At 38.4% G+C, this 144179-nt stretch overlaps 7 protein-coding genes, 2 long non-coding RNA genes and 6 pseudogenes across 18 annotated transcripts; 8 read left to right on the top strand and 7 right to left on the bottom strand.

The window, feature by feature from the left end:
- Positions 1 to 1290: 1290 nt before the first annotated feature.
- On the top strand, positions 1291 to 6317 carry VAMP727 (vesicle-associated membrane protein 727). Its single transcript, XM_008246668.3, has 6 exons — positions 1291 to 1445; positions 1906 to 2167; positions 2256 to 2454; positions 2560 to 2680; positions 5730 to 5792; positions 5895 to 6317. Exons 2-6 carry the CDS (start codon positions 1978 to 1980, stop codon positions 6036 to 6038), a joined length of 717 nt encoding a protein of 238 aa, XP_008244890.1. The 5' UTR covers positions 1291 to 1445; positions 1906 to 1977; the 3' UTR covers positions 6039 to 6317.
- Positions 6318 to 9972: 3655 nt separating this feature from the next.
- On the bottom strand, positions 9973 to 18342 carry LOC148916862 (tubulin beta-1 chain-like; annotated as a pseudogene).
- Positions 18343 to 30483: 12141 nt separating this feature from the next.
- Positions 30484 to 37750, top strand: LOC103342994 (AMMECR1 family). The gene is made up of 5 exons (XM_008246667.2): positions 30484 to 30841; positions 31885 to 32004; positions 33414 to 33528; positions 36277 to 36370; positions 37273 to 37750. Exons 1-5 carry the CDS (start codon positions 30738 to 30740, stop codon positions 37476 to 37478), a joined length of 639 nt encoding a protein of 212 aa, XP_008244889.1. The 5' UTR covers positions 30484 to 30737; the 3' UTR covers positions 37479 to 37750.
- A 2732-nt stretch (positions 37751 to 40482) lies between these two features.
- LOC148916861 (uncharacterized) lies at positions 40483 to 41150 on the top strand (annotated as a pseudogene).
- A 408-nt stretch (positions 41151 to 41558) lies between these two features.
- LOC148916860 (uncharacterized) lies at positions 41559 to 42871 on the top strand. The gene is made up of 3 exons (XM_089052306.1): positions 41559 to 41999; positions 42094 to 42360; positions 42464 to 42871. Exons 1-3 carry the CDS (start codon positions 41559 to 41561, stop codon positions 42869 to 42871), a joined length of 1116 nt encoding a protein of 371 aa, XP_088908432.1.
- A 4614-nt stretch (positions 42872 to 47485) lies between these two features.
- LOC107881920 (DNA repair protein XRCC3 homolog pseudogene) lies at positions 47486 to 48383 on the bottom strand (annotated as a pseudogene).
- Positions 48384 to 50803: 2420 nt separating this feature from the next.
- Positions 50804 to 51402, top strand: LOC148916859 (uncharacterized; annotated as a pseudogene).
- A 1227-nt stretch (positions 51403 to 52629) lies between these two features.
- LOC148916858 (elongation factor 2 pseudogene) lies at positions 52630 to 54412 on the bottom strand (annotated as a pseudogene).
- Positions 54413 to 54463: 51 nt separating this feature from the next.
- LOC103342993 (uncharacterized) lies at positions 54464 to 55146 on the bottom strand. The gene is made up of 3 exons (XR_016126634.1): positions 55033 to 55146; positions 54829 to 54924; positions 54464 to 54744 (listed from the first exon to the last, which is right to left on the bottom strand). It is a non-coding gene; the product is annotated as an uncharacterized LOC103342993 (long non-coding RNA).
- Positions 55147 to 56215: 1069 nt separating this feature from the next.
- On the bottom strand, positions 56216 to 61238 carry LOC148916857 (uncharacterized). 4 transcript variants are annotated; one of them, XR_016126607.1, is made up of 4 exons: positions 60619 to 61238; positions 60401 to 60533; positions 56496 to 56645; positions 56216 to 56361 (listed from the first exon to the last, which is right to left on the bottom strand). It is a non-coding gene; the product is annotated as an uncharacterized LOC148916857 (long non-coding RNA). The 4 variants fall into 4 exon arrangements; XR_016126606.1 differs by having other exon boundaries at positions 56216 to 56364; positions 60619 to 61237; XR_016126608.1 differs by having other exon boundaries at positions 56216 to 56665; positions 60619 to 61236.
- A 10763-nt stretch (positions 61239 to 72001) lies between these two features.
- LOC103331010 (uncharacterized) lies at positions 72002 to 73678 on the top strand. The gene is made up of 2 exons (XM_008233618.3): positions 72002 to 72215; positions 73091 to 73678. The coding sequence occupies exons 1-2, from the start codon at positions 72122 to 72124 to the stop codon at positions 73453 to 73455; spliced, it is 459 nt and encodes a 152-aa protein (XP_008231840.2). The 5' UTR covers positions 72002 to 72121; the 3' UTR covers positions 73456 to 73678.
- LOC103331009 (Polynucleotidyl transferase, ribonuclease H-like superfamily protein) lies at positions 72810 to 78446 on the bottom strand. Of its 6 annotated transcripts, none has more exons than XR_016127313.1 (10): positions 78156 to 78444; positions 78000 to 78071; positions 76904 to 77027; positions 76728 to 76815; positions 75339 to 75476; positions 75172 to 75259; positions 74951 to 75071; positions 74198 to 74382; positions 73779 to 73879; positions 72810 to 73312 (listed from the first exon to the last, which is right to left on the bottom strand). XR_016127313.1 is itself a non-coding variant. In XM_089053190.1 (10 exons), the coding sequence occupies exons 1-9, from the start codon at positions 78238 to 78240 to the stop codon at positions 73785 to 73787; spliced, it is 930 nt and encodes a 309-aa protein (XP_088909316.1). In that variant the 5' UTR covers positions 78241 to 78446; the 3' UTR covers positions 72810 to 73312; positions 73779 to 73784. The 6 variants fall into 6 exon arrangements, 3 of the variants coding, with proteins under 3 accessions (XP_088909316.1, XP_016650262.2, XP_088909317.1); XR_016127312.1 differs by having other exon boundaries at positions 73779 to 73861; positions 78156 to 78443; XM_089053190.1 differs by having other exon boundaries at positions 74264 to 74382; positions 78156 to 78446.
- Positions 78447 to 84072: 5626 nt separating this feature from the next.
- On the top strand, positions 84073 to 108352 carry LOC148916856 (putative disease resistance RPP13-like protein 1; annotated as a pseudogene).
- A 7279-nt stretch (positions 108353 to 115631) lies between these two features.
- Positions 115632 to 120236, bottom strand: LOC103331030 (hemerythrin HHE cation-binding domain protein). Of its 2 annotated transcripts, XR_016127369.1 has the most exons (4): positions 119382 to 120236; positions 117181 to 117335; positions 116192 to 116743; positions 115632 to 115997 (listed from the first exon to the last, which is right to left on the bottom strand). XR_016127369.1 is itself a non-coding variant. In XM_008233641.3 (3 exons), the coding sequence occupies exons 1-3, from the start codon at positions 119998 to 120000 to the stop codon at positions 116489 to 116491; spliced, it is 1029 nt and encodes a 342-aa protein (XP_008231863.2). In that variant the 5' UTR covers positions 120001 to 120236; the 3' UTR covers positions 115632 to 116488. The 2 variants fall into 2 exon arrangements, 1 of the variants encoding a protein (XP_008231863.2); XM_008233641.3 differs by having other exon boundaries at positions 115632 to 116743.
- Positions 120237 to 124828: 4592 nt separating this feature from the next.
- On the top strand, positions 124829 to 125578 carry LOC103331031 (disease resistance protein RUN1-like). The gene has a single exon (XM_089052305.1). It carries the CDS (start codon positions 124829 to 124831, stop codon positions 125576 to 125578), a length of 750 nt encoding a protein of 249 aa, XP_088908431.1.
- Positions 125579 to 144179: the final 18601 nt, after the last annotated feature.

The following is a 144179-nucleotide window of genomic DNA, read 5'->3' as shown; positions in this document are numbered from 1 at the left end:
TCCAATCATTCCTGGAAATCCTCGAGTTTCGGCTTTTTGTAGAAGCCGTTAGAGGTCCCTGGGAGTAGGTCTGTGCAGGTAGACCCTAGTGTACAGAGTTTCAACTGCATCACAAAATCTTACTAAGGCCTCTAACGTAGTGGACTTCCCCATCAGGGCAATCTCATTCACCTAATCATCAGATGCTCCATACGCCAATATTAGTATAACAGCTGTAAGCTTTTGCTCCAGAAGAAGTCCCAAAACCCCAGCAGCATCACACTTTTAAACAAAGTATGCATCATAATTGCAAATATCATGCATGACTTTATTGAACAAATGGGGTTGCATTCTAAATCGCCTTCGAAAATCAACATCAGAGTACAAAGAAGTTGGGATAAAATAATCTTCGAAAAGATTTTTACCCCGAGAATGCCTATATCTATCCACATTTCGGCGACGGCCGACTTGTGAACCACGGTGGCGACCTTGGTTCTCTTCATCAAGCAAAGCCACTACTATGACAACTTGTTCATCTTCTTCTCTCTATAACATATTTCTTTCATTTGCTCTATGACTTCTCTCATTTGTTTCTCTCTCTTGCCTCTCCAAGCATCTCCTAAAATCTTCCATTTGAGAATGGAGTATGAAATCTAAACTCTGAAAAATGAAAATATAGAAAGATGTGGTGTGAGAAGTATTAGCTGAGCCTCTAGTTTTATAGAAAATTTTGGCCAGATAGAGATGCCATGTGACTTGATTTGATTGGATGAAAATCTTATCTGAAATTTGAAATTTGAAATTTATCTGAAATTTGAATTTTGAAATTCATTCGAAATTTGAACCCAAATTTATCTAAATTTTGAAATTCATCCAGAATTTGAACTCAAAAATTTATTTGAATTTTGAATTTTGAAATTCATCCGAAATTGGAACCCAAAAATCTTATCCGGAAATTTTATCCGATTATGAATAGTCTTGACACGTAGGAACCCGAAAATCTTATCCGAAATTATTATCCTAATTAATTATTGAGGTAAAAAAATTTGTGAAAAAAATAAAAAAATGAATAGTAATTGCCCTTTGCCATAAAGAAACCACTATTCATGTGAATAGAATACCCTAGCTCCTCCTTGCCAGCAAAAGGCAAATGGGTGGAGTTGCTCTAAATGCAACGTTAAAGACCAATCATGTAAATAATAATAATAATAATTTCACAAACATGAGTGACATTTGTGATAAAAAATTAAAAAACCAAATTGGTGTGAACTTTGACCAAAAAAAAAAAAAAAAAACAGTACGGGTCGCAAGCGAAAGAGGCCTGGACCACGTCGCCTTCAGAACAGAACGTCTTAACTCTATACCATTCCATCTTTCAGACTCCTCTCTCTCTCTCTCTCTCTCTCTCTTCTGGGGCACTTATTCGCTAAGACTTGAATTCCGTAAATCAGGTTTTGATCTGACAAGTAAGTTCCTTCTTTCAGATTTCTTGTGTTATTTGTAAATTGTAGATCAAGATTTTACCTTGACCCGTTTCTGTTATTAAGAGGAATTGTGGGTTCTTGGATTTGTTATTTAAATCTTTGACCCTTTTCGTATTCCTTTGTCTGGTTGCCGAGAAAATTAAAAGGAAACGATGGAAAGATGTGGAAGGAATGAAATTTTTTTTAAAAAGTGAACATTTTCTTTAATGTTCTCTTGTTATGGTAGGTTAAGCATATCAAAAACTCATCTAGGTATTGCAGTTAGTTACCGACTGAAACTTGTAGATATTTCAGGACTTGAATTTTACTTCGGGTTCGTTCGGTGTAATTGACAATTACTATGTTCAGATTTAAGTAAACTATGCTTTATCGCGTATAAGCTAATCCTGTGTTTTGGTTTAGTGTATTTGATTAATTTTTCATGCTTACATAATTTCTGTAGGTTACCACTGCATTTAGGTTCTGGTGATATTTCTCTTGTGCGTCTTCACGTGTTTGAAGTGATAATTCAGAGATGAGTCACAGAGGATTGATATATAGCTTTGTTGCAAAAGGAGGTGTTGTTTTAGCTGAACACACGTCGTTCTCCGGAAACTTCAGTACCATTGCTGTTCAATGCTTACAGAAGTTACCTTCTAGTAGCAGCAAGTACACATATGCTTGTGATAGCCACACCTTTAACTTCCTACTTGACAATGGATTTGGTGGGGATTCTTTTACGACTTGCAGTTAGATTGCTTTTTAGATTCTAATTACAGAATCTGTGGTTTAAACTTCTTATTTGGTTCGCAGTGTTTCTTGTTGTTGCGGATGAATCGGTTGGGAGGAGTATGCCTTTTGTGTTCCTTGAACGGGTGAAAGAAGATTTCAAGCAGCGTTATGGTTCAAATAATAAGATTGAAGGCCCACATCCTCTTGCTGATGATAATGAAGACGATGACTTATTTGAAGATCGATTTAGCATTGCATACAATCTTGACAGAGAATTTGGGTTTGTTTCTGCCTTTTGTTGTTTGAATCCAAATGTCTTCTATTTCATATAAGTATTACCACTAAATTTTGTGTGTGTGTTTTTTTTTTTTTTTTTTTTTGACAGGCCAAGGCTTAAGGAGCACATGCAATATTGCATGGAGCATCCAGAAGAAATAAGTAAGCTTTCCAAATTGAAGGCCCAAATCACGGAGGTCAAAGGTGTGATGATGGACAATATTGAGAAGGTAAAAGATAATATAATCTTGGCTATGGAACCTTCTGAAGATATGGTTAATTTATGCATTTATTCATTGTTCCTTGCTTCCTCACTTGAGACTATGGGTTTCTTACAGAAATCCTGGGCCTTCATAAGAACGATACTGTGGTTGAATTTGTTTGTAGTACCATTCCATGTACACATCCTTCCCTCCATTATTCTTTCATCCCTAATTTCCCTTATATGTCTAACAGAAAATTTAAATAAAGAAAAACAGAAAAGGTACCTAGAACCACGAACTCTCCTCCTCCCTAACTGCCCCCACTGGTTCTGCCCTGCCCCATCCATCGCCTCACGGGCCCTGCCTCCACGCCGATCACCCCATCCACCCAACGACAGCTCCGATGTCACCTGAGGCCACAACATTCAACCCCAATTACCCCCGGCCCAGATCTCCCTCCATCACCTACCTGTCCTCTCTGTCTCTGTCTCTCTGTCTCTCTCTCTCTCTCTCCCCCCTTCCCCGAAGGGGACCGCCCCCATCCCCCAGCCACTATCCTTGCCCAAACCCATCACCATTGCCACCCAAATGGACCACTAGGGGCCATCATCCTAGAAGCTTGGGAGAGACATTCATAGAGAGAAAGAGAGAGAGAGGGCTGTGGGGAGAGGGGGGGGATATATGTGCAGTATTTTTAAAACTTAAAAATCAAAATTTTTTTGGTATTTTAATAGGTTTTTTTTTTTTTGGCTCAAACTTAAAAAAAAGTTTCCCTTATTGCTGGCAGCAATTAGATGGAATTCAAAAACAATTGACAGCCAGCCCCATATTGGCTATTTTGGTATAGTTCATTCCATTAATTTACTGAAGAAATCCTGGGAAATTTTCAATGTTGTGAGTAGTTCAGGTGGTGAAACAGAAATTTATCCTTTTCTTCTTAGACCATCCTATTTATTTTATTTATTGTATCTGCCTTTGTATCTTGAATGCTAGTCAGTAGCTCTTAACGTTTTCTCCATCCTCAACAGGTCTGCGTATTTGTTTTGTTACTTATACTGACTTATCTCATATTTCCATATGGTCCTCTTTTGGTTTACTGGTTATGATTAATAATGTTTTGTAGGTCCTCGCATATTCTGTTTCTAGTTTTACAATTTTGGCAGATTTTTTTATTAAATTATGCTATAGTTTGAATGTCCCAGAAGGGTTAAAAGTGTGTCCAAACCTGAGTTAAATATTCTTTTTGACATTGAATGACTTTTTCTATGTTTATATTATCCATAAAGAGTTTTAACCGCAATTTAAATGTATGTGAGTGTTGTGTTTTTTTTTTTTTTTTTTAAAATGAAAAGATAAACCAATGCATGATTGTAGCCGATACCATGGTCACTTGTTGGTGTCATAGTTAAAATGAAAAGATAAACCAATGCATGACTGTAGCCAATACCATTGTCACTTGTTGGTGTCATAGTTAATTAATATGATCCTCTTTACTGTATTGTCATAAAATTGTTAGAAGATGATAAAATTGCAGAGCAGTCTCAATGCACATCCTCAGAAAACTCAACCTGGAAAGAAATTAAAAGAAAACATGAGTATCCAACCCAATCACTTTTAGCAGATCTCTTCCATTCTTTTTCACCAGTCACAAGTGCTGTCGTCCACATGTGATCATTAAGACAACCTCATGTTGTCCAAAAGGGATGGTGTGTGCTTAGCATATGTTACAGGTGCCTTTTGTGATAAAATTAGACTTGATAAAAACGCCCTAATTGATCATTGTTCTGAGTTTAAAGTGGTGACAATACTTTCCCATTGAAGGTTTGGCTCTTTTGAAATAGAGTATGAATTAATTATTGCTTGTCAGTGTTGGAATGTTGAGGTAAATTGGGTGTTCTTTCTGGAGATGTATTATGTGTGTATAAAGGGATGGGTAGTTAGTGGATAACTTGCTTCTTTCATGTGCAGCTCCTTGTGACCTGTAGTTTTCTTGTACGTTTGCTATCGCTCGATATCATCTTATTTATGGTCACGTCTGTGATTGATTTTTTGTGTGGAGCTGGAGATGAGTAGGGGAAATATAGTTATGTGCTTGGACAGAAGTTTCTTTATGCTTTATGTGGTGCAAGTGGACTAATTTAATAGCAGTGCCTTGTTTATTAACCTTTTTACAGCTTTCTTTTGTATTTGATTAAGTTTGCGTATGCATCAAATATTTAAGTTCGACCCTAGACCCTAATGAATTGAGTTCGACCTTTATTAGCTTAAACCCTAAACCTAAACCCGAAACCCTAAACCCTAAACCCTGGACATTTATTAGCTTCGGAACAATTTGGAAAGTATCATGATTACGAAAGTTAGTTTTCATCAATTGGGAGTGAAGAAAAACAATCAACTGGGTTGGTTTTTCCATAAGCATTGTAGACTTACAATCTTTGGTAATATAGAGAAAAATGTGTGTATAGCAAATCTTATTCATATGGACTGTATGGTCTAATATGCTAGGATTCATCTACATGAACCAATACTAAAGATTTTTATGGCCAGATGGATCGATGTGGCTCATGGGAGTCTGGATGGTGTTGGGGAATTAGTTATCCCAGAAACAAGATGATGAGCAAACTTATTATCATGAGATGCTGGCCTGTATTGCTTCTCAGCGTACATCCATGTCTTTCCTGAAAAGTTGAAAGATGTCTTATATGATAATTATTGCCCTTCATTTTGAATTAAGGGCTTTCAGGGGTGGTAAGGAGAGTGAGTATAGTAATCATATTAGTTTGGGATGTACTCTACTGCCTGAATATTATAAGTGCTCAAATGCTGAAAACAGAGTGGGAGGGGATGCGAAAAACGACAGAAAATATTTGTTCTCTGGTGGTTGGATGTAAGCATTATTTCACTTTGATACAATAATTTCATTTACCAAATCCTAATTGGCCCACTAGTGCTTTCATCGAAAGAAAATAAGTTGATGTGCTTTTACCATTTGTGTTTCCCTATTGTAAAGCATCTAAGGCATGAGAAGGTTCATTGGGAATGGATGCAGTAAATCCCATCTCTTTTTTGATGGCAGGTTTTGGATCGTGGGGAGAAAATTGAACTTCTGGTGGACAAAACAGAAAACCTGCAGTTCCAGGTACATGCCATCACTTATCTGGTTGTATAATTTGAAACTGATTTTGAACTTATAAGGAGTTTGTAGTTGATGCGCTTCTGGGGGTATTCGTATTGAATACAGGCTGACAGCTTCCAGAGGCAAGGAAGGCAACTGCGACGTAAGATGTGGCTGCAAAGTCTCCAAATGAAACTAATGATTGGAGGAGGAATCCTTATCCTGATCATCATACTATGGCTAATTGCCTGCGGAGGTTTCAAATGTTAAGGTGCTACGCAACACAAAATCTTCAAGTAGTGGCCGTTCTCCGTTTGGTGTACAAAATGTTATTGTTCTTGTATATGTAAACTTCTGCATTACTCAAGAACCTCTTCCACCGTGTAATTAACCTCTGCTACCTGCTCGTTCCGTTACTCAGTTGTTAATTCTACGGATATTGTTGTTTACTTGACACATATTTTGTCTCCCTGAAGTAGAGTCTAATTTATTCAGTACTTATGAGCAACTGTTTTGTTATGAAAATGTGAGAATTGTTTTTGGCTTTTACTTTGGGAAAAAGGCTTTTTATAGGTTACAAATGATCCTTTAAGCATTTTTTTTTGTGACATTAATAGTCTTTAAGGTTACCCTCTACAATTCCAAATCATCCCTATCGTTAGAAATTTTGTTAAATTGCTGACGTTGGATGTAAATGGAGCCCACATGTCCAATTCATTGATGTGCGATGCATAGGATCTAAGTTGATTAGTTTCCTAATTTATTTGTTAGTTTCCTAAATTCTATAGTTTTCCAAATTCTTGTAGGATATCAAAGTTTTCTATTTTATTTGGGTTAGGATTTTTGTTTTAGCTAGGGATTTTTATCATGTTGTCTCCATGTCTTAGTTTGCTATAAATACCCCATGTAGTTCTTTAAACTTCAGGTTTGGATGTTGAACCCTCTCTTAAAGCTCTCTGATTTCTGTCATTTCTTCTCGGTTCTCTGATTTCTCTCCTTTCTTTTGTCCCTTTGATCTAACTTTTCTTCTCCTTGACCCCCTATATTCTTCTCGTTTTTATTGTTTCGAGTGTTTAATCATACCCCTAGGGGTTGTTACAAATCAATTGGTATTCAGAGCCTCTTGCTTCACCGCAGTTCCTCTGCTTAGTTGCCTGTGCTGCTTGTCATGGCTCCCAATATAACCGTCGCCAATTTGGTTGGACAATATTAGGAGTTCGAGGTGAAATTTTTTGCAGATGTCACCAGATTGGAAGATCAGTTCACAAAGTTGATGGCTGATCGGAAGACTGAATTCCAGACATCGTTGTCATCTATGTACACCGACATCGCCAAGTTACAAGCTTCAGTGGCGATGCTCATCAACCACGTCAAAGTGTCGACTACTAAGCCATCCTCCACAACTACTGTTCTATCCGACCTGATCACATCTTCGCATGTTGGTCTCCCTCCCAATGGGCCTTCCGTCCTCTTCTGCTGGATGTCTATGGTTCGGTTTGACTGATGTGCTAATATTTTAGAAAATTATTATATAGTGATAAAAAAAAGTTTAGTAACAAGGATATGGTAAAATTGAGTATGGAATGAGTTCCTTTAAATTGAATGTGGATGCATCTCGAAAGTCAGTTTCTGGGAATATTGGTGCTGGGAGTATAATTTGTAATCCTAATGGGGACTAGGTTAGAGGTTTTACTGTTAATCTGGGGATATGCCAAATATTGGAAGCGGAGATTTGGGGCTTGTTCTTTAGTCTGAAACTTGCTGTGGACAAGGAGAATTTATCAAAAATAGCCAAAACTTGACTTATAATTTCAAAAATGTCAGTTTTTGTGAAAAATTTCAAATATAGCAGAAAACTCACTTAAATAGACACAAATACCCTCAAATTTAAAACCCACATAAACCTAAAAAAGAAAACCCTATTAGATTGGGAATCTTTGTATGTAGGGTTCATTTGCCAACGTATTGCTGCCATAGTCAAACGGTGAGTCAGTTCTTCCTTGGTTCTTCGTTCAATTTCTTCTTCGTTTCTTTGTTTATTCTTCATCTATATTTATAAAATTTCAATTCTGGTTTTGCTGACTTAACTCTTGAGCGCTATCCAAAGTGCTATGATTTAATATCGTCAATTCACTTTGAGCCTACATCAAAGGTTAGTGCAGATAGGCTTGGAAAATTATTGAGTCTGGTAATATGATGATTCTGACATATGTGTAGCAGAAGATGTAATCACATGTTGATGTTATTAGTTCATCAATATGGACCTTCGACTAACTTGGATGTGTCTAAGCTTTATTTGGTATCCATTAAGTTTTGTAATTTTTTGTTTCATTTTTTAGTGAGAGGAGGAAATTATACTTGTGCATTGATTCAATCATTTTCTAAATTTTTGGTTCTAAATACTCTCTTTTTTTGCCAAATAAATACATACATTTTATTTGGAGACAAATAGGAGAGAAGAAGAAGAAAATAGACATGCAGACGGAAGAAGAAGAAAAGGGAAAGAGAGATGGAGAGAAGAAGAAAGAAAAAGAGAGGGAGTGATGCTGGAGACAAACGGAAGAAGAAAGAAAAAATAAATGAAAAAGAAATAGAGAGGGTGATTGGAAAAGTGTTTGAAGGAAATATTCCAAAGTTTTATTTAGCAAGGTTTTTTTTACAGGTTTATGTGAGTTTTAAATTTGATGGCATCTGTGTCTATTTAGATTAGTTTTCTGCTATATTTGAAATTTTTTATAAAAACTGACATTTTTGAAATTAAGAATCAAATTTTGGCTATTTTTGATAAATTCTCGTGGACAAGGTCTCTCTCATCTTATTATTGACAGGGATTCGATTGTTGCTGTGCAATTGTTCAATATGCATGAGATAATCCTTTTCCACTCGCTGCTAGTTTGATCTCTAGCTGTCAGCAGCTAATGAGTCAAGTTCATCTTGTGAGCTGCATCATATTTATCGGGAGAAAAACTGTGTAGCCGATTGCCTTGCGAATTGGAGCAATAATATGGATTTGGGAGTGTGCTATTTCGCCTCTGCGCCTATCTGGATTAGCTCCTTCTTGATTGATGATATATTAGGGGTTATTAGAAGAGATATTTAGTTCATTAAAAAAAAATAAAAAAAAAACTCTTCAATTTAAGTTATCAACATGGCATAAAACTTACTTCATATAAATAAACGAGATCCAAAATTTCACATTTCGTTTCAATATCCATAGCATCAATTTTATTATATTTTTTTGGAAGCAAGTTCAAATTTGAAAATATCTTTTGATGTAGCTATATTATGAATTAAACTAACTGTTAACATATATAATTAACCAAGCATGACCAATTTTAGCCCAAAACAAATTAATAACTAATGCGTAATAATATAGTTGTGCCCAAGAACAAATTAATAATATACGCATGTGTTAACGCAGAAAAATGGTTCGGCACTTTCCCGCGCAACTTAGTGATTTTGAGCCTTCGGTATGCTATGTGTCTCGGTAGGGCGTTCGATCTGCAAGATAACAAATGCTCGGTAAGACCTAGGGCACCGGTGTGGTACCGGCCGAAGGCTCTCCGATGCTTAAGTAAGTACGGATTAAGATTGAATTACAGATCAATAGGCAGTATGCCATAAGTTCTAGTTGATTACCTCCTAGTTGGGATAGTTATCCCCTTTTATAGGCCTTGGGAGGTGTGCAAGTTGTTTAGAATTTCGATGTGGGAGTATGGACTCCAATTGTGGGACTGCCACATGCCCCTGAGGGTGGAGTTGCCCTAATCGTGCGGTCGATAGGAACGGAACTGTAGCTAGGTGCCGAAGGCTTCCATAGCTACAATTTGGTCCACGTGTCCGATGCTTATTGGCTGTTCATTTTGGTATAAACAGCATGCAAGATCAACTGAGATAATTAATAGCAAAGAAGATTGATTTACTAGATAGATAGACAAAAAATTGAACACAAATCAATTGACCAATCCACAACGGAACAAACAGGCATGGAAATGTCACATGACTATATGCAAACAATCACTCAACCTTTAAATAATATCTACGCGGCATCATCAACTTTTCCCCCACCAATAATATCTAAACTTGAACTTAGACAAAGACGAGTGAGGTTTTAAGACTCATTATCTTCCCTCAATACACAAAGTGACACACAAAGATCTCTCATCCGCATATCCACACTCTACTGTAGGTTTTACCTCTACATTCACATATCTTTTATCACTTCTTCCCCGTCCTTGGATTCACTTTCCTCGTCGATGGTCGCATCCTGGTATTGCTGATACTTAGAGACGAGATCATTCATGTTGCTCTCTACTTCAGTGAATTCCATTTCGTCCATTCCTTTGCTAGTATATTAGTGCAAGATGGCCTTCCTCCTGAACTTGGCAGTAAATTATTCTCTCACACACCTAAACATTTCTTGGATGTGTTGGTCCGTCGCAAATCTGGCGGCCTAGTGCTCCGGGTCGAGGAGATGCGCGTTAACACGTGACGTCCTTTTTGGATGCGGTGCGGTTGTGCGCGGGCGTACGGTCTACTGTGCATCGAGATGATGATGAGGTTCGGGTAGAAGATGGTTTAAGTGTTACGCCTGTCTTGCATTCGACTCCTAATCAAACGATTGTGGCCGAGTGAGGAACGAATCTCGGCCGTCAGGTTCACGGCTTGAGCTACAAGGCTGTTTAGTGGTGGTGTTGGTGGCGAGTTTTAGGTGGTGCTCCGGCGCGTTGCTCGAGCGACGGTCGTATGATATATGGGGTGAGTGAGGTGATAACATAGATGGTGCTCCGGCGCCTTGAAAATCAAGGGTCGTATGATATATTGATGGATGGATTTTCCTTACAATCTACCACGACTCCTAAGAAAGCAAATAAATGTATTGAAAGTGCATTACAGGAAAATATAATTTGCTCTGTGGGAGACTTTTGGTTTTGGTGTTTGAACCCCTTGAACGTAGTCCTGAGCTTAGTATTTATAGGAGTCCTGGAGCGACATTCGAGTGATAAGCCTGCGCGGTGGAGCCTGACAGGGGCAAGTGGGTAGTCAAATCGGCATTTGGGATCGTGAAGTATGGTGGTCTGGGGTTGAGAAGCATGGTGGTGTGACCCCCATAGATCTCGGCAAATCTCGGCCACCGCCTTGATCGTGGGTTCTGCCTCCTTGGCCGTGGGAACGCATTTAATGCCCTGGACTGGTGGTTGTGATCGACCTAAGTCGTAAGATTACTTGTGAGAATGTCTGTGCCTAACCACCCGATTCCCATCACCAAATCCTGACTTCAGCCATTCTCTTCGTGCATTGAATGCTTCTTGTGACTAATGAGTTTTGCTGTGAAGTCAGAGGCATTACTTCATTAAATGGAGTGTGGGGCCCTGAGGCCACGTGGCGATTCAACCACAGCTTTTTCGGACCGTGTCTTTTGCGGCCTTCGGCCTCGGTTTTCAAAACTGCGGTCGCGAGGCCGAGGGAATTCTCCCATTTCAGCTTTTCTTTTGCTCTTAGGAGGGCGAAATGCTTGACGAAACGCTAGGCGCCAGGGCTGAAGGGAAGTCCCTTCAATCAGTTCATGACCGTGTTTTATTAGGCACAAACATTGCCCTCACATCCCTGGATTCTTCGGTCGCGGCCTAGGCAGAGGCCAAAAGGATTCCAAGGGATGGACCCTTTGCATTCCCCTGGAAGTGATTGACAATTGGTGCTTTAAATGCGTAGGTCAATCGGTGCATTAAATGCGCAAGCACGTGTCCCAGGCCCTCATTGAGCAAACCGCCGTTTGTCTCGTTAAATGGAACGACGGTTTCTAAGCTTTTGCCACGCCATCGCGTGCAAACGTGCAGTTAGACCGCTCCGTCTCTCGAGAGAGCCATGCCCTTTCGTTTCATACTCGTGTCAATATAAAAGCCTAGCCTTCTTCATTTCTCTTCACTCATTCTCCTTCATTCCAACCTACTCCAGTGGTCTCCCCCTTGTAGCTTCTCCGTAACCAAGGCCGAGCCATACCTACGGACCCTTGCGTCGTGGCCTGATCCAGATGGTTTTCTCCCTCCGCTGTCTAACAACTATCCTTCATTCTGGAACGCGTCGACGTGGGCCAAAGCCATGGTGTGGCTGAGATTCCTTCCCGCCCGGGGAGAATGACCTCTCTTCGTATGTGGCCGCGAAGGGACCGCAATGCGATCGATGAAGATGGAAGGGCCTGGTATGACGATTCCAATTTGGCCATGTCCGCTTGGCCTAGCACCTTGGTTGCACCCATGGACCGGGGTGACGGCCCTGGTTTCACCCAGCCACGATTGTGTCAGAATGACGGCCCTGGCCATGTCGAGCGACGGCCCGTGCGATCCGGTCTTACCCATGTCGAGTGACGCCTGCACCCATGGCTGGAATGACGGCCCTAATTTTAGCCGGCTACACTCGTGTCCCGAGTGACGGCCCGCCATGTCTAGAGTGACGGCCCGCCTTCGGTCCCGGCTAGTGAAACCGTGGGCGATGGAGCGCGTCTAGGGAGAATCATCTACCTGTTCGAGTAAGGGGATCAAGACGCAGCCATTCATAGATCTAGGATGTATTCTACCTTTTGGACATGTATGCTTATATGTTCCATTCGGCCATGACCGGCCATCCTTTTGTAACCGTGCCTCCTTTCTTTTAATATAAACGAAGTATAACTCCTTTCCGCATGTATGGTTTTATCTTTGCCGATTGCAAAACCTTATAACCTATTCTTGGCCGTCTCCCATAACGACGGGGCATATTTCTTCAAATATTGGCCGTTTATTGGCAAGTTGTGCTGCTCCCCATCCCTATCTCTTAACTGAAATGCGCCTCGGCCAAGGATTCGATCGACAATAAACGGTCCTTCCCAATTGGGTGAGAATTTGCCGAACCGAGGGTTCTTAGTTCCAATGGGAAGTACGGCACGCCATACCAAGTCTCCTTCTGCGAAAGTCCTTTGCTTCACCTTCTTGTTGTAGGATCTCGCCGCGATCTCCTTTTGTGCCTGCATTAGGTTATAGGCGTCGAGCCTGGATTGCTCCAAATCTTTTGACTCTTGAGCCATGGCCTACGCATAGTCCTTCTCTTCCTGCCCAAGTTGTTTGGTCACCCGGAGAGACCGAACCTTTAGCTCCATTGGAACGATGGCGTCATGACCGTAGGTTAAGGCATAAGGGGATGTGCCAGTAGCTGATCGTTTCGAGACTCGGTAAGCCCAGAGGGCCTCAGGGAGTAAGTCGTGCCATGCCCTAGGTTTTTCCTCAATCATCTTCTCGAGAATACCCTTCATTACCTTGTTGCTTGCCTCGGCCTGTCGTTAGCCTATGGGTAGTAGAGCGTTGAGTAGACCAATTTGATCCCCATCCTTTCGGCGTATTCTCGAGTCTCGGTTGATGCGAATACTGGGCCGTTATCGGCCGTGATGGTTTCGGGTATACCGAATCTGTGGACGATGTGATTTTCAAAGAATTTGACCACCTGTGTACTAGAAATGGACCGATAGGACTTCGCCAGACCCATTTAGTGAAATAGTCGATTAACCAGTGTGTGGTTGGGCGGGTAGATTTTGCCGATGATATCCACAGCCCATCCTCAACAGCCAAGGCTTAGTAATCTGGGTGAAGGGCGTCGGCGGTACCCTTTGTATGGGGCCGTAGATTTGACACTTGATGCACCCCTTCGCATATTCTATGCAGTTTTTTAAAATGGTCGGCCAATAATAGCCGTGCCTCCCGACCAACCACCTCATCTTAACGCCGGATGGTGAGCGCCGCAAATCCCTTTGTGGGATTCGCCATGATAACCTTGACATCTTCAGCGTTGGGGCATAGGAGCAACAAAGCTGACGACCCTTTTCGGCAGCCTGCTCGATAAATTAAATAACATCGAGCTCGGAAGCGAGTAGTCCTTTCGTGGTTGCCGGAGGGCTTGTGCAGATACTTCACTATGGGGTAGTGCCATTTGGCTGCCTCGACCTCGTAAGTAATCTCGGCCGATGACACTGCGCCGTCATTCCCCGCCGCCAAAGCCGGCGGTGCGGTCGATTCTTATTACGCGGTCGCGGTCGTTGTCCGAATGTTCACGCCCGACGCTACCTAGGCCATCTCATTAGCCTCATGGTTTTTGGCGCGTGGTACGTAAACGAAGGAGATCCTAAAAATTTCGGCCGTATTGAGGGCCGTTACATAGTACAAGGCTAAATTTTCGCTCGTGCATCGATATTCCCGGCCAGTTGGTTAATTACTAGCTGAGAATCACCGTAGACCAGGACACGGGTCGCCTTCATTCCTTTTAGAATTTCAAGACCGATGATGAGTGCTTCATATTCTGCCTGATTATTGGTGCATTTGAAATCAAGCTGGAACGTAAATTGCCACCTTTGTCCTCGGGATTCAATCACGACCCGGCCCCGACTGGTCTTGGTACTGGAGCCACCGAAGTACATGGTCCAGTAGTTTTTCTCCATGTGGGTCATGCCGATCTCAACCTCCAACTCCCCTCTCGCCCCTAAACCGGGTGATGTGCCAAGAAATCGGCCAATGCCTGGCCTTTGACCGACTTCGAGCCACATATTGGAAGGTGAATCGGACAATGCCATCGTCCATTTCCGATCTGGCCGCGTATGATTGGCCGAGTAAGCATGTATTTGATGAGGTCGGTCTTGGAGATGATCTGGACGACCGAAGAAAGCATATAATGGCGCAACTTAGTGGCCGCGAAATAAAGCGCCAAGCATAATTTCTCGATTGGAGAATAGTTGAGCTCGGCCATGTTGAGGGTGCGGCTTAGATAATGCACTACTTGCTCTCACTCAGATTCGTTGTTCTGGGCCGCAGACAAGCGATAGAGCCCTCTGAAGCCGAAATGTAAAGCCTTAAGGGTTTCCCTCTCTTCGGCGGCATAAGGACCGTGGTTAAGATAAATACGCTTGATGTCGTCGAGGGCCGCTTGATGTTCTGCCCTCCACACGAACCGCTCCGTGTCTTTCAGTTTGAGCAAATGAGTCAACAGCCGAATCTTTCCCGCCAAATTGGATATGAACCGCCTTAAAAAGTTGACTTTACCGAGGAAAGACTGGAGTTCCTTTTTGGTCCTTGGCGGGGGTGCCGTCATGATGGCCGTGGCTTTACTCCTATCTACCTTGATCCCCCGTTGGTGGACCAAGAAGCCGAGAAAGTTCCGGCGGTGACGCCGAAAGCACATTTCTTAGGGTTCATCTTTAGGCCGTGTGCCCGCATGCGATTGAAAGCCTGTCGGAGATGTCCCACATGGTCGGCCTTGGATAGGGACTTTACAACAACGTCGTGGATGTAGACTTTGACCGTTCGGCCAATTAGGTCGTGAAAAATAAGGTTCATAGCTCATTGGTATGTTGCGTCGGGGTTCTTTAGGTCGAATGGCATGACTACCCATTCATAAGTCCCGATTACGCCTGGACATCTGAACGCCGTCTTGTGAACATCTTCCTCGGCTATGAAGATTTGGTTGTAGCCAGCGTGGCTGTCCATGAAAGATAAGAGCTCGTGCTTCGCGGCTCCGTCCACCGGAGGTCGGACACGGGCATGGGATACTCGTCCTTGGGGGTCGCGAGGTTTAGATTTTTGTAGTCGGTGCAGACCCTCAAAGCCCCAGTCTTTTTCAACACCGGTATAATGTTGGCCAGCCACTCAACGTACCGAGTCGTGCGGATGAAGCCGGCTTCAAGGAGCCGTTCAATTTCCTCTTTAACCTTAAGCTGTTCGGTCGAGAATCGCCTCGGCGGCTGTTGGAAAGGCTTAAACCCCTCCCTAATTTTTAGTTCGTGCTCGACCAAACTTCTTGGTAATCCAGGCATTTCATGATAATCCCAAGCAAAACAATCCTTATATTCATGAAGCAGGCGGATGATCTCGGCGGCTAATTCAGGGTTTAAAAACTGGCTTACAAAAAGAGGTCTTGGTTTGGGCTCGGTTCCCATATTTATTTCTAATAACGAGTCCTGGACCTCGGCGCCGTTCCCAAGTCGTCAAAGGCCAAAGTGTCCGCTTCATCCGACTCGTGGAGGAATTCGATTAGGTTGATCGGCGAGTTTGGCCGTAAGGATTCTTACGCCCAATGTTCCAGCAGATCTTTCCGGAGGTCGGTCACGGCCGCTGCTCCCTCCTCTCTAGTGGCTTTGTCATCATCTACAGTCGGTGAGGTCGATCAACACTTCGCGCCGAATCACGCCGAATATTCTCGGTGCCCAACTCCAGCACTTTCTAGGCCGTTGTCCTAGTTGGCCGGCCGCTTTCATCGTGGCTGGTGAGGACAACCTATCCAACATCGTCGTCGTAAATCCGTGCTTATACGGCGTTGGTTTCAAAGGGCTTCTTGTCGGCCGGTGTATGGACACCCTCGGCCATCCCAGAAGAACAGATTGGAAGAGGGAGGACGGTATACATCCAAACTGATGGATCTAGTCACGACCAAGTAGTATATTGTAGTCCATGCTGGATTCGACCACGTAGAAGACCGTGACTCTCGTCTGGTCGGCCACGGTGATTTTTAACGGCAATACCCCGATAGTCTTAGATTTATCGCCAACAAAGCTGCTCATGACCACGTCGCTGGGGATGAGATCTTCCTTTGACTTATCCAGCTTCTTCATCGGGGAATTGGGAATGATGTTGACCGTCGCCCCACAGTCAACAAAGACCTTGGACGGGCACTCCCTCCACATGAGCCGAGATGTATAACGATTTGAGATGTCGGTATTTGTTCGGCTCGTCTTTGGGTATTACCTCGTTAAAGGCCACGGCCAACAATTCTTCCTTTGTCTTTGGCCTCTGATCAAGCTCGTTCCTCGGCCACGTCATTATCCAGGTGTTGGTCCGGCCTCTTGGGGCGAAAACTTCGGACGGTAGCACCAAAACCATGTTCATGCCGACCTCTGTTGGCTTTATTTGGTTTCCTTAGCGACCTCTTTGTTGACCTCGCAGCCGCCACTGGCGAGGGTTCTTTCCTCAATCATTCGAGGATCTCATCGTAGTCGTCATCGGAGATTCCTAACAAGGGTCATCCTCGACCTCGTGACCAAAGAGAAGGTCGCCGGGGCCCTCGGCCGTAGGTCTTGCGATCCCAAGGGTATCGTGGCCGCTTTGGTTTTAGGGGGTCCGAGATCTCGACTTCCTCCTCGAGGGCTTGCCTCGCCTTAGCTAACGTATCCTTGGCCACTAAGTAATCGTCCAGCCGGCTTACCCAGGCCCTTTCTTCGGTTGTCGGACCAAAGATGGTGTCGATCGGGTCACAGTAAAATATCGCAGAGGTATTCCAAATCGTTTCGCCTAAAGGGCCTTGGCCTCCAATTTTCCCTACTCGAGTCGGTAGCCTGGCATCCCTCTTGCCCGGCCTCTCGGTTCGCTGGTACACGGCCTTAATGGCCGAGCATGGAGCGTGGGGCCCGAGGCCACGTGGCGATTCAACCACAGATTTTTGGACCGTGTCTTTGCGGCCTTGGCCTCGGTCTTCAAAACTGCGGTCGCGAGGCCGAGGATTCGCCCTTTGCAGCTTTTCTTTTGCTCTTAGAATGGCGAAATGCTTGACGAAACGCTAGGCGCTAGGGCCGAAGGGAAGTCCCTTCAATCAGTTCATGATCGTCTTTTATTAGGCACAAACAGGATGGAGGTCAAATTAACGATGAATGTGGATGCCATGGATAGCCCTCTGGCGGAATGTCACAAACGCTTGATTTCACATTGTTTGGTATGCACTCAACAAAGTAGGAAGAGTTCTTGTACTAAACATTGATCATTTGTTCGTCCACCTCTTTAGTGCTCATCTTGCATCTGAACATGGCTGAGGTAGTGAGGCACCAACCATGCTTGGGATCAGCAGCGCACATCATGTTATGGGAATCCCACATCTTCTGGGTCAATTATGGGACTGTTAGAGCTCGGTATTGCAAATCCAACGACGAAGAAGTGGAGATGAGGAAATTGTGTGCCATGACATGGCATGCTTTGCCATATTCAAGGCAAGCCAGGCTATTTGAGGCATGTCGAGCGAGGGTATGTGAAGCCTGGCTTGCCATGCATGGCATGTTTTGCCATATTCAACACAAGCTTGGATATTTGAGGCTTGTCAAGGGAGGCTATGTGAGAATTGGCGTGCCATGACATGGCGTGCTTTGCCATATTCAAATCAAGCGAGGCAATTTGAGGCTTGTCAAGTGAGGCCATGCAAGGAGTGCCATGGGTGGGCTGCTTTGCCATATTCATAGCAAGCAAGGGTATTTAATGTGTAACAACCCTGTCCTTAATTAATATTTAATTATTAATTTATTCCAATAAAAGACCACTATACCCCTAGAATATTTTATTAGTTTATAAGTTGACTTTTTGACCGGGAAGGAATTTTGGGGATTTCAGTTATACCGTTGCGTAGAGCGCAGCGAGATGAGTCCGTAGACACATAGTGGACTCAAATCGGAGTTGTAACGAAGGAGCTATGAAAAAACCCAGATTTTTCCTCTCTCTAGAGTTCGAGCAGCCGACTTTAGGAGAGGATTTCTCTCAGCTCCGACCACCAAATTGAGTAAGACCAGTGCCAAACGAACCACCTCACTCCCCTTTTTCAGTCGCCGGAATCAGCCACGAAACAGGCGGTGGTGGACAGTTTTTTAGTAAACTTTTAGGAGCTCGTTTGGAAGCCTCCGGCCACCAAATCAGACGAGGAAGGTATGGTTTTCTAGCTATTTTTCATGCTCTAGCTGCTGGTTAGGTAGGATTTCAGAGATTTCAAGCGTAGATCATTCGATTGTTTAAGTTAGGTTTCAGCAGATTTTCGGGTCAGGTCGTTTCATGATGCTTGTCGAGCGACGCTTGGCATGCCATGGCATGGGATGCTTTGCCATATTTTGAGGCTTGTTTAGCAAGGCTATGTGAGGCTTGGCGTGCCATGACATGGCATGCTTAGCCATATTCAATGCAAGGTTGGCTATTTGAGGCTTGTAGAACGAGGCTATGTGAGGCTTGTCGAGCGAGGCTATGTAAGGCTTGGCGTGCCAGGGCATGGTCTTCTTTGCCATATTCAAGGCAAGTGAGGCTATTTAAGGCTTGTTAAGTGAGTCTATGTGGGGCTTGGCGTGTCATGGCATGGCATGCTCGGCCATATTATTGGTAAGCGAGGCTGTTTGAGAGTTGTCGAGCAAGGCTATGTGAGGCTTGGCGCTACATGGCATGGGATGGTTTACCATATTCAAGGCACGCGGTACTATTTGAGGCTTGTCCAGAGTGGCTATGCAAGACATGACTTGCAATATTTGATGCAAGCGAGGGTATTTGAGGGTTGTCAAACGAGGCTATATGAGGCTTGGCATTCCATGGCATGGCATTCTTTTCCGTTTTCAAAGCAAGTAAGGCTATGAGGCTTGTTGAGTGAGGCTATGCAAGGCGTGCCATGGGTGGCATGCTTTGCCATATTCAAGGCAAGCGAGGCTATTTGGGGTTTGTCAAGAGAGGCTACTTGGGGCTTGTTGAAGGAGGCTATGTGAGGCTTGGTATGCCATGGGTGGCATACTTTGCTATATTCAAGGCAATCGAGGCTATTTGAGGCTTGTTGAGGAAGGCTATGTGAGGCTTGGTATGCCATGGGTGGCATCATTTGCTATATTCAAGGCAACCGAGGCTATTTGAGGCTTGTCGAGCGAGGCTACGTGAGGCTTGGGGTGGAATGGCATGACATTCTTGCCATATTCAAGGCAAGCTTAGCTATTGGAGGCTTGTCGAGCGAGGCTATGTGAGTCTTGGCACGCTTTCCATATTCAACGCAAGCTTGGCTATTTGTGGCTTGTTGAGCGAGACTATGTGAGGCTTGGCGTACCATGGCATGGCCTTCTTTCCCATACTAAAGGCTAGTTTGGCTATTTCAGGTTTGTCGAGTAAGGCTATGTGAGGCTTGTCACGCCATGGCATGACATGCTTTGCCATATTTAAGGCAAGCGAGGCTATTTGAGGCTTTTCGAGCAAGGCTATTTAAGGCTTGGCGTGTCATGACATGTCATGCTTTGCCATATTCTTAGCAAACAAGAAGGTCAAGGGATTCCTCTCTTCCTTCCAATCACATGCCATCATCCAGATTCCATGCATCGAAAATACTCGAGCTGACTCACTAGCTCGCCTCGTCTCGGCTCTCGATACCGAGCTCACCCAAAACATCCACATTGAGTATCTAGCCAAAAAAAGCATCGACCTGGCGGATTGCATTAGCATGGTTGTAGACGAGGCACTAACTTGGATGACCTCGATATGGGCATTCCTCACCAACGGTGCACTCCCCCAGGACAAGATCCAGGCTTGGCAAATTTAGGCCGGGGCCACACGCTACACTATCATAGGCCAAAATTGTACAAGCAGGGCCACTCCCTGCCCTATTATTGTGTGTCACCCGGAGAAAGGATTGGAGGCCCTTCAGAAATCCCGAGGGAATATGTGGCAACCATGTCACAGCCTGGTCAATGGCAAACAAGGTAGTATGACGAGGATACTTTTGGCCAACCATGAATACCGATGCCAAACGCCTGGCCACGTCCTACCGCCCTTGCCACTCTTTGCAAACATACCCCACCAGCCACTCGAGCAGCTCACCACCATGACCAACTCGTGGCCATTTGCATAGTGGGGGCTGGACCTGATCGGGCATATACCCAAAGGGAAGGGATAGACCATTTATGCTGTCGTTGCAGTGAATTGTTTCACTAAATAGGCGAACCTCCGCAACCATCACAGTGGCAAAGGTGTAGAACTTCATCTGGAAAAAAGTTGTTTGTCTGTTCAGCATCCTACACACCATCATTAAAGACAATGGAAAGCAGTTTGACTACAAAAAATTCCGAGACTTCTGTTCCGACCTAAAAATCAACCTTCGATTTGCTTCCCCAACCCACCCATAGGCGAATGGCTAGGTCGAGACCATTAACAAACTCCTCAAAAGGATGCTCAAGAAAAAGCTTGGAGCTAAGAAAGGGGCATGGTCAGAACTCCTACCAGAAGTCTTATGGGCTTGCCGCTGCATCGAGTGCACTTCAACAGGAGAAACCCCTTATTCGCCCACCTTCGGAGATGAAGCAATCATTCCTGTTAAGGTCGGCATCCCCACACACATGGTTGACCACTACACACCCGAACAGAATGCGGAGCAACTCACTCTCAACATGGATTTTTTGGAGGAGCACCGACTTTGTGATGCCCTTCATCTTGCCACATATCAACAACGGACAGCTCGGTACTACGACTAGCATGTTCATGAGCATAACTTCCGACCGATGACCCGGTCTTTTGAAAAATACTACTTGGAACCAAGGACATAATAGATGGTACCCTGGGGGCTAATTAGGAAGGACCTTACCGAGTCCTTGACATCGCCCGACCAGAAACATATCGACTCGCCGATATTAATGGCAAGAAATTGCCACATCCATGGAATGCCGAGCACCTAAGGAAGTACTATCCTTAGCTAGCAAGATATGGCCTCACACAGGCGCAAACTATTTTTGTCGTTTACTTATCGCCTATTATGTTTTCCTTTCAAGCACGCGCACGGCATTGAGCTACTCGACCCGTCTGTGCTCGGCTTGAAATCGTTGTAACTCTACTTCGTACTTAATGAATTACGCATTACGTTTCTCTTTTATTTATGGTCAATACTTTATTTCTTGTGTGGTCTTGTTCAAGTTATGTTTTGTTTTGAAAGCCTCTAGTAGGCTCAACTTACACAAAAACGCACATGCATGTTTACTAAACAGTAAATAAAACAATTATCTAAACAAAGTAAAACCAATGTAACAAAAACATATACTAAGCACGTCCAACACCAACATCGAGCCAACCAAAGGTTGGTACATTGTTCAAAATAGTTTACAGGAGTTACAAAACAAACGGTGAAAGTAAAAGAAGAGACTTAGGCTTCTTTGCCCCTGATTTTGTCTGCAATGATCACTACTACCTCTCCGGTCGGCTTTGCCCCTTGAATGGTCGGCTCTCCTCCCTGGGCAATCGGGTCTCCTTCCCGTGCAGTTGCCTCTCTAGTACTTGGATGTAACAACCCGGTCCTTAATTAATATTTAATTATTAATTTATTCCAATAAAAGACTAATATACCCCTAGAATATTTTAATGATTTAAAAGTTGACTTTTTGACCAGGAAAGAATTTGGGGATTTCAGTTATACAGTTGCGTAGAGCGCAGTGAGATGAGTCCGTAGACACATAGTGGGCTCAAATCGGAGTTGTAACGAAGGAGTTATGATTAAAAGAAGTTCAGTGGCATAACCGTAACTATTTCGAACTTCAGTTTATATAAACCCAGAAATTTCTGGATTCGGGCACGACCAGCCGATTTTGGGAGCTGTTTTCTCTCAAATCCGACCTCCGATTCAGGCAAGACCAGTGCCAAATGAACCACGAAACTTCCCTCTTCTAGCCCCAGCCTTTCGCAGCCTCGATCCGCCGCCATAGTCGCGGAAACAGCCATGAAACAGCGGTGCTAGACGTTTTTGACGGAACTTCCAACCTTTCGTTCTCTGTCGTCCAATGACCAAATCAGACGAATGAGGTATGGTTTTCTAGCTATTTTTATGCTCTAGCTGCTGGTTAGGTAGGATTTCAGAAATTTCAAGCGTAGATAGCTTGATTTTTAAGTTAGGTTTCAGTCGGTTTTGAGAGCACAGATTCCGGCAGTTCCGCCACTTTTTGGGGTATGTCCAAGAACAAAAGTTGTTCCAAATAGGGTATTTTACCTAATTTAGGAGTTTGGGCCGTGGTTTGGAGTTTTTCCGACCGCCAAGAATTGATCAAGCCACCCACGCGCGGCGCGTGCGGCAGATTGGTAGAGACCACTTTCAGTTCTAGAATGATCTTTGGGTCGTCACGAGCGCGTAGGAATTCGCGGATCTCAATTTGGTTAACATTTGAACCCCGACGGATCTCGCATATGGTGTGATTTTCGGGTTCAATAGTTTCAAACCATTGGATCGTAACCATTTTCAGATATGGTAAGCTAAACTTGGCCAGGATCGTATAGTATTTGATGGATCGTAAAACGGAGTCCCGGTTACTCCGGGAATGTCAGCCCTAGAGCGAGTTTTACAAGAGACAAACCGATTCTGAGTTATGAGCAGAGAAAAGAACTACGTGTGGCTTGATCCTCAAGAAGGCTACGTGGCAGCCTATAGTTATCAGCGCACCACGAGTTAGGGGCTCGGGGTTTATGTTACTGTTTTCAAGGTATTTTGGTCATTTACGACCCACGATTACTAGGTGTCAGTTTTAAACAGGTTTCGACCCGGATTCCAAAGTGGAAATTGGGTCAGGTCGTTTCATTAGATCATCATTTTGAGCAATTTGACCTATCCTCCATCCTGCTCTACATGGGTATCTTCAGCATCGTCACTTAGAAAGCTCCATTTTAGGAAAGGATACTTCTCTCCAACCTTCTCGATTAGATCAAAGTACCCCTTGACCCTATGACTAGCGAGCTTCTCCTGGTACTCAGCCGATTCAGTGTAGTCCTTCACTACATCATCATAGAAGAACTGTAGCTCCGAGGTAAAGTCCTCAATCTTCTAATTGGCTTCCTCTAAATCCTTTTCCGACTTAGCTAGCTCTACACCTAGGCCACGTTTGTCCTTAGCCAGCTTGTTCACTAACGAAAGCAGCCTAACGTTTTCTTCATTCTGCCTCGATCTGACCATGCACAAGCTCCAGCTCCTCCTCGACCTTCGCTTTCTCACCAATCGTCCTGCTCAGGTCCGCCATAGTCACTACTTGCTCATTTCTCTTGCCTCGGTCAAATTCTCGATGAGCAGTGACTATTTGGGCCTAAGAAATCCACGCACTAGCCCATGTTTACAAAGAAGCCCACAAAACAGAAGAATAGGTCTTGACTCCAGAAAATAGCCCAATCAACATTAGAGACCCATGTCTTTTGCAAAAGTGGCAGAGGTTTAAAAAAACACAAATAAATAAATAAATCAAATTACCAATTAAATGGTAATTTGTCACCAAGCAGGTCGAAAAACTTCTAAAAAATTAGATTAGGCTCAGCTTCTAAAGAATTCTCACCACTTGATCTTAAAAGCAAGTCAGCAGATCTTTTTCTTACTAAAAAAATAGTTTTTCCAAATCTAGCAGAGTCCGGGTTTTTACAAATATGAAAACCTCAGCAAATTTATGGAAAGCCCTAATCAAGCAGAACAGGTACTATAGTGCATTTCTAGTTCAATAATTATCAAATCCAGCCATACGCCCTTTCGGTGAAGAGGCTCCAATTATGCCCATTCAAAAAGTCTTACAGGGCTTGAAATAGATTAAAACTCTGCCAAACTCGAATGTTGGTATCAATTTACAGCTAAAACTTGACAATTGAAGGTGTTGATAGTCCAATCCAGCCAGACATACCCAGTCAATCGGGATCAAAAGCACTATCCAAGCGAGCGGTACTACAGGCAGTTGCGGCTCAAGTAATTATCAAATTCAGCCACCGCCTTCTAGACTGAAGAGACTCCAATTCGCTCGTTCAAAAAGCCTTCTAGGGCTTGAAATAGATTAAAGCTTTGCCAAAGTCGAATGTTGGTATCGATTTACAGCTAAAACTTGACAATTGAAGGTGTTGATAGTCTAATCCAAAGATGACATGCCCAATCGGTCGGGATCAAAAGCGGCTATCTAGGCAGAAATTAAAGTCCAGCCCTCTTTTGTCTTTTTCAAAGTTGGTCTTTCTTTTTCTGAGCTTTGTAAAAGGCAGTTCTGCCTAAAATAGTTCACTTTCTTATCATTTATTCTGGCCAAAACTACCAGTTTTGTATTGTGAAAAATTGTGAAAGTCCTCACCAGTCTGAGGCAAGAAAAGAACTTACTTGAGAGATATTCCTCACCTAAATTCACAATCGCTTATTTAGAAATCTGTAACTTGGGGCGCAAGTTATCCATTTTTAAGAAGTCTGCTTTTTTATTGCTAGCAGTGGCACGCTCATACACAAAAGAAAGTTGACTTGTTGACCACCGATGGTTGTCAAGCAAATGAGGAACTTTACCCTGCCATCACAGGATTAAATCAAAATGGGTGAACAACGATGTTATGGGCGGAGATGAATAGCTTCATGGTGGCCTACATTGAAGAACTAATGCAAAAAAAACAAAAAAAACAAAAACAAAAAAAAAAAAAAACAAACAAACAAATAAACAAACAAACAAACAAACAAATGCCAAGAACCATTAACGAAAAGGAAGCGCCAAAATACTTTACCTTCATCTGGTCCTCGAGAGTAGATAGGGTCATGCCACTATAACCCATCTCCTCGGTGAACAGCCCCTTGACCACATTCACTTTCAGCATCCATTTAACCACCTCTTGGTACAAGCTGATCACCAATTCTCCGTCCACCTACGGCTCCAAGGGACCACTGACGAGGTCCACGCTCGTCCTTTTACTAACCTCTGGAGTGGAAGAGCTCACCTGCCTCTTCCCACTATCCCTCTTCAGCTCGTCTTCAACTCTCATCTTTCCGTGTCTCGGGGTAATCGCCGTCACTCGCCTATTCGATCTCCCGAGCGGAGTCGCACCTTACTAGTGGCTTGATTCCAAACAACCGACATATGGGAGACGCCCCACTCGAGTGGTTGCGAGCCTCTAGCCGAGCCTCCAGACCAGCCCTTCTTAGACATCTTCATCAGCTGAGCTTGCATATTGTGATCATTTCAACTTAGCCTCATCACTTCACAAAACATGAAACAATTACGAATGTTAGCATTAACCACATTGACAGCACATGGCATAGAGCAGGAATAAACTCACATGTTGAGCTAATCAGACCTTCACTGGCAAGCAAGATGTCCGCAGCTCTCTCGGTACCAGGTAGAGCGAGCACTTAGTTAACTTGCTCTTGCTCGGCCGATGACAGATCAGCTCGCTCCAATTCAACTGCAAAGATGGCCACCCATGTCAGGCTAAATAACAAGTGCTCATATACTCAAAGGACTGACCTGACTTGCCTACAACCTAAAAAAAACAACAACAACAAACAACCAACTCAAATAAGAGGAAGAAGGCATAGGCAGGACAGCGTTATAAATAATCATGCACATCAATCGGACTTGGCATTCTAAAGTGCCTTTGTATCCTCGGCTGCCTCCGCTCAGCCCTTTATGGAAATTCCCACGCACCCGATGCATAGAACCAGTGTGGCTTCCATGTCTTCTAGGAAGATTGATTGCTTTCGATCATCTTCCCCAACGCACTCTGAAGGTAGTAGAAGCCGACCGGGCACGAATTCCTCTTCAGCAAGAAACAATGAAGCATTTGGTTTACGGTTAGCTCAGACCTATGCACCCACCGCCACAATGCCTGGACACTTCCCATGGTCCTGTACACATTTGGGTTCATCTGATGTGGGGCTACACTGAGCCTACTCATCCAGCTTTGTAGAAAAGGGGATAAGGGAAGCCGAACCCCCTACTTCAGTAGGTCTGCACACAAGGTCACCCATCCTAAGGGGGTGTGCTTAGCTTATCATCTTCGGTCGATGCCCTAAGTTTAACACTGCTATGGTGCTCAGGTGCATCATAGTGCTCGGGTGTTCATCGGCTACATCATGGTGCTCGGGTATTCATCGGCTGCATCATACTCCGCCCTCAACTGATCTAACTTATGCTGCATCATGGTGCTCGGGTGTTCATCGGCTGACCATCCTCCTTCTGCATGTTCTATCTCTAAGTTTGGTTCGGTCACCCTACCCGAGCCTAAGGACCTCGTACCTATAGTCCTCCCTTCCAACTGATATTCCCTTTCTCCTTGGTCGGCAGGTGAACTGCCCTCAACTCTCTCCCCACCCGACCCAGCTACGGCAATTACGCCTCCTTGGTTTTCCTGGGCACTATCCTCACCATTCTGATCAGTACCCTCCGCTTCCGTAATAAGTTCATAATTTCATACATTCGCATGCCTTCTTTACTTAGTGACTTTGCTTAGTTTCTCTTTATTTTGAGTCACTTACCTCTTTTTGTTTGTTTTGTAGGTTAAGACAACAAGAGATCACATTTGATGTAATCCATGCTTGTTAAGGGCAGATTGGGATAAGAGGAATATGAGCTTAAAGACAAACCCAATTTGGGCCACACTCCTTGTCAATTCAGTTTCGTAGGTCATCTTGCAGGCCTCATTTCAGCAACTTACACAGGTCGGATAAAGAGACATCCTTGATAGAAGTTGTTCCAATGGGTGTCTATTATAACATATCCAAATTTCAGCCCAATTGGATAATCTGGAGCCCTCAACACGTCAATGACTGAACCAAGTTCACAGAAATGTCATGTTGCTTGACATCACATTTAATGTGGTTACATCCCTAGAGTCATGTGCCACACATGGGCAGCTACACATGGGAGTCAAATTAGCTCAGGAACTTAGAAAGATGAACAAAAGTCAAGCTTTCCATAAAGAAACTATACCAAAGCATGTATTTGGCAGATGGAGCAGTTGGCAAGTATGGGCAGTTGGGAGTAGCTAAGAGAGGTGTGCTTCACCAGCCAAAGGGGAGGACGAAATTGCACTCTATAAATAGAGAGCTGCACACTCATTCAAGGGGGAGTCAGATACACACATTCACTTCATCCATTACTCTCATACACACATTCAGATTCACCACAAAAAGATAAGAGAGCTTGGAGCTGTCCTGGGAACTGCATTGCTGCCAGCTAGTTCTTCTCTTCTCTTTATTCTATCTATGTATTTCTTATTTTCTTTATTCATAGTTATGTCTAACTAATCCATTTAGTTAGGGCTTAGGATGAAGTCCTAGTCATGAATATTCAATGTTATGGATGATTTTATAGTTAATTGATTTCTTTGCTTTCATTATCAAGTTGTTAATCTCTAGTTTATTATGTGCTTGATGTATGTTTTCTTGGAGTAGCTAACTAGGATTTTATGCATCTAGCACGGGTTGGGAAGGAGTTTAGATTCACCAATTCTACTCTCCTTTCACAAGCAACATATGAATGGCCTAAGAATCATTCAAGGGGTTAATAACCATAGGTTGACTAGGACAGATACCATGTTCTAGGACTTGTGTGATTATCATATTCTCATAGAGCTTAATGACTCTTGTATGCTTTATTCTAAGTAGATACCATGCTTAGGTTGCATATTAGAGATCACGTGTTGTGTAGATACCATGCACGATTACATACCCTAGGAGAATCATGCATCCTACACCTAGATACTATAGGCTTGTATGCAATAATCTATTGTTGATGAAGCTTGAGTCAATTTCTATGCATTCATAACTTGGATAGGAAAACTAGTGATGGATTCCAAGGCTCTAACACCTCTCAATTATTGTTTCACAATCTGCCCAGTGTTTACTTTCGAGCACTTTCATTTCACTTTCTTCTTTTCATTTCGAAAACAAAACCCCCCATTTTGAGTGCATGTGTGGTGCTAGGATTTTGTCCTAGAACTTGAGAAAGTAGCAAGATACATTGTTGAATTCGGCCTTGCCTTTAGCTAGTCAGTCAGTTTCTTTGTTTTATGTTTTTCTAGCATTCTAAGTAATTTAACTTGGAACCAAGTTACCATTCTACGTAGGATCGACCTTGTATTTACATAAGCTATACTATAAATAGTTCGTGCACTTGCGAGAATTAAAGTTGCTATTTTTAATAACTCATTTTAGTTGTTAAGAATTGGCTTAACATTCCCCACCTCTTACCTTCCTTATTGCACCATGGTACTCAAAGCTCCCACCAAGACCAATGGGCATGTCTTCACCCATCTAGTTGGTGGCGTCATACATTTGATCCACCACCTCCACATCATCCCTATCATCCCTAAAAGTCGACCCGTTGCTCATCGTATCTTGCGAATCAAACATATCTGATTGGATCTGCATATTTTCTATCACTATCCACAACACTTCAAACACAACCAAAGGGGGAAGGGACTCAATTTAAGGATCAAAACATACCAAAACAAGAAAATTGAAGTACAAAAACACGCCAAACCCAGAACATCCCAAGAAACTCAAAAACCAAAAATTCAAAGTTGTGATTCTGGGAAAAATAAGGAAGAGGAAGGAAAGAACAAAGAAGAAGGAGAAAACTTACCAAAACTAAAGCTCTTCCTTGCAATAGAGGCGCACCAGAGGAATTTGCTAGGAAAAATCCCTCAAGCTCTCACACGGCAGCAATGGCGAGAGAATGGCGAAGGCTGGATGCTCCCTTCTCTTATACATCTCACCCGAGCATCCCCACCGTCCACATCTCACCTACCCCGGCTACGATGGTCACACGTGGAGCCACACCAGCGCCGTCGTCAGTCGAAGCGACAAGACATGAACAGATGCAACTCCTCGCAGCCCCGACATCAACAGTAGATAATACGTCACTTGCTTAGCTAACCGCTTGCTGCCACATCACCCCCACTGCGTACCCCAAATTCAAAACCTGTCGCCAATAAAATCAAAGGAGCCCTCCTTGGCTGTGAAATTAGGGGCTACCCGACCAGACTTATGTTAGTCGTGCCATTTAAAAAAGGGTCGGCTCACTCGAAGTTCATAATCCAGATAAACTCCCTACCCAAGATCAGCTCTTTGAGTTGAGAGTTGGGGGGCCACTGTTGATGGCTCATACCATCACTGTGAGTCAAGCCTATCACAAGTCACTACGTGGCCATGGAGCGTTGCGTTAAACTTACACCAACCTGACCAAACGATCAGATATTCTGAGGGTACAATTGAACCCCTGTCGAATTAGCCACTCCCTCCATCTAATGGACAACATGGTGATGGGAAAGGATCAATTAATATACCTCACATCCTAAACCAGGTGTCACCCTACCATTTAATTATGGGTATCCAGCCTGGTGATGGAGAGGGATGAATTAATGAACCTCACATCCGAACCCAGGTGTCGCTTTGTCACTCAACCCTTGTTAGGCAACATGATTATTAGAAGAAGCCATTGAATGTGGTTCTATCCCACTAGGGAAGAGAGGGATAAATATCTCCCCTTAAATATCTTTATCCCTCCTTCTCCCCCTATAAATACCCAGCACCCACATTAGGACATGGGTAATAAACATTCTCACCTTGAAAACCCTATATCCATTCTCTCCACCTTACAACTATTTCTGACTTAACCATCGGAGTTCGCTCCTATTTTGACAGCTGTTCAAAGTGTGCAAGTCTTCGACAAAAAGCACTTCACCTAGGAGATCAGGTATAAGCCTAGTCCTCAACCCAAGTACAGGCCTAGTCGTCAACCCAAGTACAGGCCATACAATACACGAGAAGGATACGCGTTTACAGGGAGGAAGAGAGAACTGCTAGAGAGAGAGAGAGAGAGAGAGAGAGAGAGCTCTTAGAGAGAAAAGGATAAGTGAGAAAAAGTGTTAAGTAGGCAAGAAGTATGTATACAATACACGAGAAGGATACGCGCGTTTACAGGGAGGAAGAGATAACTGCGAGAGAGAGAGAGAGAGAGAGAGAGAGAGAGAGAGAGAGAGAGAGAGAGCTTAGAGAGAAAAGGATAAGTGAGAAAAAGTGTTAAGTAGGCAATAAATATGTATTTATAAGTTACATTTGCAAAATGTGTGGGTAAAAATGGCATTTATAGATTAAATACATACTTATTGCCCACTTTACACTTTTTCTCACTTTTCATTAGGTTAGGCTAGACGTTGGCTGTATCCCGCTTCCTCTATTAATTTTGTTAGGTGGGGGACCTCAAAACGATGCTCGATGCTCGATGCTCAATAGAAAACAGAGAGTTAAAAAAGCATTTCTCTTTTCTGCTTTCTTCTCTGTCAAATTCTCAATTATTTCTGCCTTCTGGCACCAAATCCTCTCTCTTCTGTAAAGAGGTCTCTTACTTTCATTCATTCTATAAAACCCCAAATTAGCGATCAAATACGAACGGATCATATATACCAAGTGACGATATAAGAACAATAATAAACGAAAATGGTGTCGGCGACGAAGGAGATGGTGGCTTACTGCTTCGACACTCTCCTTGCTCACTACAACAGCGAAGAACCTCCTGCCCCAGCCTTCGATGAGGGCCAACAGTACTCTATCTCTCCCCCTCTTTTTGTCTCTATCTCACAACCATACCACAAATACGCATGTTGATTTTATCAGTTTAATTAAACTAACTATTTCTAGAAATTGTGATGATGGCATGGTGTTTTTCTATTTTAAAGATTTTTATTATTATTTATGATTTATGATTTTTCATGTGATTGTTGAAGTTTAAGTTAGCTCACCCATGCATTATTTGGGTAATCTTCTGTATTGGCATTCAAAACAACTTTTATAGGGATGGGTTAATAAGTTATAAGTGTGGTGTTGGGAGGCCACCTATGAACCCTCCTTGTTTAAAATCAGTCCTAGTTAAAAAGGGATAGGATATACATTTAGTTCCATTTTTGGTTGAGATCCGTTCTGATTATGAGAATGAACTTGTCTGGCTGTACTTTAGATTTTTAAACATAAACGAGGATTGCTACAGGTGCAAGCATCTTCAATTTGTTGACCAATGGTTTCCTTGTAAGAGTGGATGAAATGCATCATAAATGTAAATATCTAATGTGAGGATGACCTGCAGTCCAAAAATTAGTTTATTAACTTGTCTCTGAACACACAACACAATAGACCCATCCATATGTATGTACAATCCGTAAGTTCTCTAGATTTAAGCCACTGAAAGAAAGCAATGTTGGTTGCAGATAATGCATTGGTAATTGAAACAGTCCAGTCATGATTGAATAGTCCGTCAGTGACTGAAATATAAAGTAAGAAAGGTAATAAATTAGAAAACAAGAGGTCCTATGCACTACAGTTGTACTTGAACTAAAGTTGAGAAAGTAATATAATATGAGAGAAAAGGCATCTGGTTGCAAGAATATGAAGCTTTCTACGCTCCCAATATAGGCTATTATGACAGAATTTAAAAGACCAGCACACAATGGCTTAAAACATCACCAAACGTCAAAAAAATCCGCACATCTGGATTTGAGAAAAACTGTATATATATTGATGTATGTCTTAAAAAGCAGAACCTTGATACTATTGACTTTCTCATCTGATATTAACAATGCCTTGGTCTCAGTCCATTGTTTGTTACTTGGAAGAAAGTGGTGAATGGTAGTGAGACTCGTTTGCGTGGATGTATTGGAACACTAGAAGCTCGTAGCTTGATGAATGGATTCAAGGACTATGCTCTAAACAGGTATTACAACAGATCTTGTACTTTACATCTTGACCATTTCTGTACCATATGCAGTCACATGTACGCGCAGTAATGTGTCTACATGTTTTCTATGTCTTCCTTTGTTATTTCAGATAAGTCTTTGACAGTGTGTGCATATGTGATATTTATATGTGTGTGCATTGTTTGTGGATGCTTGTGCATTTTTAATTTTATGTTTTCAAGGCAGGTAACTCCAAATTTTGTAAATCATGAATGATGTATCTGAATTCATACTTTATTTTTGCAAAAGCAGATTGTTCAATATGAACTATGAGGATACCATGTTTGTGTTTGTCTGTGCGTGCACATCTATGCGCCTATGGATTGAAGAGAAGTGCAATGGATAGATGGGCCAGAAATTTAGTTGGGATGGACCATATGTAGTGCCATTTAGCAAATTAGCGAAGGGCACATCAAAAGGATGGTCAAGTTTGTTACCTTGATGCCATCAGATTTAGTTATTAATTATTTCCTTCCCTTCTTATAGAACTAATCATTAAGCTAATCATTAAGGATTATCATTTATACCTTGCTACGCTTAGTTGTTAAAGAAGAGGAAGTTCATGCATGCAATCTTGGTTGCGTGATCCACATTCTTGATCTTCTTGGTATGGTCATACCACATTCTTGATGTTCCACAAGTGTTCTTGATACCTCCGTCTGATAAACCTCTCAAGGGTGTGATGATGGGCATCACTTCTTGGTTTTTATCCACAAAAAAAAGAAAAAAATGAAACTAGAGATTGGGCGCAAAGTATATTTGGTGCAGCTAAGTAATGGATGCACCTTGCTTTTGGAAGTGATAGTGCGCGTGCAGCAAGTACTAGGAATTTTCTCTATGCTCGCTGCATTTGGTTTTTTTTTTTTGTTTTTTTTTTTTTTGTTTGTTTGTTTGTTTGTTTTTTTTTTTTTTTTCTAGAGGGAGAGTTTCAGTTATAAGACCACTCCTTTTCAAAGGTGCCTTAATGTCTGCTTACTCAGACTAGGAGACTAGAAGGATAACTCTTATCCTAGTCTAATTAGACATATCCATTTTCCCCATTAGGATTACATAAGGGCGTATTTGTTTAATCTAGATCAGATATATAAACGAGCAAAGGCACAAGCAATGCCACACCATGCCTAGCTGATATTGGCATGTTGAGGGCCCTAATCCTTGCAACTTATGGTATTGTGTCCCAACTCCTGGTTGGAGGTACAAAATCTTTCCCTCGCATACTTCCAAACTAAAATTAATGCTCCTTTACCTGGTTTAAACTGCTCTTTTTTTTATTTTATGTTATTTGTTATTTTCCTCAACTAATGCAGTGTCTTCTTTTCTGTTTTGTTTTTTTTTTTTTTTGGGTGTATTATATAGTCATTTGGTCCTCCTTGTTAATGTTCTGCAGTGCTTTGAAGGACCGTAGGTTCCCCCCAATACAACTGAAGGAATTACCTTATTTGGAATGTACAGTTTCCATTCTGACTGATTATGAAACTGCTAGCCACTACCTTGATTGGGAGGTATGTTCAAGTTCTTTATTGGGATATTTGTTAGGATTATTCTGTGTATCTAGTTTATTATGCTTTGCAGCGATCCACTGCATGCATCGATTTCTTGTCCCCGATACTGAATAGGCGATTTCAATAATCTCTGTGTGAAATTTACCTGGGGTACGACAAGTGTGACTATATGTTCCTTTTAGCTTCTAACATATTGCAGAGATTGTTAATAGTAAAATGCCAAATTTCACTTTTGGTCCCCATAATTTGAGTTGAGTTGCAATAAGGTCCATTTACTTTCAGTGTTTTCTATGTTGGAACTGTAATTCAAGATGCATCCACAATTACATCTTTTGCCTTGGCAGAAGTGGCATGTGCTGGTCACGTGTGGGAGCATTATTTCAGCCGTTTTGCTTGTTACAGTATTAAAAAATTAAAAATCATTTAATCACTATTTCCCTTATTTTCAAACCGTTAGAATGCTGGCCTCTCTTCTAGTGGCGGATCTAGGATTGTAACCTCATAGGGTCATAGAGTAAAAGTGTCAAAATTTCTTCAAAAATAAAATATACGAAAAAACAGAAATATAATACTTCCATTCATAATTCATGGAAAAACTATCAATACAAATTACAATTGCCAATATCTCATCTAACTCAATCGGTCTTGCTCTTGCACTTGAACTACTTGGATTAGACAAATTATCAATAGGTAATTTTCTCTAAAAGTATCGTTCCATAATTCTACATATTAATTAATTTAATCAATCAATTATAAACTGATTAATTTGAATAACAATATCAATCAATATAAACTCTAATCCAGTTATCCAAATAATAAAATTAATCAATAAATTCTAATCCATAAAAAACAGTACAAATAACAATCAATATAAACTCTAATCTGAATAACAAAATCGATCAATTCCCCTCCCCTCTAGTTTAGACTATCGCTTGTACTTGAAAAAAAAAAATCAAACAATATCAATATCATACCAATAAATTCTAATTCATTACATATAACAGTTTCATTAAAATTATAATTCCTTAGCCCAATAAATTCTTATTCATTACATTTATCCTCCTACTCACTTGATTTAGGCTAGATTTTAGAACATTAATTTAGGATTTATCAATTTCTTTAAGATTATAAAGGATATATCAATTAGGGGAAGGGGTTTGGGAGGGTTAACTATCAGGTGGGGGTTGGAATGGGCAAATGATAGGTCTGTTTTTTATATATTTTTTTAAGGCTTGGCCCAAAACAGTGTCGTTTGGGCCAGGTCATTTAAAAAAAAAAAAAAGCCTTGGCCAAAAGGACCTCTGTTTTCCAGGTTGTTTAAAAAAATTAGAACTAAAGCTGCTGCACACGAAGCAGCTTCTTCTTCTCCATGGGGTTGCTCCCATGGTTGCCAAGGGCAAAACCAAGGAGCTCCAACCAATACCCAGGGTTGCCATGGGTCGTCTGCCCCATTGACCCATGATTGCTCCACAATTGTTCTCTTCACCCCATTGACCTGTTAAAATAACAAATGACTTGATTCACCCGTTGAAAATTTTAAAAACTAAAGAAAAAAATTAATTACAAATTAAAAAAAGGGAGTTTCACTAAAACACCAAAAATGGGGGCTGAAATTATAAAAAAACCCAACACCCAAAACACTTTATAAACACACCCAAAACCCATCATTACACACACTCAAAACTCATTTATAAACACACCCAAAAAATATACAATTGTTTATTTTGGGGTTGATTTTGGGTGCGTTTCTATGTTTAAATAGTGCTTGGGTTTTTTTATAAATACATGTCTAGAATTGGGTTTATTTATAAATTTGTATAAAAAAAAATCTGAAAAAAAAAAATCAACCAAAGAAGAGTTGGGGTAGTGGAGAAGGGAAGAAAAAAGAATAAGGAAAGATATATATAATTACAAAATTATCATATTCTTAACGGGTGATAACGGGTATTCGCGAATTCACACGACATGACTTGTTAGCTTAACACGTCCACCCATTTTCAACGCGACCCATTAAGCCCCAACTCAAATACTTATTTTTTTCATGTGAATTCGTTTCGTGTACAATATTGCAAGGTCTACAAAAGACCTTACGCCAAATATAGGTCTAAATTGTATGTTGTATTACTTTCTATCCCAAGTTTTCTGTTTTATTTTTTAAAATTAATGTTGAATTTTTTAGCATTTTCAAAAGTAATAAGACTGAAATACTGTTACATGGTATGTTTCTTCTCAAAATATATATATATATATATGTTACATGTGACAAGCAATTCCATTAAGTAAATACACAGAATTATGGGTGCCTCCTTGAAATTGCAATGGTTAGCAATCTACAATGGCAAATTGGAACTATAAGGACCTTAGTGGAACTTGGACCAAACTACAAGGACCAAAAGTGATATTTGCTGTACTTTTAGATGGGTCAACCACATATGGATGGACAGTTATTCTCTCATTCGGATGTCTGCATGTTAGTATCGTGCAGATGCCATTGTAAACAGGGAAGAAAGCAGGGAGGCATAGTAGATAATTCATGGCGTCCGCACGATAATTACATCCAGACATCTGTATAGGAGAATTTCTATATGGATGGATATTTAATTATATAGATTAATTTTGTCATATATATGACAGGTAGATTAACGATCAGATGCTAAATATTGTAGCATGTATGAGAAGCACTTGTGATTTACTCTTTGAAAGAATTTCCAAAGTTTGGCTTGCCCTCTGAATTAATAATTATTGCAGATTGGAAAACATGGTATAATTATTGAGTTCACTGATCCTGAATATAGTACAAGGCGCAGCGCCACATACTTACCTGAGATTGCTGCACATGAAGGTAATTCTTCCCATTTATTATTAGCCAAACACAGGGTTTTTTAAAATGCATGCGCAAAAAGTAAGTGTAATAGCCTTTTTTATTATTATTTTGAGAGAAGAGTAATAGGTTTGAAAATCTGGCGGTGTACCTTTGACGCTGACCGTGAGTTTAAGATATTAAGGATTTAGAGCTTTGGATTTGGGTTTCAGGAAGCCTAGATACCACATTGAAAACCTAAACCCGAAACAGATTCCAAACAATAGAAAAATAACAGATGAAGTTAGCTGTGAATGCAACTCAATTACAGTTGTTTGATGGTCATGCAATCACAATTGGGTTTGTGAAAAAATACATTACAAATAATCAACGCTATGAAAGGCCTTATGGCACAAAATGATTCTGTCTGCTAATTGTAAACTTAAACAATTTTTCTACGTATGCTATGCCAAAAAACGAAAATGGGTTCATTGTACCACCGGAACTGAAAGTCTGTTCTATAGAAAAAAAAATTTCATCCTGAGGGGTTGAGTAGTAAATCAGTTATTGGTCATGCAGTCACCTATTTCCTAATTTTTAATTTTTAATTTTTAATTTGCGGTTTCATGGTTTCTGTTGTTGCTCATCCACTAATTATTTAAAATTAGTAAGTCTAAAGAGTTTAAGAAGTTATAATGTACATATTTTTGCCAGGTATTATAACAGAGTCGGGTGAGCTGAAATTTGAAAATATGTTTTGTAAACAAACGCTCTTCTTTGAATACTTTCATTTTGAACATAAGGTGCCATTTACAGCTAGGTTTCTTATGCACTTGAGGCAAGCTATGCGATTTGGGTTTTAGTGGACCATTAATCCAAATTTTCTGTGCAATTTTATGTTTGGCTAAAATTTTGTTTCTTATTCTGGTCTGCTTCGGTTTCAGCTTGGACAAAAATAGAAGCAATTGACTCATTGATGCGGAAAGCTGGTTATAATGGCACCATCACTGAATCACTTCGGAAACGTATAAAATTGACCCGCTACCAGAGCACCTTATGTACAATGCACCACAGTGACTATGTTTCCTATGTTAAGGCAACCAGAGGCGAAGCTCCGTCTATTATTGGCGCTAAACCAGGCAGTCATTGACTTCAAAAATGCATTTTCTAAGTTAAAAAAGGTGCTTCTGTCTGACCAAAAGAAACCTTGGTGGGAATGCATTTGTTTGTTGTTTCAGTCCAGACTGCAATAATGGTGACCTTAAATATAATTCTTCAAATTCATTTGATTTTGAAGAAAGAAACCAAAGTCCACTTTTGAACTTGGGTTTCTCAGATTGCAATTCACATCATTCACGTTTAAATTCTTGTAAAATATTGTGACTCAATTTCTCTGTAATGCTTATCAACTGCATTTATGTCGCCTTCTGTCTGGTTACAAATGATAATTAATGCTCTTGTAAGTTAATTAGTAATCATCTGAATATTTTCAGACCAGAAGGCAGACTCCTAGAGTTAGCTTAGATGGGGTACATTTTTCACCGTCATCATAAATTAGAATATCAGTAGTGCAATGCAGGTTGTGAGGTCGGAAGGTGACCTCCGCTTGTTTGCAGCTTGTGAGGTCGGTGGCCGCCCATGGTGACAAGCGCCACTTTCTTAACCTTTGCTTGTTTCATATTGGAATGCAAGAATTTTTTGGAATTGTGCAATGCTAGCTATTTTTGTTGCGGACCATGCCCTCTTGGCTCCTCCCTACTTGTCCTCATTGTACCGATATTATCCTCAACCTCACCAACTAAGTCTCGGGGGACATCAGGTGGAGCTGTTCTCTAGGCCGAATGCTTATGCTCGGAATTTTGGTCTGGTAATCGTTGGATTAAATTTAAAACATTAACTCGTTTTGATGACCTGACTAACACGCCTTTCAAAAGTTGACATTTGTTAGTGCAAAACCTCTGGATACTTTACTTAATTCATAGCAGAATCACAAAGGCCATCTATAGAAGTGTCGTGGACAAAGTGTTGCAGAAGCTTACTGCATGGAAAGGAAAGTTGCTAAGTTTGCCTGGCGGAGCTACGCTAATCCAATCTGTGGCTGCTTCTATCCCATTGTATAGTATGCAAACCGTTAAGATGCCTATAAGTACCTGTGATGAGTTGGATAAAATTGATAGTAACTTTTTGTGGGGCAGCAATGGTGACAACTTGAGAATCTACCTTGTCAATTGGGGTTTTGTCCGTATAAGTAAGAAGAAAGCTGGTCTTGGCCTTAAGCATACGGCTCTTATGAACCAATCTATGTTGGCCAAGGTTGGATGGAGACTATTGCAACAAAAAGATAACGTTTGGTCCGATGCTTTACTAAAAAATACCTACAAGGGAATAGCTCGAGCATCATCAGGAATGGAAGGCCTATGTCTTCTTCCCCCTACCCTACATGGCGTGCTATTGAACATGGTGTTGACATCTTGAAAAATGGAGTGAAAATTAGAGTGGGCGACGGGTTGCACACCCTCTTGGACTGATTATTGGTTTGGTGATGGCCCTCTGATTCAGAGTGTTGAATGAAGGTAAACTGCAGTTGAAAGTTGTTGACTACCTTGCTCATGGAACTTGGGATCTTCATAAGTTAAAGGAAGACTTACCCCTTGAGATGGTTGCCCATATCATTTGTGTCCCTGCTGGGTTATGTTGTAAACCTGACTTACCTGTTTGGAAACATACTTCTAATGGTTCTTTTAGTGTCAAATCTGCTTACAGAGCTAATTGTGGGGACTTTTCCAGTATGGATGTTAGCTAGGCCTTTATCTGGACTTTAAAGGCTCCCCCTAAGATTAAGTATTTTCTTTGGTACTCCATCAAGATCGGATATTAATTAGAGAGTTTCACTAAAACATCCAAAATGGAGGTTGAAATTATAAAAAAACCCAACACCCAAAACACTTTATAAACACACCCAAAACTCATCATTACACATACTCAAAACCCATTTATAAACACACCCAAAAAGTTGACTTGGGGGTTGATTTTGGGTGTGTTTTTATGTTTAAATAGTGCTTGGGTTTTTTTATAAATACATGTCTAGAATTGGGTTTATTTATAAATTTGTATATTAATTAATGAACAAAGAGTCAGGCGAAGGATGACTCTGCATGCAAATTGTGACATTTGTGATGTCCCTGTGGAGAATGTGGATCATATTGTCAGGAATTGTTTAATGGCTTCTCTTATTTGGCGCCAATCCTCCTTGCCTGTAAGTCTGAACTTGTCGCAGGATGACAACTTGATTACGTGGGCTGGAAAAAATTTAGGGAAATGACCTCCACTACCACCCATTTGTTAATATTAACTAAAAATACCACCCCTTCTCAATTTTTGTAAAACTATAACCTATAAATATAAAATTATTGTCCACTTATTGCTGATTTATCACAAGTTCATAAATTTTGGTCTCTCTTAGCTCACTCAGCTCTCTCTCTCTCTCTCTCTCTCTCTCTCTCTCTCTTTGTGGCACAGCTCTCTTTCTCTTTGGTATAGGTCTATCGCAGCTCTGTCTCTCTTGGCTCTCTCTCTCTGTAGCACAACTCTCTATCTCTGTCTTTGCTCTCTTTCTCATACCGCAGCTCTTTCTCTCTCTAGCTTCGTTATGTCTCTTTCTCCCCATATTCGGTCTTGCTCTCTGTTTGGAATCGCGAACCCCTCCCTTTAGGTATGTCTTCTGAATAGCTGCTTGCAACCGTGAAGCTATAGTGGATTGCCGACCTCGAAAAGGTAGGGTTGATGGTTATTTTCTTTTAATATCAGTGGGATTATGTGAAATGGGTTACATTTTGATTGTTTGGGTCTGTGTGAAATTGGTTTTGGCTTTAATTGCTTTGGGTTAGGTTTTGTTGAATATCCATGCTCATTCATCTGGGTTTGTACCAATTGCACTTAGATTGGTCTGGATATGTGAATCTTGAAACTTGGGATTTTCCATTTGATGTAGTAGATCTGTATGGTGTGATTCTGATGTGTTACACCAGTGTTCCTCTTATTTTACTGTCGTATTGTTGTTATGTTGCTGTTATATTGCTGTTATATTGCTAATGTATTGTATGGTTATTGTGGTTATATTGTGTTAATGAATTGTTGTTTTGTCATGGTCAGAAATGGAGACAATTGTTATTCTCGTGTGCTACAATGGAAAATGGGTTACCTCGAAGAAGATGTGCAAATACGAAGGGGGTGACTCAAAAGGCTTAATAGTTCCACGGACCATCAAATTTGCTGAACTGTTGGACCGTGTGCATCATATTGTAATACAAACAGCAGGGAAGACAAGGTTTGCTTAAAATTCTCAGTTTTGGTGGCCTCAAATGAGTGGAAGCACATAAAGATTGAGGATGATGATGATGTCAATTTTTTTATGAAGTACAATTCTGAGGTAACACCTTCAAAACTAGCTCCATTACTCGTGAGTATAGAAGATAAAGGACTCACAAATGATGTAGTGGATAGTATGCATATCACGACAAATAGTAGTCGGATGGGTCGTTCTTCAGTTGCCATTGTTGAAAGCAATGAAGTAAGTTGGAATAATACAAATGGCACTGATGTGGGAGGTGAAGTAGGGACAGATGTTATGGATATGATTGATTTTAGCGAGGTGGAGGACATGCATGGTGGTGATAATGGTACTGAAAGAAATGAAGTGTCAGTGTACTCTGCCCCTCCTATTTTGGGCTGCTTGAACACATCTGCCCAACTGCCAATAATGCATTTAGGAGGAGAATCTGAACCCATTCGTGAACATTATTGGAAACAAATAGGTGAATAGAACCGGTACAATGAAGCCGGTGTAAATGATGGAGAAGCATATTTGGATAGCGGGTGTTCGCGAAGTGATTGGAATTGGAAAATTACAGTTGGGCAAATTTTCGAAAGTAAGAAAGCATTGTTGACGGAGTTACAGTTGACGGCAATAAGAGGCCACTTTGAATTTAAGGTGCAAATCTCCTGCAGAAAGAGGTTGCTTGTGGTTTGTTGTCAACGTCCATGCCCATGGTGGGTCCGAGCATCGAGATTTGGAGAATACAGCTTCATGATTGTGAGGTGTACAACTATCCATGAATGGGATTTGAGGTTCATAAGTGACAACCATCGTCAAGCAACCGCAACACTTGTAGCCACTTCATGTAAAAGGAAGTTGAAGGATTCTCGGAAAATATACACACCAAGTGACATTATGAGAGATGTGAAACACAACTTTGGTTTAAGAATCCATTATTCGAAAGCTTGGAAAGCAAGGGAGTTAGCTCTATTGTCCATTAGAGGATCAGCGGAGGAGGCATATTATATTCTTCCAGCTTATTGCTATGAATTGGAGCTTATGAATCCCGGCACAAAAACACACATCCAAACTGATGAGAACAATCACTTTGTGTATTTATTTATGGCGGTTGGCGCATGTATTAGAGGGTTTTGTTCTTCCATGCGCCCAGTGATAGCTGTGGATGCCACTAATTTAAAATCCAAGTACAAGGGTGTTATGTTTGTAGCAAATGCATTCAATGGTAATCGAAATATATATCCTCTTGCTTTTGGGATCGGGGATTTGGAGACGGATGCATCATGGCATTGGTTTTTCACTAAACTTCATGAAGCCATTGGTGAGTGTCCCAATCTTGTTATTATTTCTGATCGAAAGTGTTAGCATACAGAATGTGTGGAACAAAGTTTTTCCAACTGCGCAACATGACATATGCTTTTATCATATGAAGGGGAACATGAAACGCACTTGCAAGTTGAAAAAGCGTGATCCAATACTTATGCACTTTGAGCAGGCTGCGAAATCTTATTCCATTGCTGAATTTGATTGTCATTTTCGCAAGATCAAGCGAAAGGAACATGTTGCTCAATATCTTGAAGAGACAGGGTTACATAAGTGGTCTAGAGCTCACATGGATGGACGCCGCTACAATGTAATGACAACAAATATTGCGGAGTCAATCAACGCAGTACTTAGGTTTGCAAGGACACTGCCAGTGGTTTATTTGATAGGGGAAATTATGAATCTCCTTGTCAAATGGTTCACCGAACGTCGTGAGTTGGCTTTGAAGTGTACAACAACATTGTGCCCCAATTTTGGAGATTTTTGGAGAGAAGAAATTGAGAAACAGGTTGGAGGATGCTGCAAGGATGAATGTGGTTAAAGTAAATAATGCACAGTTTAATGTTTTGGACGGTGATATGGATGGCCTTGTAGATTTGACGAACAACACTTGCAGTTGTAGAAAGTTTCAGCTTGAGCAGCTACCTTGCAAGCATGTAGTTGCAGTTTGCCGCTTCTTGAAAGTAAATGTATACTCAAAGGCTTCTCGGTATTACACTCGGAAAACCTGGATGGATGCTTATTCGGATAGCATCTACCCAATACACCTCACGGAATGTGGGATATTCCAAGATGTTCGAAGTCAAGTTGTGCTGCCTCCCATTGCAACGGTCATACCAGTGCATTTAAAGAAGATAAGAATTCTCGCAAGGAGAGGGCACCATTAGAGCATTTCCAGCAAGGGGCCTTGGGGAGGGTGGGGAAAATGTTGTTTCCAAAGAACACGATCTGCCAGGCAAGGTGTGGGCCCCAGCAAAAAATTTGCCTGGCTAGCCCTTTTGGAGGTCCAGCCGAGTAACAAAACTCGCTTTGGGCGTCGATCGCTATTTAAATTTTTAACGTTGGCGCGTAACGCACGCGCCAACCTTAAAAATTTGACGCGCTTCGATGACTCGCCAACGGGTCTATTCCACATGGCGCATTCTCGAGCTGTGTTGCACGCGCCAACCTTAAAAATTTGACGCGCCACTACGATGACCCGCCAACGGGTCTATTCCACGTGGCGCATTCTCGAGCCGTCCGATCGCTTTATTCCAAATCCAACAAGAGCCATTTTTCGCGAATAAAAATGAAAAAAATCGAAACTTCCACCCAACGGCTCTCTTCCACGTGGCGATGCTCGGGCGCTCTGATTCAATTCTTCCAAAGAATCCAACGGCAATTGCTGCTCCAAAAAAAAGAAAAAAATCGAAAAAAATTTGAAAAAATACCCAAAAAATACTGATTTTTTTTCCTATAAATACCAACAAATACCAATCACTTTTAACACCAACTCTTCATACATTTTCTTCTCATTCTACCATTATTCACTTTGTAGTCAATATTTTTTTCACTTTGAAGTTGAATTTTTCTATAAAAATTTATGGGTTCTTCTAGTGAAACCGGAGGGGCATGGAGTGTCATGGAAGATGTTAGCTTGTGTGAGTCTTGGCTCCACATTAGTCATTGTCCCGTAACGGGCAATGAGATGAAATTCTGTCATATGTGGAAAAAAATTCATCAGGATTTTTGTGAAAGGGTAATTGGTTCAACCCGTACAGATCAGGCACTATCTAGTAGGTGGAAAATTCTTAACAAAGAGTTGGCGAAATGGAGGGATGTCTTGGCAAAGGCGATGGACAACCATAGAAGCGGGGAAAACCTTACCAGTGAGGTAAATAATTTTTGTTTTATTAATTTCTATGTCTTATTTAAGTTTATTTAAATATTTCTTGCAATTTATATATTTTGTTAATATTTCTTGTATTTCCAATATTAATATGAATGTTTGTTGCAATATTTTAATTTTATTTTTGATTTCTAATAAATTGTTAAAGTTTCTTGTATTTCCATTATTATTTTTTTATACTTGTTGCATTGCCAATAATTTTTATACAAATTTATAAATAAACCCAATTCTAGACATGTATTTATAAAAAAACCCAAACACTATTTAAACATAGAAACACACCCAAAATCAACCCCAAAGTCAACTTTTTGGGTGTGTTTATAAATGGGTTTTGAGTGTGTGTAATTATGGGTTTTGGGTGTGTTTATATGTTTAAATAGTGCTTGGGTTTTTTTATAATTTCAACCCTCATTTTGGGTGTTTTAGTGAAACTCCCTAATTTTTAAAGTTTCTTGCATTTTCATTTTTTTTATAGACTATACAAGCACAAATGTTTTTTGGTGCTACTGGGCAAGGAAAAAAAAGTTTCAACCATACCCATTGTTGGGAGGTGGTGAAGAATTGTAAGAAATTCCAAATTATTCCAACGGGTCCGACGGTAGTCTTAAACGAGATGCCACTCCATGAGACACCGGCAACCGCTTCGCCTATGGATTCCCCGATGAGTCAAGACTCACCTATCGAAAAGGAGCCGAGGCCTATTGGGAGGAAGGCAGCGAAGGCGAAGAGAGGGAGTAATTCTACCAAGTCATCATCTAAATTTTTGGAGGAACTTTCAAAGATGCAAGCCATGAGAATTGAAATGGACATGCAACAACAAGAGCACGATAGGGCAATTGATGTAGAAAATGCAAAAGAAAGGGAGTATGCAAGCCAAGAAAGGGAGTATGCACGCCAAGAAAAGATTGAAAATAAGGATCGGGAAACAATGGCCATGGATACAACCCATATGTCCCCTGAAACGAAACAATATTGGAAGCTAGAACGAAGGGATGTTATGAGACGAAGACTTTTTCGTGACGATGGACCTAGCAACACGGATTGGTTAAATGATCAAAACAATTAAGTTAGTTTGCTTGCCTTTCATTTCATTGTACCATTAAATTAGTTTGCTTGCCTTTCATTTCATTGTTTTTTTTTTGTTTAAAAAATTGGTGGTAATTCATGTATTTTATGTTATGAGTTGTATTGATTTTCTTGTAGTGAATGAAGAAAATATTCAACAAAATTCCTTTTTATTCAAAACATTCTATACATAAAAAGCAAACAACAACCAAAGCATAAAAAATAAACAAACCACAACAAAAGCATAACTAAAAATACAACATAAACATAATGCACTAAAAAAACATCTTCACTTGACTTCATTGACCTTCATTGCCCTTCACCGCCCACAAATGTTCCATCAAGTCAACTTGACGGTGTTCGTGAATATACGACGATTGCATCTCCGTGTAGCGCTCAATCATACGATGCATGAAAGTACCGTCTCTAACCAACGGATCATGCTGCACTGGTTCTCCATTTGGCCCCATAGGTTTTTCATAAATTCGTGTTAAGGTCGTGTTCATGGGATCTGGCTCATACACTTCATCAACATCGTAATCATACTCATCTTCCATAATCATGTTGTGGAGGATGATACAAGTCATCATTATACTTCTGAGCACCTCCTTGTCAAATAGACGCACCGCGCCCCTGATAATAGCCCACCAAGCTTGAAGGATACCAAAGCACCTCTCCACATCTTTTCTGTACCCCTCTTGATAGGCAGCAAAAAAAATTTCCTTCTGGGATCGGGGATGTGGAATTGATTTCACAAATGTTGTCCATCTCTGGTAGATACCATCAGCTAGATAATACCCGTTCTGATACACGGTATTATTGACTTGATATGTGATATTTGGGCATTCACCTCTCAAAATATCATTGAACACCGGGGATTGACCCAGGACGTTCAAATCATTTTGAGAGGCAACTCCAAAGAAGGCGTGCCAAACCTGTATCAAAACCGCAACCGCTTCGAGGATGGTGCTTTTCGCCCTTTCCGATTACCATAATCCCCTTGCCAAGCAGATGGACAATTTTTCCATTGACAGTGCATGCATCAATGCTACCAATCATTCCAGAAATCCACGAGACTCAGCTTTTTGTAGAAGCCGTTGTGTCCCGGCGAGGTCTGCGCAGTAGTCCATGGTGTACAGATTTTCCACTGCATCACAAAATCGCACCAAGCTCTCCAAAATAGTGGACTTCCCCATTCGGGCAATCTCATCCACCTGATCAGCAGATGACCCATACGCCAACATTCGTATCACAGCTGTGAACTTTTGCTCGGGAAGCAGCCCCAAATCTCCAGCACAATTTTTCTTTTGAACAAAGTAGTCATCATAATTGCAAATATCATGCATGACTTTATTGAACAAATGGGGTTGCATTCTATATCTTGCTCGAAAATGAACATCAGAGTACAGAGATTGTAGGATAAAATCATCTTCCAGAAGATTCTTACCCCGAGAATGTCTATGTCTATCCACATTCGATGCCCGGCCTTCTCGTGAACCACGACGGCTCTGGTTTTCTTCATCCATCAAAGCAACGGCCACACCAAGTTGCTCATCTAGTTCTCTCTGCGCCCTTTTGCTTGCAGCTCTTCTGCGCATTCTTGCTCATCTTTCTCGCTCTTGCCTATCCAAAACATCTTCCATGTCTGACATTGACAATGGAGAATGAAATCTAAAATCTAAGAAATGAAATCTAAAATATGAGAAATGAAGATGTAGAGAAGATATGGTGTGGGAGGTATGAGCTGAGCCTCTGGTTTTATAGAAAAATTTAGACAGATAGAGATGACACGTGGCGCAATTTTAGAGGATGAAAATCTTATCTGAAATTTGAAATTCAAATGAAATTTGGAATTGGAAATGTATCTGGAATTTGAATTTCGAAATGTATCTGAAATTCAAATTTTGAATTTATCTCAAATTTGAATTTTGAAATGTATCTGAAATTTGAAATTTATCTGAAATTTGAAACCGAAAATCTTATCCGATATGAATAGTATTGACACGTAGGAACCCAAAAATCTTATCCGAAAATATTATCCAAATTAATTGTTTAAATAAACAAAGTTGTGAAAAAAACAAAAAAATGAATAGTAATTGCCATGGCAAGGGGCTAACTGCTGGAAACACACATTTGGGGAGCTAGGCAGCCACTATTCATGTGAATAGTAACTGCCATAGGGCTCCCCTTGCCATGGTGGAAGTGCTCTTAGAAGAAAGTGCTCAAGGTGTGGTTCCACAGGCCACAATAAAAGCACCTGTAAAAACACTATTCCATTGCGCAATGTATCTTAGATAATATGATTTCTGTTGCTTTGGTAGGTCATGTAAACTTTACTTTTATTTGTGGTGGGTTTCGTGTTATGTTGAATGGGAATTCTTTTACATATGCATAATTTGGGTTGCATTGCTACAGCATGCTGCGTCCAGATTGCCATTATATTGTTTTATTGTACTGGTATTACTTCCAGATTGCTATTATAATTTGAGTACGAAATTAAAGGGCTTGGAATGTAATTCCAAATGGATCCAAAACATTAAAGTTCTTAGAATTCCTTTATTACATAGTTACCGTGATACTCCGACTATACCTTCTTTTGTGATTACAAATTCGGCCGATGCATAGGCCAGATGTGGGGCAAATACAAGGTGAAATGTCCTATGTGTTTGACTACATATCGTTGTTGAAGGAGCATTACAAATGTTAACCCCAATAGATTGCTCATGTCTTGCCAAGAACACTCTTGAATTTATGCAATGTGCCCAAGCCAGTCCCAAAGCTAGATTCACCCGTCTACCTGATGTGTCCAGGGACTCCAAGTTTCCCAACCTCACCCCATTCACTCCATCATGTGGCCCAATAAAATCCACCACTTGGTTGGTGACAACCACCGCCAACCCAAACTTATTTGCTAAACCCTTCAATGTCCCAGATATGTTGAAGAACATTTCAGACTACCGTTTGAAATCTGCCGGGTTGTCTGATCTGTGATCGGAACAATGCAGCAATGGAGTCAATGACAGTGAGTTTCACTGGTAGGCAGGTGTGATCAATGGCAATAAATGCTTCTAGGTCTCCAAGGACATGGATGAGTTGTTGAGCATCATGAACACCACAAACATATATGTCCTCCAATGGCTCCAACCTTATTAAGTTGGGGTACGATGCATGATAAAGGTTGCCTAGTTGTTGCAATCGACGAAATTAGAAGCTGAATTCTGCGAATATGTAGACGGATGAGCCCCCTAGTCCGCCATGTGAGGGTGGGAGCTGAGCTCGTAGCGTAAGTTGGAGACAAAGCTGCGTCTTCCGGGAACCACTCTCCCTACCAATTCTGCTCTGGAGTTGCAGGGTATCCCACCCCCCAAGCAGTCATCTAGTATTGGGCATCCAATGGATAATTTAGGGGTTGAAAGAGGAAGGAGCATGAGGTTTTGGGGTGTCATGTTTCTGTAATTTAGGGGGGGATGTGATGGTGCTACAAGGCATGCATTATATATATAGAGTTCATTTTGAAGGTCTATAATGTAGGCCATATGTCTTTTAAGAGATGTATAATTCATCCTTTTTCCAGGTTGTAATTACTTTTTTTTTTTTTTTGTATTTTTGTATTTTTTTGGACCAAATAATTTTAAAAACATTCGATGCAGTACGTATTGTAATATGATCATATTGTAACCCTATCACTACTATATTGCACACTTATTGACATAATATTGCCACTATACGCATGTTTATTGTATAGTTATTGCTGCTATATCGCCACTCAACTGGACACCGATAAACTGTATACGCACAAATACAAAAAGAGGCATCATCATTCCATAAAATCCTATTTCCAAACTTACATAATACAACAACAGGCCACCCCATCGTTACATATTACAAAAAGAGGGGACGTCATAGTTCCATTTCCCTGCTATTGACAAATTCGAAGTTGCATACTCTTCAAGTGCGGCGACTACGACCCATGAAATTCATGACCTCAGCCACAGTGATGTTGGCCCAGTTTCCTGCTGGATCCACTATTTTTGCAAACTTACGAAAGAGTTCGAATCCGCTTTCCACTTCTTGTTGCTTCAACTTGGCCATTTCTTCTGATTCCTTGAATACCATAATTGCAGTGGCAGGGGCAATTTCAATTTTTCCTTTCATTGCCTTTATATGTAGGAGATGCATGCGGGCATGATAACGAGAGCGAATTGTGCGGTTTTTTATGACACCCCATCCAGCTTGGCCCTCCACAATTTTTGAAACTATGTCAGCATGGAGCTTTTTTCAAAACATGGTATTGCCTCGACATTGCTGCATGCCATGGACCAAGTCTGCAGTGAGTGAATTGGGTGACTCGCCTTCTGTTTCAGTCTTCCCTCCTTCAGTAATTGAAAGCGTTGGGTTTGGTGTGAGGTTATGGTCCATGGTCTTCGATATTTATTGTAGGCTGGTGGACGACTTAATTGGAAATAAAGGCGTCTACTTCATCTGGGAGTGAAATCAATGGGGAAGGTAATGGCTGCAGTTAATGTGATGGAAGTTTTAATTTCAAACATCTGGGTTGATTAATCTAGGCAGGCTTTAATGACCTGGAGTAACTGAGAGAGTTATTGGCGGGAGAGATTAGGGGGAGTAATTGGCGGGAGGGATTGGCGGGAGTCTTAGGCGGGATAGTATTGGGCGGGAGTTATTACCCAGTTGACTATATGCCTTTTTGTAATATTTTTCTATTTTGGATGTTCCGAACTTGGTAATTTTCCCATTATGTAATTCAAATCAAGGATTTGCCTATTTGCCTAATTGACCAACTCATTCAAATTGACCAATATGGTTATTGTCTTATTTCTCATTTCAGCAATCTCAATTCGTTTCCATTTTTCCATTTTTCATATTTTCCTATTTTCCATTTGTCATCCAAATTTTCATTATTTTTGCCTATTTTTCCTATTTCCTATTTTAGTATTTTGCAATTTCCCAAGTTTCCTTTTATACTATTTCCAATTTTCCAATTTTTCAATGTTCCTATTTTCCGATTATGTAATTCAAAAAAGTTGCTTACTTTGCCTAATTGAGAAAGTAATTAAAATTGTCCAATATGGTAATTGTTTTATTTCCCATTTCCACAATTTCAATTCGTTTCCAATTTGCCTATTTTCCAAGTGTTCTTTTTTCCTAATTCCTATTTCGAATTTTCGAATTTTCCTTTTTTCCAATTTTCATGTTTTCATCCTTTCCTTTTTTTTCCTTTTTCCTATTTTCCAAGTTTCCTTTCGTTCAATTTCCAATTTTCCAATTTTTCAAGGGTCTTTATTTTCCAATTACCCAATTTTCGAAGTGTCGTTTTTGGCTTTTTCCAAATTTTCAAGTGTCCTTTTATCCAATTTCCTAGTTTCCTGTTTCCAATTTTCCTTTTTTCCTATTTCCACTTTTCCAATTTTCCAAGTTTCCTTATTTCCCATTTTCCAAGTTTCCACTTTTGCTAATTTGCTATTTTGCTATGTTCCAATTTTCTTTTCTGAAATTCGCAATAAATGCTTAGTTACATAGTCCTACTTTGGGTTCAAATCCACAATTTCCAATTTCCCATTAAGGTTTGCTTTTAACCGTTTGTCAGCCCATTTTATTGTTGTTAATGTAATGCTCTACTGCTGTAAATTACAGCCAATGAGTTAATGGTCTAGTTTGCAATCCCATCAATTGATTGCACCACCTAAATACCCAATATACTTCATATCAATTCCTCCATATAACTCAACCTTCCCATAAATAATTGCAACTTAGCCAACTTCTTCAACCTCAGAAAGGTAATGAGTCGTACTCAAATGCAAACTTTCAGTCTCCAGTTGTGAATTGTCCCCATCAATAGTTCAAGATGTTGGATGTACGCCCTCCAAACGAGCATGGCAGTTTCCCGGGGGACCAGCCATGGCATGTGCCATTCCCATCTCCACCTCCGACTCCCAATCATGATCCCACTTCATCTGGAAGTGAGGCTGAGAGCAATGATCCGCTTGACAAAATCTCTGCCGTCAAGCACGACCTCCAATATTTGTCTAAGGCAACAGATTGGTGGGAGACTAAATGTGATATTCATGGCCAAGTTATGGGAAACTTGGCCAACAAGTTGAACAAAGCATATGCTGGAGAAGTGAAGCAAACTCTAAAAGCAAACAGTCGGAGCAAAGAGTTAGAGTCGTTGAAGTTGAAATTGGAAGGAGAAAGAAAAATGCTGTCGAAAAATTCACAAAATCTGAAGAATATAACCATGAAATGGTTGAATGTTTCAACAACGGCTTTGAAATGTTTCGAGATTATGCTTCGGTCATCTCACCAGACTACAATTGAAGTGAAATTGATGTAGCTGGTGTCTGGCAGGTGCTAAATATGGGTGCTGAGGGAATGGCTCATCATAGCCTCGTGCATGCAGCGAGGAGAAAGCACAAAGACATGGATCTTTTCATGGACCTGTAGTAAGGGTGAGTGCTGCTGCAGTTCATCTCAACCGAGTACATGGATCTTTTGGTGCCTTCATTTTTCCTTCACGGAATACGATTGTTAAGGTTCGGAGGCGATTTGGTTTGCATGTGTAAAATGTAGTCTGTAATGGATGTGTGTGTATTGTATGTAGATTCACTTAATATTGCTGTTATATTGCATGTATATTGCTTAATATTGCCTTTGTATTGTATACATAGTGTATGTATATTGCCACCCTATATGAAGTATATTGTGATAATATGGCTATGGTTTTGTACTTATATTGCTCTAATATTGCCTCTACAGTGAAGTATATTGGCCTCATATTGCTATTACATCGTATGTCGATGGCATTTGGTCTAATAACAGTCTCCACTTCGCTCAAAGTAATCCTGAATTCAAATATCACGGACACGACAATTGTTATCCATCCTTATATTACCATGAATTGATGTTTACCTTTCAAATGATAGTTGGAGTTGCACATCGATTCATTTTCAAAAGGAAAGTAATTCTCTCCCTCAATGAATCGTCCTTCAAAATAAGGCAGTTATGAAATATTGGGTACAAAAATGCACGAGCCACAGTAAATTAATTGGGCTCAAACCACATATTACAAAACCAGGATAATTTTTGGCATGCTTGAAAAGAGAAGGGTGAAATACAATAGAAAAGAAAATCCATTCAAGCTTGGCCAATGGAATGCACAATAACCCTTTTACATGTCCTTCCAACACCAGTGTTTTGCCTGCTTTAAGGTCGTCGGAGGAGACCAAATTGCCATTGTGCAATTCGAGGGGGCAATCAATTTGGAATGGTGCCATAAACATGTTTTCTTCCCCCGACTTTAACTAAATGAACTTTAGTTTAATTACTTGTAAGCTCCAGCTAGGTCCTTCTGTTTTCTCTTCTTCCTCTTCATGTTCTCATGACTCTTAAGAGGCAGTTTGATGTGAAGAAATCCTAAGATTTCCATGTGATGCACAGGCAATTGGATTAAATAAAATATAACAAATAAAGGGATCAGTCATTAGTGGTTACATTTAGTCTTATCTATGACAAATGTAAGAAGATAAAAACAAATTTTTTGTCAAGTCTCATCGGATGGTAGCATAGAACTCTAGCTCCATGCGGAATTTGACAGAAGAAAACTTATTCCCAAGTCATTCATATTTGTAACCACTTTGCTTCTTCTCCGAGGAGGAAACAAAATAATAATAATAATAATAATAATAATAATAATAATAATAATAATAATAATAATAATAATAATAATAAACAGTGTGATTTAAATCTTCTGAGCACGCACAAAACGTTACTACTGCCACAGGATGGTGACTACAACAACAGGGTTGGTACAGACCTTAAACAAAAACAAAAAACTGAAAACCAAAAATAGGCAGTGCAATGGAACTACTGTCTCAAACTAACTCAGTCCTCCAATTGTTGGATATAATCAAACAAATTACTCATAGTTTCTCCTCAAACTCGGATAGTGGGGTCATTTGCTCCTTCAAACCCTTCCTTTACGGATATCTGTCACAAGCTGTGAAGCCGGGATCCACTTCCAATGGATCAGACATCATCATCTCCCAATGATCAAAGACACATTGTGGGAAGGCCTGCCCTGAAGTCGAAGCCCTCATTGACCAGAGAACCCAAAACATTCAATGACGGGGAGGTATGCCTTCATATTGTAGAGTGGAGTACCAGGCCTCTGCATTTCCTGAAACACGTGCCCACGTTTCTGATTAAGAACACCGTAGATACCACTAAGAGTCTGCTCTGGAGCTTGGATTTCAACAAGATATACAGGTTCAAGGAGCCTTGGCTTGGCAGTGAGCTAGGAAGCATAGATGAGCGTCCCAGAAGTGGGAATGACCTGACCACCTCCTCTGTGGATGGCATCAGCATGAAGAACCACATCACAAACTTCAAAGCAAATACCCCTCATGTTTTCTTCTGCCAATGCAAGCTCAATACAGGTTGGTTCTGTAGCTCATAATGAATGAGCAAGCAAAACAGAAATAAACACAAATCCATCAATTTTTTCAGCAACAAGACACAAGCTCCTAAATAAATAAACTAACTGATAAAAACCCTAGTTGACCAAATGCATAACAAAAATTAAAAACTCATACACAAATAACACCAAATAAAAATGTTGTGCGAGTTCCACTAGCAACGCAGAGTAAAAAATATGAAAACAGTACCTGAAGTATTACGATCAAGTCAGAGAATGAACCATTCTTAAGCATCCATAAACAGCAACTATAAAAAGCATCCAAAACCAGCAACTATAAAAGCATCCATTAACAGCAACTATAACAGCATCCATAAAGAGCAACTACAAAAGCATCCATAAACAGCAACTATATTTACATATGGAGGTGTCCAAAATAGTTAACCTTCAAAATCAAAACAGTATGTGTGCCATGTAAGGCAATTAGCCACTGCTTCTAGATTGTACAATATTACACCTCACAATACTAACAAAACCAACTAGCTCTAGCAAAAAGGCAGGATTACGAGCCAAAGTAGCCCCAGCAAAGCTTCCACATGTACATCTTCATATAAAGGAGTTCTTGACATAAATAATGAGCAAAGTGAATTCCCAAGTCATAAGTCCTCACTGAGGTCAATTCACACACATTAAGACATTTACCTCATAAATATGCCTCCCCCCTTAAACCCTCTATTGCAAGCGTCAGTCGGTAATATTTGATCTTCGACGGGTCAATTTTATGCACCGAAAGCCCAGCACTGAGATGCTCGATGAATTGAATGGTCATGATTCCGCAAGACGTACTGTGAGGCCAATAAGTTGGGAAATTACAACTGCATTTATGTAAAATTTGGATAAAATTAACTAAATTCACAATTCTTACCCATCTCGTTGTTGTGGCACACCTGCAATGATGCAAACTGAGAATGGCGTAAACCTTGACATCTGTAGCCCCGTTTGCTTAACCTCTTCAACCTCAGAATCTTCATAAAACTTCATATTGTACAAAGACTCGTGCAAGCGTATCGCTAACAAAGTTACGTATGTAACCAGCTTCAAGATTTGGTATATTCAACATATGAGTCATACACAGTTGCAGTATGTCGGACGAAATCAATTTCGATTGCAACCCAATGGGACTCTCGAAGATTATATGGAAAATAGACTTTGCGGACTTTTTTCCAAGCTTGGGCATACCCGTGTTGCCATGTACCGTGCACAAAGTGATGTACATTCTTCAGCTTGTTGGCTGGAAGGTCACTGGTGTTTGAAGCAGCTGCCTTCTTCGATCCACGTGTCTTGCCAGTCGCTTTTAACGGCTCTAGAAATTGCTGCAAACATTGAAATGAAACCATATTACATAATGACAACCGAAAGCAAATGAAGCAGTGAATGTAACATGGTAACAAGTGTACCTGCAAGGCATAATCTGTCGTTATCCAGTCGGTTCCAAATAGCAACGGATGAGAGAGTTGCCTTTTCCGGATAAGAAAGGTTGCCATTTACAGGTGCTGAAAGTTGACATATAATAGCAGCACATTTTCAGACAATTGTACACTTAAAAAAGGAGAGAAAACAATTGAATTATCATAATAAAGTAGAGATTTGTGTATTCTTACCCCTGAGCTAATCCATGCCGTTTCATCGATGAGTTTGTAGAAAAAATCAGCGCCCACGGAAAATGCTTCAAGCTGCACCTGCACACTAGAAAAGGAAAACTTGCGACGGTTATGTTTGTACTCATCTCATAATTCTGACTTTGTTAATGACAAATATACACATGCATATTAATACGATGACGATTGGATTTCGAAGGTCAAGAATCCGAACCTGATATCGCTTTTCCAGCAGTGCAAAAATCTATTATCGCCTTCACATCTTCACGGGCAGCGGTTTTGATGGATCAAAACATGGCGGGGTTGCAGGCGCATCCGACACACTCACTCTCCTCTTCTTCCTCAAAGGATCAGTAAATGGACTTAACAATGTCTGGGCCGGGCGCTTCTGTCTACACCCTTTACCTTCCACTTCTTTTTTTCCAACACTCAAACTACCTTCTTCATCAGCAGCCATACTAATTGTAGGTATACTTGGAGGATTCATCGGACCTGCCAATGGCACACTGTCAGCTATTTTCCAATCTTCTAACAAAAACATAAGTCTTTGGCAGATTTCGTCACACCCGGCCACATCTTCCGGGGTAGGCAGCTTGTCAGATTGTGCATACGCAGCTGCTTCATGCACTTGTAAGTCAGGAACTGGAGTGACCATGGCTGCGGAAGGTTCGGCTCCATCAATGGGGACCCACGTTTCCATTGCTGCCGGTTTTGTAGGCGGACTGACATTGTCATGTAATGGCGACAAGTCATTGTCGCCTCCTTCATTCATATGAGGACTACCGAGGTCCTCATGTCCTTCCCTAGCTTCTTTCACCCCACCATCTTGTTTTCGCAGCTGCTCTGTCTCCACCTTAAAATAATGCTCCATTGAAGCCAGTGTGTTGCGGAAATCCTCCACACACTTTTTATTTCTTTGAACTTTGGATGACTCCTTCCGTACCATTTCTTCCAACTCACCCACTCTGGCGAAGTGCTCGATTTGAACTGGCAACTTTGGCGAATTCATCCTTCATCCTTTGAAAGTCACGCTCAAAGTGCGTGAACTCAGTGGACGCCATTTTACCTCGTGATTCGCTAGAATGCAAGTGTTACAATATTTCCAAAATATATCGGAACAAAACAGCAGTTAATTTCCTATTGTATTATGACATATATATTGGAAAATAGGTAATGCTTGCCTTAGAAGACGACGGAAGGCTGGCAGTTTCTTCAATGTCCTCATCTTTTTCTTCTACTGAGGCAGACGTCTGGTTTTTTGTTCACCGTCATCGCCAAACAACGAACAAGTTCTTCAGTGTTGTCAACACTGTCACCCCAAGTCCAATACGGCTGCTGCTTCTCAATTACAGATGGCCGGATAAGTTGCACATCAACCAGCAATTTACTCAGACAATAGACATATCAGTAAACTGATTATATTAGATTTTCATATGCCTAAGATTATCATTACAAACTGAACTAACCTCACGGTTCTCGAATACTTGGCTCATTAGCTCATAAAAACACGGCAAAGTGTTGCTCCTCTAATGTAGTATACGAGGGATGTAGGCATTATGTTCGTGAACCACCAAATGTAGTGCAGCCAATGCTGGAAATACCTCATAAGCCCAAATCTAGTTTGAGGAAGAAAAGCCTTAGAGATCACATGCTATAAGGTTAAATAGGGCATGAAAAGCCAAGCATACAATAAAGAGAAATAATTAGCATGTTTTAATTGCAGTCTAAACCTTGCCCTATGATTGACAAAAGTTAAAAGAAATACAGGCATCTAGAGATGCATAGAGGCTAAAAGTGGTTCGGGCCACATTAGTCATTACTCTAAGAGCATTCAACACAAATCAGGAAAAAATTGATTTCCTAATATCCAATATCCCCCCCTTACATAAAGGGGTGAAAATTTAAACTTGTTTTTCTAACAACTTATTTCTATAATGAGGTAATTAGTGTTAACTTAGGGTTGTTGATAGAAATACACGGGGCTAATCATGAATATTAATGATATAATATTCAGCCAAAAAAGAATAATATTACTAATTAAATAAAATAAAACCTTCTTTTCATTTTCTATTCTTAAATTCCCCTCTACTCCTGACCCCCTCCCATCATTTTCTCCCCTTTCCCATCAATTTTTTAACTAATCAATTATTTTATTTCTGTTTAGATTTCTTTTTTTAAATACCACAGCCGCCCAGAACAGCCACCCAATTTGCTCTCTCTCTCTCTCTCTCTCTCTCTCTCTCTCTCTCTCTCTCACAAAAAATATCTACCAACACACACACACAAACACAATATCATTAGTCAAAAGAATCTGTCAAAAAATAATAACAGTGGACAGAGTTCCTTTTCTTCGTCTTCATCCTTCAACAGCTAAACCAATCAATCCCCCCAAAAAGTAATAATTACAGAAAATAAACATGAACTCATTACTGTTTTAGCTCCTCTTTCCGGCTCTCAATCTCTCTCTCTCTCTCTCTCTCTCTCCCCATTATTGTTTTAGAACCCATTACTGTAAACAAATGATATTTAACTTTACATATGGAAAATTGCTCACCTGAAGTGCAAAGGCAAAACCCTTGAGGTGGTACTCTCTTGGTCTACCAGTTGCCGTTGGACTTTATTTCCTAGTCTGATTTTATTTTAACTTAATTTCCTTGTGGGGATTGGGTAGCTAGGTTTTAGGAGGTATTTAAGCTTCTTTTCACTGCAATTTAGCGGTCTCCTTTTAGAACTTCTTTTTGGCTTTTGGAGCGATTGCTAGGGTTTTGGATTTTCGCTACTTTCAGGTGTTTTCATTCTTACTCATTCAAATGATATTTTCTTGGATTTCAATTATGATTATGTGTAACTAATTCCTTTTGCTAGGCGAGGCTGTAAGCCTTAGCATGAATATGTAGTTTTATTAATTTGCTTATGAATGGATGCATGTTTGCTTTGAATTATTAATCACTGTGTTTAAAACTATCTATCTATTTTAATGATTGATCACCATTAGGATATGTAGACAAGTAATTTGATGCAATTTCTGTTGGAACATCACCCTGAAATTGAGGAGGGCTTCTTGTGATTAGTAATTGTAAGTTCACTTAAGGCGAACATCACGCTCTTAAGGGTTGCATGGTTTTTCAAAGGGTTTTCACAAAGCTTAATGAGTCTTGCATGTTTATATTTGATCTGAACATCACAGACGGATTGCATGTTAGATATTACGTTTTCGCTTGAACATCACAAGGAAAATATGCATTAGGAAAACCTAACCTTCAAAGCATATATGTGGAAATTCATAAGTATTTGATAGAATTGCATAGGATTGCGACGGTGTTGGCTAAGCCCTAGTTTTCTCTAAATTGTTAGTCTTTAAAAAGAAATCGTTTTTCTTCTTTGCTGTTATTATTTCCCAACTTTCAGATTTCTTTTACTGTTAGTTTAATCTTTTTCAAATTCATAAACTTCAAATCTTTGATAAAATCTATTTTAGTTATTAATTAAGAGTTAGTTTAATTACAGATTAGTCAAACAATCTTTGGGGACAACGACCTTGCATGAGCATTTATACTACAATTACCTTGTATTCTTGCAAGTATTTTCAGTGATTTTAACCTTATTTTCAGTGATTTTAACCTGATTTTAACCTTATTTTAACCTTATTTGCAGATATTGTCAATTATTTGGTTAAGGGTGTGATGCATCCAGATTTTTCCTACCAGCAGAAAAGGAAGTTTTTATTTGATGTGAAGCACTATTTCTGGGATGAACCCTACTTATACAAGTATTGTGTAGACCAAATTATTCGCAGGTGTATTCCAGAGGCTGAACAAGACAGTGTTTTGACATTCGCACATCAGCATGCTTGTGGTGGTCATTTTGGGGGAAAACGGACAGCAGCTAAAATATTACAAAGTGGGTTGTATTGGCCTACTATTTTTAAAGATGCTCATGTTTGGTGCCAGGCGTGTGATAGATGTCAACGTGTGGGCAATCAGTCAAAGCGGAATGAAATGCCACAGCAAAGTATTTTGGTTGTTGAATTATTCGATGTTTGGGGCATTGACTTTATGGGACCATTCCCGTCATCCCATGGCAATCAGTACATATTGGTGGCTGTTGAATATGTTTCTAAGTGGGTCGAGGCTGTTGCAGCACCAACAAATCAAGGATCTGTGGTACTGAAATTCCTCCAAGGCACTATTTTTCCACGTTTCGGGACACCTAGGCGATTATCAGTGATGGGGGAAAGCACTTTTTAAATAAACAGTTTGCTGCACTACTCACTAAATATGGGATAAGTCATCGGGTGGCCACTGCATACCATCCTCAAACTTCTGGGCAAGTTGAAGTTTCTAATAGGGAAATTAAGCGCATATTAGAGAAAACAGTCAATGCCAGCCGCAAAGACTGGAGTGTTAAGTTGAATGATGCTTTATGGGCCTACAGAACAGCGTATAAAACACCAATTGGGATGTCCCCCTTTCGGCTTGTTTATGGTAAAGCTTGTCATCTACCTATGGAGCTTGAACACAAGGCCTATTGGGCAATTAAGGAGCTTAATTATGCCTATGATGCAGCTGGAGAAAAAAGAAAATTACAGTTGCACGAGTTGGAAGAACTCCGGAATGACGCATATGAAAGTTCAAAGATATACAAAGAGAAGACAAAAGCATTCCATGACAGCAAAATTCTCCGAAAACAATTTCAGCCGGGTCAGAAGGTTCTATTTTTCAATTCAAGGTTGAAGTTATTCCCTGGAAAATTAAAATCTAGGTGGCAAGGTCCCTACAATGTTACTAAAGTCTATCCACACGGCGCTGTGGATATTACAAATGAGAAGACTGGTTTCGAGTTTAAAGTAAACGGTCATAGACTCAAACACTACTTGGAGGCGCCGTTTGACAGGTGCAACCGAGTCGGTGACTCTGAAGGAACCGGTGATTTGACCACCAGGCTTCTGCAAAGTCTAGCTACAGACTTAAAATAAAGCGCTCATTGGGAGGCAACCCAATTTTTCTAAACTCTCTAATCCTTTTAATTTCAACAAAATAATAAAACTAAAATTTAAAAAAATTGTTGTTTTCTTTAACTAGATGTTTTTTATTATTTTCTTTCTACTCCTAACACATCATTGATCCAATGCACGGCACAAAAATCAGTAGCAAACATCAAAAGCAAAAAAAAAAAAAAATCCTAGGTGAAATCCGCACCCAAAGAAGTCTACACAGGAACGACACAACAATCAAGAAGAAACATCAAAAGCAAAAACAAATCCTAGGCTGGAATCCTGCACCCAGCAGCAAGTCTACACTGGAATCATGCACCCAGCAGCAAATCTACCACATTTCCAACAACAAAAGATGCAAGGGATTCGAAATTATACCTATGAGATGCACGGATTGGGGGTCCTCAGGGCTTTTTGCTGTTTTGTCTTTTGAGCTTGTGTGTTTATTGCCCTTTCCCTTGAATCTCTCTTGGATCCGCAGACCTTACACAGCGAGCACCAATATGAGTACCTGCATGGGCAAAGAACACACATCTCTACACATCAACCACAGCTCCCAAATCAGGACCCAAAACAAATTCTGGAATTATTCTTACCTTCGGATGGATATCGGAAGGCACTGGTGCTGCGAGATTGAGGACCATCATGGATGCAGGAGGAATTTAGTGACGGCACTGGCAGAGGTTTGAGACACAGGCATTTACCAAGAGGCGTCCAACACCTTCAGATCAGACTCCTTAAGGTTAGCATAAAGCCAATCAACAGACTAACGGGCTCATTTGTCGACACAGATTGTGTTGTAAACTCTGCTCTTGCCCCAACTACTGACGAAGCCATTGCACGAGGAACCCAACCATATGAGAAAATTTGGGGCTTTTGACAGAATGCATGTGAACCAGAGTGGAAAAGGCGATGATGACCCAAGAGAGCCCTTGCTATGAGATCTACAAATCATTCGAATTTGGGTTGGGAATCCAATGGATGGCATCAATTCAAAAGCCAATATAAAATATATATATATATATAAATGAATGAATTGCTGGTTTCGGTTGTGACAGAAGCAAAGAGAGACAAGGCTCTTGAGTTCTTGAGAGAGATGAAGAAGGAAGAGGGCGGAGATGGATGGGTTTCAACTGAGAGAAGGAAAATATGTTTGTCTGCTTTGCAATCAGTGATGGGAATGGCCAAAGTGTGGTGTTGGAGGAGTGAGACGAAGGGGATCTAATATTTTTCAAATGACACTACAGCGGCTGCATCAGGTTATATTGTCGCTGCCGCCCGAGTTTGACACAAGTGCGGAGTTGGAGGAGTTGGTCAGCGCCTCTATGCAAGATCTCCGCTCCTGGTCCTCGCCTTCAACCCCTGTGGTGTCAAATTTCTGGGTATTTTCTTTCCTATTTCTTTTCTTTTATTGTTTTTCTCATTTTCTGCCTTACTTTATTTTCTTTATTTATTTTTGTTATTCTCTTTTGCTTTCCTAGTTTCTTTTCCTAGAGTGTTTTCTTTATTTTTTATTTCCATTTTCTAGGATTTAGTTGTTTGGTCTACTCTTGTTTCTTTTGCTTATTTTCCACACCTTGAGGACAATGTGTGATTTAAGTTTGGGGGTAGGAAAGTAAATTTTAGTTTTATTTATTTATTTATTTATTTATTTATTTTTTTAGTCTTGTTTAATTTTCGTTTTTACGTTAATATCCATAGATTATTTTAAACTTTAGAACAAATAGACATGGTGAAGATTAGTCCCACAATAGAGTCTTTTCTGTTTATTGTTGCTTAGACACTAATTCATGAATTATACTCTGAAATTTGCACATCACACCAACATGGTTTGTGGGGAGTACGATTGAAATACTTATTGTTTGTCCCAGTGTGTTTTAATTTTTGTTCTATATAAATAAGTTAGTTTGTGTTATAAAGTAATAATTGCCTCACCCGAAGCTTTGCCTAGTAACCGGGCCAATCTTGCCTAATCAGCAGTGATTCTTGAGTTAAATCGTAGAGTTTTTGGCATGAGGCAGGGTGGTTAGTTGGTTTCGTAGCCTTTTCAGCTTGAGTTAATAAGTCCTTAGGGGTGTTCTACACCTAGTGCCCTAAAGCCTTAGTGGTTTGGGAGTCATTGACCTAAATCTCGCTACATGGGTTGAATCGAAAGCTTAAGGGAGCCGACATTGCACAATCACTACTGTTTGGAAAAAAAAAAAAAAAAAAAAGGAGAAAAAGAAAAAGAAATGTGTGAAGTAAGTGTGTGAAGTATGAATAAAAGGGATGAGATGTAAGGGTTTTAGTCGAGTCTCTTTAACTATGATGGTTCACTTTACACCGAAGGAAGTTTGTGAATTCTTTTCTAATTGATTCTAAATAGCTTAGACTTAGTGGTGGGATGAATTGGATCCTTTGAATAGATGTTCTAGTTTTTAAAATTCACTATGGATTGCAACTTGAAGGTGGAAATTTTGTTCTGGTTAAAGTGTTAGCCAGATGTCTAGTTTGTTAAGTTTTTATTTTTGTTTGAGTCTTGTTTTGCTTGAGGACAAGCAAAGAGCTAAGTGTGGGGGTATTTTGATGAGTCGATTTTATATTATATATTTAACCCTATTCTTAGTATATTTTGGTTAATATTTTGGAAGAATTTTGATACTTTGAATTATATTTTCAATATAGGACTTTCGACTCTCTCTGGAGCAAAACATAATCAAATGGACGAATTTTGGAGTAATTCCAGTTGGAGGACGTACGTGAGTCACTTAGCTTGATCGTATCAAAATATCAGACTTTTACACTAAGCGATGATTTCCTGGTGAATAAATGAAGGAGCGATGTGCAGTGCTGGAATAGTGACGTTTTGGGCTTATATTGCGTTTTTGGAGCCCAAGATGACCTCGGATGGGTTCGTGGCCTTCTGGAGAAGTGTTCGGAATATTTTTATCTTTAAAACGAGCTATCTTGGGCCAGATTTGGAGGAGATTTGAGACCAAAACGTGGCTGAGCAGATTTGGGCAGATTCTCCTAATCCAATTTGGACTTTATTTCCTAGTCTGATTTTATTTTAACTTAATTTCCTTGTGGGGATTGGGTAGCTAGGTTTTAGGAGGTATTTAAGCTTCTTTTCACTGCAATTTAGCGGTCTCCTTTTAGAACTTCTTTTTGGCTTTTGGAGCGATTGCTAGGGTTTTGGATTTTCGCTACTTTCAGGTGTTTTCATTCTTACTCATTCAAATGATATTTTCTTGGATTTCAATTATGATTATGTGTAACTAATTCCCTTTGCTAGGGCGAGGCTGTAAGCCTTAGCATGAATATGTAGTTTTATTAATTTGCTTATGAATGGATGCATGTTTGCTTTGAATTATTAATCACTGTGTTTAAAACTATCTATCTATTTTAATGATTGATCACCATTAGGATATGTAGACAAGTAATTTGATGCAATTTCTGTTGGAACATCACCCTGAAATTGAGGAGGGCTTCTTGTGATTAGTAATTGTAAGTTCACTTAAGGCGAACATCACGCTCTTAAGGGTTGCATGGTTTTTCAAAGGGTTTTCACAAAGCTTAATGAGTCTTGCATGTTTATATTTGATCCTGAACATCACAGACGGATTGCATGTTAGATATTACGTTTTCGCTTGAACATCACAAGGAAAATATGCATTAGGAAAACCTAACCTTCAAAGCATATATGTGGAAATTCATAAGTATTTGATAGAATTGCATAGGATTGCGACGGTGTTGGCTAAGCCCTAGTTTTCTCTAAATTGTTAGTCTTTAAAAATAAATCGTTTTTCTTCTTTGCTGTTATTATTTCCCAACTTTCAGATTTCTTTTACTGTTAGTTTAATCTTTTTCAAATTCATAAACTTCAAATCTTTGATAAAATCTATTTTAGTTATTAATTAAGAGTTAGTTTAATTACAGATTAGTCAAACAATCTTTGGGAACAACGACCTTGCATGAGCATTTATACTACAATTACCTTGTATTCTTGCAAGTATTTTCAGTGATTTTAACCCTGTTTGCGCAGGTACTAAAAATCCTATCACTTATCTTCCTCTCCAATCATCAACTTCATTCAAGAAACCATCTTTCCCTGCACGTCATTATTATTAAAAAAAATTCAGTCCGTTGCAATCTAGACAATAACAACCAATACACAATTCAATGGCCTATTATAGGATATGAAGTGAAAAATAAACACAAATTACAGCACATAAACAAAACCCCAGCTATTTACAACTGACCTATTAATTCAATGGCTCAAACCCCAGCTACTAATTCCTGCACGAGGCATTTCCATCAGTACAACCTTAAGCGGATAAAATGATGTGTGTATCGAAATAAATGCAACAGCCACTGCAAGTACTCCAAAGCAAACACATATCTTACTAACAAAAGTGTTACACAGTGGTGAAACAACAGAGTTATATGCACATTAATTATAGCTTCTAATAAATACTACACTTTCTCATTCATGAATTGTGGCTTCTCTAATCGAACAAAAAAAAAATTGTTGTTTTACCTGCTTTTCTGAAATGGAACCTAGCTTCTGATCCTGCCAAAGGGAAAAGTAAGATAAGTTGCTAGAAATTCAAAGAAAAAGTTGTCTCAGACAGAGTGATGTAAAGGAAAATTCGTACATAAGGGGAAACAAAAAAACTGAGAGAGCGCATGTAATGTCAAACTCTAGGAATTCCCAAAAATACCAAATGTGGCCTACACCAATACATGTTGAAGCAGAACTCACCAAACCAGTAACTGCACTTTGCAACTCACCACAGAACGTAAAGTTCCTCAATACTTCCTTTCGTATCACCAACCTGTTTCATAAGTTGTAACCAAATTTAGAGATGATGCCGATAATATATTTCGTATGCTACAACACTCCATTTACATTAAATTGGAATACAGGATTTTAAAATACTAAATTGCATACATTTAAGGCATGGCACATCACATATGGATAGCTGATACCTAACCAGCTGTGACATTCATCCTATTAGTTCCATATTGATAATGTCAGAAGTTTTTGCTTCAGCCTCATCAAACTATAAGTTTTTTAATTTGAATTTATGAATTCAGAACTAAAAGCTCATAATATGTAGAAAATGACATACAATTGTTCAAATCTCATAAGAATGTTTGTGCTCTGTCCAGCATAAGAATATTTAATACAGTCATTTCAATTGTTAAAATCTCATCAAACAATATAGATAGTTGGGACTGACCTAGTGAACGAAGCCCAAACGTTCTGTGACAAAATGAAGAGTTTGATTTCTGTGAATAGTGGTTGCGAGCCAATGACAGTGGGTGTGCGTTATTACCTAGTTCATAGAAACCCATAAACCCAAACCCAATTTCTGAGCAACCAAACCAATTTCTTAGAAATCCAGACACCATAAACCTTCACAAAAGCCCACATTTCAAAGAAAATGGTTATGAACAGTACCTCGTCGATGTCAACGATGGATTTCCGCTTGGATGAACGGCCACTGTTGACGGGGAAAGAGCACTGCGTCGAAGAGAGAGAGGTACACCAGGGAGAGAGATGGGCCGAAGAGAAAGAGCGAAGACAGTGAGAGAGAGAGCCAATTTCTGAAAAACTGATATGGGTACAATAAGTGGGCAATAATTTTATATTTAAAGGTGTTAGTTGTAAAAAATTGGGAAGGGGTGGTATTTTTAGTTAAAATTAGCAAAAGGGTGGCATAGAAGGCTATTTCCCAAAAATTTACACAACTACACCTTAATGGGTTATGGGGTTGTGTGGTCTACTTTGTTTGCTTTCACATGCTAGTTCCTTTGGAAATGGAGTAACAAGAAGATTTTTTATCCTGGGTTTGTCTTCCCTCCCAATCCCAGTCACATAATTCTTTTGGCTGCTGTAGATTGGCAACATGCCAACACTAATCTTGCTCATAAACCCATCCACTCCCTAGCCACTCTATCCTGGTAGTACACTGCTGCAGGAGTGATTAAAAATAATACTGATGGTTGCCGAAATGGAGAGACTAGTCGCATTGCTGCTAGTGGTGTTCTTAGATCAAGCTCTGGGATGTGGGTTAAAGGGTTTGCTGCTAATATTGGTTATGGTCAAGTCTTAGATATTGTGTTATGGGGTATCTACTATGGTCTCAATTTTGCTTGGGATATGGGCTGCAATGATGTTGTGCTGGTATCTGACTCATCCATTGCAGTGCATCTTCTTAATAAAGCTGTGGATGCCCTCCACCCTCTTACTACCTTGTTATGGGGCTGCCAGGACATCAAAAAATATAGGGGCTGCTCTATTTATCATGTCTATTGTGAATGCAACATGGTGGCGGATAGACTTGCTAACTTGGGCTCTTGCCTTGATTTGGGTCTCTGTACCTTTCAAGTGCCTCCCGATAGTATTAGCTCCTCTGTTGTTGATGACCTGCGTGGTCTTTGTAGGCATCGGGCTTTAGTTTAGTGTTTTCTTTTGGCCATGGCCCCGTCTTTTGACCAAAAAGAAAAAATCAAATAGGAGCTCGAAATCCATGAACAAGGGTGTAAGGTCCTCATGAAATTGTGTATTGTTGTGTTTTGAATTTATATTTGCATTAGTTTATGAAGTTGGGTAGCATATTACTTTTATTTTTTGGGAACGACAAAAAACCCCCCTAAAGGTTTGAGGTCATTCTCAATATGGGCTCCGAGGAATCAATTTCATCAAGTTACACCCTAATGTTTTCAAACTTGTCCAATTTTAACATTTCGTTAAGTTGACCGTGTGGTCAATCGTTAATTGTTGACGTGTTCTACATCACCCACCCTCTCCCTCTATTCGACTTTGATGGATAAAACTATCTTACTACCACAAGCACAAGCTTCCCAGCATTCATCGAGACCTTATGCGCATTTGCAATAAGGTCAGGTACCGATTTTGACTTTGGTTTCAATGAAATTGAATTGGGTTTTCAAGGATTGGAGGGTTGCAGTGAGTTGGGTTTCTTTAGAACCAACTCAAGAATTAGGCTGGGATCAATGGGATTGAGTTGGGTTTCTTTATAATTGTCATGGAAATTCAATTCAGTTTGTTTGAAATTGGGTTTTGATTGTAGAGTGGGAGTGTGATGGGTCTCTTTGGATTGTTATTTTTGGAGTTGGTCAAGTTTGGAAATTCAATTCGGTTTGTTTGAAATTGGGTTTTGATTGTAAAGTGGGAGTGTGATGGGTCTCTTTGGATTGTTATTTTTGGAGTTGGTCAAGTTTGAATTGGATGGAATTTTCGATGGAGAGGAAGTGTTCCTCGATCGGGGTGGTCAGGTCGTGAGGGAATGGGGCTGGGATTGTGGGTTGCAAGTGGATTGTGGCTGGGACTGTGGGTTGTGGGTAGGGATGGGGTTTGGACTCGTGTTGGGCAAATGTTTTAGAAAGATGACGGGGATAATTTCTGGATTTCCCGCCTACTCATTAGACATGTGTCGAAATCTAGTGTACCCTCAACCTTAATCCCAAAATATGGCTTGAAATCCCTAATCCCCAAACGGCAAACAAAAGTGATCTCAGACCACCCAATTCCTTTTCACCTACCTTTCAATGTAGAACCATTTCGAACTGACAAAAGCCTTCGAATATTGTCGATTGCAGGAGAAACTTGCTGAATTTAGGGTTATCCTGTCAGTCATAGCGTGGGTTTGTAGACCTCGAGGAGAAATCGCACCAAATTATGGTAAGTTTCGAACTTCTGAAACATGTGGGGTTGAGTTTCATACTTTATTGTTTTGTATGGTTTTGGTATCCAACGATAGTGTTTTTTATGGTTGTTTTCAGTAAGTTTCCTTTTGTGAGGGTTTCGGTTGTTGCCTTTTTAGAAATGGGGGTTAGGCTGCTACCTTTTAGGGTTTGGGGTTTCTTTTTTTAATAAAGGAGATTTTATCTAGTTGGTAAAGTAGTCAATGTAGAAAGTTGGGTTAGGCATGTGAGTTTGCATATGCATTTTTAGGTGGTCCTGAATCCGTATTGCATTTTTGTCTCATTGCTTGTTCTTATGTGCATTGCAATTGATCCGAGCATTTCACTATTACAATGTTTCATGGTGGTAGATTTAGTGACAATTTCTATGTAGGAGGTGATATGGCATATTTTGATTATATTGACAAGGACATGAGGTCTATGGTTGAGATAGGTTGGATGGTTAAACATTTGGGTTATATGGATCAGATCATTTTGTACCATTATAATCTACCTGCATTTTAATACATTTTACAAAACCACATGGAATTCAAAATTGGCTCACTAATACACAATGCACACGAAACTACCTAAAACTCTAGTTTTAGCCTCATATTGTGATTAGTTTCATATTTTCTGCATCCTTGTCCACTTAGAACCAACAGAAGCACAAAGATAGTGGACCATGACTAGCAACAAAACCCACAGGAAACTAACTCTTCTAGAAGCTTTTCTCTGCCCCTCTTCATGCTTTGAAAAGCTTTCAAAAGCTCAAGTATCACATTCCTTGACCTTTCGCACATCTTGGGATCAATCTAGTGAAAGAAGGTGCAACTTCTTGGTTTATGTAAAGAGACACGAGCAAGCCCTAATTAGAATCACACCTATGAAAATCACACCCATTCAATCTAACCACAACAAACTTACCCCATAGTTCATGCAGTCCCAGAAACGACGACTTGGGTTTGTGTCTGTCCAAGACGTGAAAACGCAAGCTCTCTTACCACAACTAGAGAAGGGTGCCCCCATTCGATTTAGATTTGAAATTGGATTTAGGGTTTCATGGGCTTCTATCGAATGCCGGGATGAAGATGTCAATTCGGGGTTCGTGGGTTCAGGCTTTGGGTTTATGGGTTTGAAATAATCCACACCTTCAAAAAAACCAACACGCAAGCAAAAAATGCCACGTCGGATATGTCACGTCATCACTTAACAACTCCAATGACGGACTGGGTAACAGTGTGACCAATTTATAGGTTTTCTAAGAATTCAGGTATGCTCATGAAAATTTTAGAAGGTTGGGTACTTGCTTGTAACGACCCCTAAAGGTTGGGTACTTTTATGTAGTTTACCCTTTTAATTAAATTGTTAGTGGGGTAGGTCCCACAACGGCCATGTTAGCAATTAATGGTTGACCACACAGTCAACTTAATGCAAGGATAAAATTGGACAAGTTTGAAAATATTGGGGTGTAACTTGATGAAATTGATACCTCGAGGCTCATATTAAGAATGACCCCAAACCTATAAGGGGTCTTTTGTTGTTAACTCTTTGTTTTTTCCTTTTTGAGTTGGGTAGCTGTTCACTGGTTTTAAGTTTGCTCCCGTGATGGTAAGGTAGAGTTTCCCATTGGCTCAAAAACCATTTGACTGGTCAACAAGTTAACTTTCTTTTGTGTGCAAGCGTGCCACTACTAGCAATAAAAATTCTAGCAGACTTCTTTAAAACAGATAACTTGCGCCTCAAGTTTCTGATTTCTAAACAAGTGATTGTGAATTTGGGTGAGGAATATCTCCCAAGTAAGTTCTTTTTTTGTTTCAGATCGTGAGTACTTCACAATTTTTCACAAGAAAACTGCGCTTCGCCGTAATAAATGATAAGAAAGTGAACTATTTTTAGGCGTAACTACCTTTTACAAAACTCAAAAAGGAAAAACCAACTCTAGAAAGATAAAAAGAAAGTGAGCTTCCATTTCGCCTAGATAGTTGCTTTTGATCCGGCCGGACTGAATATGCTTGAGCCGGATCGACTATCAACAACTTCAATTGTTAAGTTTCAGCTATAAGTCGATACCAACGTTCGAGTTTGGCGAGCTTTAATCTATTTCAAGCCCGAAGGCTTTTTGAACTGGCACTGGGACCTCTTCCGTCTAGAAGGGCGTATGGCTAGACTTGAGGATTACCGAGCCGGAATCGCATGTGGTACCTATTCTCGCTTAATCAGGCTCTCCATAAATTTGTTGACATTTTCATATTTGTAAAACCCGAACTCTGCTTGATTTGGCTTATGCTGAACCAAATTTGTAATGAGAGAAATCTCGTTTTGAATGACTTATTTCTCTAAGTCTGAACCGGAGTTAGAGATTCTAAATTGTAGCTGATTTGTTTCTTGTGGCTCAATGAGCTTTTGGTTGCTTCAGTGTTTTGAAGGTTTTTGAGATCAAGTGACCATTTTGAGTTTTTGTTTTCTGTCCTTTGCTCTGTTCACCTTCTCTCATATTTATAGGAAATGCTAGAGTGAGATTTTTAATTTTTAAAATGGGCGGCAAATTTTCTAAAAACCAAGATCTTTTTATTTTCAAATGTCCAAAAAAGGGAAGTTATCTATTCGCTAAGTAGACCATCAACAATCCTAAGGCGCTTCCCTATTTTCTTGAAAGAAAACCTAATCCTTCTTTAATTCTAACTGCTCTTTATAAGAATTCAAACTCACTGTGATTGTTAGTTTTGATCTTCCAATTTGAACAACTCTCTGCTTCCTACTTATCTCTTGAAAACAATCGCTTATTTCTTGAAAAAGCCACCTGCTTTGGTGTAGAGCTTCTATATGTATATATATAATAATTGACCTTCTTCTTTGGCTGAGTAAAAATAGGGAAGCCTTTTTGCAAAAACCTGCCTTCATTAATTTCCTATCAACCTCTATGTAATAGTTGAAAATTTTGACTTTTCAAAGCTAGGTAGTCACGTGGGTTTGTTTTTAAAAAGATCTTCCAATTTTGTCAACCTTCGAGGGTAGAGATTTAGATTGTATTAAAAGGCTGGGCTAGTCTCTTTTTAGTGGATAAAAAAGCCCCAAATGTTTTTGTCTTATGGCCCTTTTTCTAAAAAAGAAATGGGCTAGGTGTGTTGGAAATTAGCCCAATCTTAAAAAGACACCAGTGGCTGCCCACAATTTGACATGGGATTTTTTGATTTGGGCTCTTGATTCCAATTTGAACAAAAAGCCCAAATTGCTTGAATTCTAAGTTTTGTTTTCCTGGGCCTCTGGATCAGATTTATACCAAACAGAGCTAATTTCTATGTTTTTGTTGTTACTCCCTTTTTTTCTCCCCCCTTTTTGAGTTGGGTAGCTAATTTCTACATTTTTGCCGATTCGATTTTGACATTGGGTCTCTTTATTATTATTATTAACTTTTTTGGTAAATGGATAACTCCATTACGAAAACAGTAACAAGCAAAGGCTACAAGCAGAAACATAGAACAACGGGGAAACACAAACTTAGTCGCCCTCAGCTACAAATTAATTTGGGTTATTATCTAAATGTCCATAAATAATAAATAATATATCAGTAAGTATTCATAGAGCTAGGTACAAATTCATCCACTACCCCACATAATTAGACGCTCTGTATACGAAGTATATTTTATGCATTTTTTTAATTAATTGTATATGAAGGATTGTGGGATATGATTTTCCCCACCTTGTGAAGGCCTATTGCACTTTGAAATCCAAGAAATAACAGCAGTTGTGAGTCCTTGAACACACCGGTGTGGTGTGTGCCAAAGAGTTTCTAATGCTTAAGTTACTCGTGACAGTAGGATTAACATGATAAGATTTCTCAGTTCAAGTCAATACATGTGACGACTTATTATTAGTGTGAGATTTTTGATTCCTACAAGAATTCAGTAAATTTTCATGAGGGTTGTAAACATGTGTGTAGAAATCGATGAAGGTAACAACTATTACGTATAAGGAAAATGATTGAGTAATAGCTATATTCAGTATTATTATTTTGTATAATGATTATCTTGATTCATATGTAACGGAATACAAGTTTCAGTAGCTATCACACACACCAAAAAAATAAAGTTTTCCTTCTGTAAATTTGAAAAATATACAATCATAATCAGATCAATCATAATCAGATCAAATACGAGACGAAAGAATTTCATGTTTGTGGCCCATGCATCAAGACAAGTGGGCACCAAATTTCGACCAGGATAAAAAAGGCAAGCACCTAATTAGTGTACCAAGAATAAACTTTATTTAGTGAACCACTTTGGGAAAAGGATAAGGCCAACAACATCATCATCTACATCTGCTGTGCTTCACTTTTTTTAATTAAAATTAAACTAACTATTTTGCATGAATTAGCTGCAGCTGCTGGGAAGGGAGGAATTAATGGGGATTATAGAAATAGGGTTGTTTCTGATGATCTTTTCCCACCATTACCTTGTGGCGCCTGCATCTCCTCTTCGCAAGGCCTCGCCTTCAGGTGTTCTTCTCATCTCTCTCTTCTTGCATATTCTATTATTAATTAGTTTATTCTTGGCAATAACTTTTTCAGAAACTCCTTTCATAAACTGTAATCCCTGGTTGCTTCTTGGTTAAGAGCTCAAAAATCAGAACTATCTGAACATAAAAGTGAAAAGGAACACCAAAGCAAGTAATTGAAAGTTGCTGTTTTTTTTTAAAAAAAAATTAATACATCCTATATTAGGGGAGAGGGGAAATCAAATCTAAGACTCCGGGTGCAGGACAAATGTTCTTAACCAATGGAGCTATACGCCCCTTGCACAAGTTGCTTATTAGGAACCAAATATGGTTTTCATGGATCAAACAGAAACGAGAGGTAAATAATTTTTTTTAGGAAACAAAATATAATTAGCTATGTCCTTTCTAGAATTAATAATAAAAAATTAGGATGCTAAGAAGAATTAGCAAAAGAAATACGAGTGCTTGGATAATAAGTTGGTAGAAGTTATAGTTTGTTAGTCAAATACACTTTGTTTTAACGGTTGGGTTGTTGCAGAGAACAAGAAAGGAACAAGTTCAGTTGAACAAAGTGATATTTAACATTGAAAATTCATTGAGTGAAACACAATTCGAGCATTCGATTTGAAACAGAATTGACAATCGAGTCTATTACCATTACAATCTTTTCGAACTCTTCTTCCTCTACAAGTTTTTGGACCAAAAAGAAAGTCGCTCTATTTGAGTTCAACCACCCCCAATGCCAGATAAAATAAAAAGTTTAAAAAATAAAAATTTATATACAGAAGTTTTCTGATTTCCTAATGGCAAAAAGAAATCTGTGACCTTGTCAAACAAGTTTCGGTACTGGTTAACTTCTAAAAGAATACGTTGCAGAATTTATGCAGGAAACCACCACAGAAGATGAAGGTGCAAATGGACATGGAAACAATGGTAGTGATGATGATAGTGATAATAGCAGAAGCAGAATAGCACATAGCGGCAAACTTGAACATGGATACAGTCATGGAAGTGCAAACGGCAGATCAACTAGTATTGGTGAGAATGGAAATAACGGCGGGACCAGATCTCCAAATACACAAGGTTCAACTTTCGTACCTGTATACACAGCAGGTTCAGTTAACAATCGCCACCATAACAATCACCATGGTGCTGCCAACAGCAACAAGAAATGCATTGGACTGCCCATCTTGTTCACATCCAGCTGGGCGTCTCTTGTACATCTGTATATGGTATTCTGATACTAGACAAAGCCGAAGCATGAAAAGACAGTGTTGCTTGCTATCATTGTGCATAAACTGTAAGTTTGAGTGTGTCGGTTTTGCAGTTGGCTCCTTGTGAGACTAACATTTTCCAACAAATGTTAGGAAACCATGTATTATGAATTATTGCCTAAACAAATTCGGGTTTGTGCATCTTGTGCATCAATGATATCTAAAGCACACAAGAAGATTTGCAGTATTACATGAGTTCGCTTCTTTCATTTATGATTGTATAAGACTAAAGAACAAGACAGCAGGTTTCGAATTTTGTGTTTGTATTCTAAATTTAAAGGTCCACCTACCAGATTTCATAACTCCAAGCCGTTTATAAGTCGTACACACTTGAACTTTGTCCCTGGATTATCACATGATTCACGAAACATGTCTGCATGCATCATTATGTCTAATCATTCAGTTAGTATGTCACAAGAGCAATCAAAATAATTCCTTAGTAACTGCACCATTGCAAGTATTATAACTCCAAAATGGACATACGATGGATTGCACAGATACGGAAGAAATTTTCCTCATCATTTTACTCGCCCTCCGTCAAAAATTAAATTTTTAAAAAAAGAACACTACAATAGGCTGTTTAAGTTCTTTCATTTGCCTTTCTCAATAATGAGAACGGTGAAGCAAAACTCCAATGATTCTCTGATTTGAATCAAGAAAGGCAAATAATTGGAGAGAAGCAAAAAATACAAATCGTAACGTGTCAAACCTTCTACTTAGAATTGAGTGACTTGCTCAAGTTTACGAGCCATAAAAAATTTGCAGCGTCCTTTACCACTTGATTCAATTTCTTCAATCTTTCTCTTGGATTTTGTGACACCAAAATTACTTAATTTCAATTGCCGCTTGCCATTAGCACTGCTAGAACCATCTCCATCCATTTCATTGGATTCCCTATGAATATAACAAAAAATATCAAAATCCAACGTTAATTGACACATAAAGGAGCCTCACCTGAAATAGATAAAATCCAATATTTGCCTAATTGTAGTTAAAAGTTGCAATAATTAGTTTTAACATACAATTCAATAATTCTTTATTATTAGCACCGCATACCGTTTTGACCTTGGCTGTAGCAATCTCCATCACACATATTTTATAAAGCTTATATGGTTATTGATTATTGGTTGGTTTACGGTTTATTGAAATTCGGGGACTACTGGTATTTCCACAGTACATTACAAAAAACTTTCGTCATTTACCAATATTTCTACCAAAAAATCCAGGGACTTCCGGTATTTCCACAGTACTTTTAACCTTGGTTATTTTGGAGCTTTGCTTCATTGGAATATCCTCAATGTCAACTCATGCTTACCCCTTTCTATAAAAAGCAGAAGGAAACTCAAAACTCACTCCATACAGATACAAAAGAAATTGGAAAAGGCGATAAATGTGCAGGTACATACAATGAACTACTAAATAGTTTATGATAGAATTTTTTAACAAAGTGCAGGGGACTGACCATAAGACTTCAACAATGTCTTTGAAATAGGGAGTGCATGTACCCCAGCTGAAACGGACTAATGTTGGGAATCCAAAAACCAAGTGTTGGTGATGTTGCAACCAGGCCTTAGTATTTGGATCTGTGGAAACAAAACAATAACCAGATTCCTCCAAGTACAGTAACCATATGATGTTTACAAAGTTATTGGGAAAGAAAGATAAAAGCCATAAACCTTTCACCTCCAGGATATCCAGAACCAAAATTTTTGTGCAAGTCTTCAGCTGTTTCCTCAAGCACCCAGTCCCGCAAAGCTCTGTCTCTTGTGACCTGGATGATCGAATGAAAAGTAAAATTATTGTAGCCTCCAGACTTTCAGTGTGGAGTTACACAAGGGGAAGGTAATTACTTTTGCAACTATGCTTGCCCCACTGACAACTGGATAAAGACTATCAGCCTTCTTTGCAACAACAAACTTGACAGCAGGGAATCTTTCAGACAGTTTAGTCCTATACTTCTCAGCATCTCCCACCGTATCCACGTAAACCTGAAACGTATATTATTTGTAACTATATCTATTAGGATTTTGGCTCGTCAAATATGTCCTAGTTGTTTTAGGAAAATTAGAGGTATAACGATTCTTGTCCTAGAGGGATTAGGAAAGAATTTCAGTTTTCCTTATTCAATTTAGGTTTGGATTTCTAGAAGTCTATTTGGATTTGGATAAGTGTAATTTCCTAATCCACTTAGGAATAGGAATTCAATCAGCCTTGGGACATGTAAGCCAACTCTATATCTATAAATAGGGTGCGGCAGGGCTTATTTTAGAGAGGAAAAACAGCCAGAGACAGCCGAGACTTTTGAGATTAGTTCTAGGGTTGCAAAAGTTCTGTAATCTCTATTATTAATCAAAGGAGCGATGATTTCTCTACCTAGAGAAATCACAACTGGATGTAGGCAAAAGTTCTGCCGAACCAGTATAATTCTCCTGTGTTTCTAAGTTTTCTAATATTTGCTAGTTTAGTCTATTGCCGTCGGTTACATTAAAGAACAAGATCTAGTGTGCGGATTATTTAACAATATCAACCACTTTATTATTACCTTTTTAAAAAATAACCTAACAACGCTAATTTTGATTTTTCAAATCACTGCTTTGTCAAGCCTCATAATTTCCAAGAAACTATTTAATTGAGATGAACCTTTTCCATATATCCTTTAGAGGCTTGCACAAAACAGGGACTTAAAGAAAAAGAAGAAAAAGAAAGCGGAGAATAAGGTTTCCACAAGATTGTGAGAGAACAATAAAAACTGCATAGTTCAGTTAGGATCGTAACTTAGAAACAAGGTTGCACCAGGAAAACTTATCTAACATATTCTTTTATTATAGACGAAATATTTTTTAAGGTTTTCAAAACAGAAAATGCAATACCATTAAAGAGCTTTCACCTTGTTCATTGCCTCCTGTTAACTTTGTCCTACTTCTTGTTTTTTTTATTTAATATTCTTTGTCCATATTGCCTTTTCCATTGACAGATCCTACGACAGTGTCTACGTGTTTCTCTTTCAGATGGCTTCTGTTACCATAATGGCACCCTGTTACCAGATAACCCAAGCACTTACTACAGCAAACTATTTATCTCAAAATAGCTTTGTGTTCAGAATTAAGAATATGCACTCTTTTTTCATCAATAATGTGTGGAAAATTCAATTTAAAAGTATTTGAGATCTGAAACATGCATATATGTAAATAAAAGACCTTTAAATGACCATTAATCTTTTTAAGCCAGAAACAGTTTACCTCAGTTAGAAGAACTCCCATGTTTAGGACTTTAGTGATAAGGCCAATGGCAGAGTCATGTGAGATTTCATTCAGGTTTATCTTATTTCTGTTTTGAAAACAAACAAAAGAAATCAAATAAGAAAGCGGTAGCATGTGATTGACTTGAGAAAAAGTATTCATATATTTTCACTGACTTCTTCAGCATTTTGGCCGAAAGTTCCCTTGGATCTATGATATCAACAGCCCACCCAATGGATTCATCAACCTTCAAATTCTCAAATAATTCCTCCCTCTTCTCTTCTTTCAGTGTCTTCGAATCTACGGGAAACAAAACAGGATCAAGAACACAGGGAGGGGAGTGATTTATGATGCCATATTGAACCAAAAAAGGAGCTCAGAATTTCCAGATGAAAAGAGATTCACTTTAAAAGGCAAACATAGAGTCATGGGAGACACTAAGTAGAACTTTGCAGATGAAAGGGTCATTTCCCCCAATCAATTGGTTCTAAGGAAGGCATCCCAAACATCATAAAACTAGAGTATGGTGTGATAACACAAGTGTGAATCAGATCTTTCATGTGAACTTGGTCCAGCAAGCTAAAGCTTAAAACTAATTTCCATACAATTGAAGACAATATTATGAGTTAAAAAGCAATGAAGACTCAGGTGATGTGTACATGTGATGTTCAAGTATTTTTGTGCATATAAAAATAACAAAAATCTGTGGTCATCCATTTTCTTTAGTAATCCAACCGATATTTGATGCATCATAAGTATTGAAAAGCCATGACTCATTTCCACATCTACAAGTTTGACATGGTGTGCTCAATTGATCTGTAGTTCACATAATGATATGTTCAGGTGACTAGTTGACCAGAAGGCGAATATTGACAGTTGCACTTCCATTTGAAGAGCAAATCTCCAAAATCAAAGAACAACATTGATGTTTTCTTTGGAGTTAAACTAATCATTATAATATCCAATCCACACTTGTACCCCTTTTTATATTTTATTTTTCGAGTTTATGACTCAACAGCTGATACAATACGATTACATTGACTCCTTTGTTTTGTGCTTGATTTTATTAGCATAACAGTTAACATCATGAAATCACAATGAACATCCATCTCTTTACTTCCAACAAAAATCATAGAAAGTGCAAGTTCCTCAACTTTCAAAGACAATAAATCTTAAAAACAACACAAACCCCACCGCCCACACCCAAAAAAAAAGAATTAGATTAAAGCTAAAAATGAGTAAAGGAAAGGACATTGAAGAATGAAGCTAAACCTGCAAAATTCAAAGAGGAGAGAGTCTTCTCATACGAGCGAGCACAGTACAAGCATCCGTACACCATTGGACCTGTTCTCATTGGACATACAGAAGTTTTGTGAATATGTATAAATGGAAAACCAAAAAAACATGGAAAACGAGAAGAAAGCAGACCTAAAACAGGGCCTCGGCCAGCTTCATCGATGCCCATGATGCAAGGCTCTGAGGTCCATTGGGGGATTGCGGCGCCCGATCCCATTCCACAACCACGCTAACTCTTTCCTTCTCTTTCTCGGGCCTTTGCGTTTCCCGTTAAATGTGACCGAGGGTTTTTATTTTTCTCGAGAAAATGAGGTCAAATTTCAAGCGGAGTTCATGAGGTTTGTGAACTAACCAGAGCTGTTGGTCAGCAGAAGACTGAGTGATAGTGAGCGACAGAAAGTGCAAGGCCCTTCAAATTTTTCCCTTTTTTTTTTTTTTTTTGGTGTGGTTTTTATCACAAAACATTAAATAGGTTTTTATGTTTTTTTTGACAATGATTTACTCTATTTTATTCACTTACACTCCTTTTTAGTTATAAAAAGGAGTGTAAATGGATAAAATAGAGAAAAAAGTGGAAATCACTACTCTTTTTAGTTCCTCGAGGTTAACTTTCTGGTTCAAGGTTTTATGATTTTTTTTCATGCGACATAATGCACAGAGGGATTTAGTTTCGGACCAAAAGACTTTCCGGTTCAAGTTGGGGGTGCCGGGGAATGGGAAATCGAATTAACTACTCTTAGTTGATTTGATTTTGAGTAATGATACACTTATCACATTTTTATCCCACATTTCTATATATCATATGCTACATTAATTAAAATCAATGAAGTGTATTTTAATAAAGAAAGTTTAATTAACATTTTTTTTAAAGTGTTAATCAATCATAAAAGAAAAGAAAATATTAAATACTTTTAATTGATGTGACTGTCTACCTTATTTGTCACATAAGATGGTATGGGAATATGATATACAAATGTGGTAAGAGTAGCATTATTCTTTGATTTTTATTTCTCTTGTCTATTATTGGTAAGTAACATTTGGCCACGAGCCTTGCCTAGTTCTTCTGTACTAAGCCATCAAGATTTAACTTGGTTTTGAACACCTACCTGAACTCCAATTATAGGTTTATCAGTTCGTCTGTCCACCAGCTCCCATGTTGCATTTTTCTTAATCATTGACAGTTCATCTTCCACAGCCTTCATCCATGATTCATCTTTAGAAGCTTCATCAAATTTTTCAGGTTCCATAATGCAAAAATTGCATTGTGCTAGAACATCATTCATATTTCTCCATTTTAGTGGAGTGTGATCAAAGGCTTGAGTATTTCTCATGCTGCTACTTATGTCACTTGATGGTTCATAAGGAGGTGACAACCTTGGTGATTGAATGTGATCATGGCTCCCAAGAGGTGTCATTGGTGATGTCATTTAAGATATATCGGATTGCTCTTCATGATTGGTCACAAATACCTATTTCTCAGACATTTCCTTCCAATCCCAAGCTGCATTTTCATCAAACACAACATCCCTTGAGAGTAGAAGCTTCTTATTGATAGGATCATACACTCTGTAACCTTTTTCACAAGTTGCATAACCCACAAATATACCCTTGGTACTCTTTGCATCTAACTTCTGTCTCACTTCACTTGATATGTGCACATAACACAAACAACTGAATATTTTAAGATGAGCAATTCTCCTACTGTATGCTTTAAATGGTGTTTTATCTCCAAATGCTCTAGTAGGACACCTATTTAGTATGTAGACAACTGTGTGTACAACTTCTGCCCACATATAGTAAGGTAATCCTTTCTCATGAAGCATGGCTTTTGCCATTTCAACTACAATTCTATTCTTCCTTTCCACTACTCCATTTTGTTGTGGAGTGTAGGCCATAGAGAGTTGCCTTTGAATGCCTTCATCTTCACACAATTTGTTGAATTCTGAGGATATGAATTCACCTCCTCTGTCACTTCTCAAACACTTCACTCTAAAACGACTTTGCAAGTCTACCATGGACTTGAACTTTCGAAACCAATTCAGAGCATCAGACACATATATGAGAAAATAGACCCAGACCATCCTTGTATAGTCATCTATAAGAAGCATGAAATACTTGTTACCATTAATGGATTCATTTTGCATAGGTCCACACAAATCCACATGAATTAGCTCAAGAGGATTGCTTGCTCTCCATGCTTGGTTCTTTGGAAACCACTCTCTATGCTGCTTTCCAAGTTGACACCCTTCACATACTTCATCAACCTCTTCTAAGTGTGGAAGTCCATGAACCATTTCCTTTTCTTTGAGTTGGTGCAACCCCCTTAGATGTAGATGATCTAGCCTTTTGTGCCAAGTCCAAGTAGAGTGAGATACACTTGTTTTCAGTGCAACATGATCATTAGGTAACAGTGCCAAAGGATAGCATCTATTCCTTTTCATTTCCACTTTGATGACAAGATTCTCTAGTGAAGCACTATAAAAAATGCTGCACATTTTGCCTCCAAATAGCAGATAATGACCATGCTCATCCATCTATCCAACACTTAGTAGATTCTCCTTCAATCCAGGTAGATACATTACTTCTTTGATGTACTTCCTACCTGTGCTTGTGTCAATCACCAGATTGCCTATTCCAGCTACATTTACAAGCTCTCCAGTTGGCATTTGTACATTGCCTATTACATTTGTTCTTATGTCAACTAGCAGCTTCCTATCCCCAGTCATATGATTGCTACAACCACTCCTGTTTCAGAGATGGTACTATTTGCATGGAACAAATTTCCTGTTACTTCCACTTGATTTGCATAGTTAGCTTTCTGCACATTTTTATTTGCAGTACATTCTCTAGCCCAATGTCCAAATCTGTCACAATTGTAACACTAAGGCTTTCCTTTTATACCTGTATTCACCAAAATGAAACTTTGAACACACTTTGCACTGTGGTTTTGAACCTTCTTGACCCACTAATTGTGATGAATTTTGTGCAGAGCTAGTCTGTTGAGCCTTGGATTTTGATTCCCATGGCTTGTCCTTAGGGTTCCAATTCTTATGAGTTTAGATGAACTAGATGATTGCTTCCCTTGTTCTGATTTTTTGGACTAACTGAGAATGAGGCAAATGCCTTCTCAGCTGTATCAACATTATGCATCTCAAAACGTTGCTTTTGGCTCTTCAGGATTATAATAACTTCCTGCAATTCTACAGTCTCTAGACTCTTTGTGTTCTCAATCACCAGACAAATAGGATCATAAACTTTACTAAGACTGATCAGAACTTTTTGAACAAGCCTTTCATTAGAGAGAGTGTCTCCAAATGTTCTATCCAAATGTTCTTATCTGGTTAATCAGCTCATTCAATCGAGTAAGATACACAGATAGAGGTTCATTATCACGCATTCTAGTGTATTCAAATTCACGTATGAGGTTTTTAAGTTCTACCGATCTGACATGGTCACCACTATGATATTCTCCATACAATAGCTCTCATGCCATCTTAGCTGAATCTGCATTGGCAATATGAGGAAAGATCTTATTAGAAACTGCATTTTGAATAATCCCCAGAGCTTTTGCATTTTTCATAAGGATCACAGCCATCTTCTCATCATCTTCTTCTATTGATATTTCCTTAGCTGTCTTTTTCTTCTTCGAATTTGGAATCGTGATTCTTTTCTCTACCAAAGTCCACAACCCATATAACTTGAATATAGTTACCATCTTGATTCTCCAGAACTCGTAGTTCTCACTGGAGAAGATCAGAGTTCTTACATCTGAACTTCCAAATCCATACATTTCTGATCTTAGGTAACCAAAAACCAACTTGTTTCAAATTTCAATTGAGCTCTAACGATCGTCATTAACTTGAGTGAGCACAAAAGTAGCTCGATTTCATAGTTTTGAAAACCCCCAGATTCAATCTACCCAACCTGGCTCTAAGGCCATGTTAGTGTTTAGGATTCTAGCTAGGTTATGGGATTCACAAGCAGAGAGAAAAATGGAAGAATGGAGAAGAAAATGCAGAGTGCTGATTATGCTTTCTTACTCACCAAGAAAGTGAGGTAAGGAATGTGATGTGTTCATAAATTCACATAATTTTATATCCTTTTTACTTAGTTTTGTGAATTAATTTGGACTAAAGATGCTGAGTTGAGTTATTTCCTGTTTTTCAGCTTATGAGCCACGGAATGAATAAATTCGTCAAATATTCATCATAATAGAGTTCGACATGATTCCAATTGGAGATGGGAGACAGCATCTTAAAGTTTATCCATGAATATTTTCATAATTTTTGAAGGCTGCTAAGGTGCCCATTTTTAATTAGACAATTCAGCATAAATCAATTCCCGGAGAATACTGAGTCAGCAGGGGTATTTTGGCTACAACTCACTCATAAAACATCGGATTGAGGCACATGATATATGGCTGAAAAGAAGACATCTAGAGCTTTCCAAAGAGTGGTCATACGTAATTTTTGGAGGTCAGAAACGTGTCCAAATCGCATTCGTAATGAGGATCACGTGCAGTTTCCTGGAGGTTTTAGGAAACTTAGTTTTAATTAGCTTTTCTAGTTAGGAACTGACTTGGAAATCAAGTCTTCGTGTAAGGCCACTTGTTTAGGCCCATTCTAACTAGGTTTTAGGTTCTTTTAAGAGGGGAGGTCGTAGAGGCTCAAGGGACCAGAAATTTCAGACTTCAACCGTGGAGCAAGGAAGAGCCACCGTGCCTCTAAACTCTAAGGGTTTTCCTTATCTCTTTCTCCATGTTTTATTTTTGCTTTGTTACCATGATTATGAGTAACTAATTTTCTTTTACTAAGACACAATGTAACCCTTTTCTAATTATTCAAAGCTTAGTTATGTCATGCTATTAGAATTTCCATGTTGTTGAAATTTAATCACTGTGCTTATTTTCCTAACTAATGATCTTGATGCTTAGCTACCATCTAGGTTTTTGGTTAAGTAATTTGATGCATGTTAGGGTATACGCCATGCCTAATATGAGTTTTGCTTTTTATGATTAAATTCATGAATGCGCCTAAGGTAAACACTATACTCTTAGGGGTTTGTGTGATTGTGTGAAGTTCTTATTGAACCTAAGGTCTTTTTATATGTTTATATTTATGCCTCACGCCAAGGATAAATTGCATGTAAGAAGAAGTGGTTAATTGCTGTGAAAAGAATTAGTCATAATTTTGGAGAACTAATCATCAACATAACTTGGGAATTTTGATAGTATGCATGCTAAGGTTTGGATAAGAGGAATTGTGGTGAAATTGTTGTCTTGGTAAGCTTCTTTAAAATCTTTCACAAACTTATTTAGTTCACGTTTTTCTTCGTTATCTTGTCTTTTAATTTTCTTGTTTTCAACGTTCTTTCAAAGAAAATCTTTCAAAACCAACTTTCAAAAATCCTCTATTAAGTTTTAGTTGAGTCATTAGTTTTAAGTTTATTAATTAGGGTGTCTAGAGTAATTTAGGATTTAAATTAGTTTATAATTCACAACAACTTGAGAATTTATTCAGTCTCTGTGGGAACGACCTTGTACTTGCCTTGGCTATATTGCATTAACCTTGTGCGCTTGCAAGTTTATTTCTTGAATTTAACTATCTAATTTTCAGGTAGTAAAATTATACATCAGAATGTATATTCTATATCTGTGTAAAATGAGCACACACAACATGCACTGTATGACCATTAGCCTTAGTTGGATACACACAAGCAACATTGCATCTCAGCCATCCATCTAGCTATATTCTAGGATCACTACATGTGGCTTATTTCAGCCTTAACTCTTAGAGCCTTACCTTTGCTCATCCCTTGTTCTTCCACTTCAGCCCCACTATTACACCATTCTTTCCACCACAATTATAATAGTTCCATGAGAATTAAGTCCTTTTCAAATTCTGCTAATATGCAAAATTGGAATTTGCTGGTGATAGCATCTTTGTTCGACCAAAAAGAAAAAGAAAAAAAAAAGTTGATTGCATATTGTATCATTTTGGCCAGTGTACGCAATATTACTTCATCCAAATTCCTTACAAAGCAGAGAAAAATGGCAGCAGCTTTGATCGGAGAGGCTCTCATATTTGCTTCTATTGAGGTGTTGTGTGACAGAGTTACTTCAGCTGAGTTCATCGACTTATTTCGATAAAAGAAACTCGACGAATCACTTCTCATGAACCTGAACATGACACTGTTGACTTTGTTTGTGGTGCTTAATGATGCAGAGGAGAAGCAAATTGTGAACCCTGCTATGAGAGAGTGGCTTAACGAGTTCAAGCATGCTGTCTTTGATGCAAAGGACTTACTGAATGAGAAGTGAGGATCAAACCCACAAATTAACCAACAAGGAGTCAGCCACACATAATAAGAAACTAAGGATGGGAGCCATCTTATTTCGTACAATTTTAAAATGCAAATTTATAAATAAACCCAATCCTAGACATGTATTTATAAAAAAACCCAAACACTATTTAAATATAGAAACACACCCAAAATCAACCCCAAAGTCAACTTTTTGGGTGTGTTTATAAATGAGTTTTAAGTGTGTGTAATGATGAGTTTTGGGTGTGTTTATAAAGTGTTTTGGGTGTTGGGTTTTTTTATAATTTCAACCTCCATTTTGGGTGTTTTAATAAAACTCCCATTTTAAAATCCCTTCCTTCCTCAACAATGGAGGAATTTATACTAATTGCGTGGTTCAAAGGAGGGGACATTCCTTTGAGCTATCTCCCGGTCCATGTGCTGGTTCATTGCCTAGTAGCTTTATCCATATGGTTGCAGCTAGTTAAGGAGGTAAGATTCAGCTGGTTTAACCCTACATCCTGTAATGCATTGTTGTGTGTGAAGCTTAAACTTTTGGGTGAAAAGAAGAGGGCTATATGGTTTTGGAGAGATGTGATGTAATGACAATTTACTTCGTTGTTTAGTTGGATAGGGATAGGAGGGTCTTTGATGATTTGAAAGGAGAGGGGTGTGGCGGAGAGGGTTCATAGATTAATTTGTCAGCAAGATGTACAATAATTAACTTTTTTGTTGCTTGTTCATTTAAAATCCTATTAACATCAACTTCCAATTTGGATTGGTAGGATCAGACCAAGTAGGTTCATACATTGCATGCTTCACGTCATTAGCACTTCAGACTGAAAATGGACCTTAAATTGTCTTATGAGCCAATGGATTTTTCAATATATCTTAAATGCAGCAGAAAATTAACAGATTGATCTACACAAAGAGTCTTAAACATGGTTTCTGTTGGTTCCTGGAAGTGCCTCTTATCGTATGTCATCAAGTATCATCTATGTGTTATTACTGTTTTGTCTGTTGATGCCACTGGTTATTATTGTCATGTCACTGGTTTTTTATTGTTTGGAACACTCAATTGAAATAGACTCTTTTTTTCTCGGTAATTTATTTTCATTTATTCTTCTTTGCTTCATTTCTGTTGGATGCTTAATTAAATATGTCCTGGACTTGAACAAGGATTAGGTTAGCTATATAATTCGCGGTAAATGCCCTTTTCTAAGGTTCATTTAGAATCTATTATCACCAAAATTATAAAGTATACTCCTATTATGATTAATTTGTTGATTCTAATTTGGACTTGTAGGAACAGACCAAATATGTTCACACGTGGCATCAGTCAAGTCATCATCATTTCGAACAGAAAATCAACCTTCAAGTGTCTGCTAAGTCAAAGAATCTTTCTAGATATCTCAAGTGCAATGGAAATTTTTTATTTGCAAACTCAAGACCCAATGGACTGGGTTGCAGCGACCTGACATATTCTTTCTAGAGAGCACCTCCCTCTTTTTGCTTTGGATTGAACGAAATAATATACTTTTTAGCGGTAACCCGTTATCTGTTGTTGAGTTGGTTATGCAGGCGAAGAACAATGACATGGAGCTTAAAGCTGCTGAAGTGGTGTGTCATAGGAGCGCTTCTTTGCTAGCCTTTGCTGTATCTGTGTCAGACACCACAACATGGCTTTTTAAAACTGAATGTTGATGCTGTTGTAGATATGGAAGGGTCCAGGGGTGTTAACTGCTGTTCGTGACTCACTCGGCAGTCTAGTTAGTGCAATGTCAATGCAGGCCCCTAGGAGAGTTTCATTCCTTGCAACCAAGTTATATGCCATGAAAATTGGTTTGTCCTTTCCCCTTGACACTGCCTTTGTCCCCTCGGTTGTGGAATCTGATAGCCTTCTTGCTGTTCAACTAGTGACATCTGATGTGGAGTGTTTTGCAGTGGAGGGTGGATTAGTTGACGCAATCAAAAACCTATTGAAGTTGGGGTGACAGGTTGTAGTCCAACACATATCTCGTAACGCCAATATGTTGGCTCACCGGATTGCTAAATTCAATCTTCGTGTTAGAGGTTTCAACTTTTGGATGGAAGCTAGACTCCCTTGGCTCATGGACTATGTGCTTTGAGATTGTACTCTAGATTAAGCCTCATATTGATGTAATCTTGCTTTGTCTTTTGGTATGTGTAGCACTCTTTCCTACCTCGAGGTTTTGTCCCAAAGGGTTTTCTTCGGTAAGGTTTTAACTAGGCCACCTATATATACATACCTTGTTGATGTAACCTGATCTTGTTGATGTTAATGATAAGTTGATCTTTCGCTAAAAAAAAGTGCAATGGAAATTCGTGAGTTACATAAAGATTGGTAAACATTTTGAAGATTGCAACACCTACAAGTGAGATAGGTGGTGATGAAATCAGAGCTAATCTTGAAGCATCTGATGCCACTGTTGTTGCAAGTTGCACTTGAGAACATTTTTTTTTTCTTTAAAAACTGGCAACATGTTGAAGTGGCAATTCAATCCCTGATGAACTTGAGAAGCGAAGCTCTAGTAAGGAAATTGGTAAAGGTCGCGACAGGGATGATTGATGGAGAAATGGATTCTATTTCTTAATGAAGCTTGTTCTCAAAGTTCTTGGCAAATGCAAGAGATGGAGTATTTTGATTGGGAGGAGAGATAATGGCATGTACTTGACAATTCTAGTATAAAAAATATTAGTTTTTAGTATAAATTGTTTGGTTCGTGATTAAAAATATTAGTTTCTTGTGTTAATAACATTACACTTTTATGAAATGGTGGACTTGGGGAAAAGAAAGGAAATTTGTAAATTTGTGTATCTTGTTTTTTTGGCCAAAAATATTGAGTAGAGAAATTTTCAATATAGTTTTATCCTTCACATTAATTTCTTTATGTAACCCTATTTTCTCTTCTGTAGGGTGTTAAAGTTTGATCTCTTTTTTTTTTTTGGTAAATAAGTTTGATCTATTGAAAATGAATAGGGTGTGCATAAGACATTTTTCTTGGAATAAGTTTTTAAAGGGATTTTTACTAATATAACTAAAATAGGGGCTGAAATTATTTTTTTTTTAAAACCCCACATGGAATGCACTTTAAAAACACACCCAAAACCGATTTATTACATAAGAAATTGATGTTGAAGTTTCTATAAATTACGCGACTACCACTGAAAGAAGTCCAATACAAAAAAACTCAAAAAACACCCAAAACAAGCCCAGCGCATTTTTATAAACAAAGAACCCCAAACAATTCATTACCAAGAAAATGTCCCGAAAACCGTAGCCACTTTATTTATTTATTTATTTATTTATTTCAAAAAACACCATCACACCTACCACTAACTACCACCTATAAAATCATGAGAAATAAAAAGAAGCAACCATTCAACACAAAACGCTAAAGAATTTCAAGCAGAAAAGGGTTCAAAGGTAAAACGGTTAAAAACCACACATTTCCTATCACATTGATTAATGGCTGTAATCAAGGGCGGTCCTACACCTAGGGCAAGGTAGGCTGCTGCCTACCCCAAAATGTTCAAAAATAAAAAATACCCATATAGAATAGGCCAACCCATGTGAAACATACAAACCAATGCCCACCCAAAAAGTAAGCCATATGTATGCATAACCTAAAATTTCTCTTCTCTTTAATTATCTTCTCTTTAATTATCTCCTCTTTAATTATATTCTCTTTAATTTCCTACCCCTAAATTTTAAGATTTTGTGTATGACAACATTGAATTTAATATATTCTAAATAGGTTAGAAGTTATGTGTTCTAATATATTCTAGAGTTTACTTAAAGAATGAATTATAATTTGCTGACTTTGTTGAAATTAATTAGGTTTTTGATTTTTGGAATTTTGTTGAGATGTTTGATTTGATATTGATATTTTTGAGATGTTTTGATTTGTTGTTGGTATGTTAATGTTTGATTAAAGGCATTGATGTTATTATGAGAATTTATTTGATTTCTTGTTGGGATGTTGGATTAAATAGGTTATCTTTTGTTATGTCAGATCACAATCCGAATCCCGAGTAAATATAGAATCTTTTGGAATTTTTTTTTTTTTATAAGAAAAAGAATAGTTTTTTTTTTTTTTTTTCCGCTATACTTTTATTTATGTATAGAGATGCATTTGAGGGTAAGACTCATTATATCCTCCTACTAGGTGTATATTTTTATGTTTATTAATGAGATTCACTCATAACCTCGAGTTTTTAATGTAAGTTTCGCCCAGTTGAATTTCAAATCCTGGATCCGCCACTGGCTGTAATGTGACAGTCTAGTGTAATAACACTGCTAGTTTAATGGATGTGGTATTGGATGATAACCAAAGGAATTGTTTACATATTATGTTTTGGTTTCTGCGTGAGCCATTTTGATTATTATATTAGCTTATAATAATATTGTCTTGACAATCCTTGGTTATATATTGCCGCTCCATTTGCTCCAGCAGATGCAGATTGAGAGAAAGAAGTGAGGAAGAAGGAAAAATTAGAGCTATACAGCAGAAGAATTATGGCTGCCGTTAGTGAATTTATCCATTTTTCAAACCGTACTCAATTTGTATTCCCTCTGTATTCTTGCGTGTGTGAGCTTGGGTATATTTGGGTGGGGCTTGGGTTTTCTGAGTGTTAAACATTATTGTATTCTCTCATTTGATTATAGTGGAATACTCCGTCGTCTCCAACTTGGATGTAAGCATTGCCGAACTAGTATACATCTTGGTGTTCTTGTTGGTGTTGTTTTGTTCCTTTTATCTCTTGAAAATTATTGTTGTTTATTTTTCACTCACTGTTGGTTGACGCTTCCGCACAACAAACGAATCATCCATTCCAACTTTCATTTCTTATTTTTTAGCTAAATTTTAAATTTCAACGAGAGTTTCGCACATTAATATTTAATATTAATTTATGTACTTGTACAAACATTGCAGGTATATATATTAACGTACATATATGTTCAGAGTTCAACAATAATATGTACCTACAAACAGGGACGGAGCCAGAAAAAAAAAAATCATTGGGGCATCTCCAAACAACAAAGTAAGAGTAAAAAATTTCAACAACATACTTAAAGAGTAAGTTCATATATTAATGCATAATGTCTGTCTTCTTCCAATAGAAAAACCTTCACTCACAAAATAATCACCACCTGCCTGTTCTCCTCCAATATTTGGTTTAAAAAGGTAGCAGCAAAGACAGTGCATAATCTGTTTCTATACTGTATTCCAACAAAGTAGAAAAATCATCAAACCAAGCAGGATTAAATTTTCTTAATGTTTTTCCAAATTGCTTGTAAGGGAAATTATGGACTCTAGGCTGACAAGGACCTTTTTGCAAATATGCTCTCCTAACTTGATCTCTAACATTAGGATTATAAAGGAAAACCAAGTAAACTTACCTTACCACCGTGATATTGAGAAAAGAAGAAAGACCAGCAAGCAACTGTTAAGAGAAGGAGGAGAAGAAAGAGTCGTGGGGGTGAGTGATGTGGGATTGGGTTTTGTAAATTGTAATGCTTTTTGACCAATATATATATATATTAAAAGGAAAGGAAAACTAAATAAAAAATTTGAGTGGGTTTGGGGAGTGTAAAAGGAATGTTTTTATCAGTTTAAACAGGTTTGGGTGAATGGTTTCGCGTGGGCGAGTGGGGCCATGTGCACCCGGTGGGCCTATGCTGGCTCCGTGTAATATTGTATTTACTCGAGCTCAATGTCCATGGTGCATGGTGCATGCATTCATGTGAAATTTGTGGTTGGCAAAAGGGGGCTTGGCAGAGTTGATGGACGTTTTTGGGTGTTATGCACCGAAGACTACTGTTGGCACTTCGAGTTGCTGAGGAATATAGAGATTTCTAAGAGATCTTTATTGTTTGTATTTTCTTAATGAACAATTACCGTACACACAAGAGCTTTATTCAATTGCTTAACAACTCCTAATTGACCACGAGATATACATGTGATCTACAGCTACAGCCAAGGGCAGACTCAGGAAATTTTATAGGGGTGGACTAGTATTTTTTTAATGAGAGATCCATTATATTACCTTTTTTTTCTTTAAGTTTACGTGGATTTTTTGATGAGGGTTACATGGTTAATTGGCTATAGGCTATAGGTTTTTTTTTATATGTAAAGAAAATGAGTCGTAGCAACTATTCTTCAATTAACAATTTTTAAATGTGATGGGAGTACACATAGACGCAGGAAGTGCAGTCATATAGATTTACAATTGCACAATCACAAGCTACAAGCATTCAACAAAACCAAGAGACAACTAGACTATATAAAAGCAAAGATCAAGTAATGAATAGATTATATTAGAAAAATGACAAGTCATCAATAAAATCATAGCAAATTGCATAAGAAAAAAATCCCCAAAATTTAACACACAAACTCTAAATCATAAAAGGCTAACAATAACAATTGAAATTGGAAATTAAACAAAAAGTAAGAGAGAAACTTACTAATATTAAAAACCCATTGGATATAGGTTGATACAATTTTAAAGAGGAGGAGACCTACTACTTCTAAGCTCTCAAGTTCAAATATAAAGTTATAGCTTACATGGGTGGGTAATAGAAAAACATGATTTTTGACGTGTGTGGGTGCCTCTAGAGATGAAATCTTACTGTTGTGACAGGCTAATTTCAACAAAAAGGGGTGGACTCTTTTTTATTAACTTGGCTTTAACTTATAAAATTAATATTAAATTTTTTTCACCTCCAAGTTTAGCACTAGGCTAGAGCCCACTCTAGCCCATGCCTAGATCCGTCCTTGGCTATAGCTAATATGCTGACTAGACATGTATAGTCATCAGTTAGCACCCAAAATACACAAAGAACACGGACAATTTGCTAAGCTTATCCTTGTGTTCACTGGTTAGATCCATGAGCATTAAAGTCCTCCTTTTGAAATTGCGTTATTATTCAAAATTGAAATTTACTGGTGATAGTTTTTTTTTTAATCTATATATATAAAACAAAAGGCAGAGAATGGTAAAACATTTAAAATATCAAAAAATGTCATTGGTTAATGCAAACATTAAGAATTAAAATTATTAATTAAATGAGAATAATATGGTAAATTCACACTTTTTTATATTTTTAATTTTTTATTATAAAAAAATCAAATAATGGATCCTATTTTTATGGAACACAACTACCCATTATCTTTTTAAATTCTAAAATAAATTTAAAACTTTTTTAAAAAAGCCTCTCATAGGTGCGGAAGCGCGTGCAAAGCGGCTAATTTTTTTTTAATAAAGAGGTTTCACAGGGTGTGGGTGAGGTTGTGGAGTGTGAGGTTGATGAGTTTTTTATTATTTATTTTTTGCTAGGTATGTATTTAGGGGTACTTTGAGAAGATAGTGGGGTTTTCTTAGAAAGTGTGAAAATTTGAATTAGAAGTTAAGATGAATTTAGAATATGTGGTGAACAAAGAAAAGTGTGGAGTTTAAATAAAAAAAACTCTTTTTCAATAACACAAATTTCTCATTTTTGATCGAAAAAACATTGATTGGGGAGTTATGCTAAACTCAGTTTCGAATATAAGGAATTGATATAATTTCGGAGGAGTGCTGCTATTTCCACCCACCTGTTCTATTTTCCCACCCACAATTATCCTCTATCTTGTTATTTAATCAAGATTTTAGATCTGACAAAGAAAAAAAAAATAGAATTAAGCCAAAATCAAAGAATGAATTTCTACAAAAGGGAGGCTTACAAATGAAATTGGAAAATTTGTACAAACCAATACGTAAATTTGCAAATGGGATAGAAGAAGTCTGCTACTTAAATCAAGTGAAATCGAAACCAAGGGCATCGATCTGGATCTGGAGGCTTTGCCGCTATAACTTGAGTGGGAGAATTAATTAATCGTTTATCCTTGTGTTCACTGCAATTAGATCCTTTTGAAATTGCGTTATTATTCAAAAGCTTTTGCCTCCAACTTTGCGTATACAGACGACCCCATCCCATGTGAGGCCACCGAAAGGCTATTGTATTTTACCTACGCAATATTATATTGCATCCCCATTTGAGGCCACATTGCATCCCCATGAAAAGCTACTGTGTTGTATTGTACCTACACAATATTATATTGCATCCCCATGTGAGGCCTTGGAAAAGTTTTCAGAAGTTGCCCCGCAAACATAGAAGGAACAGTCCTTGAAAGAGAGAGAGTTTTCCAACGCCAAGATTACAAGTTCATGTTATTTACAATCTCAAAAGCTTCCATACAAGTTGTGCTAGGCTAGCTACTTGCAAAATCTTGGAATATTTTACTTCATCCAAATCCCTTGCAGTCTGTCTGCAGAGAAGAGAAAAGATGGCTTTCATAGGAGAGGCTCTTATCTCTGCTTCCGTACGTCCAGGTGTTGTGTGACAGAATTACTCCACGCGAGTTCGTCGACTTATTTCGGCAGAAGAAACGCGACGAACCACTCCTCATGAACCTGAAGACGACACTGTTGACTTTGTTCGTTGTGCTCAATTATGCAGAGGAGAAGCAACTTGTGAACCCTGCTGTGAGAGAGTGGCTTAACGAGCTCAAGCATGCTGTCTTTGATGCAGAGGACTTACTGGATGAGATCAACACTGAAGCTTTGCGATGCAAGCTGGAAGGTGAGGAACAAACCCACAAATTAACCAATAAGGTGTGGAACTTACTCCCTTCTTCTCTCAATCATTTTTATCAAAGCATGAATGTTAAGATACAAGAGTTGTTGTAAATATTAGAAAACTTAGTACAACAGAAAATTGCTCTTGGTCTGGGAGAAGTTGCTAGGAGGAAGGTTTCATATAGAACTCCAACAACTTCCTTGGTTCATGAACCTTGTGTATATGGTAGAGATGAAGTCCAAGAAAGTTTATCAAAAGTGTTGCTATCTGATGATGCAAGCAAGGATGATGTGTCTGTCCTCACAATTGTTGGAATGGGTGGGGTTGGCAAGACAACCCTTGCTCGAATGCTTGACAACAACAATAAGGTGAAAGGGCATTTTACGCTTCAAGCTTGGGCTTGTGTTTCAGAAGACCATAATGCTGTTAGAATAACTAAAATTATTCTTGAGTCAGTCACTTCAAAGCCTTGCAATACGACAGATATGAATTTGCTTCAAGTTGAATTAAGAGAACAGTTGAGGGGAAATAAATTTTTATTTGTGTTGGATGATCTATGGAATGAAAATTATGGTGATTGGGAGCGCCTCCAAACTCCTTTTAATTCAGGGGCAAGGGAAAGCAAAGTCATTGTAACAACACTGAACAAAAATGTGGCATCTTTAATGAAAAATGTTCCCATGCAAAGCTTGGAACCATTGTCACATCAAGACTGCTGGTTGTTACTTGCTAAACATGCTTTTGGAAATGAAAACTATAGTGCAAATTCAAACTTGGAAGACATTGGCAAGCAAATTGCTCTAAAAAATGCAAAGGGTTGCCTTTAGCAGCACAAACACTTGGGGGTTTGTTACGTTGCAATATAGATTCTGAGGAGTGGAATAGAATACTAAATAGTAATATTTGGTACCTACCCTATGGTACAACTGACAGTCTTCCGGCTCTATGGTTGAGTTATTACTATCTCTCCGCTCAGTTAAAACGATGTTTTGTTTATCGTTCAATTTTTCCAAAAGATTATGAGTTTGAAACGGAAGATGTAGTTCAATTATGGATGGCAGAAGGCTTAGTTACACAAGTTGATAATGGGAAGATTATGGAATCAGTGGCTAGAAAATACTTTGATGAGCTATTATCCCGGTCGCTGTTTCAAAAGTCAAGAGAATTCGGTTTCAAAATGCATGACCTCATTCATGACTTGGCTACGTTCATCTCCAGGGGGTTTTGCCTTAGGCTGGAATGTGTGGAATCAAGTGAAGTCAAAAGAGCTCGTCATTTGTCATATGCTAGGGGAGAATTTGATGTTGCTAAAAAATTTGAGCCATTATATGGGGCTAAGTGTTTGCGGACCTTCCTACCTACCTCTTTAAATCCATATATATTTTGGAAAAGATTTTGTAAGTAAAAAAGTTCTACATGATTTGTTGCCATCACTAAGATGTTTACGGGTGTTATCATTATCACGTTATCAAAATGTCACCATGCACTACTACGTTTCACTATTTGCGCGACGAAATATTGCGCGACGAAGAACAACTCGTCGCGCAAACAATACTTGCGCGACGAAACTATATATTCGTCGCTCAATCCACTAAAAATTTGCGCCACCAAACTTTTTCGTCGCGCAAAATGTATATGCGAGACAAAACAAATTTTCGTCGCGCAAACAGAGTTAAAAAAAGAGGGGGAATTTTTTAGCGCAAAACATTTGCGCGACGAGAAATATCGTCGCTGAAGGAACAATGCGCGACGAACACATACTCCGTCGCGCAAATAGGACGATCCCGATTTAGCGCAACGGAAAGACGTTTCGTCGCGTAAGTGAACAAGAGATATTTTATTTTTTGGCGCCAAAAATGACCTAGGTGGGATTTTTTTTTTTGCGCGACGTAATTATTTTTCGTCGCATAAAGTTCAACGTTTACGCGACGAATATCTTGTTTTGCGCGACGGAATTTTGTTTTTGCGCGACAATGTTGCGCGACGAAAGTTTGCGCGACGGAAAGTACCAGCGTCGCGCAAAAAGTTAGATGTCGGCAGGTGTTTGCGCGACGAAAAAATGGGTTTGCGCGACGAATAATTTGGACGGGGAGTTTGCGCGACGAATAAGTATGTTCGTCGCGCAAAGTCCTTCTTCTTCATATTAGAATTCTGCCATTGCAGAGGCAGAATGCAAAAACAAAGCATTCTGCCTCTGCCTCTCTCTCAACCTCTCTGCTGCTGGGATTTCAATACATTGATTGGGTAAGTATTTTTCGTCATTAGTTTAAAAGTATTAATTTAAGTTCGTACTAAGGTTTTTTAATTTGTTTTCGTTAGGGATATTCGAATTAGCGATTGGTGGAGAACGATTGAGAATGTATTTTATTTGTTTTATATATGTTTAAAATGTTCTTGTGAAGTTATATTTATATTATGTTGTGCGTAACGTAGTACAATCTGTTGTGATGTACGAAGTTAATTGAAATTAACTTCGTGCTTTTATTTTTATGTTTAGTAACACTTAGTTTCCCGTTCGAGATTAGTTGGATTTCGTGCATGGATGCGTAATGCATGACTGCGGTCCAATTAATTCTTGAATTGTCCCATTATTTGGACAGTTTGGTAATGCATAGTGTTGTCACGTAATCTATGGCTACAGGATTAGGTTTCGATTGTGGATATTTCGTTGTCATCTCGGTACGTTCTTCGGGTGGTACATAGGTATTTATACCTATGGCCACCTCAAGAACTGTAGCGAGATGTGGCGAAATTCATCCACGTCGAAATCTAATCTCATGTAGTCGTAGGTTACGTGGCAGGAGTATGCATTCCCGAATGGGATAGGACCCTTACCGGAGGCATAAGGTGACATTATAACTTCGTATGAAGTTGTTGTGATTGTTGTGTTGTGATTCTGGTTTCAGGAATTATGGACAGAAGGTGGATACAAAACCCGAACAGATGCGCAGACGAATACTTGGATGGAATCGAGGATTTTATTGAGTTTGCACGTAGACACAACCCGGGTGCAACTAGAATCCGTTGTCCTTGTAGGAGGTGCAACAACACGTTATAGGAGACAATTGAAAATGTTGGATTTCATTCAAGAAGGAATGGAATGATTGAGACATATAGCATTTGGAACCTTCACGGGGAACAATTAGAGCATGCTTCGTCTTCAAATGCCACAAGAGTGGACAATGTTCAACCTATTGTGGATGGTAATGATGAAGTCATGGATATTATACAGGATGTTTTTCCATTTGCATCGACCAACATGAATCAAGAAGAGCAAGATGATGTGCCTACACCAATAGACAGTGCGGAGTTTGAACAATATGAGAAATTGTTAAAAAATGCCAACCAAGAGTTATACCCGGGGTGCGAGAGCTTTTCCGTTCTCACGGCCATTGTGGAGCTAATGCACGGAAAAATAAAGTATCGTATGTCGAACCTGTGTTTCGATTACTTTTTGGGGGTTTTCAAGAGAATGCTTCCGACGGACAATTGTTTGCCGAAAGATCATAAACAGGCGCAGAAGGTGTTGAATGGTCTTGGATTGGGTTATGAAAAAATCCATGCTTGCAAAAACAATTGCATGTTATTCTACAAAGAGCATGAATCGTTGGATACATGTCCTATATGCAATGAGTCGAGGTTCAAGATGACATCTCAGAATAGGACGACTAAGATCCCACAAAAAGTCATGCGTTATTTGCCCCTGAAACCTAGGTTGCAGCGATTGTATATGTCGACGCATACCGCCACAGACATGAGATGGCATCAGGAAAACGGGTAGACGATGATGTGATGCGGCATCCTGCAGATGGGGAGGCATGAAAGAGTTCGATCGAAGCGTTCCCGAGTTTGCTGCTGATCCCGAAATGTTAGATTGGGACTTGCCACCGACGGATTCAATCCGTATGGGGTTCTAAACCAACACCACAGCACTTGGCCGATTTTCGTATTCCCATATAATTTGCCGCCTTGGAAATGCATGAAAAAAGAATACATGATGATGACTGTTTTGATAACTGAGGATCCTGGGAGGTCAATCGATGTTTACTTAAGGCCGCTGGTTGATGAGCTGAAGGATTTGTGGACAAACGGTGTTCGCACGTCACGATAAATCAAGCGGGAAGATGTTCACTTTGCGGGCAGCATTATGTGGATGAATGATTTCCCAGCATATGCAATGGTTTCTGGGTGGAGCACAAAAGGTTATATGGCATGTCCTGTATGCAAGGAAGATGTAACTTCTGGTTGGCATGCTGGAAAAGTTTGTTACCTTGGTCATCGGAGATGGTTGCCATGGGACCATGAGTGGAGGGAAAAAGATAAAGAGTTCGACGGGAACACGAAGGCGTCGCCTTAGACCCAGAGAATGGTCCGGTGATGAGATATTGGACCAGCTTAACGGTTGGATTTTGCTCCCTTCGGGAAAACAGTTAGTCGTATCAGACCTTCTACACATATGAACTGGACGCACAAACCTATGTTTTTTGAGCTCCCATATTGGTCGAAACTAAAATTGAGGCACAATCTAGATGTGATGCATGTTGAGAAAAATGTATTCGACACATTGGTGGGCACGATTCTAGATATCGAGGGGAAGACAAAGGACACGATCAAAGCTCGTCTTGATTTGGAAAGAATGGGCATACGAAGGGGTTTATGGATGAATAGGGACAATGATAAAGCTAGAAGGGATCTTGCATTCTTTTCTATGAAACCGAATGACAAGAAAGAGTTTCTAAAGTTTGTATCGTCAGTAAAGTTTCCCGATGGGTATGCTTCTAATATCGCACGTTGTGTGAATGTTGACGGGGGTAAATTTACTAGACTTAAAAGCCATGACTGCCATGTGTTTATGCAACGCCTACTTCCTGTTGGTATTCGACACCTATTGCCGGAAGATGTAGTGAAGCCAATCATTTTGTTGTCCAGATTTTTTCCCAACTGACGGCGAAAACTTTGCGAAAAACGGACATGTTTCAGTTGCGCCATGACATTGTCCAAGTCCTATGCAAGTTTGAGATGATATTTCCTCCAGCTTTCTTCACAAGTATGATGCACGTGATGGTTCACTTGCCAGAAGAGGCATTACTTGCTGGTCCTGTCAACTATCGCTGGATGTATCCAATAGAAAGGTATATAATCATTATCATTTGTGTATGCATCATTATCACATGCTTGCTAATTTCAATCATATCGTTTTATTTTGGCAGGCTTCTCGGAGAGCTGAAAAAAAGTGTACGCAACAGCGAAGCCCGAAGGATCAATCGTAGAGGCTTGGGTTCAATATGAGTCGCTTACTTTCTGCGGAATGTATTTAAAAGATGTGGAGACGGTTTTCAATCGTCCTCAGCGCAATCATGATGGAGGTATGAGAAATGAAAAACTTTCTGCTTTTGCCCAAAGCGCACGACCCTTCGGAGATCCGGACGCGGAGAGTCGTTTTCTAGAAATGACATGGAGGTAGCGCATTGGTTCGTCTGAAAATTGTGATGAGATCATGGGATACTTATATGAGCATGAAGAGATGATGAAGCGAGAACATCCATCACATTTGGTTGCCCAGAAACACCGTGAATTGTTTCCACAATGGTTTTTGGATTCTGTAAGTTATCAGTGTTTGTTATTTGAGAAATATAAATTTTGTTAATAGATTTTGTCAGACTAACATATGAATGGTTTTGTATAATATTAGGTGAATAAGTTGAAATCATCGAATTCCCCAACTTACAGTGATGAGTTATATAACTTGGCGTTTGGCCCGATTCGCGCTGAATTGTTCTCGGGTTGTAATGTCAACGGTGTCAAATTTTTGGCCGAAGCACGAGATGACAAGTTGTGTACGCAAAACAGCGGTGTCCATGTCCAGGTGGAGGCGAAAGTACGAACATTGATTTCTATGGCAAACTCACAACTGTCGTGCAATTGCTTTACAAAGATCGATACCAAGTGATCATGTTTAAGTGTCGATGGTTTGACACCAACCCAAATAGGCCGGGAAGTGTTAAAATCGATCATGGCTTACTATCTGTGAACATGAACAGAACTTGGTATGATGACGACCCTTATATTTTGGCAAACATGGCAACACAAATTGTGTATCTAGATGACCCTAAAGCCGGAAGCGGTTGGAACGTTGTTCAAAAGATGGATCACAGGAACGTGTATGCTATACCAGAACTAGACCCAACTGACAACAACGTCAACAATGTAGCTGACCAACGTTTAGAATCTTCAATGGAAAATGATGCGGAAACACTTCGAGATACTAATGTTATACAAGAGCCATTTCAAATACAAGGAGTGTCTTCAATCGAAATACCGATTCAGTCAATTACAATTGACCTCGGTGATCTTCCGCGATATGATGTTGCAGTTGGCCCGAGAAACGACGATGATGTAGTTATAGAGGAGGCGGAGGAGGAGGAGGAGGAAGAGGATTGGGAGACCGAAAGTGATGATAGCAACGATAACGAAAGTTATTATAGTTCAGATGATGAATGATTAATATTTATTGTAATTTTATTATGTTAGTGGACATATTTTGTGTAATGCAAATGTTTTCATATATGTACTTGTTATATCCAAACATTATATATGATACCAAGTGAAACATTATTAAAATAATTGTAGTTATAAACCATTGGTAAATAAATATAGCCAACTAATTTGTATCATAAAGTTTAAATTTATTTTCACAAAAAACTTTTAAAAAATGAAAACCATATAACCGAAAAAATGAATACAAAGAACATAAGATTATCAACAATCCTTCCATTCTGAAATCGAAAGAAAATATAATAAATCATACTTTCATACAAGTAATTATATGTAATGTATAATACTTCAGATTAATAATATGTGAATGCAAATAATCTTGCGCGACGAAGGCATAATTGTCGCGCAATTTTTGCGCGACGGATAACGTACACGTCGCGCATGCTCTATAATTTGCGCGACAAATAATATCGTCGCGCAAATATCTTTAGCGCGACGAAAAATAGGCCCCGTCGCGCAAACATATACATATATATATATTTCTGAATTATACACACGTATATAGTTGAAATTGACGATCGAAGTAGTTCACTGTATTCACATAGGGTTAAACAGTATAGCTGTAAAAAATCATCAAAATCAGAGTCAAAATAACCGTTAAATCATGACTTTTCGTTTATAACCGTCGAAACGTTTTGTCCCGTTACTTGAGCTCAATGTTTTTTTTTTTCTCATTTTTGACGTATAAGATCTCGAAGTATAAACAAACATATTTGACGGCTAGATTACTGAAACTAGTTTCCTAGAATGCGTATTGCATGAAAACACAATATTCATAAAAACTGAATAATTTCTTTATACATTCCTTCAGTCAAACATACGATTATGTGATGTCTTGTATCTGTAAATATCTGAAATTGAAGATCGAATTACATCTCTGTATTCATATAGGGTCAAGAACCGCAGCTGTAAAAAATTTTCAAGATCGGAGCTAAAATCACCGTTGAATCGGGACAATTTGTTTACAACCGTCGAAACGTTTTGTCCCGTTACTCAATCTCTGAATGTTCATTCATTATGATTTTTGACGTATACGATCTTGAACTATGAAAAAAGAAGATTGCCGGTTGGATCATTGAAACTAGTTCAGGAGTTCGGGTTTAGGGCTTAGGGTACAGGTTTTAGGGTTTAGGGTACTAGGGTACGGTTTTGCGCGACGAAGAGACACTTACGCGTCGCGCAAACCATATGCGACAAACAAAATCCATTCATCGCGCAAAACCATTAATAATTCGCTCTGAAAAAATTTCCCTCCCTCTCCGCTCCAAAGACGTGGGAAATTTTTTATCAAAAGCCGCTTATGACGAACACACTTCCATTCGTCGCGCAATCTCATTGAAAAAATTTCCCTCCCCTCTCCGCTCCAAAGACTTAGTGAGATTTTTTATCAAAACCCAGTTTGCGCGCGAACACAATTCCATTCGTCGCGCAATCTCATTGAAAAATTTCCCTCCCTCTCCGCTCCAAAGACTTAGTGAAATTTTTTATCAAAACCCTTTTGCGCGAACACAATTCCATTCGTCGCGCAATCTCATTGAAAAATTTCCCTCCTCTCCGCTCCGGCACTTAGTGAAATTTTTTATCAAAACCCGATTTGCGCGGCGAACACACGTCCGTTAAATCGCGCAATCTCATTGCATTGATTTTTCCCGGGCAATCATTGCATTGATTTTTCCGGGCAAAATCAAATCCCAAAATTTTGGGCGGTGGACAAGTATGCGCGACGAGGTTTGTCGCCACGCAAGGTAAATCATTCACAACTTTGCGCGACGAAATAAATTTTTTTGTCGCGCAAAGGTCAAATTTTTATAATATTGCGCGACGAAATTTTTATGTTTGCGTCGCGCAAAGGTTATTTTAATGAAGTTTGCGCGACGGATATCGTTATTCATCGCGCAAAGTCGAATAAGTATTCTGAAAATCGCGATCTTCTCCTTCGTCCCCAATTTCTGAAACCTAACCCTAAAACCTCCCAAATCTCTCCGCCGTGACCTCAGCCCTAATCCGCCCCAAATCAGACCTGCGTCGCCACCGTCGAACCCAGGAGCTTCTCCGCCGTGCCCGTCCATCCTGCCGCCGTGAATTGCTCCGTTTAGGCCGAATCTCCGCCGCCGTTGTTCTCTCTCCTCGGGGCACCAAATCCGGCAATTGAGGTATGCTTTCTGGGCTATTTTTAATGCTCTAGCTGATGGTTGTGTAGGATTTGATTCATTGTGTGCATAGGGTAGTCAATTTGAAACCCTAGGTTTCGGCCGGTTTTGAAATTGAAATTCCGGCCACTTCCGTCCGTTTTTCGGGGTAGGTCCGAGAACAAAAGTGCCTCCAATTGATGTTTTCAACCTAGGGTAGGAACCTTGGCCCTTAATTTTTAGGATTTCCCGGTGATTGTTATCGCTTAGGGCACCCACGCTTGCCATGTAGAATCTTGTGCCATAGGGCATTTTGTCCCAGTGCAAACATTTCGTTGTCACGAGCGCGTAGGTGTGCTCGGATTGGAATTTGGTTATCGTTTGAGTCTCGAACGGTTCGAACCTATTGTGCGATTTTAGGGTTTGATATGTTCGGACCGTTGGATCGAGCTGAAACTCACGTATGTTGTACCATGTATTTATAGGATCGTTTAGGAATCGACGGATTGTGGATCGGAGTCCCGGATACTCCGAAATCGCAAACCCTAGATCAAACTATGATTTTAATTAGTTAGTTCAATTCTTTACTGACATTGTATGTGCTACATTGGATTAATGAAATTGTGCAGATGTCAGACTTGATTAGACGTCGTAGGGCGGTGACGGCTACACCGAGTTCGAGCCCGGCTCGGCCGGTATCACCGCCATCGGCCCAAAGATCGATGGAGCAGACCACGTGCTAGCTGGTCCTGGGGATCCAGGAGGCTGCATCATCATCTTCTTCGGTGGTGCAGCCTCTTAGCGCTAGGCGGCGACACCGCCCGCTACCACCACCGACACCACATCCATCGATTGTATCTTGGTGCCTCGGGGCACCTACTGTAATACCCTTCCCCTTTCATTTTTTTAAAATATTTTTTAATTGGGAATTTTATGGTTCAATTTGATTGTATATGTAACAATATTGTCATATTCCTTTGCAGCCAAGAGGAACACCCGAGGGCCGTGTCGGCGGTGAAGACGGCGAAGGTCACCCGGGTGACCAAAAGTCGAATCGACATCGGATATGACGAGCGCCATCGGGCTGCACCGACGGCGGATTTGCATAGCTCCTTGGCCCACGACATTGGGCACGTCGTTGGACCCATTGCCCGATGCAATGGAAGTTTTGGAAGGTCATACCAGCGAGATCAAGATGCAAGTTCGCGGCCAGTTGTCGGTATTTTTCCTATCTTTTAATTATTTTTCTTTCAAACTTTATATATTTCTATTACTTAATGTATGTAATCAATTTATTGCAGACGAACTACGACTTAGAGGACATCAACGAGGAGACTTTGGCGTACGTCAACAGACTCTTCGGTGAGAGGTACAAGCAGTGTAAGAGCGACTTGCACCACCATTTCCAGGCGTTTGATGATCCGGAAGTCGCTCTTCAGGAGGGTTGTCCGAAGGAGCTTGAGGGGCGGGAGGATAGTTAGGCGTGGCTCTGCGCTCATTTTCAGGCGCCCGATTATGTGGTATTCTTTTAATAATATTTGTTTAATGTTTATTTTATTTTTTATATCTCATTATTATTTAATTTATTTATAGTTCAATTATTATGTTTTATTTTTTGTATAAAGAATAAAGCCCAAGTGAATAAGGGCAATAGGAAGAAGAAGACTCTTCTTCACCATTAAACTCGTGCCATTCTCATATAGGATGGATGCACGGCGTCGGGTAAGAATAATATAATTTATATTTAATTTTTAATACGTCATTATTATTAATTTCTTTTGTTCATACTAATATTTTTCTTCTCTTGTTCAATTTAAGGGGGGGTGAAATTCCCAGAGATCGACGTCTTTGGTGACGTTTATGTTCGACCTGGGAATGAGTTGGCCGAGTCCCTTCATGTAAGTATTATGTATTTTTAATTCTTATGTTACACTTTCAATTTATATGCATTTTTGAATTTATATTTTATGTAATGTTAAACAGACGACGATGGTGGAGAGGAGCCAGTTGGTTCTTCAAGAGTCCGCCTCCCAACTTCCTCCCGAGACTCCGATCGAGTCTGTGGATCCTCCGCATGATGCTGGATTTCAGATTTTGACGCAGACGTTGGATCGGACTCTCGGGAGGAGGCCGGGAACGTATTGTAGGGGATGGGGAATGCCCGACAGAGGGAACCTCGACCGCGGTCTTCGTCGCGAGCAAACGGTCGGTGACTGTTTTGACATCGCGGGTTGCCGAGCTTGAGGGTCAGATGTCGGTGATTCTGCAGTCCCTTGCGCGGTCCGGCATTCCAATCCCGACTTTTGGTGCGTCGACCTCCGAGCCCGTCCACCCCGAGCATCCCCAGCACACCACGGCCCCTGCAGACACCCATACCTCCGAGCCGCATGTGGCAGATGACCAAGTAGATTTTGGAACATTGTTTGATTAGTTTTTTATTTTTATAATTACTTTTACAATTTGTATACATTTATTTTATTTTATATAATAGATGTTTTCTTTATGATTAATTTTTTTTATTGTAATTTCATTTTAATTAAAAAAACCAAATTTATTTTTTTGCAAAATTAAAAATCAAATAATAATTTTTTTAATAATAATTATTGCTTTTGCGCGACTAAACGTAAATCGTCGCGCAAAAATATTTAAATAACAAATCGACAAATATATTTTAATCTTGCGCGACGCAGAATTTCGTTGCGCAAAATGTATCGATTGTGACGAATAAGATTTCGTCGCGCGAGTTATTAGCTCGCGCGACGGAAATTTCCGTCGCGCAATTTTTGCGGCGACCACTATTTCGTCGCGCAAATATTTGTGCGACGGACAATGAGGTCGTCCCGAAATGTTTTTGAAACGAAGTTGTTATACGTAGCGCAAACTGCGCGACGAATGATATTTGTTCGTCGCGCAAATCCTTTCTTCACGAACTTTGCGCGACGGACGATGCGCGACGAAACTTCTGTCGCGCATAATGATGTGCGACTAAAATCATTTTTGCGCGACGAATATCCTTTCGTCGCGCAAAGACTAAAATGTAGTAGTGATGTTACTTGATTCTATTACAAACCTCTGCGCTCCTTGGATCTTCCTCATACCGCAATTGAAAGGTTACCTAGGGTACTTTGCAATCTCTACAACTTGCAGACATTACTATTGTCAAATTGTTCCTCTCTACTTGAATTGCCTACAGACATTAGAAAATTGATTAATTTACAGAAATTGATGTTGGGAGGTTGTATATCTCTTATTAAATTGTCTGCAGGCATGAAGGAGTTGATTAATTTGCATCATCTTGATGTTAGTGGAACTAAAATTGAAGAGGTGTAGGTACAAATGGGTAAACTGAAAAGTTTGAGAACATCGATCATTGCATTTGTTGTGGGAAAATCTCTGGGTCAGCAAAAGAGAATCGAGGAGTTCCCACACTGCTTTCTGCTTATCCTCTCTCGAGATTGTAACTTGCTTATCTCCTTGGGAGAATTACCTTCTCAAAGGACAAGAAAAATCTCTGAATATACATATATAAGAGGGATTTGATCTTGATTCTTAATCAACTTGATGTCATGAACCCTTCAATCACTTCTTCTATGACAATCGCCATTGCTGACTTTCTTTATCCTGCAGAGGTTGCCATTGATGACTTTTTATCCCAGAGGTTGCCATTGCTGACTTTTTATCCCAGAGGTTGCCATTGCTGACTTTTTTTTATCCCATAGGTTGCCATTGCTGACTTTTTATCCCAGAGGTTGCCACGTGGGATTGTTCCTACTGGTTCCCTCTTCCTATTTTGGGCTGTGAGGCCCAAATCGCTTTGTTTGCTCGATGAGCCTTGGGCTCTTTTTTGGGCTTCCATCTTTCACTGGGCTGGGTGTGTCAATTTTTGGCCCAAACACAAATTGCTCTCAAAAATGCAAAGGGTTGCCTTTAGCAGCACAAACACTTGGGGGTTTGTTACGTTGCAATATAGATTCTGAGGAGTGGAATAGAATACTAAATAGTAATATTTGGTACCTACCCTATGGTACAACTGACAGTCTTCCGGCTCTATGGTTGAGTTATTACTATCTCTCCGCTCAGTTAAAACGATGTTTTGTTTATCGTTCAATTTTTCCAAAAGATTATGAGTTTGAAACGGAAGATGTAGTTCAATTATGGATGGCAGAAGGCTTAGTTACACAAGTTGATAATGGGAAGATTATGGAATCAGTGGCTAGAAAATACTTTGATGAGCTATTATCCCGGTCGCTGTTTCAAAAGTCAAGAGAATTCGGTTTCAAAATGCATGACCTCATTCATGACTTGGCTACGTTCATCTCCAGGGGGTTTTGCCTTAGGCTGGAATGTGTGGAATCAAGTGAAGTCAAAAGAGCTCGTCATTTGTCATATGCTAGGGGAGAATTTGATGTTGCTAAAAAATTTGAGCCATTATATGGGGCTAAGTGTTTGCGGACCTTCCTACCTACCTCTTTAAATCCATATATATTTTGGAAAAAAGATTTTGTAAGTAAAAAAGTTCTACATGATTTGTTGCCATCACTAAGATGTTTACGGGTGTTATCATTATCACGTTATCAAAATGTCACCATGTTACTTGATTCTATTACAAACCTCTGCGCTCCTTGGATCTTTCTCATACCGCAATTGAAAGGTTACCTGGGGTACTTTGCAATCTCTACAACTTGCAGACATTACTATTGTCAAATTGTTCCTCTCTACTTGAATTGCCTACAGACATTAGAAAATTGATTAATTTACAGAAATTGATGTTGGGAGGTTGTATATCTCTTATTAAATTGTCTGCAGGCATGAAGGAGTTGATTGATTTGCATCATCTTGATGTTAGTGGAACTAAAATTGAAGAGGTGCAGGTACAAATGGGTAAACTGAAAAGTTTGAGAACATCGACTGCATTTGTTGTGGGAAAATCTACTGGGTCAGGCAAAAGAGAACTGAGGGAGTTCCCACAGCTTCAAGGAAAACTATCAATTTTGAAGCTACAAAATGTAGTTGATGCGAGGGATGCACTGCACGCCAATATGAAGCACAAGAAAGATCTCAAGGAGTTAGAGTTTTCATGGGGTGCGGAGGATGCTGATGATTCCCAAAAGGAGAAAGATGTACTCGACAAGGTCCTACCTTGTGTGAATTTGGAGAAATTAACCATCAGATTCTATGGTGGAACCAATTTTCCGAATTGGTTAGGAGACTCATCTTTTTCTAAAATACAAGTCATGCATCTCAGTGACTGTAGTTATTGTTGGTCGCTCCCACCAGTTGGGCGGCTACCGGCACTCAAAGAACTCTGTATAGAAAGATTGAAGTTTGTGAAGACGATTAGCGTTGAATTCTATGGCAGAAATGGAGCTTATCTGACTCAGCCATTTCAATCTCTGGAGAAGCTGGAGTTTAAGGAGATGCCAGAGTGGGAGGAATGGGTGCCAAGTGGAAGTGCAAGTGGAGGTGAATATGGTCCAGACTTTCCTCATCTCCAGGAGCTGATTCTAAACAAGTGTCCGAAGCTGAAAGGCAGTTTGCCTTGTGAGCTGCCTTAGTTGAAGAAGCTTACGGTGTCTGGGTGTGAGGTTTTACATGATGGAAGGGCCACTACCACAACTACCAATAGTCTTAACTATAAATCTCTTGAAGAATTGAAAATAGATGGATGCCAAACAGCTCTGTTATCATTATTAGAGACAGAGCTCCTGTCCCGACTTGAGATTCGGAATGTTGTTGACGTACAGTGCTTGCCCAACTGCGATCGTCTTCAACATTTGACTCTTTCGAATTGTCCAACGCTGTCGTCGTTCCCTAAAGATGGCCTAGCCACTACGTTGACATGGCTTTCTATACACAATTGTAGGAGATTAGAATTCCTACCTCATGAGATGTTGGCCAAATTAACCTCGCTTGACTATTTGGGCATACTGAATAGCTGTGATTCAATGAGGTTCTTCCCGTTGGGAATTTTTCCCAAATTGACGAAGGTTCAAATTTGGGATTGTGAGAATCTGGAATCCCTTTCCTTGGAAGAAGAAGGAGCTGTTGAGAATCTCAGCCATCTCAATTACTTGGCTGTCCGTCGATGTCCAAATCTGGTGTGTTTTTACGAGGGAGAATTGCCCACTCCCAGCTTGAGTCACTTTGAAGTCGGTGAATGCGAGAATTTGAAGTCATTGCCCGAACGCCTTCACACCCTCACAGCCCTTCGAGATTTGTGGATATGGAGTCTTCCGAATCTGGAGTCATTTGCAGAAGATGGGGGTTTGCCTCCCAACCTCCAACATTTGAGCATTGGGAATTGTGAGAGACTGAGGGCTTCATCAGTGGGAGAGTACTGGGGTTTGCAAGCACTTGTCTCCCTTGAACAATTTTCTATCAGTGGAAGTGACCGTGTCTTGGAGACGTTGCTCAAGGAACAGCTGCTCCCTACCACTCTTCACACTCTCAGCATCTCTTCAACGCTGAAATCTTTGGACGGAAAGGGTCTTGGACGTCTCACTTCTCTTCAAGTGCTAGAAATTGGATCGTGTCCAAGTCTGGAATTCCTGCCAGAAGAGGGTTTGCCGCCATCTCTTTCTCATCTGCGTATCTTCTTTTGCCCTGCCCTGGAGAAAAGGTGTAAGAATAAGACGGGACAAGATTGGGCCAAGATATCTCACATTCCTAGCATCGCGATAGGCAACGAAGTGATCATATAATATGAGCTAGTCCATATTTCACTCTCAACCCTCAACTCTCAAATCAAACTCAGGTCAGGTATGTGCCTGTTCTTCTTCTAATTGAATCCAAAAACCAAAACACATACTCTTTCTCTTCCAAAAACCCAAATTCAATCTCCAAATTTCTAATAATTTCACGCATCTGATCAAAATCATACCTTTTTATCATTTGCATTGTCACTGCTTTTTACTGGTCTCATGCTATTTTCAGATAAAAATAATTTTTCCAGAAAAAAAAACAATCAATCAGATTTCTAATAACATGTTGCTCAGTAAATTATGGTTGCTGGTCACAAATTATATCCTACTTGGAGTATCAAATGCTGAATAATTAGCAGTCTTTTTGCAGGACGACATACCTTCTCTTGGCCCTTGGGGAGCTTTTCATTTGGAAAGTTTCTTTGTGTGGAATTTCCAGAGGAGGGTTTACTATTGTATATAGCTCTTTGTTTTTCTTTAAAACAATTGTCACAGCGTGGAGAAACAGAAAAGGTTTACCTGGAATATCTCCATTGATACATTCCTTCCTGCATATAGGCATCAAATGTACACCATTTTTAGGTACTTTTATATGAAAAAAATGTATTTGAGTCTCGTTTGAGCTAGTTTAAATCGAATTTAATGCCTATGGATAGTCTGTTAATAGGTTCATGCCCTTAATTAATCTTTGGATAGTCAGTTAATAGGTTCATGCCATTTGTCGTCCTAGTATCAATAGGTTGTCTTAGGTTGAGGAGACAGATCGATCAGCAATTAGAAAATTGTTAGTGAATTTAGCTTGTATAACCTTTGTTTATCATCTCTCTCCTTTTCTTTGTTAAGTTTTGTTGTTCTAGGTTATGGTTTACCCTTGTCCCTGCATTTCACAGCAACTGAGAATTTATTAGACATCGCAAAAATAAAAAAATAAAAAAATGTATATACATTTTAGTAGGGCAAAAGCACGTGTCTTGTCTGTGCATCGACCCATTGTTTTTCTAATCCAGTATCCAATTCCTGCCAGAAGAGCGTTTGCCACCGTCTCTTTCTTATCTGTGCATCGACCATTGTTTTGCTGTGTAGAAAAGGTATCTCACATTCCTAGCATCAAGATAGGTGAAGAAGTTATCATAAGATATGAGCTCTCTCTCCCTCTCGCTCACATACGAAGTACTTAACACAAACACTCAATTTGATTTCTATTATTATTTTGCTCATTAAATTCTGGTTAAATTTGCTTTATTTCTCATTCTGCTTGTTCTGCTGATCACAACTTATATCCTATTTAAATCTCAAATGCTGAATACTTAGCATTCTTTTTGCAGGACAACATATTTTATCTTGGAGAGCTATTCATTTGCAAGGTTTCTTTATGTGTCATTTCCAGAGGAGGGTTTACTATTTAACATAGCTCTTTGTTTTTCCACGGAACAATTGTCACAACGTGGAGAAATAGAAAGGTTCACCTGGAATATCTCAACTGACACATTCCCAAATACAGGAATTGAATGAACAACATTTTGAGGTACTGTTTTCGTAATAAAAATGTACTTGAGTCTCATTTGAGCTAGTTTAAATTGTATTCAATGTCTATGGATAACCTGTGAGCTTAAGTTGTAAGATTAAACTCACAGTATATTATTGGGGTTTAGGGTTCAACAGGTGAGCTTAAGTTGTACTTTCCCAGGTACTGAATGTATGTTATCTTAGTATCAACAGATGGTCTTAGGTGGTGGCGAGAGGTCATTGAGGAATTACAAAATCTTCTTAGTGAATTAAGCTTGTTTCAGCTCTGTTTGTCATCCCTCTCATTTTCTTTGTTAGGCCTAGGTTTTTTATTAGACATAAGGAAAAAAAATGCTTTTATAAGATAGGAAATGAATGCTTTTATATGTTACTCTCGCAGTCAGTCTTCAACCACACTCTGTTTTTAGATTTCTCTTATGTTCCTAGTGGAGTGCTGCTGTATTTTATATTTCGTTCCTGTAATGTTAGGATGTTTAATCTTCAATTTGCGGTGTTAGTTGAGTAGTCTAGCTTAACCAGTAGATAACTTGTCCCCTGTTTTGTAATATTTTGTTTCCTCTAATGAACGCAGGTTTTGCTTATCTTGAACCGCAGAAGCCTACTTTTGACATAGGTGGCATAGCACAAACTCGCTTCCGCATTTCCTTCGCCATTGGCATGTTGTCTTATCTTTTTTATTCTGTTACCAGCCTTGAAGCTTGTGTAGATATGTGATGCTCTTGTAATTCTGATCACAAACATCACTTGACAAATGGAAAGTCACAGTTAGATCTTTCAGGTGGTCTGGAGATTTACTTTCTAACTTTTGTTTTTCGTTTCATTCTTTTGCCTCATCACCATCATAACTGTTTAATAACATTACAGAATTTAAATTTCTGATAATCAGACTTGCAGATTAATTTCTGAATCAAACTTGACAATTTTTTTTTTCAACCTCCAGAAGTTGGATATTTGAAAAATATATGCATCATCTCTAGTGCACAAAATTAATGTAACACACCCCTAAGACATGTTTTGCATTTGTAAGATAGTTCGCCTATTTGTTGGTCTTCGTACTTTCTAAACATAAGAATCAGTATAGACTGCAATTTACACACATACCACAAGGTTTTGTTCAACTGAAAAGATTCATGCAGGAAACTTATCCTCGTGGTGTAAGGAATTGAGACATGAATGGAAAATGTGATCCAAAGCGTATTGGTTGCTTCTATATGACTCTTTAGATTAATAGTAGTTTGCATATATCAGCTGGGACCTGTATGACTGTATTGTGTAATTAATTATTTCTCTTATTGTTTTTCTACTGTTAAAAGGAGTCAGCCACACACAATAAAAAAGGACTCTTAGAGCATACAAATTTTTCAAAAGTGATCATTCATCCGTTTCTTTTTCAACAATGGAGGAATTTATACTAATCTTCTGGTCCATTGCCTGTCCTTTGCTTCGTTTCTGTTGATGACACTAGTTATTTGTTGTTTTGAACACTCAATTGAGATAGACTGTTTTGTCTGGGTTATTTATTTTCATTTCCTGTCCTTTGCTTCATTTCTGTTTGGATTCTTAATTAAATCTGTCCTGGACTTGAACGAGGCTTAGGTTATCTGTATAATTTGCGGTTTTATATACACAACTGTCTACATTGATTAAAACCAGCATTATTCTAAGGTTCATTTAGAATCTATTATCACCAAAATTATAATACTCCTATTACGATTAATATGTTGATTCTAATTTGGACTTGTAGGAACAGACCAAATATGTTCACATGTGGCATCGCTCAAGTCATCATCATTTCAGACAGAAAATCAGCCTTCAAGTGTCTGCTGAGTCAAAGAATCTTTCTAGATATCTCAAGTGCAATGGAAATTTTTTATTTGTAAACTCAAGACCCGATGGACTGGGTTGCAGTGACCTGACATATTCTTTCTGGAGAGCACCTCCCTCTTTTTGCTATCACAATGTGGATGCTTTGGACTGCACAGAATAATATACTTTTTAGTGGTAACCCGTTATCTGTTGTTGAGTTGGTTATGCAGGCGAAGAATGATGACATGGAGCTTAAAGCTGCTGAAGTTGGATGTCATAGGAGCGCTTCGACTTTTGGATGGAAGCTGGACCTCCTTGGCTCATGGACTCTCTGCGTAGAGATTGTCCTTTGGATTAATCCTCCTGTTGATGTAAGAGCGGTTCCAGCAATGAGCTGAGCCCAAGGCTGGGGGGAAAAAAAACAAAAAGTTGTTTCCAGCGGTGAGCCCAGCCCGGGAGGTGGGTCCCACGAACTCGGGCTGGCCCGAAGGCGCTTCACCGAGGTCCAAAACGAGGGCTGCGACGTCATCGCTATAGTACCCGCAGTACCCCACTGATTTGATTTTTTTCTGTTGCCACATGGTGTCGTCTGGGCTCTCCGATCTTATTTTTTCCTCCAATTCAACGGCAGCCAATTTTTTTGCAATAAAATACTGGAAAAAATTCGGAAATTTTTTTAAAAAATACCCAAAATTAATGAATTTTTTTCTATAAATACTAGCCTTTTTTAAAAAAATTTATCTGAAATTTGAAATTGAAAATTTTATCCGATTATGATATATGAATAGTATTGACACGTAGGAACCCGAAAATCTTATCCAAATTAATTATTGTGGTAAAAAAAGTTGTGAAAAAAATAAAAAAATGAATAGTAATTGCCCTTTGCCATGGCAACGGGTGGAAACGGAAAATACTATTTGCAAGGGCAACTACTATTCACGTAAATAGTGGCTGCCCTAGCTCCCCCCTTGCCATGGCTAAGGGCAAATGGGTGGAGTTGCTCTAATCTTGCTTTGTCTTTTGGTATGTGTGGCACTCTTTCCTACCCTGAGGTTTTGTCCCAATTGGTTTTCCTCGGTAAGGTTTTAACGAGGCCACCTATATATGCATACCTTGTTGATGTAACCCAATCTTGTTGATGTTAATGATAAGTCGATCTTTCGCTAAAAAAAAACGTTTAATGGAAATTCATGAGTTACATAAAGATTTGTAAACATTTTGAAGATTGAAACACCTGCAAGTGAGATAGGTGGTGACCGAATCAGAGCTGATCTTGAAGCATCTGATGCCATTATTGTTGCAAGTTGCACCTGAGAACAATTTTTTTCCGTTAAAAAACTGGCAACATGTTCGGAGCTGGCAATTCAATCCCTGATGAACCTGAGAAGCGAAGCTCTAGTAAGGAAATTGGTCAAGGTCGCGATAGGGATGATTGATGGTGAAATGGATGCTATTTCTTATTGAAGCTTGTTCTCAAAGTTCTTGGCAAATGCAAGAGATGGAGTATTTTGATTGGGAGGAGAGATAATGATCGACATGTCTTAACAATTCTAGAACAGCCCATCAGGCTGCATCATTTAATCCCAGCACAAATCCAGTTTATGCTAAACAATCACTTATGGCAAGGCCAACTTTGTAAATGGAATTTGTGATCCCTTCAAATTGTACACATTTTTTCGTTTAGAGGAATTTAACTTTGTCATCAAACAGTATTCTGATGTCATTATGGTAGCACTATACACTTTTGTTGTAACAAATTATTGTCCCTCAGAAAAAATAAAAGGGCAACGAAGGCTTCATTCACCACTCTATAGCGGTCCAAGAATCAACAAGCTCGGATAAGCCTTCCAACGGAAAAAGATCCCAACATAAATGGCAACTTCACTGGGGACTAGGCCATTACTCTTGCAGCGTCTCCTCCATGCAAGCTTTAAGTCACGTCGATGCAATATACCAAAGATAAGAGTGTTTTCTCCTATATTTTCTTTTCTTAGCCATATGCTCTATAGAACAACCCTAACAATGTTAGTAACATTATCTCTTTCTCTGTTTCTTAGATCTATGTTCTCAAGCTAAATGAAATCTTGTGAGAGGACCTCTGGGGTTGAGGCGAATTGAGCATTCATGCCATTAAGGTGCCGGAAATGCCAAAAGCAAACTCCACAACCCACTGCAACTCCCAAATGACTTGGGCTTCATGCCAAGCAAATCAAAAACAAAATTAGAGAAAAGGGAAATGGGACAAGCCAAGCAAAAACAAAAAAAAAACAAAAAAAAACAAAAAAAGGAAGGAAAGGAAGTCCAAAACTTGTGATAATGATGCTATGTACCAGATGCTCCTAGAAGATAATACAATCTCTATATTCATGCCGCCGGAAGATTGAACCATCATGCCACCAAATTTGAAAGAGAAGCCCCAAATCTAGGTACTAAAAGATAGCACAGCGGACTCCAAAACCAAGATCTAGTCCAAGTGACTTAGGGCCTCCACACTGCATTGCTTATTTGTGTTAAGATTTTATCTAGTTATAGTATTTGCCAACACCTATACCGCTTTCAAGCTACCACAAACACCATCATGCTCAATTCATCTTCTAATCCACCAAAGCCCTCATGCCAGACCAAGCTATATCTTGATTAAACTCAACCATTAGATTATCCACATCTTCATAGCAAGTCCAAGCTAATCATGCCAAGCCAAGTCACGTTCTTCCAGCACCTATTTCACATTACGCAAAGCACTGCCATCACCTACTCCACAAGCAAAGAATTTCCAGCACCTATTCCACGTCAAACAAAATATTTTCCAGCACCTACCCTATTTCAAAGATCCTTCTGGCACATGCCCTATTTCAAACATTCTTCACCATCATGTCGCGCGTCATCACCTCCACTGAGGTTTTGTCCGCTAATTTCAAATGTTATGGGGTTGGTGATGTAAACTCAAACACAATGGTGAATCAAAGCTCAATCCATCCTTACGAAAACCCAATAAGCTCATTGCCTCCGCATCTCCAAGATTGGATCTCCACCATTTACTGGCACTTCTGGCTACCGTCAAATGACATCCACCGTGCTGAATATCCCAAAAGCTATATTAAACCATGCCACCTTAGCCAATACCAAGCGTACACCAATACCAAGCATCCAAACATACAAGCCAAAGTCAAGCGTACAAGCCAGTACCAAACTTACAAGCCAAAATCAAGTGTACACGCCAAAGCCAAGCATCCAAGCCAAATACCAAGAATACATGCCAACATCAAGCATACATGCCAATACCAAATATACATGTCAAAACCAAGCATGCAAGCCAATATCAAGCATACAAAACTAATATCAGACACACAAGTCAATGCAGCTCTTGCAAACCACAACCATGCCAAATCAAGCCTCACTAGTCACTCAAGCACATCAATCATGCAAGCTAATTTATTTTGGGCTAAAATTCAACCAAGCCTTATCTTCTCTGTCATGCCACAAAATAAGCTAGCTTTCAGTAACCCCAGTGAGTAACCTCCGATATTACAATGTCTAGGAAAGTTACCCCCGGTGTCTAAGAAGATTGAGTTTTAAGCAGGACCATTGTGACCCCTCCAACCTTCGTGGAAAAGACCTGGCTATGATTTCAAAGACTCTTAATTGGTTATCCTTGAGTTGCTTATCGTTACATTTAAATATATATATATATATATTTATATATGACCAAGCTAGTAGTTGCCAAAACCATGCTAATCTTCATGCCAAGAAAGACTCTCTCTCTCTCTCTCTCCCTCCCCAAACACAGCATTTGCCCCACTCTCCTCATGAGAGAATACCACCATCATTTCTGTTATCTCCGTATCTTTTTCAAGATCATTTAATTGAGTTAGACATCGGAGGGCTTTTGGCCAATACCCCCTAGGTGTGGTCCATTGACTGCAGTTTATTTTAAGGGAGCGATGAAGAAGAAAAAGAAGAAAGAAGTTCGAAGTGCAAAAAGAATCAATCCGAGAATAATCCCCAGTGTAAATATCTGCACAAACATTTCATTTTGGTGCTTTCATTGAGAGCAACGAAATGTACTCAAAGTGTTGCTCTCAAATATAAGGAATCCGTTTCCTTCCATTCATCACTCAACCAAAGCCTTCTGAACAATCATGGTTGGAAGCAAGACTGCAGCGACGCAATTCGCGACGGCCCTAGGCCACCACAACGGCGCAGCGTCAAACCAACTGTAGCACACCGCCGCTGAGACCACAGTTCCATCTCACTGCCCCATGGCCATGGGTACTGCTCCAGCCCACGAACTGGCCCCACCTCGCAGCCATAGCTGAAACCGCATCAAAATTACTTGGGAGCAAAAGTATAAGGATTTGATTTGATTATCCTATTTTCAGTAGGATGGGATCCAACTTAAAGTAGGGCAAAATCAGTATAAAAGGAACGCCACACCTTCAGTTTAACACACAACATTTACTATTCAAAATAATTACACAACCCTTAGGTTTCCAAAGGATTCAATACCTCCGTTGATTTCTTTGTATTCGGACTCAAATTTTGAGTCTTCTATTGCTTCAATCTTCGAGGTTCCATTACTTCTATGCCTTTTGTGGACAGGTCTCAACACATGACATATATGGGAGAGAAATAGGGCACAGAGAAAATCTTGAGTCATCAATGAAAAGAAAAAGCCTTTGGAAACTACATGGTTCTGACAATAATCCACTTTATGAGTAGTTCCTAGTGACATGAGAAATGCCATCGCTAATCTCTGCATATCAAAGTCAACACATACAAACCAACAACTGTAATCGGATCTTACTAAATTATCATTTGAAGCATAGAAGCTGTCCGTTCTTTGTTGCTGCACATGGAGATCAAGTCCAAGTAGTGCATGGCTTCATGAGGAAGAAGCCCTTGAAGAAGAAAAATGAACAAATTATGTGAGTGTGATTCTTGCATCACATCCACACACTGGTCCAATAATCTTTGTTGCTGCTCTTTGTTCAGCTCAGCTGCCTCCATATAGGGTAATACTTCTCTCTCCTCCTCCAGAAAGTGTTGTCTGTAACGCTCCTGTTGGTTACTCCAAATAATACAATTTAGCTCAAGATCATAGAAAAAACTTAAAGTAAAAAAAGGTCACAAGCATATGATCACTACAAGGAAAGTTAATTAATAACCAATGACATGATTAAGTTGTTAAAAGCACAACTAAGGTGTAGCTAAAAATCACGTTTATTCGTGCCCATTATACTATTAGACACGAATAATGCTTTCAGCCACCTCATCTTATGCTATTGATATCATGTAAGTGGTTATTCATGTTGCTTTTTTGTAGTGAATGTGCATCACGAGAAATATATATTTAATTATAGAATGCTTATCTTTGTGGCATATGTATCCATTATATGTTGTATGCATAAAGTAGACTAGAAGCAGTCTTTGTGGCATATGTAGTGTGCCATTATATGTTGTATGCATCAAGTAGACTAGAAGAAGTTAAACATAACCTGTAATGATTTAAGGCGCTTAGAAAAGTTGGAAAGAGCTTCTTGGTAGGCAGGGCTCCCATTGTCTATAACCTCAATGGATTTGATATCTTCTTTGATGCCATTCATGATGGGTAGGTCCCTTGCATGTTCCTCATTTGCAGCCTTACATATTACTGCATCATCATCATCATCATCATCATCATCATCATCACATTATCTTCAATGAACAAATCTCATGTTCATTCTTTCATAGTGACAGAGGGATGGAGACAGGGGTGGAGCTAGAATAGTAAAATTGGGGGGTTGAAATTGAAATACAAGTATATAAAACACCTAAGTATTCAATCATTACATTTACATATAGCTAAATATTTCTAATTAATTCATGTATAATTTGTTTTAAAGGGAATTTTAACTCAAATTATAAGTTGTTTTACTAGTTCTATATATTATATATAACATAATATAGGAGAGATAAAAAATAATGTGAGGGGGCCAGGGCCCTAGTCCTTCAAGTCCCTCTTAGATTTCCTTCACCATCTAGCCTTTAGATTAGTTAATTTGATATTTTGGTGAAGGGTCTTGACTAACCGGATAAAATCAACAAGTCTACACTTTGTTCTTTCAAAGAAGCAACTTATACCAATTAGTTGTTGATTTAGTATATTTCTCTTCTTAATGTTGTGAAAAGTCACAAGTTCAGTTACCCGTCTTAGTTGATTTCAAAAACAACTTAAGCAACTTATTCCTCTAGGAAAGCTTTTTCCAACCCCACAAACACAAAACCCATTAAATTAAAATGTTATGTTAGTTCTTTTATATATATTTTTTTTGAGAAATTCACTATTATACCCAATATATGAGCCTAAATTATTTTTAAAAAAAACATGTATGAAATGGACTTTAGAGACACACTCAAAGCCCATTTACAACATAACAAAAAGATTTTTAACTTCTTTTAAATTAGAAAACTGTCATTGATTTCTTAAAACAAACCCAACCCCAAAAATCTTATAAAAAAAAGCCCAAAACACTCAATAGGGCTTTAAAGTAATTTAATAATCAAAATTAAATTCAATAGGTCAAGCTGTCATTTTTTGGATTTTTTTTTTGTTATGTTTATAATAATTAAATGGTGTAGGGTTTATTTATAGTTTTAGTATTAAGAATGGGTATATGACTAAATATCTCTAATTTTTTTTTTACATTAGCAAAAATTTTAGTTTAGTGATAATAAAACTTTTACAAATTGACGTAGCAATTAATTAAGTGGTATCATGTGAATCATATTATACTCAACTCCTAATATAGATAACTCGTTAATCCCGTCTAGTAAATTTTTTTTCACATAATTAAGTAACCACACATCCACTTCAACTGAAAATTGTATATTATAATACCCTACGAATCTATAGCATCACTCCACAATATTACATCTCAATCCTAATAACAATAAAAGAACAAACGAACATACTTTTGACCAAGTCACTGTCAGATTAACAAACGAAATATGTAGAAGAAATCAATATAATAAGTTTATAAAATTTACTAAATTCAGTAACCTAGCATTTGGATGAGGGAAATAAATTTGAAATTTTGACAAAAGTTAGAATTTCTAAATTGACATGAACCAATTTCCGTGTTTGGATAAAAAAAAAACATAGAAATTTAGAAATTCAGCGTGGGAAAAACCATGGAATTTGGATGTCAAAAATCCAAACTTTAAATTCTATCTAAAAATCGTCAGTTTTATAATTTTAAGAGAAATTGAGTTTTAAAAAAAGATAACTTTACAAATGAAGGTTAAAATCCGTTATTCAAACAAGAAACTCTACAAATTCTATAACATTAATTTTCATCATTTTAAATTCAATCATTTGTAAATTCCTTTGTCCTTTCAAATTTCCTTATCCAAACGCACTATAATAAAAGTCTATATAGATCTCCAAAAGTCCCTACAAAAAATCTATTGAATTTCATGAAATCTGCTGTAACCTAAAAAAGGTCTTTAGAAATCGTCTACAATATTAATAAACTACACCCCTAAAAATTGCAAGATTGGTGTGAAAATCGCGCTCAATTGGAAAGTCTTAAAAACTAATATACAGAGCTGAAAAAAAAGGATAAAAGATATAAAAGGAAATAATTATCTTAAAAAAGATTTTATTCATCCCAACATAGAAAAAAAATAAATTAGAATTAAGGGGTAGGTAAGGTACTTGGATCAGCGAAGTTGAAGATAGGGAAGAGGAGCTTCTCCTCCATCTGAGCGTGTTCCAACATCAGCTCCAACAGCTGGGTGTAGCTCCTCCCCAACTTCCTCACCTCCATCCGCGCAGTCCCTACCGTCGGATCAATCTCCCCTCCTCTTCCTCCGCGTTTATTCTGACGTGTCACCAGATCCGTCGCCCACCTCACCAACCTCTCTAAGTGCCACGTCATGCTCCTATGTTGCAGCTCAGTCAGCTTAACCACCGCCGCCACTAACGACGTCGTTTCGGCGGAGCGGATTTGAAGAAGAAGCGGCGGGTGCGGGAATCTGGTGTCTATGAACTGCAGCAGAGTGCTGGGAGGCCCTGAAACCCTCTCCGTCTGGGGTGATGATGAACCGGCCACCTCCACGGCTACAGCCAAATTTTCATTCGCGTCATGGTCGTCACCGCCGCATGCGTCGACGACAACGCAGCGGAGCGAGACGGCTGCCGCCTTGTATTTGAGGGCGACTCGGATGTAGGCGGTGCTTCTTGGGGAGCCGTACAATCGGATGGTTGTTGTTGGCTGGTTTTGCGGCACTATCTCCGCCGTCAATTTCTTCCGCTTCCCGAAACAGATTCCCATTGTTGAATATTATTACTAGCTATTGTGAATGAAAGGAGAAAGTATAAAGCAGGAATGGCTAGTGTTTTAGATAGGAACTTTGCTTGTAATGCAAGGGAAAGTGGTAAGGGAAGATATGATGAAAAAGTTGAGAGAGAGAGAGAGAGAGAGAGACGAGCAAATTACTTCTGTTGCTTCATCATCACTACTGCAACGGTTGCTCTTCTTGTTGGATTATCAAATATGCTCCTCTCACAACGACTACCAAATATGTTGGTCTGTTTCTTTCCTTTTTCTTTCTTTCTTTCTTTGCCTATAATTAATTCCAAAACATTTTTCAATGTTTTTATATTTTTTTCATTTTCATCATTAAGCAATTATGAGACTCATTGCCATTCTTATTATTATTCTTGGTGGACTGACTTAATTTTGTATTAGTAAAATGAGGGTTTTTTTAGTGTTAGTCAAAATGTCATGTAATGTCACAAATGGGTTGACTTAATTTTGTATTAGTAAAATGAGTTTTTTTTCTTTTAATAACACTACGGGCACCAACTTGTTTACCAACTTTTGGATATCAACACATGTGGCACATGACATGGCAACCCATATCATCTGCCATCTCATCTATTTTAATTAAATAATTTATTATATAAATAAAAGAATTTCTCACCGAAAACAAAAATAGTTAAATATAAAAATAATTAAATTCTTTTATTTATATAATAAATTATGTAATTAAAATAGATGAGGTGGCAGATGACATGGGTTGCCATGTCATGTGCCAAATGTGTTGGTATCCAAGAGTTGGTAAACAAGTTGGTGCTCGTAACGTTATTATTATTTTTAGAGTAATGCTACACTTACCACACTTTTATCCCACATTTCTATACCATATGATGTGGCATGTCCATATCATATGTCACATCAATTAAATGAATGAAGTGTATTTTAATAAATAAAATTAGAAAAACAGAAACTATTATTTTACATGATGTGGTGTGTACACATCAGCTGCCACATTATGTGGTATAAAATTGTGGTCTAAAAATGTGGTAAGACTAGTATTATTCTTTTTTTTATTAGTCACAATGTCATGTAGTGTAACTGAAACCACCTGACCTAATTTTCATTTTGGAATCAGGTGAAACACATCGCTTAAAATCGACACTGTAAGTGGGTTGTAAATGACCAAAATGTCCAAAACGATAACATAAACCCCGAGCCCTAACTCGTGATCGCACTGATAATCGTAGGCTGCCTCACGTACTTCATCGAGGATCAAGCCACACGTAGTTCTTTCCTCTGTTCTTGATCGCAATCGTTCATTTATCAGAATGGCGATTTATTTATCCGTAAACTCGCACTAGGGCTGACATTCCGAGTATCCGGGACTCCGTTTACGATCTGTTGACTACTATACGATCTGAAATTACTCAGATTAACATATCGAAAATGGTTACGATCCAACAGTTCAAACGTATTGAACCCGGAAATCACACACTAGGCGAGATCCATTCATGGTTCAAACGTGATCCGAATTAAGATCTTCAAAATCCTACGCACTCGTGGGGACTAGAAGATTATTCTAGGGCTGACTCGGTCCCCACCCTACGCCTACGCACCGCCACACGCTCTGGCAGAGTGTGGTGCCTAAAGCGATAACACTCCGCCGGAAAAACTCTAAACCACGGCTCAAGACTCCTACCCTAGGTATAACACCCTATTTGGATCCACTTTTGTTCTTGGACCTACCCCAAAAATTGGCCGGAAGTGGCCGGAATCTCAACCGAAATTCGGCTAAACTTTGGATCCAAGATCGAGTTATCTACGCTAGAAATTTCTGAAATCCTATCCAACCAGCAGCTAGGGCTCGAGAAATAGATAAGTTTCCATACCTGGATCACCGGAAATGGTGGCGGATGACAGAGAACGAGCCGTAAAGTTTATGAAAAACCGCCCAACACCGCTGTTTATTGGTTGTTTCCGGCTACCACGGTGGCGGATCGGGGTAGCAAAAGGTGAAATGGAAGAGGGAAGTGTGGTGGTTCTAACGAAACTAGTCTTGCTGGAATTGGGGGTCGTAGTTGAGAGAAAACACCTCTCGAAGCGGTTGCTTCCCCCTCCTCGAAATGTAGAATTCTGAGTTTAAAACTACTAAACTTCGCAATATTTACGGTTATGCCACTGAACTTCTTTTGATCGTAACTCCTTCGTTACAACTCCGATTTGAGTCCACTATGTGTCTACGGACTCGTTTCGTCGCGCTCCACGCAACGGTACAACTGAAATCCCCAAATTCCTTCCCGGTCAAAAAAGTCAACTTTTAAACTAATAAAATATTCTAGGGAATAATGGTTTTTTAATGGAATAAATTAATAATTAAATATTAATTAAGGACCGGGTTGTTATAATCTACCCCCTTACAAAAATTTTGTCCTCGAAATTTACATACCCATCATTAAAAAAGGTGAGGATATTGAGCCTACATCTGTTACTCGGGTTCTCAAGTTTGCTATTTTGAAACTACACTCACCACTTGCATCTCAATAACTGTATCTATAAGGCAATCAATAAAATCTGAAGGAAACCTGTGTATATATGGGTACCTAAGGTGGCTTAAGAAAGTATAAAACTCTGAAAAGATCTGCTAATTAACTGAATTTCTGATAAATTTAAAACTCTGTTGCCATTAATCTGATATTTAGCTAAAATTCTCCTTTTTCCTATGAGTGCCGACACTGCTAATGCTGGGCACAAAAGACTAATTTGCCCTTTTAACTGAAATTAACTGAAATTCAAGTGTGACTTCTACCGAAAATTTGGTAGAGTCTCCCCTGTAAACTGAATATTCCCAAAAACATTCTACCTGTAAAACAAGCATATATGTTTAAATATGTATCTGTATTACAACTGCCAGCATGTAACGAATTATATCCAAAAGGAATCAAGCATTGTAGCACTCAAGTCTCAGGTTGCAACAAATCAACTAATTCAATACGCTCATGAGATTCATGTCAACTTTGCGATCAATAAAAATACTCTGGCAACCTCAAACATTCTAACTCGTGCATTCTTACTTATGCATGATTATCAATTTATTAGAGGGAAAGACAACTTTGCCCATAGAATAATTTATTAAAGAAAGTTGACTTTTTGACCGGCGAAGAATTTGGCAATTTCCACTTGCACCGTTGTGTAGAGTGCGACGAAATGAGTCCGTAGACACGTAGTAGACTCAAATTGGAGTTGTATCGAAGGATTTACAATAAAAAATAGTCTAGTGGCAAACTTGTAAATATTTTGAAGTTGGGTTTTAGAAAACTGGGATTCCCTTTCTCTCTCCTGGCGCGCGATAAGTCTCTCTTTCTTCTCTCTCTCCCCGACGCCGCCACTCTCTCTCTATTCAAATCTCTCAACTCCGGCCACGGCAATGGCCGGCACCGGTTGTTCGAACCGGCTCGACGCCTCGATCAAGACCCACCCACTTTCCCGGCCAGAAAACCCGAATTTCGTCGGAAGTTTCCACTGGTTTGGATCGGTTTTTCTCCGCCGTTGTTCCGCTCCGATCGCCGTCTTTTTTTGGCGTATCAGGCACGCAGGCACGAACCGACACGCAGGAAGGACCTTCAAGAGGTCCAGCTAGCTTAGATCAGGAGTGAGTGGACTCTTTGTTTTATAACTGATTTATGCAATTTAATTCCATTATTTGATCTTGAATAAGTTTTATTCAAAGATTAGTGCTTTATAAATTGACATGTGCTTTTAAATATTTTAATTTACATGATGCCGAGTGGGATATCCTTTAAGGATATAGGAAACAGAAGTTCTAGCTTAATATCAGATAAATGGCAGGAGAGTTCTAGATTTAACAAAAATTCAATTATTTATCAGATCTTTCAGAGTTTTATGTTTTCTTAAGCCACCCCAGGTACCTAGATACAAATATGTTGCCTTCGGATTTTATTGGTTGCCTTCGGTTTAGTCAACATGCTTGACAATTGGCCCATGAGTTTTATGGTACCCGGACTCGTGCGGATCAGGTTGACTTATGTCCCCTGAATCCTGCGAGTTTGCGGCTCGGGTTGACCTCGTGTCACCGAGACCAGCGAGAGTGTGTCACCAATGGTTATACGAGGAATTGACGGCACATAAGGAATTGACGGATATCATAAATTGACGGAAATAAAGGGGTACACCTAGGAAAACAATAGCTAAGCAAAGGGTACGGAGTTGTGTTTATGGTGTGAACCGGGCGGCCGGAGCCGTGTATGGTGGCCAGAGCCGTGTGGAGAAAATATGGAGAGTGGAGAGGGAGAGAGAGCTTCGGGTATTTTTCTCTGGTTTTGGAGAAGGTTTAGATGTACCTTGAATGATGAATGAGGTCGTCTATTTATAGGAGTGTCGAGGCTAAGGTTTCGTAGAGAATATGCTGAGTTTATTCTTTATCCAAATTCGTAGGGATCGAGTCGGACTTAGATAATATCTGATTTAATGATATTATCTTCTCTTTATTGAAGATAATATCTTATTTAAATGATATTATCTCTTTTTATGAAGATAATATCTGAATTAATGATATTATCTTCTCTTTATTAGGATAATATCTAAATTAATGATATTATCTTATTAAATAAAGATAATATCTCATTAAATAAGATATTTATCCCAATTAATTAATTGGCCAGATAAACTGGTTCAATTAATTAATTTAAGAGATAATCTTCTTTTCCACGTGGCGTGCCCTGATTGGAGACAAAAATATATGCTCCCACAAGTTTCACAACAACCCAATGGCTTAGTTCAAATAGAAACACAGCTTCTTTCGGATATTTTGAATGGGAGAAAAATGAAAATAAGCAATGTTAGTGAAGGATTAACTAAGATTGAAGATGCAATAAGCTCTAGGAAGGTTCTCCTTGTTCTCGATGATATGGATCATATGGACCAATTAGATGCAGTACTTCAGATGAAAGATCGATTTTGTCTGGGAAGTAAAATCATAATAACAACTAGGCGTGCAAGATTGTTAAAGGCTCATCAAGTTACTAAGGTGCATGAAGTTGAAACGTTGCATTACAAAGAATCATTGAAGCTCTTTAGTTGGCACGCTTTTGGCCAAGACCATCCCATCGAAGGTTACAAAGAATATTCAGAAAAGCTAGTCTACCATAGCGGAGGACTTCCATTAGCTCTTAAAGTTATAGGTTCTTCTTTGTTGGGGGAAAGTATAGATGTATGGAAAAGTGCACTGGAGAAGTTAGAAGCCATTCCAGATGGTGAAATAGTAAATAAACAAAGAGTAAGCTATGACTCTTTGCAAGATGACCATGACGGAAATTTATTCCTCCATATTGCTTGTTTCTTTATCGGAAAGGACAAAGACTACATTGTTAACATACTAGATGGATGTGATTTATATACAATTTTTGGCATTCAAAATCTCATGGATAGATGTTTGGTGAGTATTGATGAATTTGACAATGTGCATATGCATGACATGATCCGTGGAATGGGAAGAGAAATCGTTCGCCAAGAATCAGAGAAGCCTTGGAAGCGTAGTAGAGTATGGCAACATAAGGATTCCTCAATATCTTGATAGAAAAGAATCTAAGAAAAATTTCGTATATGTCACTACTACAAAAATCGAAATAGATGACGGGAAACCACCGTTGTGTAGAAGGTTTTCCAACCGTCGTGAAATCGACCGCCATCTTTTGTACTATCAACAATGACGGTTAATACCCGACGTTGTTCATGGATTCAACATCCAGATTTATTACTAACCGATGTGTAATTACTATATAATTAGCCTAAAATGAAATCTCCGACAGCATTAGACGATGGTTATATGAAAATGGAGACGTCTAAAGACTGTTACATGTCAAGATCAAAAGAAGAACCGACGTACAGATAATTATCCACATCTCTAAATGAAGGAAAAAAGACTTAGATAAGCTAGAAACCGTCGTGATTAATACTTACTACGTTAAAAAAAGAAAGAAACCGACATGTGAACCATAAACAACGACGTACAAACAAACCAACAGATGTTTAAAGAGTATTACATGTCATTTGTCTTTCAATAATCGTCGTAAAATAAAATAACCATATCCTGCACCAGGCATCAACGACGCTTATGTACTTATCAACGTCGCGAAATATAATACGAACCAACGTGTTAACCCGTTTCCACATCTAGTTGTTTCGAGAATCGTCGTTTAAATAGTAAAAAAAAGGCCCTTTGACAGAGATAGAATTCACTTTTTCTAAATAACCGACGTCTAAAATATTTAAAATGACAAAATATTACTCAATATCGACATACAAAACTCTCCCCCACGTCAGTTTATGTCAAAGGCTGATGTTATAAATAGTATTTAAGACGTGGATAGAAACATAACCGACGTGAATTATATATTCAACGTCCGTTGCTTTAAAATAAAGGACGTGGTTGATTACTTCACTTCGACTAGAGATCCACCTACTTGACGTTGTAATTACTTACCACATCGGTTCTTATTACATAATGACGTGGTTGTCCTTTTAAAAGTCGCTTGTTTAACCTGTCGTGATGTATGTATGAGCGGAGACGTCAGTTGTTTTAGACTAGCACGTACGCTTATGTATTTATCAACGTCGCGAAATATATACGTGTTAACCTGTTTCCACGTCTGGTTTTTTCAAGAATCGTCGTTTAAATTGTACAAAGAAGGCCCTTTGACAGAGGTTGACGTCACTTTTTCTAAATAACTGACGTCTAAAATATTTAAAATGACATAATATTACTCAATATTGACATACAAAACTCTCCACCACGATGGTTTATGTCAAAGGCTGACGTTATAAATAGTATTTCAGGCGTGGATAGAAACATAACCGACGTGAATTATAGATTCAACGTCCGTTGTTTTAAAATAAAGGACGTGGTTAATTACTTCACTATGTCTAGAGATCCACCTGCTTGACGTTGTAATTACTTACCACGTCGGTTCTTATTACATAATGACGTGGTTATCCTTTTAAAAGTCGCTTGTGTGACCTGTTGTGACGTATGTATGCGCGGAGACATCAGTTGTTTTATACTAGCAAAGCGTGCATAACATCATCACGGCAGTTAATGGAACTGAACGCCTTTATTTTGAGCCTTGGACGACGGTTTATTTTAAGCAAACCGTCTTGATTTCTTTTTCAGATCACTGTTTTTTTGTTTTATGGTCTGTTGCCTTTTTGAAACCTAACGTTGTTTTTATCTTAGACGTCTGTGTTTCCAATTTTTATACCTAATCGTCGTACTTTACAGCTTTAACCCAGCTTTTTTAATTTTTGATTTGTCTTGCCCAAAGCCTGCATAATGAAAATGTGATAAGAATTAAAATGTTGTACATAATTATTAATTAATGTCATACAATTAACTGAATAACTAAGGTCATACATTACAACAATCAATCAATCCATATATCTTCACACTCATCTCTAATATTTTCATTCCTAAACTCACCCACTAGGTCATCAAATGTGTCAACATTTGGTATCCCTCTAGTAAATGGCTCACACTCAATTCTAGTATCACCTAGCACATCATCACCAATAACATCATTATATTATCTATTAGGCATTGATAACACTACCGACTAACCACGATGCATTAGGCCGTCAACATAAAATGCTTGTTTGACTTGAGAAGCCATAACAAATTGGTCATTCCTATGTCCAATTTTACTCAGATCTACAAGGGTAAATCCAAGTTCGTCGACTACAAGGCCTGAAGTGTTATCTATCCAATCATACCTCAAGACTGGGATTCTAAACTTTTGGTAGTCAAGGTCCCAAATTTCTTGAATAACACCATAAAAACCCATATTGGAGACAATAGGGTTTTTATCCTTGGCATTAGCAACTTGCATAGTATTTGCAAGTAAATAAACTCCACTATTTTGGATAGTTTGCACATCATCTTATGCCTTGGCGTTAAATTTAACACCATTAATAAGATAGCTCTTATATGATGGCACTGCCATGCTTAGACCAGCCTCTAGCCACCTCAAATTTTTTGATACGCCATTGTTCTCTTCCCCATTAAGTTCACTTTGAACCTGCAAATTAATCATATATACCTTAATTCAATCTAACATATAGAATGGAAGAAAATTAAAAGTTGAATATGCATGTCATTAAATAACATATATATACCTTAAAGTGGAGTCATTGAATGAAAGTGTTATTGTGCTTATCTTGCAACCACTTTGTTCTCTTTCTAAATTTTGGATAAATGATCTTGATGTGGATCATATGTTCCTACATTGACACCAAAAAATCAAGCATTATGATTCCTTGTATATAAGATAAATATAAGGAATAATAATATTTAAAATGGCTTCATATGAAAAATAAAAGTCATACATACTCGATATAAGGTAGGACTTCCTCCGTATTCTCCAAGACATATAAATGTGCCAGGTTTAACAAGTCTCGATCAACTAAGCTTACTGTGCAACCTGATAATGGCTTCGAAACCCCCATCTTCTAGCTTGAAGGCACTCCAACTGTATTAACTTCAAATAAACGCTCGGTGCAAAACTCTACAGCTTCTTCAGACTATACACTGCTCAACAATGCAACCTTCCGGACGAGTACGGTTCTGAACATTCCCTTTTAGCACTTTTATACACCTTTCAAACGAATACGTCCATCTAAAATATACTGGGCCACATAGACGAACTTCTCTGACAAGATGTACTACTAAATGAACCATGATATCAAAGAATGAAGGGGGAAAGTACTTCTCAAGCAAACACAAAGTAACTACTACATCTTCTTCCAACTTATCTAGCTTGGAAACATCTACCGTCTTTGCACATATAGCATTGAAGAAGAAGCACAATCGAGTTATTGCATACCATGCAGACTTCTCCAAAACAGAACGAATTGCCACAGGGAGCAATTGTTGCATCAAGGTATGACAATCATAAGATTTAAGTCCAAGAAGTCTTGAATCTTTTAAAGATACAAGATTTTTTATATTTGAACAATAACCTTCAGGGACCTTCATACCATAGAAAGAATTGCAAATCGCCCTCTTCTCTGCTCTTGACAAATTCCAAGGCCCTGGAGGCAAGCGAGTACATCTCTGTCCATACTCGGGTTGCAAATCAGTTTTGACCCCCATGTTCAATAAATCTAACCGAGCAGCAATCTCATCCTTATTTTTTCCAGGGATCTCCAGCAATGTACCAATGATACTATCACAAACATTCTTCTCAATATGCACAACATCTAGGACATGCCTCACATGAAGATATTTCAAATACTCGAGATCAAAGAATTTTGATTTCTTCTTCCAACAAACTCTGTCACCATCATTCTCACCAACACTTTCCCCATTTTTCGAGCCCCATATGTAATTAATATCTTCAGCAATGTGCAACACTTCTTCTTCGTTTAATGGCTCGGGAGGCGTGCCATATTCAGGTTTCCCATTAAAAGCTGCACGCTGCCTCCGATATGGATGATTGATTGGTAGCCATTTTCTATGCCCAATGTAACAAATTTTGTGGCCATTTTTCAACCTGTGACTAGATGTATATCATCGCCGCATATTGGACAAGCTTTATTACCTTTAACGACACAACCAGATAAGTTTCCATAGGCAGGAAAATCATTAACTGTCCACAATAATACACCTCTGAGTGTAAAGTATTTTCCTATATGTGTATCATACACTCTTCTAATCTCATCCCACAGAGATTTTAAATCATCAATCAAAGGCTCTAAGTAGATGTCTATATCATTTCCAGGCTGTTTAGGACCGAAAATCAATAAGGTCAACATCATGAACTTCCGTTTAATGCATAGCCATGGTGGGAGATTATATGTAACTAAGATAACTGGCCAACAACTATATTTGTCACTTAAAGAATTGTGGGGATTGAATCCATCAGTGAGAGAGCCAATCTCAAGTTTCTCGGCTCTTTACCAAACTCGGGCCATTTATCATCAACAAGTTTCCAAGACGGGGAATCCGCTGGATGAGATATTTGACCGTCAACTGATTTTCTAGCAGCATGCCAAGTCAAACTCTTTAGCTGTCTTATGTGATTGAAACATCTTTTTAAACCTTGGAATTGGAGGAAAATATCACACCACCTTCGCTGGCACATCCTCTTTCAAGATTGAATCTTTGCCTTCCTTCCACCTTGAGACACCATAAGTTGGACAATTAGTTGAATCTTCATAATCCTTCCTATACAAGATGCAGTCATTGGGACATGCGTGGATTTTCTCATAACTCATCCCTAAAGCAGACAATGTCTTTTTGGCCTCGTACATAGAGGAAGGTAGTGTATTTCCTTATGGAAGCAAATCTCCTTGAAGTATCAATAATTCTGTAAAACAAACATCACTCATCCCACGTTTTGCTTTCAAATTATATAACTTCACCAAAGTTGACAACATCGTGTACTTACTGCTACTAGGGTACAAGGGTTGATCTCCATCCCCAATCACATTGGCAAACTCATAAGGATCAAATCCAATATCACCTAAATCATTATCATCCATCCCTACTTCTTCAGAAACAAAACTGAACCGAGATTGCTCATCCTCTTCCACATTTCTACTAGCATTAGTAGTCCATTCCCAAGGTTCTCCGTGCCATGTCCAAATCTTATAGCTTTGGTCAATTCCATTAAAGTATAAGTGGTCCCTTATAATTCCAACTCCAAACAATTGAATTTTCCCACATTTAACACATGGACAACAAATATGAGTTGTATTTACAAGATTTTCTACAGCAAAATTCAAAAATCCTTCCACATCTAACTCATATGCCTTCGATCTTCTATCCGCATGCATCCATGACTTATCCATCTCACACACTATAAAATCATACATATAATAAAGTGAAAAGACCAGCAATGAAACACTACTATATTGATAGCGAAGAGAACAAAGTGGGAAAAATTTAAAAAAAATTGCACAACAATCAGACGACGGTTTTTACAAAATAATCGTCGCGTAACATATATTAAGAGGATGGTATGTCTGTTTACCGTCGTCTTTAAGCAAACAACAAGATATTTGTATTCTTTTTGAAGAACAGGGCTGGGTTATGGTCGAATAACAATGACGACGGTAGTTAATAAAAAGCCAACGTATACTAAAAATTTAGACGACGGTTGGCGGAAACCAACCGTCGTCGTGGTTTACAAAAAACCAGTGCCTAATTCTTCCATCCCCATTCCATTTCAAAGAACCCTTAACAGAATGCAAACATCAAAACATAAAAGAACCTATATTAAGAAACCAAAACTGAGAGAATATATAAACTAACAGAATATTTAGAGAGATCTAAGAGAATATACAAACTAAGAGAATATTGAGAGAGTGCTAAGAGACTATACACAAACTAATAATAAGAGAATATTGAGAGAAAGCTGAGAGAATATACTTACATGGATATTGAGAGAGAGCTGAGAGAAAATATCAAATGCTTGAGAGAGCTCAGAGAATATACCCAATGCTTTGAGAGAGAGCGAAAACTTTAAGACAAATTTACGTTGAAGAGAGAGAAGGAAATACTTTAGGGTTAAATGGAAATTCGGAAAATTTTAGATCCCGGTCAAAAATTTCAAAGGACCGCGTTTATTAAAGACGACGGTAAATACAACCCAGTAGTCGTTTAATTTCATATTTACAATGACGGTTATGTTACATTTACGACGTTGTATTTTTTTTTGACGTCGCCCATACAAAAACCGAAGTCTAAAATATTAAAAAAATTAGCTTTGGTGTGCGTTTCCTGGGATTCGAACGCACGTATTGACCAAAAAGAGCGAAAGCAAACCGGTGTCGTTTCAATAAAACCTAAACCCTAAACCTTAAACCCTAAATTTTACAATAATTATAAAAAAAAATACAAAGTATGAGAAAAATGAACCTAAAATTGCTATGGACTCCTTACAACAATGCCTTCTATATTATTAGGCTAAAATCTATATTAAATAATTTTCAATTTTATGACCACTAATGGATCACATAAACCTTAGGGTTATGTAATGGAAAGTAGTAATGACTATTGTGCTTTGTCTCTAAATCATTTTGACATTAAATTTTTTAAAGATTTAGGGGAGATAAAATCTTCCAATGAGTGCATAGTAGTTGTCAATTTATTTCATGGAATTTGTTTTGAAATTATTATGAATATTAGGAATAAAATATAAAAGTCATACAAAAATTGAATACAAAAGTACATAACCGACGTTGCATCAGTTTACAACGACATTAAGTAACACATGACATCGTCCTAGTAAACATTAAATGTCGCAATGTAATAACCGCCGTGTTTAGTCATTTACAACGTCTATTACTATTCTGATGATGATGTTGTTTATGGATACAACGTAACCATTTAACCTGTAACGGACATTGTATGTCTCTACAAATTTTTTCGTAGATTTCAGTTTCTTAAAGAAACCGACATGTATATCAACCTTAAATGTCGTTTTTGAGAAATGCCGTCGATGTATTGTTTCCCGCTATAACAAGACGGCGGTGGTTTATATATAAGAGACGTGTAAAGATGAATGAGACGTTAGATTTTGGGAATTAATTTACATTTAGTTCATTTTAACACATTTATATTTTATACAACAACAAAAAAAAAATTAGAAACAACAATATATTTCATTTGAATTTTTTTATGAATGTTCAAATAATTATTAAAAATATGTTTATATACATTGTAAAAAATTTAAAGATTTAGGGGAGATAAAATCTTCCAATGAGTGCATAGTAGTTGTCAGTTTATTTTATGGAATTTTTTTTGAAATTATTATGAATATTAGAAATAAAATATAAAAGTCATTCAAAAATTGAATACAAAAGTACATAACCGACGTTGCATCAGTTTACAACGACGTTAAATAACTCATAACGTCGTCCTAGTAAACATTAAACATCGCCATGTAATAATCGCCGTGTTTAGTTATTTACAACGTCTATTATTATTTTGATGATGACGTTGTTTATGGATACAACGTCACTATTTAACCTGTAACGGATGTTGTATGTCTGTACAAATTTTTTCGTAGATTTTAGTTTTTTAAAGAAACCAACATGTATTTCAACCTTAAATGTCGTTTTTTAGAAATGTCGTTGATTTATTGTTTCCCGCTATAACAAGACGGCGGTGGTTTATATATAAGAGACTTGTAAAGATGAATGAGACGTCGATATTTGGGAATTAATTTACATTTTTATGATTTATTTTCGTTTTAGTTCATTTTAACACATTTATATTTTATAAAAATAAAATAAAATTAGAAACAACAATATATTTCATTTGATTTTTTTTATGACTGTTCAAACAATTACTAAAAATATGTTTATATACATTGTCAAAAAATAAAATAAACCTAAACATTTTTAAATAAATGTATATTATCAATTATTATTTTGTATTTGCTTGTTCACGAATTCTGCCCATTCCAGCCTGACTTCGTCAATATGTTCTTGAATATACACAACTGGTTCCTTTTTCTTGTCAAACTGCAAACAAAAAACAAAAATTGATGTGTTACAAGTAATAAAACGACGGTTTTGAAAGCAAATGTCGTGGTATTAAAATAAAGAAATTATATATTAAATTTTATCTTCTTCTCAAAGCCTAGGCCTGGATCATGAATTATATCTCTCATGAAACACATCACGTAATAGCCACACTCTACATTTGTTGGTTGTCTAGGAGTGCCTTGTAGATTTTTCCATATGGGTGATTTACGTGATGATTGTTTCCTTGTGTGAGAGTTATACATTTTGATTGAACTGTTTGAAGAAAACAAAAAGTGTTAATGACAAAACTAAAAACCAGCATCAAAATTATTAACCGTCGTGGTAAATAATTGAAGACGACGATTTTGTAAAACGAATGACGTTGTAGTTTATATACAACGTCGGAAAATTAGAACCGTCGTTGTGTTTCATTCTAACGTCGGTGACAAAGAAAAACGACGTATAACCAAAGTTAATTTTAAATGAAAGTTTAACATAAAAAATTAAAAAGTCCTAAAATTAAAAACAAAATCGTGTTGATATTTCAATTAAGACGACGGTTTCAAGAAAATACTGACATTGTAAATGATTGAAAATGTCGATTATAATATACCGTCGTTGTGTTTTCACTACAACGTCGGTATTGGAAAAAGTCGTCGTATCAATCAAATGCATATATAAAAAATCATAGGTTTTCATTAATAAACTTACGTATTCACTATATTTCTCATGTCCTCGTCAACAGAGTGGTTTGGCAATGAATTCATGTAATAGACAGTCTCCTTAGCTGGTCTCACAATTATTAACACCCAATGACCCCTACACAAAATTATACATATATATTAAATATACTAAAAAAAAAAATATTACAAGGAACCAATTAAGTATAGAAGGGGACTAACCCTGGATTATAAGGCACTAAGTAAAATTGATCCTCATCTGCCTTTTTCAGGCTTTCTGAGAGATATTTTGAGCGGTGAGATAACGTTCCAGATTGAGAGCTAACTTGTCCAGGGTCCACGAGGCCAACAAGTTTTACCATATTTGCCATTTTTAAATAGTCAAATAGGTACCTAATTAAATATATGAAATTCAATTAAATGAGATTTTAATTTAAAAGAAAGAAAATGTAAAAAAACCAAAATTGGATTTCTAGAATTACCTCATGTATACTGCAATCACTGTGGCTCCAATCTCAACCATGGAAGTAAACTGTAAAATGTCTTCACTTAAGAGCCAGGTATCATGATCAGTGCCAAACATTTCCTCAGGCATGTGAACTATAATGGTCTCGTTAGCAAGCTTCAACTTGGTCTCGACATATTGGCATAGGGCTAACAGAGGAGTTGGCATGTCAAGCTTTGAGAGATCTTGTAACAAGAAATAAATAAAGAAATAAAAGTTAGTGTGTTCATGAAGTAAAATAAACGACTCCAACAAATCAACAAAACCGAAGTGATATATCATATCAATGACGGTTTCTAGAACATACTGACGAGGTAAATGTTATAGACGACGGTAAATACATAACAGTCGTTGTGTAAACGTTATAACATCGCTACACAATAGAAAGGTCTTCTAGGTTAAACTAGATGACGGATTTTAAAATAAACACCGACGTCTATTTAAAATTTAAAATTCTGAAAAAGCAAACGTCAAAGATTTTACTGTTTGATCTTGATGGTTTTCAACAGCATCAGCATCAACATCATTCGTGGGATTGTCTTCATCCAATTCAGGGGCTCTCACATTAGAGCAGCTTGCTTTGTCAGACATTGGATTTTTTGGGCTTTGCTCTGGAGGAATTGGAGGAATTGGAGTAATTGGTGTAGTTGGAATTTTACTGAGCAAGTTGGGATCAAAGTTGGGAATTAGTTGAGTGAATTGTTTCAACATAATTTCCCTCTCTGCTCTGACTGCCTCCATAACCCTTTCACTAGCCCTTTCCTCCATCTTTTTGGTTTCCTCTCTCACTGCAGCCATAACACTTTCCTTCAATTTGTCAGCAAATTTTACTCTCTGCTGTCTCGGCAAATTGAATAATTGAGTTGGGGAAACCCCAGCTCCAACACCTCTGACCCTCGAGCCATGCTCAGGGGTTCCCAAAGCCAAGGTCAAAACATCGTTGCTCCCAGAGACAGTCAGAGTGCCCTCGAAGACTTGTTTTTTCAAATCATCCTAAAACACTACTACAAAAATCGAAATAGATGACGGGAAACCACCGTCGTGTAAAAGGTTTTCCAACCGTCGTGAAATCGACCGTCATCTATTTGGGTGTCAAACTACAACGGCTTTTTCACTGTCGTTATTTATCTGTAACGACGATGGTTTTTAAAGAAAATTGTCGTTGTTTAGAGGTAAAGATCGTTAATTATAGGAGGAAAGACGACTGTTTTTAATAAAACCGTCCTGTATTGTATGTAAAGATGACGATTTTTTATGGAAACCGTCGTGGATTGTTTATAAAGACGTCATCTTTACATACAATAGACGACCCTTTTAAAAAAACCGTCATCTTTACATACAATAGACGACCCTTTTAAAAAAAGGCCATCTTTACTTCACAATAAACGACCCTTTTATAAAAAAAGGGTCATCTTTACATATAATAGATGACCATTTTTAAAAAAACGTCATCTTTACATATAATAGACGACCCTTTTTATAAAAATCATCATCTTTATCTATAATAGACGACCATTTTTTATTAAAACCGTCGTTAATTATTTGTAAAGACCATGATTTATAAAACAGTCGTCTAATAAGTTTCCAAACTACTACATTTTAGTTCTTTTTGATTTCCTATGAGGCTATACAACGATTTTAACTAGAAAACCAACTATAATGCTTTATTAATGAATATATACACTCAAAAATAGTTTCTTTCATAAAACTTGAAGATTCAATAGTTATTACATAGTTAACCAATCTTTATTCTACAACAAACATAATTCCTAACAAGACCTACGTACTCCTAATCCAAGCATTCCTCATCCAAACATACAAATGATGCACAACTGAAGTCTCCTCCATCATCCCTGTAAATAAATCAAAATGACAAAGAGAAAAAAAAGCTAAGATTATAAACATAAAAAATTAGGTGGAAGAGAAATTTTACCATTGGTCCATATTTCCATAGAAAACTTGTAAAATGAGCATAAAAAAGACCATCGAGAACCTGCAAAAGGAAAAATATATAAATAAAATGATGGTGAAAAGAGAGGGTAACAAATTTTCAACAACAAAAAAACATATAACTCACATAGAAAACCTGCAAAAGAAAAAGTTATAAATCTCCAAGCTTCCTCCTCATCTCCTGATAACTAAATCAGAAAATCTAAAAAGAAACCAGAAATATAAAAAAATATGTAAACAAACCAAACAAATCAAGAGAGACAAAATCTGAAATTAGGGAGACAAAGAACATACCAGAAACGCAAAGAGACTAACCCAGAATTCACTAGCAAGATATAGAAGGGTATTGAGAGATTAGGTGACTTTCAAATCAAACCTTTCAACCAGCTTTGATTTTCAAATACAGAACCTTCCTCTACATCTTATGGATCTGCGAAGATCTCAATCTCTCAACTCCTTCATTGATATCGATTTTTTGATGATTTTGTAGAGAGTTTCATGAGGGTGTTTTAGAGAGTGCAGGAGGGTTTCAAGGAGGGAGAGATAAGGTTTTCAGAGGCGGGGAAAATCTGAAAATTTGTCGCGAATTTACTTAAGCAGCCTTTTTAGCTTGTTTTAAAAGACGACGCTTGTTAATGAGAGATAAGGTTTTCAAAGATGGGTGAAAATTTGTCGAGCGCGAATTCACTTAAGCGGCCATTTTTTAGCGTGTTTTAAAAGACGACGCTTTTTAAAAAAAATTGTCATCTTTACATATCATAGACGACCCCTTTTTTTTATATAAAAAATGTCATCTTTACATATCATAGACGACCTCTTTCTAACAAAAACCGTCATCTTTACTAGACGACCCTTTTTAAAAAAAACCATCATGTTTATGTATAATAGACGACCTTTTTTTAAAAAACCGTCATCTTTACTTATAATAGACGACCCTTTTAATAATAAAAAAAACCGTCATCCTTACTTCATAATAGAGGACTCTTTCGTAAACATACCATCATCTTTACATATAATAGACGACCCACCTTTGGTACCCGCCCAAATTTTTAGAGTTTTGGGCAACGAACTGTTAGTCGCGCAAACTTTTGAGAGACGAAAAATTGGCTCATAGCACAATATTTATAAAAATAATTGTTGTGAATAATTAAAATAAAATAATTTTATTTTACGATTTAAAATATAAATAAGGTTAAAGCTACTTAATAAATGTTTATACTATTCAATTTCTTAAGTGTTATACATACAAAATAAATAAATTTAAAGCTACTTAATAAATAAATATATATATATATACACACACCATTCAACGATCCAACCGTCAGACTTGTTTGTATATACTTCAAGATCGTATACCCCAAAAATCGCAAAAAACAAACATTCAGAGATCTAGTAACGGGACAAAACTTTTCGATGGTTATAAATGAAAAATCACGATTTAACGGTTATTTTAACTCCAATTTTGAAGATTTTTTTTACAGCTACACTCCTTAACCCTATAAGAATACAATGACTAAATTTGATCTTCAATTTAAAATATTTACACTAGTGGATACCACAAAATCTTATGTTATATTTAACGAAAGTATAAATAAACTCTTAATTGTTAGTGAATATATTGTTTTGATGGCATACGCATTCTAAGAAACTAGTTTCAACGATCCAACCGTCAAACTTGTTTGTTTATACTTCGAGATCATATACGCCAAAAATCGAAAAAATAAACATTCAGAGATCAAGTAACGGGACAAACAATTTCGACGGTTATAAATGAAAAATCATGATTTAACGGTTATTTTAACTCCGATTTTGATGATTTTTTACAGCTATACTCCTTGACCCTATATGAATACAATGACTGAATTTCATCTTCAATTTAAAATATTTACACTAGTGGATACCACAAAATCTTATGTTATATTTAACGAAAGTATAGATAAAACTCTTAATTATTAGTAAATATATTGTTTTGATGGGATACACATTCAACAAAACTAGTTTTAACAATCCAACCGTCAAACTTGTTTGTTTATACTTCGAGATCATATACGTCAAAAATCGGAAAAAAAAAATATTTAGAGATTAAGTAACAGGACAAAAAATTTCGATGGTTATAAATGAAAAATCATGATTTAACGGTTATTTTAACTTCGATTTTGATGATTTTTTTACAGCTACACTCCTTGACCCTATATGAATACAATGCTGAATTTGATCTTCAATTAAAAATATTTACACTAGTGGATACCATAAAATCTTATGTTATATTTAACGAAAGTATAGATAAACTCTTAATTGTTAGTCAATATATTGTTTTGATGGGATACGCATTCAACAAAACTAGTTTTAACGATCCAATCGTCAAACTTGTTTGTTTATACTTCAAGATCATATACACCAAAAATCGAAAAAAATAAACATTCAGAGATCAAGTAATGGAACAAAACTTTTCGACGGTTATAAATGAAAAATCACAATTTAACGGTTATTTTAACTCTGATCATCCTTACATATAATAGACGACCTTTTTTTTAAAAACCGTCATCTTTACTTCATAATAGACGACCATTTTTTAAACAAACCATCATCTTTACATATAATAGACGACCCTTTTTAAAAAAAACCGTCATCTTTACTTCATAATAGACTACTCTTTTTAAAAAAAAATTGTCATCTTTACATATAATAGATGACCCGTTTTTATAAAAAGCATCATCTTTACATAAAAAAGACGACAATTTTTTTTATAAAAAGCGTCATCTTTACATACAATAGACGACCTTTTTTAAAAAAAAAGGGTCATCTTTACATATAATAGATGACGGTTTTTATAAAAAGCGTTATCTTTACATATAATAGGCGACCTTTTTTTAAAAAAATCGTCATCTTTACATATAACAGACGACGGTTTTTTTTATAAAACGCGTCATCTTTACATATAATAGACGACATTTTTTAAAAAAAAACTGTCATCTTTACTTCATAATAGACGACTCTTTTTTGAACAAACCATCATCTTTACATATAATAGACGACCTTTTTTAAAAAAACCATCATCTTTACTTCATAATAGACGATCCTTTTTTAAACAAACCGTCATCTTTACATATAATAAACGACATTTTTTAAAAAAAACCATCATCTTTACTTCATAATAGACGACTATTTTTTAAACAAACCATCATCTTTACATATAATAGACGACCCCTTTTTAAAAAAAACCGTCATCTTTACTTCATAATAGATGACCCTTTTTTAAACAAACCATCATCTTTACATATAATAGACGACCCTTTTTAAACAAACCATCATCTTTACATATAATAAACGACCCTTTTTAAAAAAAAGGGTCATCGTTACTTCATAATAGACGACATTTTCTTAAACAAACCATCATCTTTACATATAATAGACGACCCTTTTTTAAACAAAGCATTATCTTTACATAAAATAGATGACCCTTTTTTTTTTTAAACCGTCATCTTTACTTCATAATAGACCACCCTTTTTAAAAACCGTCATCTTTACTTCATAATAGACAACCCTTTTTTTTAAAAAAAAAACCATCATCTTTACTTCATAATAGACGACCCTTTAAAAAAAAAAACCGTCATCTTTACATATAATAGACGACAGTTCTTTCAAAATAACCATGTCTTTACCAAAAAAAAGGACACTTGATTTTTAAAAGACGACGCTTGTCATACATGCTGTCGTTGTTTTTTGGTCGATTTTAACTCTGAAGAAAAACTTTTTAATAAGACGATGCTTTTTTATTTGTGTGCGTCGTTATAAAAAAATATTCAACAGTACCTCCGTTTTTTAGTTGTTTAAGTCACTTATCCACGACGGTTTTTTGTTACCGTCGTCTTTTTAAATACAACGACGGTTTTTTCTTCTACCGTCGTCTTTTTCTGGTCGTCTTTTTCAGTTTTTGTAGTAGTGAAAGTGAGAGAGAGAATGTCAGTGAGTGAACTAATAGTAAAACTGATCAAATAAATAAATTAATAAAAACATTAACCGACGTGGTAAAGAGGTTATAATGATGGTTTATTTTAAAAACAGACACATAAAATAATTTAATACGTCGTCCCAAAACTACCGTCGTTTTGTATACATTAAAACGTCGGTCCATGAAATAACCGTCGTTTATTTGATAAAAACACTTAACCAAAATATTCACTGATCCAGAAATAGTGTACAAACCAATTGTAGAGAAATAGAGAGGGACAGAGAGTGTGTGTGCGTGTGAATATGAAGAAAGTTCAAAATTTAATTTAAAAAACCTTATACAGAAACACAAAACCGTCGTTGTAATTTAATGCAGACGTCGGTTTTATAAAAATATTGACGTTATATATTTTTTAAAAGGCGGTGTTTAAAAACCGACGTCTGCATTGAATTACAACGATGGTTGATAAAAAGACTGACGTCTGAATGAAAAATAAAACCATCTGTTCTACAAGTTTAGAACAGAGTCAGTGAAACTTATGATTAATTTTGCTTTCTTTGCAACCTTTGGATCATGGATGTTTCCTTGTTTATCTTCTCTTGCCTTCTTCCATAGCAGAGATCGATTGATTTCTTCACCGGGCATGGTTTCTTCCAATTGATCCTCCAAACCAACGTACTATTTTCGAGACAACCTATGGTTGTACTCGCATTTCTCTCTTCTCTGTGACTACTCAGAATGCACAGCCTTAAAATCTAGGGATAACCTTGAAGCTACAAAAGCATCCCATTGCGATTTCTCTATGAAGTTATAAAGCTGAGGGGGCTCTTTTAACTTCTCCTTCTCATTTGCGAATGGAAGAATAAACTGCCTAGTTAAGGTAGACTTAAAATTCTTCCGTTTTTTGGTGGTAGACGATAGCACCATCTTCTTGCCCCCTTCCCTAACAACATAAGCCATTTGAACAGCTTCCCGAATCTACTCCTTCGGGTCCTTGGGCAATTGAGTCCATTTCTTGTCCACAAGAGGGACTCTGGTGCGTGCCAAAACACCAATGTAACTTTGCATCTCAATAGCAGCCTTGCCATGTGGTCTGCCACTTTTATTGTACTTAACCATAGGCTTAATCTTCTGAATTTTCCTCTTCACAACACGGCTCATTGTGTTGATACCGCGAGTAGATTTCGTCACTTCATCAAATGTCGCAGAGCTTAGGTCTTTCTCGAAAGATGAAGTAAATCTCATCTTCTTTGGGGGATTGCTTGGAAGAGATTATGCCGTTGAAACTACAATCTCCTTGCCTTGACCTCTTGATGCCTGAGAATCCTTACTTTGAGATTTCAAAACCATGCTTACAGAGAAGAGAAGAGAAATAAAAACTGCAAGAAAAACAATGACGATTAGGTAAAATACAGATGCAAAATGAAAGTTCAGACGACGGACAAAAAACAGAACCGTCGTGCTAATCAACAGAAACGTGGATGTGTTAATACGACGTAGTAATTAACTTAACACGACCGTCAGTAAATAAGACCGTCATAAATTCATAAAATAACCACCCAGTTTTCTCTCTCCCACGTTCTTCCAACAAATCAGACGACAGTTTAAATAAAACTCGTCGTCCTCACATGACCTGTGAGTGCGAACATTGAAAGATTTTGCAGTTTCAAACATCAGTGAGACTAGTTCTTTAAATGAAGAAAAAAAGGGAGTGAAAAAATTCTCAAACCTTTGGGTTGCAAATAAAGTTTCCTTCGGAATCAAATTTTGAAGACGAAGACGAGGAAGAACGTAGAAGTTGAGAGGGAAAGCGAGAATCGAAACACGACTTTTGAAATGAGAGGGAAATTGAGAGAAAACTGAAAATTTTAGAGAGAACGTAAAATTTTAGGTCAAGTGACCAAAAAATTTATATAGTGTACCAAAGATAAATACAACGACGGGGGTCATAAAAACCGCCCTAGTAAGTAGTTACCACGACATTAAAATAATATGAACCGACATAGTTAGTAAAAAGCCTTTTGACTTTTTGTATTCCGAAAACGACGTGGTTAATTGGGCGCTACACGTCAAAAGTTTACTTTTAAATTAGTAATATTATAAGTTACCACGTCGTTTTTGTATATTAAACCGGCGTGGGTTTCCAAAACCTCGCTGCATTGAGTTTAATAACCGACGTTGTTTGTATGTTTAATACGTCCTCCTGTTTTTAAGAATTGACGTGGATTCAGTTGTTAAACATCGTTTGTTTAAATGTAACCAACGTGTATATAATTTTTTATTTTATTTTTATAAATTGAGTTTTTTTCCACGATTTCTTTCAGTTTCAGTTTTCAATTAGGGTTCCAACTTCTTCTTGCCCTCTGTCTCACCTCTTAGGAGGCAATTGTTTGGATGTTGGTGTGTGTGCATGTTTGTGTATCTGATTCATAAGCATGCACACATCACCAAAATTTGTCTCTCTGAATGCAGATCTGTGGCTGCCGTCGTCAAATTTTAGAGGCAAATTTTTGGATGTTGATGTGTGTGTATTTGTGTCTCAATTGAGACACAAATACACATACATCATCAATCTCTAAAATATTGTCTCTCTGAATGCAAATATGTGGTTGTCGTCGTTAAATTTTAGAGGCAATTGCTTGGATGTGGATGTGTGTGTGCGTTTGTGTATCTGAAAGACACGAACACACACACATTATCAACTTCCAAAAAATTGCCTTTCTAAATGCAAATCTGTGTCTTTCTGTGGTCCGATTATGATGAGGAACGAGTTCTATCTGGTAAGGTTTCGTAACTCTTGGGATTCAGATCTGATTATGTACTGTTTTCTGTATAAACCGTCGTGGTTATTCTCAATTCTTGACATTAAGTTGATTTACAGACGTAGGATAACAAAATTCAAGAAATAAAAATAAAATAAAAAATTTACAATTAAGACAACGGTTTAGATATAAGGTTGGACGTATAAAGTGAATAAATACGACTTTAATTTTAACTTCACGACACATACCTTGGATCTCAGAAAAATCTATTCTGTCGGCGGTTTTCTATATAAACCGTCGTGATTATTCTTTATTCTTGTCATTAAGTTGTTCTACCGTCGTAGGATATCAAAATCCAAGAAATAAATAGTAAAAAATAATGTCATTAAGACGACCGTTTAGGTATAAGGGTAGACGTATAAAGTAAATAAATACGATGGTAATTTTAACTTCACGACGTGGTAAATTTTATTACACGGCGTTAATTGAACAAACCAACGTGGTTAGAGTTAATGATACTGCCGTAGTATGGAACATGAAATAAGTCGATAAATTTATATTTTACGTCGTTGTACATGTATTTAAGACAGCGGTATTTTGTAATATACGGCCGTGGATTCTTTTGAAATTATGCGATGCCGGATACGAAAACTTGGTCGTGGTTATTGTGGAGAAAAAAGGCGGCTGTTTCTTTAAACCGTCGTCTTTTCTTTCTACGTTGGTTGATTCATACCTTCTGCCGTTGTTTTTGGGCTCCGAGTTTACTCTGAGGAAAACCTTTTTCAATAAGACGTCGCTTT

The sequence above is a fragment of the Prunus mume genome, linkage group LG5, assembly GCF_029339155.1.
Source record: "Prunus mume cultivar Tortuosa linkage group LG5, ASM2933915v1, whole genome shotgun sequence".
Taxonomy (NCBI): Eukaryota; Viridiplantae; Streptophyta; class Magnoliopsida; order Rosales; family Rosaceae; genus Prunus; species Prunus mume.
The sequence above is the reverse complement of the archived record's forward strand: the minus strand, read 5'-3'. Positions and strand labels throughout refer to the sequence as shown.

Excerpts from the sequence above, each read along its gene's own strand:
- LOC103331030 (XM_008233641.3), bottom strand. The coding sequence starts at position 120,000 with ATGGGAATCTGTTTCGGGAAGCGGAAGAAATTGACGGCGGAGATAGTG. Across the intron at positions 117,336-119,381 it reads CTTCAACTTCGCTGATCCAA|TAATATGTAAGGCTGCAAAT; the intron begins GTACCTTACCTA and ends ATGATGATGCAG. Across the intron at positions 116,744-117,180 it reads AGCGCCTTAAATCATTACAG|GAGCGTTACAGACAACACTT; the intron begins GTTATGTTTAAC and ends AGTAACCAACAG.
- VAMP727 (XM_008246668.3), top strand. The coding sequence starts at position 1,978 with ATGAGTCACAGAGGATTGATATATAGCTTTGTTGCAAAAGGAGGTGTT. Across the intron at positions 2,168-2,255 it reads CCTACTTGACAATGGATTTG|TGTTTCTTGTTGTTGCGGAT; the intron begins GTGGGGATTCTT and ends TTTGGTTCGCAG. Across the intron at positions 2,681-5,729 it reads TGATGGACAATATTGAGAAG|GTTTTGGATCGTGGGGAGAA; the intron begins GTAAAAGATAAT and ends TTTTGATGGCAG.
- LOC148916860 (XM_089052306.1), top strand. The coding sequence starts at position 41,559 with ATGAGAGATGTGAAACACAACTTTGGTTTAAGAATCCATTATTCGAAA. Across the intron at positions 42,000-42,093 it reads TTGGTGAGTGTCCCAATCTT|GGGAACATGAAACGCACTTG; the intron begins GTTATTATTTCT and ends TATCATATGAAG. Across the intron at positions 42,361-42,463 it reads TTGCAAGGACACTGCCAGTG|ATTTTTGGAGAGAAGAAATT; the intron begins GTTTATTTGATA and ends CCAATTTTGGAG.
- LOC103342994 (XM_008246667.2), top strand. The coding sequence starts at position 30,738 with ATGGTGTCGGCGACGAAGGAGATGGTGGCTTACTGCTTCGACACTCTC. Across the intron at positions 32,005-33,413 it reads AAGGACTATGCTCTAAACAG|TGCTTTGAAGGACCGTAGGT; the intron begins GTATTACAACAG and ends AATGTTCTGCAG. Across the intron at positions 33,529-36,276 it reads GCCACTACCTTGATTGGGAG|ATTGGAAAACATGGTATAAT; the intron begins GTATGTTCAAGT and ends TAATTATTGCAG.
- LOC103331031 (XM_089052305.1), top strand. The coding sequence starts at position 124,829 with ATGAAAATAAGCAATGTTAGTGAAGGATTAACTAAGATTGAAGATGCA.
- LOC103331010 (XM_008233618.3), top strand. The coding sequence starts at position 72,122 with ATGGGGATTATAGAAATAGGGTTGTTTCTGATGATCTTTTCCCACCAT. Across the intron at positions 72,216-73,090 it reads TCGCAAGGCCTCGCCTTCAG|AATTTATGCAGGAAACCACC; the intron begins GTGTTCTTCTCA and ends AATACGTTGCAG.
- LOC103331009 (XM_089053190.1), bottom strand. The coding sequence starts at position 78,240 with ATGGGATCGGGCGCCGCAATCCCCCAATGGACCTCAGAGCCTTGCATC. Across the intron at positions 76,816-76,903 it reads TCGGCCAAAATGCTGAAGAA|AAATAAGATAAACCTGAATG; the intron begins GTCAGTGAAAAT and ends TTTTCAAAACAG. Across the intron at positions 75,260-75,338 it reads GGGCAAGCATAGTTGCAAAA|GTCACAAGAGACAGAGCTTT; the intron begins GTAATTACCTTC and ends TCGATCATCCAG.